Source organism: Haliotis asinina, chromosome 1, assembly GCF_037392515.1.
Source record: "Haliotis asinina isolate JCU_RB_2024 chromosome 1, JCU_Hal_asi_v2, whole genome shotgun sequence".
Classification (NCBI taxonomy): Eukaryota; Metazoa; Mollusca; class Gastropoda; order Lepetellida; family Haliotidae; genus Haliotis; species Haliotis asinina.
The window spans coordinates 3571828-3716006 of record NC_090280.1 but is presented as its reverse complement, the minus strand read 5'-3'; the positions used below and the strand labels follow the sequence as shown (position 1 = coordinate 3716006).

The 144179-nt window shown below is 38.1% G+C and overlaps 2 protein-coding genes across 4 annotated transcripts; both read left to right on the top strand.

The window, feature by feature from the left end:
• The first annotated feature begins 43523 nt into the window (after window positions 1-43523).
• LOC137286363 (hemicentin-1-like) lies at window positions 43524-132259 on the top strand. 3 transcript variants are annotated; one of them, XM_067818186.1, is made up of 20 exons: window positions 43524-44174; window positions 79250-79540; window positions 79979-80287; window positions 80782-80922; window positions 81292-81411; window positions 81743-82024; window positions 82388-82474; window positions 82829-82999; window positions 83400-83639; window positions 84241-84372; window positions 84784-85080; window positions 86023-86205; window positions 86870-86965; window positions 87664-87933; window positions 122588-122713; window positions 124814-124841; window positions 125512-125582; window positions 126396-126542; window positions 127505-127531; window positions 128312-132259. In XM_067818186.1, exons 1-20 carry the CDS (start codon window positions 44120-44122, stop codon window positions 128467-128469), a joined length of 3231 nt encoding a protein of 1076 aa, XP_067674287.1. In that variant the 5' UTR covers window positions 43524-44119; the 3' UTR covers window positions 128470-132259. The 3 variants fall into 3 exon arrangements, with proteins under 3 accessions (XP_067674287.1, XP_067674279.1, XP_067674295.1); XM_067818178.1 differs by having other exon boundaries at window positions 125512-125675; window positions 128312-129345; XM_067818194.1 differs by lacking the exon at window positions 126396-126542.
• A 3848-nt stretch (window positions 132260-136107) lies between these two features.
• Window positions 136108-138836, top strand: LOC137286380 (uncharacterized). Its single transcript, XM_067818209.1, has one exon. It carries the CDS (start codon window positions 136108-136110, stop codon window positions 137344-137346), a length of 1239 nt encoding a protein of 412 aa, XP_067674310.1. The 3' UTR covers window positions 137347-138836.
• Window positions 138837-144179: the final 5343 nt, after the last annotated feature.

The window sequence follows — 144179 nt, the reverse complement described above, 5'->3', positions numbered from 1 at the left end:
ACGCCCGGTATCATGGGGTGGGGGGTGTCAGGCCCATGTCTGGGGATGGAGGCATGATGGCGACTGATCAGGGCATGCAGAGTGATTACAATTTATGAAGAAGAGAAGAATCATGCTGATTCTGTTAGGACCAAAGTGTGAACAAATCTTTGATCTCTGGAAATCAGCCTCTTTTATTGTTTTGCCACGACAATTAGTATTTCACCATACCCTACAGGATATTTTTCTGTAAGAATAACTCTCAATATATTTCACTCAAGTATGACAATGTGGCTCTACTTGATGTAAATCTGCACAGTCAAATCTCAACAACTCAAGAATCTGCAACTTGGTGAGCCTGGCACTGTCTCTGGGTAAATTACTATGGAATAATTGTCACCCTTGCCCTTCGCCCCACAACTGTCTCACGAACACCCACCAATCTGAATACTCTCGCCCGTCCTGGACTTTCCCACCCAACTTGGACTCTCCCACCCCACTTGGACTCTCCCACCCACCCTGCATTTTCCCACCCAACTTACTCTCCCACCTACCCGGGACTCTCCCATCCACCATGGATTTTCCCACCCAATTGGGACACTCCCATCCACCCTGGACTTTCCCACCCAACTTGGACTCTCCCATCTACCCTGGACGCTCCCATCCACCCTGGACTTTCCTACCCACCATGGACTCTCTCACCCTCCCTGATCTCTCTCACCTTCCCACCCTTCTAGACTCTCCCACCCACCCTGTTCTCTCTTACCCTCCATGGACTTTCTCACCTACGCTGGTTTCTCTTACAAAGACTCTCCCAACCACCTGAGACTGTCCCACCCACCCTGGACTTTCTCACCTTCCTTAGTCTCTCCCACCCACCCTAGACTCTCCTACACACCCTGGACTCTACCATCCACCCTGGTCTCACCCACCCAGCTTGGTCTCACCCACCCACCCTGGACTCTCCCACCTATCCTGGACTCCTCTGTAAAACATTGACTTTTCCACCCAATCTGGACTCTCCCATAAACCTTGGTCTCTCCCACCCACCCTGGACTCTCCAACCTATCCTGGACTCCTCTATAAAACATTTACTTTCCCACCCAATCTGGACTCTCCCATCCACCCTGATCTCACCCACCCACCCTGGACTCTCCAGCCAATCAGGACTCCTCTATAAAACCTTGACTTTCCCATCTAACACCCACCCTGGTCTCTCCCACCCACCCAGGTTCTCCTTATCAACAATACATTTTCACATTCAAACTACATGTTTCCACCTGTAGACCACCTGCTATTTCCCTCACCCCCTCCCTAAAATCCACCCTTTTCTAAAATCCCCCAGCCCTTACCCAACACAAGCTCTCTTGGTAGACAAAAATTTGACAAATGTAAAGTGAAAAACATAATCCCCATGAATAGTTGTGACAAATGGACTCCCCCGGGGGATTTCCCCTCATTATGTTACCTGTAAGTCCTGACCAGTAGCTCGTTAACCCCTGTCAGGGTCCAGGTAAGCAAACTGACCACATGGACATGCACCTACCTAGCATACTTTCCTTTGATCTGAGCCCACCCATCACTAACGAGGCAGGATCAAAACTCACCTGGGGAGAAAAACACCTGGCTTGATGTGATGACTGAGAACATAGGTGCATTTATTGACTGAGTTAGATTGTAATAAACCCCCACAATAACGGAAAAAATATGCAAATCTGAGAGTGATAAAGAAACGAAGTGAACAGGTATTATATATTCTAGTTGAGATCAAAGGGTAGCTTTAAGATAAGCAGAATCCTGTGGTTGTCATGATTACATAAAATTCAGTTATAATTTTGCTGATTCATAAATTCCAGAAACTACACTGGCTTATTTACATAGAGCTGCAGTATTGCTGAGTTTGGTACAAAAGAATAAACTAGAAGCTTATCTTGATTGCACAGGGTCTGCTGTGGTTTTGTCAAACACCTGAACTTGGAGAAAATTTTCATAACAAATTATGATGAAGTTTATATTACCAAAGTGCATTTTTCTTAAAACAACAGGCAGTGATTCTTCATCCAGCTTTAAGAAATCTGTCTGAGCATGACAAGTTAAATTCCTGATGATCATTGGTAACGTACCTTTATCCGAATTCACCAAAATTATAAATACTTGAGATCAAACAATAATACTTTTACTGAAATACTGTTCCAGACCCTGTTCACTCACGTGCTGGTCAGATGACTCACTGTCATCTAATTCAAATACCAGCAGCGATAAGCCCAGTCACTCATTTATTTGGTGTAAATCCCTTTGAACCATCAGGTTGCACTACACACTCCCATTCATGTTATTATTCATTTGATGATTGCCCTAAAACAGCAGAAGGTGAGACCATTCATGGTACACAGACATACGTGTGCACACGCTGCAAGTATGACAAACTTTCAACATTCGCTTCTATTTAAATAATGTCGGGTGCTATGAGGTGTCGTAAGAATCTGACACATGTTCCACTCACCAAGTTCCTGTTTGTCCTCATCGTTTACTCTCAACAGGTAAATACAGGTAAACATTTTTAACGACACAGGTGCAGGGTGTGCAATCAGGTGCCACGTGGCGCTGGTCCCACCACTGCTGATGCAGGCCCTGTAATTCTCTTGTACCTGCGAAACTGTTTTAAAACCTTTGAACAGGAAGGAAAGTGTGTCATCATGGTCTGCTTGAATGTCAAATTCTTCCTGCGTGTACCTGAAAATGGTTTTGAGATGTAGTACAGTGAATACCTGCCAAGAGGTCTCTGGTATGTTGTATGACGTAACTGGATTTAGTTGTCCAGCAGACGATGGTCATTGCTGACAGCATAAAAATACCAATTTTAAAATAAATATCATTTGTTTTAGAGAAAAGCTCTCTAAATATAGGTTATAATACTTCCTGCTTTTACCGTTTGACTTTGAGGTTTTATCAAATTAAGATATTAAGTAAATAGAAATAGAAATTAATTGATTAGAAATATGATTTATCATGGTGCAGACTTACAAAGTTAATTTTATCGTCAGTTTTTCAAGGAATGATAGTTATTCATTAAGATACTTGTTCCTACAAGTGGTCATTGATCAAACTTCAATCAAACTTGACACCTCCCATGCATTTTCATAAAGGTGCCATTCTCAGCCTAAAATGCAAAAGAGATTATCCATAATTATAATCACGTGTGTATTAATTGTTTTACTGAAATTAGGAGGGGATGACTACAATGATGATGATGATGATGATGATAATCATCATTTCCAATTACTTCTTCAATAATGATGTAATTAAGCAAATTTAAAGTAACAGCACGTGTCACTGTTAGAAAACCCTGCAGTGTTATCCTGTCACAACAGAGGTGATACTTCCAGAGTTAATGAATAATTGATTATGATGAATCAAGTCTTTACAACAATCTTGATAATAAAGGCATTAAGTCATGATAATTTTCAGATAATTCAAAATAGAACACATCTAAGACATCACCTTTTTACCTGTTATCCTCCTTGTGACCAGGTAGTGGTTTCAGGTGACCGTTTCCCTAACTGACCGATACCAATCTTATGATAATCCAGATCACGTATACATATTTCACGACTTTAAAAACCCACCTTAGCTTGAGATCTGGCCATTGATACAATGAATTCTCAATCACCGTCTGACAAGCTTTTAACGATACCAGTTTGGCCCAAATAGGTTTAAGAGAGATAAGAAACACACTATTCCTGGGCCTTAATGAAACTGACTGGTTGATACAGGAAATCACATCAACTGGTGGCCACAATCGGTCCTACCATGACAGAGGCTGTTTGTTTATCATATTGTTTTAATTGTTTATGAGAACTGTGAAAGGATACCTACTTTATCATGTAGATGGAGAGATTGTATCAGTAAGTTGTTCTAGTTCCTCTACAGGTACTAATGGAGTACCGTTGGATTTATTGTGTGATATTCATGGGTGGTTGGGAAACAGAACGATAAGTGTATGGCAAACAATTGTGAAAAGGACAACAGTATGTTTGGAGGAATAATTTTGATTGTTAAGTGGATACTGCATCTGCTCCTTCTCCCTCAACCATTCTCCTCATATAACTCAATAAAATACAGACACATGAACAAGCACTCCTTCGATACAACAATCTCTCCCTCTACTTTCTCTCTCTGTCTCGTCCTCCTCTCTTTCTCTGTTGCTACGTCCTTCTGTGTATCTTTCCTTCTTTCTGTGTATTTTTCTGTCACTCATCCTTTTTGTCTCTCTTTCCTTCTCTCTCCTTCCCTTTCTGTGATTTTTTTCACTGCATGTGTACAAATTAAATGTCTCTGTCTTTTTCTCTCTCACACAAGGAGGGGAGAAAGTTATAGAAAGAAAAAGGAAAAAAGCAGAGAGAAATTCACAGAAGGCGGGGAGGAAGTTATAGAGAGAAAAAAGAAAAACAGAGAAATTCACACAAGGAAGGGAGAGTTACAGAGAGAAAGAAGAAAACAGAGAAGTCCAGAAAGTTACACAGTGAGGAAAAGAGAGGGGAGAAAGTGTGAGACAGAGAAAGAGGGAGGAGAGAATGTTAAAGCAGGAAGGAGACACTTTCAGCGAGACATGTATCTTAGAGAGGATGGAAGAAGAGAAGACAACAGTGAGGTTAAGGGTCCACTAGCACTACAACAAGTTGAGCAATAGTGATTAGATTTATTTATTCACATGGGCACACTGCATCAGATGAAACCACAGACCAAGGAGGGAGTGAGTTTAGTTGTATGCTGCTTTTAGCAATATTCCAGAGAAAGATCTAAGGAGGAGAAGTGGGGGTAGCCTAATGGTTGAAGCATTCGTTTGTCACACTGAAGACACGGGTTCAAATCCCCACTAGGGTACAATGTATGAAGCCCATTTCTGTTGTCCTTGCTCTGATATTGCTTGACTATTTTGAATATTGCTAAGAGCACCTTCAAACCAAACTCACTGATTCACAGACCAAGGTCCAGTGCTATGTAAGACAGTTGTAAGCCAGTGTTGAAGTATAGGAGCTAAGATCACCTTGGCGCTAAGATGACTTTCTGCAAGTGGACTCTGACCATCAGACCGTGGAGGAGGTCCAGAAGTAAGGCCAGGACAAGAAATGAGAGAGGCGGTACATGCTGCTGAACAAAATGAAGAAAACAAGCAATTCGGTGTCAGTTTACTATTTCTGTCCATAAGATCTATACCAGCATATGCCTCAGTGACCACGTCTTCAGTCTGTTCAACGAATTCATGGCCACTGACCTCACAACATGCTTGCCTGACAACTATCAACAATGGAATATCATTGATATAGCAGTCAGACGACCATTATTGTGAAAAGGTGGCCAGGCGGATCAATCCATATTGCCACTTCACATGACACAGGTCACAGGTCACGATTAGCTTGATTATGCTTGGAAATTAGGGTGACCTACATGCAGTGTTGATGTGCTGTTGATGAAATTATAAAGTGATAGATGATACGATGGTGGTTTGTAGAACGCCCTGAACTATCATCTTAATGAACGCTGAACAAGGATTTATTTTTAATTGATATTTTATTTCCTTCACTGTTACAAAGGATGGACCCTCACTCAGGATAGTGAAAGGTCCCATGTCATGTATGATTTAACATGCAGAAAGGTTTCAGATTTTTTGTGCGTAATTAAACACACACACCTCCACACTTCATTTTGGTACAAAGTGTACCAGGGGTACATATATTTAGTACCCGTGCCAACTCCTTCAGCATAAAAGAGCTGTACATAGAAAATGTGTTTCTCCTAAATGATTTCCTGCCTTCCATGCCCATATGAAAACTTGGTGAAGCCGACGGACTTACTACTGCGGCATGTTAATGTTGCACAGTGCATGAATACAGTGTTATCAGTCATCTGTGAAAGTCATGATGTTATCGTGTGTCGCAATAGGTGAAACTATTCCTAAGTTTATCACGGATATCAGATAGTGTTACACATGGTATTGATCTGTTGTATTGATCACTGATATTGATTTGTAATCAATTTGGATATGGTGATTACCATGCCACAACTCTGAATAACATTCTGGTGTCTCGGCGAGTGAAATATTACAGCTACAGCAAATCACTCTATTTTGGAGATTAACAGGGGTTCCGGCAATATTTGCCTCCAGAGGCCAAGGTCCTGATGAGATTGGCGACTCCATAAACACCATCGTCTGATTCCTGAATATAGATCCTGTGTATATTCTTTGGGTCCAACTTTTGGAAAGGTTTCAGCAATGTTGATAGTGGGATCTACTAAATGATTACTTCAAACTTTTATCATTTTGATCTTTGACATACATCCCGTTAAGTGTGTTCTCAATCACTGATGCTGGAGTTTGTTGCCAGTATATGGTGCTCCGAATCAGGACTGGTATGTAACATGAAGCTCAATCACTTCTTGTGTGTACCAGAGAGTACAGGTTACCTAATTATCTACGGCGCCAAAATTGTAAAGTTTTGCAAACTACCCTAAATTTTAATCACTTGAAACATTATAAGAACTTTATATTTACATCAAATATATGCATGTATTACATAAAAGAATCACAATGCTATACTCCCTCAGATACAGCATGTGTCATGCAGCTTTTAGCAACATTCATCAGTATCATGGCTCGGGGGTGACACCAGAAATGGGCTCCACACACTGTATCCATGTAGGGAAAGGAACTTTGGTCTTTGGCCACACTTTGCCTTTAACCACTCGGCACAGTAACTCTACTGCCCTCTCTCAGAAACACCACTGAAACTTAACTGTGATGTTCCAAGAAATATCGTCCTGCACGCACACACGCATGCACGCAGGCTAGCATGCACACACGCATGCACACAGGCATGCACGCAGCCTAGCATGCTCGCACACAGGGATGCACGCAGGCTAGCATGCATGCACGCACACAGCCACGCACACCATGAATACAGGGTGGTCAGACTCGCTGAATACAGGGTGGTCAGACTCCCTGTTTGGCTGACTCATGTCGTCATATCCAAACTGTGTTTATCACTGGATCATCTGGTCCAGACTCGACTATTCACAGACTGCCTCCATATAGCTGCAATATTGCTGAGTGTGGCCTATAACAACAAACCAGTCCATAATGTCTCTCCCTGTTTGACGAAACCTGTGACTGCCCAGTCGGAATGGAAGATGTTTTGATGTATTGAAAAGTTTGATTTTATGATGTATATACTGACATTCTATTTACATGATGATAATGACATATTGCCTCTGTGCCTAGCATTGAAAGCATCCACTCTTAGATGTGATAGCCTAATCGGAGATTTGTGGACACAGGGGGTTAATGGAGTAAAGGATTGTACCTGTTGACAATATAATCCATGGTAAACTGTGGAAATACGCAAATACACACCTTGTGTCATCATATCAGGAATCCTGTTTGTCAACACGGGTGGTCCATATCTGGAACTTGCCTTCTTTAAATTTTCAGAATTGATTTAAAACAAAATTAAAATATGTGTTTTAAGAATTTGAAAGGTATGGAACTATGAATAGCATAATAGTTGTAAGTATTTCTCGGGCATGTAGAATTCAGACATAATTAAAACACAGTTAAAGCAAAAATGCACTTCACTTCTGGTTCCAGTACTTTATGACATTTTCCTGAAGCATAACATACCTTTGTTTATTTGTTAAGTCATTGTGTGAACAGTAAACATTTACATCATTCCTCTTTGCTTACTGTATCAGACACACAAAACAAACATATCTTCCCGTCAACTCCCTATGCATCAAATCGTTGGGCACCAAGTAATAAAATCGACTTATCAATGTATTCAAGACATAGGTATGTCTATTATGGTAGAGAAAATGTTTGGGTAAGTATGAGTTATGCATAATATTGGAAAAGCCAGCATTAGACTCATGATGATAGTATTTGACTGCATTTCCAATAAAACTAAAAAGGGTTTTTGAAACATTTCTTTGCTAATTTATTTTCATTCTTGTATATTTCTTATATACCAACAGCAAACGTTTCCTCCTGTCCAAACCCACAGATTCAGGAGACTGAAATTATACTGTCAGTATTTGCTGTATGTTTACATATCTTATTGCTGAGTATGTCACCAAGTACCAGCTACTACTCCTACAATGACTCAGTATCATGTTACATGGGGCTTGAACTGCCACACTTCCCCACACTGACAGGTGCTTGGTCCACCCGGCCATGTAACCTCATGTAAGATTTCAGGCTGATAATTAGCAGAATATTGATGGACTTAACAAGATTAATGGAGTCATACTTACAGACAGCTCTGTCTGCTTATCAACTGAAGGATTATCTTGTCCTCATGAAGTACAGTAGCCTGATCCTTTAATCTCATTATATTCAACACTTGTCATATGGATAACTGGTATTGGGAGGTTGCGTCATCAGTCTGATTAGGGGTCAAGCCATTTGTTGGAGGTGTGACAAGCACAGGTCTTATTGCTGGATGAAGTGTCACAGATTATCAATTATACTATGGTTAGTTGACAGGAAAATATCACATACCTGTGTCCAGAACAAGCAAGCTCAAGAAGGTCTTTTTATTAATTTTGGTTTAAGTTGAATCTTTTTCTTCAATATATTGCCTCATTGAACTGAAATGTCCCTAGCTTTGTCATCCAAGACACTTTCAAACATGTTGTTTGTTATCCTGCCTGATGTTCAGTTTCAAGGGAATTAAATGGACGGTATCTGTTGTCTCCATATCTCTTGTATGGTGTTCAGTCAGGTGGCACTAAAACATGGGCCCTCAGCTCAGACTAGTAATTAATAGGCACACAAACACACAAGTAAAGGCACTGTATGAGACTGTTAAGCACTCACTCACTCACTCACTCACTCACTCACTCACTCACTCACTCACTCCCCCACTCCCCCACTCACTCACTCACTCACTTCCTGTCTAACAAGGCCGTCCATCATCCCCACCTCCTACAGTAATGTCTGTGTGATGTAAGGGTTGCTATGTGCTGGGTTGTTGGTAGGTAACACTATTGTACCTTTCAGGGTAACATGACAAATTGGGAGATTGTACTTGTACAGGTGTGTCAGTCAGTCAGTTAATGAGCTCACCTGTCTTCAGTGTCAGGTGAGGTCAGGTGATGGACATTGCGCAGGAAATGTCCTTGTTGTCATACCCGTGTTCACTGCTATGGGAGCTGAGAAGCAGAGTCATTACATGTGTGAGTGGGAGGGTTCTGTATTTATGTTCAGACAAGGAGAGAGAAGATTCTGTCACTTAGTTCTATAAACAGAGAAGCCTCAACTAATGTCCTTCATAGATGAGAATGAAATACATCAAACAAAACTATATAGTAAAACTTACAAATAGGTGTCCCTTAATGAACATACTATATTTTGTGTTTGGTAACTTTGAAGAAAATTCATTCATTATTCAATAAGCAGTTATATACTCATAGGGTTGAGTGTAAAAAGTACTGCATACCAGCAACAGTGGCAGAAATGAGTGATGTCATTTGATTGTGATGTTACTATAATGGATGATATAGTAATGATTGTGATGCAGTATCGCAGTTGAATCCAGTTGATAAATACCATAATCTTTTAAGGATTAAATTGGAGGGTGTTTGTTGGGTGCTGAAAGTTCAAGTTAAAACCGCCATATCAATACACAATGCCATTTATTGAGTGGTCAAATAATATATATGGGGGATTACACCTTCTCAGTAAACTGCAGATTCCAGGACTTTTGATGGGATGAGTTGCTTCCAGGATTTATGTCTGCTGTCATACCTTTAAACAATTCTATCTTGGCTGATGACAGTCACATGGTAGAACTAGACGATGTGGCAGAATGATTCCTGAGCTGCACCATTCATTCAATCACATGCACCACAGTAATATCATGACATCTTGTCCATTAACCCGATCAATGAGAACACTGCAAATATCATCTCCTCCCTCCACCACCTGTCACTACTAATCAGCTGTTAATGAATGTTGTGCAGAACATAGCATCAGAATTGGAGGATGAGACTGAAGGCAATAATACCAGTGATCAAATAAAATACCATGAATCTAACTCAAGTTGATATTCAGTAATTACAGCAGATATATCAAGATGATCAGGGCAAAACTGATGATTCTGCCCAGCTGAGCACACATTTTGGCAAAATTGTGGGAAGGTTGTAGATAAGTAAGGTTGTGACACAGCCTAATTTTATGATGTAATGTCACAACATAATGACAATGTTCCAAATTTACGTTGATGAAACCTTATGCTTTGGGCTTCTCACAACATAATAATGTTTCTCACAACTAGTCAGGATGGAGCTTTCTGTAAAACCTTTCACTTTGAGATTCTTTCTCCGCTATTTGGCGACAACGTTAGAAAACCCACAACCAAAACAACATGCAAATTGATGAATAAACATCAAATTTAAGTGAATTTCAGCTTTGTTTCATATGCAGTGTTCACTACTTGGAAAACTAATCAACTGTTAACATTAAATAGAACATTAGACAACATATGTTAACATTAAATAGCTTTAATCTTGTGGCGATGTAAAAATGACACATCCCACTATCAGGTCACAACATTGTGACAATGTATATGGGAACCCACTGACTAATGTTGTAACAACAAAAGCGTAACATTGTGACAACGTGAAACTGTTAGGTAGGTGTTCATCAAAGATAATTTTACTACCTTTTCAGTTTTTAAACATTGATGGAGGATGTGAGTGGAAACAGAACCAGCTTCAGCGAAAGAGGTATTGGTGATATCACTATACTCTACATAATGGTGACTTTTGCAAAACATGCATCAAAGTTTGCCACAAGTTCAAAGCTCCGTTCCTAATTTGGGGCAACAAGTGTTGTCAGGTTTTGTAGATGTCACAATCACTTAAGTTTTGTTGTCAACACTTCAGAGAGGTTCCCAGTGTCTGGACTAGATCAACATTGTTTCATTCTCAGACAAATCTACAATGAGATAGATGTTTGGCAGGTCTGTCAGAAACATGCATTCATCATATTTCTCACAAGAAATTATTTCAGATAAGCATCAGATAAAGAGCTATGTGTAATGGGAAAGTGAGGGTCAGTCCGCTATCTGATTGGCTGTAATTAGCCAGGCTGGGTATTTGATTGGTTGTAATGAGATACATGGCAAGTCCATCTCTGTCTCTGCAGTTATTTGTACAGAGAAATCCAAGATATGCCAATTGGGTGGGAATTCCCCAGAACGGGACTGGGCAGCTTAACCTTTGACATCAACAGCTGGACTCACTCAACTCCCATCTGGATATAGATTTGATTAGTTTGATTTGTCAGTTGATGGGTAATTAGTATCATAGAGTGAGATGCTGAGTGAGATCAAGGAATTAGTACTGTACTATTTATGTATAGTACCTGTTTCTGGAAAATATCATTTGAAATCGCTGTATCTCTAAAAATATGTAAATAGTTTTTCAATAAATAAATCATCACCAAGACCAGACTGTATTTGAAAGCATTATATTACTAAAATTGGGAAAATTGTTTGAGATACTGGGCCTCTCGTGCAGAACTAGGTATATACCCATTCTTAGTACCTATCATTAAAAAGATAATTAACTTTAAGATCCATATACATAGCACAACAAATATAATACTTAAGGATGCCTTAGAAACAAATATCAATCTCTGTAACCACAATATAGGCTGGCCTCATCAATTTAAAAGAATAAAGCGAACTTTAGAAATAATTAACACAACTAAATTCAATGCATTTACAATGAATAAACTCCTAAATGATAAAACTCCGGCCAAATGTGAAGATATGTTCAGACTGTCATAGAATAATTCTCCCACATCAAACAGCAAATTAAGAACCTACAGATTGGTCAAGTCATCCATAAATCTCGAGAACTATCTATCTCATTGTAAAAACAAGGCCCATAAGTCACATTTTTCCAAATTATGTTTAAGTAATCATAAACTCAAAATTGAAACTGGAAGATATACAAAACCTGCAATCCCACATCGTCTGTGTGAAACATGCCATGTCTTAGAAGATAAACAACACTATGTAATATCCTGTTCTAAGTTTAGGAAAGAAAGGGAGTCACTTCTACAAACATTGTTTTTTCATAATCAGAACTTTGCTACACTTTCAAGAAAAGAACAATTTTTAACAATTTTTTCAAACAGAAATCCTGAAACTATTTCAAAAATATGTCATGATATTTACACTTTCAAATGAATCCTGTATATTGCCTCATATTGCTTCCATTTGACTATACTGCATATGATAAACTGTTGTAATGTATGTCATTTATGTATCTGTATTTCTATATGTCTGTAACTACTGTAACATTCATGTTTGTAGTTTATAGAATATTGCTATTGTTTCTTGACGGAGTGATACACAATAAATAAATATCAAATATGTGTACATCACAAGGATCAAGGGAATATATTTGAAAAGAAGGATGTAGTAAAAGAAAACCCGCATGAAAGAATGTTCTGCAAAGTAGACTCTTTCTGAAATAACATCATATCTGTATTGTGACTACTTTCCTAAAGACTGTATAACATTAATCTGCCTGTTGGTGATAAGGAAGTCATATTTCAGCAAGACAAGAAAGACTTTGTGATGGGAGATGATAGGCCACTTTGTCTGGTGCAGGAAATACTCTTATATAAAACTTTTGTGAATTATAAAAAAACAAGTTCTCTCCTCATTATAAATAACTCAACAGAGTGAATGGTGTTGCAGACGTTCAGGACAGACATGTATTGACACAGAAAAGAAATATTGCATCTGTTTTCTGAGTTGTTTTGATACAGTCAATGGACGGAGTGTGTGTAATGTGTTGATACAAATGTCTTCATTTCAGGGAGACTAGCTTTAGTCTTCCAGCTCAGATTGGAAATGGCTTGTGATCAGAGTCAGTATCTTTTTTTTAGTTCACATTTTTCAATTTTGTTTTCAGTTTAGCTTTGATGGCTAATATAGGAGGAGAATACAATACAAGGCAAACAGAGAGTTCGCTCTGGAACTGCTTGTAATCATGTTTCTAGACAACTGTAATTGATTGACAGGAAATTGTTTATGGCATTGACTAAATAATGACATGATTTATGCATTTGGTTTTAGTTTTTGTCAATGCTGATTCAGCAATATTTAATGCTGATTCAGCAATAAGTTATAAGTGAGTGAGTGAGTTGGGGTTTAAGTCACCTTTTAGCAATATTCCAGAACATCCCAACTTTATGAAGGTGACCTGTAAATAATCAAATCTATCCTGGGATTGATAGAGTGAGCAATGGCACACATCCAAGTACATCATAGAGCTAGTTGACTGGTTGAGTGGGTGAGTGGTGAGTGAGTGGGTGTTCGCTGCATGGATGAATGAGTGTGTTGATGGTGAGTGACTGAATGGACAACATGGCAAACAGGACATTTGCTAACTTAGCTGGAAATTCTTTTTATCTCATTGGATCATTTATTTATTCCGAAAACACAAGGCCAATATTTCATGTAATTTTAATCAACATATTGAGTCTAAAACAGATGAAACATGCTGTTCCATCAGTCAGTCAGTCAGTCATGATGTCCTGTCAGTAACTGATCACCATGAAAATGGAACTATCAATCTCAGCAAAATATCCTATTGATTGAATAAATCAAAACCAGTCTTCACATCTAAATGCAGTTAAAACCCCCCAGACTCCCTGGGTTCTATCGTAATTGCTCAGCAATTCAGACTGATTGCCACAAGAATGTGAAAAACAAATTAGCTTATAATCTAATGAGACCTTAATCCACTCCGTATAAGCCGGATTCTGTAATTGAGATAATCCACAGATGAAATAACAGTGTGCTTGGCACGTGTGTGTTTGCCTGGTGGCTGTCAAATTAGGGCTGATCTCTTGGATCAACAGTTATATAAATGTTATTGGTGTATTCCACAGACACTAATAGCCATGAAAGTCTCAACTGCTTTTGAGAATGTCACTCCATGTTGTTACAAATGCTTACCAAATATTTTTATACCAAAGATTTGGAATAAATAATATCCTGCCTGTGGTATGTTGTGTCTGAAGACTTTTAATTGTGGCCCAAATTGACCTCAATCTTTTGTTATCAAATGTTTATGCAGTGATGTAACAGTAGTTGCCAGGGAAGTACTTGCAGCGATGTGCTATATACTTGACAACTGGCTTTAGGGTTTCTAACCGATGTAATGAAGAGTGTGTAATTGTGTTGGTGTTGTGGATAGTCGTCAGATAGCGTTCATGTATGGATTTGGCCTGAAGGTTTGGAATTTTGCTGAGTAAGCGTAATTTCAGTTTAACCCATTGAAGGGGGTTGTATTGAATGGAATGAATCAGCTGTATATTTAAAACATTTATCATGTTTCTCGCTAAGATTCCTGTGTTTGTCATTTGTCAGCATCATACCCGTGTTCATGAATTTCATCTAAGAGCACTGAGAGACTTTAAAGACTTTAAGACTAAGAGTTTTTTTCATGTGTCATCCATATGACTTTAAAAGATGTTTCTTATTGTTACCCTTCCTGGTGCCCTTGGTCAAACAGTAACCTATAAGCACGTATTTGGACCCAGATTAATTCTGATTAAGCTTCTGGGTTTGACTGCACCAGACTGCCAGGTTTTATAATGTTGTCTCTGGTTTTACTAAACTGCTAAACATCTAAATATAGAAGAAAATGAGACTATCAGTCTTGACAAAATAACCTTTTATAACTGATTGAAATCAGTGAACATCTAACTATACAGCATCAATACTGGAAAATTATCAACTTCGATAGCCTGCTGGAACATTCCACTGGGTCTGACAGGAAGTAGCTGTACACATCATATGAAGACACAACACCAGGTGTTCAGGAAAAGGGCCATGTCAGCACATGGCATTCAGTGTGTTGTACATATAATACCCCAGGCACATTTGACAACAGAGTGACTATTACATTCAACACAAGGTAATCTATTGTGACAAATCAGAAGGTTGAGAAAAAGTTTGGGTAAATGTAAATAATGTTTAACTGATAACTGCAGAATTGTTTTGCCCTTTACACTGATGTGTTTTCTGTAGAACAAGTGTCATTTACGTAGAGTAATACAGACCAGACACCATATGGTCTGGGTACAGACTGTCATGTACAATGTGCAACTTGCTGCAGGTGCCTGTGAGGACTTGACACAGACTGGTGTGGAGGATGTTTGGGAGATGCTGACAGTAGCAGGTGCTTAATCCAATCAGTACATTACTTGTTGATTTGTGTTGAAGTCTAGGAGATGCCTATTGAAGATTGTGTTTGTATGTAATGCCAACACCATGTGTCGAGGGGGGTCTGTAAGTAATTATGTCAAGTCTAGACCAGATAATCCAGTGATCAATGGCATGAGCATTCATCTATATAACTGGGACATGATGACAAATGTCAAACAAGTCAGTGATCTTGTTAGGTTCTTTTTGAGGACAAGCATGGGTTGCTGAAGACCAATTGTGATGCCAGATCTTCATTGTTCAGTCACTGAAGAAAGTATGTATTATGAATATTGCTCCATGACCTTGATCAGTTCTGCATTACTTTTCATAAAACATCTGCAATTTGCTTAAGGCAATGTAGATTGTCATGTATGTATCATAGACCATCAGGCAGGGTGCACATAGTACCTGCTTGTATATTGGACAGAAGTTCCTCTGTGGGGACATATTGGAGCAGGTGCTTGCCTCTTGCATGTGTTGTTAAAGCCCATTTGACCTCAGCTCACCTGTCCCTAAGTTCTGTACAAGAATACATACATGTGGGAAAGACCAGGGTGATTGTTTCTGTCATTCATCATTACTCATGAAAGGGATAACTATTTTTGTCAACATACTTTTCACAAAAATTATTTCTCCATTATGTTGAAAGACCTCAGAATACTCCATTGCCCCAGAAATTACAGTTGTCGAAACATTCAAACAACGATAATTGCATTTCCGAGATTTTTTCTGTCTGTTGTCCAAGTCTTTCAAAGGTGTTTAGCGACCATTGTGTAAGCTTGAACAGAGGGAGGAGCAACATTTCCCCTTTTCTGTCTCCATTTCAGAAGAGTTGTGGAAAGGGACGCGAGGTACTATCAGTGACACAATAAAGCTGTCAGTGTAGGTGTTGTAGAGAAGACGCTAATAGTTTTGTGTGTACATACTGCACAAAGGATGGACTGGTTACAGGCTGTAGGTGGACCGGCTACACGAACTGGCTTGACAAGCATTTGGGGTGGAGCAAGCAATGTTTTTAGACAAACGCTTAGTCCCTGAATATATATAATGTTGATAGTAGCAAATCAACCCATTTATTCTGAAAAGGTGAGGTATACTGCTCCAGTGAATTGTCAGATTCTAGACTTGCTTCATTTAGAGTTTTATCACTGCAGAGAAGGCAAGGCAGGAGGAGACAGACTAGGGATGGAATATATAGGCGCATTGTCTGACTATTGTCTGAAAATAGAAACAAGATGTAGGTGAGGTGAAATAGAGTACGTAATTATTCCATGTCAGTGGTAATCCGCCAGTACCTTCCGTATTGTAAACAAACTGGGTCTCTTTTAAATGTGTGTACTTTTGTTTGAATGCAACAAATACATATAAACTGAAAATGAACTTCTTTGAATGGGAGCTTCCTGTGGAAAATCTATATTTTTTCATTTACACTAAGTGATGCATGAAATGAGACGGGCTATATAAGTAAACTGTAAACTTGTAAGGAAAGCTAGATTTTGTTTTGTGGATATTAGATGTTATAAGTGCAGTGATGTACTTTTATAATTGGTCAGACTTGCTTCATGCATGTCATGTGCATCAAAGCCCATTATGTCAGTCACTGGATTGCCAAGTGCACACATGGAACATTGCTGAACAGAGTGTCATCAAACAAATCCAGCATTATTTGCCCCATTTGTCCAGCCCCACTAGATGGTTCTCCTCCTGCCTACCCTGTAGTCAGTGGCCATTTCCGAGTCTTCTATGGCCTTCTCATAATGAACACTAAGTGTTTCAGATCCTGTACACCATGGAGAAGAGCCATCAGCATCTGAAGTCAAACAATTTTACTCCATGAACACCATTTACTTCAGATCCTGTACACCATGGAGAAGAGTCATCAGTATCTGAAGTCAAACAATTTTACTCCATGAACACCATTTACTTCAGATACTGTACACCATGGAGAAGAGTCATCAGTATTTGAAATCAAACAATTCTACTCCATGAACACCATTTACTTCAGATCCTGTACACCATGGAGAGGAGTCATCAGTATCTGAAGTCAAACAAATTTACTCCATGAACACCATTTACTTCAGATCCTGTACACCATGGAGAAGAGTCATCAGTATCTGAAGTCAAACAATTTTACTCCATGAACACCATTTACTTCAGATCCTGTACACCATGGAGAAGAGTCATCAGTATCTGAAGTCAAACAATTTTACTCCATGAACACCATTTACTTCAGATCCTGTACACCATGGAGAGGAGTCATCAGTATCTGAAGTCAAACAAATTTACTCCATGAACACCATTTACTTCAGATCCTGTACACCATGGAGAAGAGTCATCAGCATCTGAAGTCAAACAATTTTACTCCATGAACACCATTTACTTCAGATCCTGTACACCATGGAGAAGAGCCATCAGTATCTGAAGTCAAACAATTTTACTCCATGAACACCATTTACTTCAGATCCTGTACCCCATGGAGAAGAGTCATCAGTATGTGAAGTCAAACAATTTTACTCCATGAACACCATTTACTTCAGATCCTGTACACCATGGAGAGGAGTCATCAGTATCTGAAGTCAAACAATTTTACTCCATGAACACCATTTACTTCAGATCCTGTACACCATGGAGAAGAGCCATCAGTATCTGAAGTCAAACAATTTTACTCCATGAACACCATTTACTTCAGATCCTGTACACCATGGGGAAGAGTCATCAGTATTTGAAATCAAACAATTTTACTCCATGAACACCATTTACTTCAGATCCTGTACACCATGGAGAAGAGTCATCAGTATCTGAAGTCAAACAATTTTACTCCATGAACACCATTTACTTCAGATCCTGTACACCATGGAGAAGAGTCATCAGTATCTGAAGTCAAACAATTTTACTCCATGAACACCATTTACTTCAGATCCTGTACACCATGGAGAAGAGTCATCAGTATCTGAAGTCAAACAATTTTACTCCATGAACACCATTTACTTCAGATCCTGTACACCATGGAGAAGAGTCATCAGTATCTGAAGTCAAACAATTTTACTCCATGAACACCATTTACTTCAGATCCTGTACACCATGGAGAAGAGTCATCAGTATTTGAAATCAAACAATTTTACTCCATGAACACCATTTACTTCAGATCCTGTACACCATGGAGAAGAGTCATCAGTATTTGAAATCAAACAATTTTACTCCATGAACACCATTTACTTCAGATCCTGTACACCATGGAGAAGAGTCATCAGTATCTGAAGTCAAACAATTTTACTCCATGAACACCATTTACTTCAGATACTGTACACCATGGAGAAGAGTCATCAGTATTTGAAATCAAACAATTCTACTCCATGAACACCATTTACTTCAGATCCTGTACACCATGGAGAAGAGTCATCAGTATTTGAAATCAAACAATTTTACTCCATGAACACCATTTACTTCAGATCCTGTACACCATGGAGAAGAGTGATCAGTATCTGAAGTCAAACAAATTTACTCCATGAACACCATTTACTTCAGATCCTGTACACCATGGAGAAGAGTCATCAGTATCTGAAGTCAAACAAATTTACTCCATGAACACCATTTACTTCAGATCCTGTACACCATGGAGAAGAGCCATCAGTATTTGAAATCAAACAAATTTACTCCATGAACACCATTTACTTCAGATCCTGTACACCATGGAGAAGAGTCATCAGTATTTGAAATCAAACAATTTTACTCCATGAACACCATTTACTTCAGATCCTGTACACCATGGAGAAGAGTCATCAGTATTTGAAATCAAACAAATTTACTCCATGAACACCATTTACTTCAGATCCTGTACACCATGGAGAAGAGTCATCAGTATTTGAAATCAAACGAATTTACTCCATGAACACCATTTACTTCAGATACTGTAAAGTAGGGACAACACCACCATCACGTGAAGTCAAACAGAGTTACATCACCAACATATGAGTAGAACTCATTAACGCAGGTGTGAATTTTATAACTATTCAAACACGGTGGAAGTGCTGTCATGTATGTATAACTTGATGTCATGTGCATAAATTGATGGTAAAGCTTTATAACATGCTGGCCGTGACGTTGAGTGTTTGTTCTGCAGCACCACCGGTAGTTATCTTAGGGTTCATGATTCACTGTCAATACTCTGAATTACTGACTATTTGGAGACTTGCAGTGCAAACAGAGTCGAATGGTTCTGTATTGATGGATTATATTTGCATATAATGACTGTAAATTACTTGTTTAGTCAGAATATGGCTGAGACATTTTCTCCCAAAAATTGACATTAAATGGCAAAAGTTTAGTGTCTATATTTCTGTTGTGGAGAATTAGCTTTGAATCATCACTTCATACAGTTTGTGATTTGAGGTTAAGATTGTTTTTCCTAAACCTGATGTGTACACCACTAAACCCACCTGATATCACAGCCAGGGTGTGGGAAGTAGTCTAGTGGTGAAGGTGTTTGCTTGTCATTTTGAAGACCAAGGTTTGATTCTCTTTATGTGCAGAGGTCCCTGGTTACCTCAGGTAAAAAGAAATAGTTGCCATACCCAGAAGACATTGTTGTGATCTTTCTGTCAACATTCTCATAACATTAAGGTGAAATGGAATGGAATTTGCCGAAACTTATTGCATCATGTGGTGATGTATATTCTGATGTGTTCTGATGTGCGCAAGGAAGCACGGGTGTGTCTAGTAATAGTTATCAGGACAACACTGTATCAAACAGACCACTAACACAAACACAGCATCCTGACGACTTGCCAGTTTTAGGCCCTTAGTGCCAGGCAGAGCAACAACAAGTATCATCTTTTAACATCTTTGATTTGACACAGCCAGGCAATAGAATGATGTGAGGTGATTGCTGATGAGGCAGGCACTGATGGAAATATGATAGCTGATTTATGATATTTGTGCAAGGATACTGACAGCTCACCTTTCTTTTCAATCCTAGGTGACATGAGTGGAAATATAATAACTGACTTATCTTGGGCAAGCAGGAATAATGATAATGATAATAATTCACTTATATAGCGCCTAGTATCCATCTGACCAGTTGCTCACTGGACGCTCTAATCGGAATCTGATTATCATTACCCCGGATAACCCAAGCTGCCCTCTTAAGCGCTAGAAGGTTATAGTCACAAGACTCTATCTCACCGGGTACCCATTTTCTGCTGGGTGAACAGAGGCAAATTTGAACAAACTCACTTGCCTAAGGTGAGACCACATGTTTCCCATGTGCTTCCTTGTGGGGCAGGACTGAAGTCCTAGAAACTCTCAGGAGTTGAACTGCCAAACACGGCCACCCATCCAAGGACTGTCCGAGCTCGACGGTGCTTAACTTCAACTGATGGTGACCTGAGCACTACGCACAGGACCACTCGCCACCAATATGTGACAAAGTAACTCATAGTATTTGAATTGATATAATTTTAATAGTAACCACAATAAAAATTCAAAAGGGGCTCCAGTGAGATGGGAAATACAGAAGTGTTTCCTTTAGGGCTTTAGCATTACAGGCCAGGTTGGCAGTAGGGAAAATAATGTGGTTCAGGGACTGTGAGAAGGAAGAAAATAAAACTGTTCACATTTTTTGTAACTTTTGAATATTCTAGTTCTGGAGTTTCATCTTCAGCAGTGATCCATCTACCTATACAAAAAATACATCTTCCTATCCCTTCCTGTTTAAAATAGTTACAGGGACATTTTCTTTGCCCCACTCCATTCTACAGAGGTGAGCGAAATATTTGAGGACTCTAAACTTTGTTGATCATGTCATCAACAGCAAATACATGCACTACTTGCAAACAAAATAGTTTTTTATGCTCAAACTTGTAAATAATTGTGAGGAAAGCAGTATCTCTTCATAGACGATGGCTGTGATCGATTTGTCCAGGTCTCGCCAAGTGAACAAATTCTGATGCTTTCTTCAAGGTAAATATTTGTGTGTTTTTCCTAGTGCTTTGACTTCTGCTTTTTCAGGGCACTCTATTCATTAGGGCAACCTGAGGTATGTGGCTTGGCAGCCATTTTGATTTTAACATTGATCAATCAACAGTCCAATAAAAACAGAACAATAATGAGCAGGAAGGGAAATATTATCTTTCTGACTGGTATTATTTGTAAGGTTTGAGCAGAGAGTGCAAGTCATTCCAATAGAAGTTGAGGATCAGGGTTTATCCACAATAAATCCTGTTTGAAATCACCATATGTGAATGATATTTGATTTTGAGGAGATTATTGCATGAGAAAGTTTGAATTCTTCTGAAACAATCCAATTAAAGCTACAAAATATCAGTTTAGAAAACAAACTCAGAGAATTTATCACAGATTAACATTACGTTTCTAAAGCACAAATGTTTTGTTTTGAGATTTTTGTTAAATTCTCTTTGATTTTATTGATGAAAGGAAGCCAGTATGTCTTAAATTTTTATTTTTAAATATATTTTGTTGCAGGATCTGTGAAAGAGATTGGTTTTGAATTTTAAGACATGAATCATTTATTTAGAGTTGGTTTTGCAACCTATATATATTTACTGGTCTCTGTGTAACTGATAGGTACACATGATGATGGTGTGTCTGTGTCTAGTCTCTGGCTACAGCGAGGTTCCAGACAGGCGGTGACCAGTCTGTCATCAACTGTGACTGCATGGCAGTTACAGCAGCTCCCTGGGTTTTCAGTAATGCCTGTTTCTCTGACGTTGAATATGTGCCAGGGGGTGTCAGTCTTACAGTCTGTGGGGCACAGTAACATATTTTGCGGGTGGTGGGTTTGTGATCTGTCGTGTGCTGGATTTGATTCCTGAATTTCACTCAGATCATGGGTGAATAGTTTGTCTATTGATATGTAATATAATGGAACCCAAGAATATCTTTACTTCCTATAATCTTGACATGCCAAACTGTTTTAGACTTGCTTGAGACTTTCGACATGATGGACCGTCTTGTTAGAGGAAGAGTCATAACTGTCAGGGTCGAGTGAGTGAGTGAGTGAGTGAGTGAGTGAGTGAGTGAGTGAGTGAGTGAGTGAGCGAGCGAGCGAGCGAGCAACCAAGGTGTTTCATGTCAGCAAAATTCAAAATGTTCCTACCCTAGAAAAAGGTAATATGACCCACTGTATGTACCCACAAGTACATACCCCCATAACATTTTATTGTTGAAGCAAGCAGTGATTTAAGTCATGAATCACCTGTTATATGATCACAGAATTTCAGTTTAATCACACAACTGTCACGGATCTGTCTGGTCCCTGTATTCAAGGCTTCTGACAATTAACACGCCTATATCACAGAACAATGACGTGTATGAATGTCACAGCAAGAAGAAAATGTGGGGTCTTCATGTCTGTGGTCAGACAAATGCTGTGTTTATTATTTTAACATAAGAAAACTTGGGCTGTATTTTCAAAGCATGTCATATAGGCCAATGAAACAAGTAAATGGATTTGCTCTGTTAGTTTTTCTGTGTTTCATGGTGCATGATTCATGAGACCTGTGATGGTATTTTTTCACAGGTAATTTCATAAGTTTTTAGTGCTAAGGTACGGTTTGTATCCTGTATCAGGCTACTGTGAGAGTGAGGGGGATTGTGTATCATTGTCCCAGTGATATATCTGGTTGGTTTGTATGAGTGAGTTTTTGTTTAACGCCACACTCAGCAATATTCCAGCTCTATGGTCTTTAAATGATAGACTCTGGACCAGATTATCCAGTGATCAACACTGGCCTGAGCTTTGATCTACACATTTGGGAAGTGATGACATGTGTCAACCACGTCAGGGAGCCTGACCACCCGATCCCATTAGTTACCTCTTATGACATGCATGAGTTGCTGAAGACTACCTCTAACACAGATCATTGTTCTTGGCTGGTTTTGAATTGTGCCAAAGCTGAGGGTCAAAACCTAAAAGATGGATTGTACAAGAAATTTATGATTTTGTACAGAAGAAATATTGCATTTGGTTTTAATGCTTGAATTGTTAGATGTGTACTTTATTAAGGAAATGAATGGAATGAAAATATATGACATGTAAGACATGATAGAATAAAAAACAACATCAGATAAGGATGAGACAAGATAAAGACTAGATAATATGACACTAGACAAACACTAAAGGTGAGAGTACAATAAGACTAGGAAGAAATGTGACTAGAAAAAGGCTTGATAAAATAAGACTAGACAAAGACAAAATATTGTGAGACTACACAAAGACTGAAGATAAAATGAGACAGGAAACTGACAAACTCCAAATACACAAGAAAACATTCACATGTTCCCATACATAAAACTTCTCAAAAATGTTGCAGGTGTGTTATCTAGTCTTTTATTTCCCAAATTTGAATATTATAATTTTGGAAGTGTCAGTTTTACATTTTGAGAGAAACAATTTCAAGTAAAAATTTTAACTTGAGACAGAAGTTGATGTATATTAATCGTGTGATGCTCCATATGACTGTAAGACAGAGGAGTGTCTGTACCTCATGTCAAACATACAACACACCTGTAATTTACACTTGCTCAGGTGAGCTATGTCTGCCGTATCACCTGCACTATCTCCAGGTCACTGTGATATACTGCTTCCGTTTACATAAACAGACAGCAGATAGATTCTACTCAAAAAAGGTTAAAGAACCCCTGATTCTTACCGTTGGTGGAAGTTAGTCTGACAAGGTGTAAAGGATTAATTATGCTAAACTTAAACATTCAGGAAATGACAGATTGACATGGAAAAATCAAGTGCGTGTTCCTTGACTTCCGTTGAGTAGTATGTGTGGATGTCAGGGAAACTTTGTTAAAGGACTTTGTGACCCAATGCCTTATGAACTCTTCATGAAAAACAGTTGTATCATTATATTTATAATTATCATATATATTTATTATATTAAATAGTTCAAAACAATAATTTGTAATTGAATGCAAAGTGCAATTTGAGAAAATCGTCAAATGTAACATATGTTGTATTTGGGATTACACTTTTTTAGTAAAGTATAGATTCTAATTGTCTGGTTATCTCCCAGGTGGAAGTTGTGGCGTCTGAGTAGATTTGGCATCTGACGTTGTATGTGGTAATTAGGTGCCTGACTCGGAGGATGTTTGTTCCAATTCCACATCGGATTAAACCCAAAACAAAGTAAAAGAGTCTGTACTTCTATAGGAAAGAATAATCCTAAAAATAGTGTGTAATAATTTTAATTGTTTTCCCAACAGTTATAGATGTTTGCAGGATATTCTTTAAATATGTAATCATATTACCCTGAACTATTCTGCATTACTACAGCCAAGAAGCCTGTTAAAGATATTACTTAAAAATATTTGGGTTATGATTTAAATCAAAAAGGTTTGGATGTAAATATAAGTTGCTAACTTTGGTTACAAATAATAAAAAGAACTTGCTGCCACTTTACTTGTCAAGTGACCATCACTTTGGTTTTCATCATTTTCAAGAAAAATGGTTTATGCCTGTAATTGTTCGGCTTGGTTATCATACTCACTCAGATCAATATGTCTGTTTTCAGTTGTGTAATAATACTCTCGGTCATGTGACACTATACTGTGATTATTAGCCAATGAGAATATTGGAAGGCTGTTGTTATCAGGACATGTGACTGGTGGCTGAAGGTAAACATTTGTGTTCATTGATAAACTACGATAACCACGACACACTGTTTTGTTCTGGGAGAACATTACATTTTTCTGTGTGCAAGTCCTCCAATTCAGGGTGTGGGGCTTTACACAAAATAACAGATGAACAAACAATTGTTTGGGTTTCAAATGTATGGTGTATATGGTTCTGACTTCATATTGTTGCCTCCAAATGTTCTAATTTTGATTATCAGCATTGCAGATATTACAATTTACTTGTACCTAAGAGTTTTGTTAACTTGTCAAAAGTATATTTTTATGCAATAAGTAGCCTATGTTTGTAAATACATTTTTACATTCAAAATCTTGCATTGTGTCATGACTCTTTCAAGGTGAAATAGCTTTTCCTAAATAGTTTAAAATTCACATTATATCTTCAACCAATGAAATAACTCAGTATTATATTCTTCACATTTTACGCCATAATACCAATCTACTTTCAAAAGACTGTCGATGTTCAATATCTAACATCAAGTGTGCTACATCAACAACGCCACAATGTCATCTGCCACAAACTTTTATGAAGAGAATACAGAAATAAAATATCCTTGAACAATAATCCAGCATTGGATGAGGGTTGGTATCCCGTGAGGGTCTGATATTCCGTAGTTTACTCAACTCTGATGTGAAAACACACAGCGGTAGCTCCGCGTATTGTCATAACAAGGGCCAACCATTCTCGTGAGTCCAGTTTTTCTCTTAAGGCCAACAAACAGAAGCATCCCGTGGCGTTTGTAGCAAGTGTGCAACTCTGTCTAAATAAACACACCAAGTAGATGCTTGCACATGGGCCTGTGGCTGTCTAACCTATTGTGTGTGCGCCTCTTTCCTAGGCAACACAAGCCCATGCTCCCCTGCAGGCTTTAAATACTGACGACACTGGATGATGTGCACATTGGGCAAACTATTCCATGTGATAAGAGTGTCGGATTCACTCTGCTTCCGTAGGTTTTTCTGTGATATTGGCGTTGGTGTTTGTCTGAGTGGCAACGCTGAGATGGTTCAAAAGACCAGGAAAACATGTGTACGTATCCATGGTGGTCTATAAGTCAGGAGAATAACAGGGGAAGGTTTGTAATTTCTTACAGATCTTTGGTTTGTGCACGGTCACGCAACTTACCATGAACACAGAGGATGGATGAGTAGAGAAGATGGGGAAGAGGACATGAGATGAAGAAGAAATGAGGAGACAAAGATTTCATGAGGAAGAGGAAAGGATAAAGGAAATAAGAATAGGGAGAGGATAAAGACATGAAAATTAGAAGATAAAGTTTCAGGATTATGAGATGAAGGGAGGTGAGGATTAGAAGATGAAGAAAAGAAAGGAGGATTAGAAGATGATTAGAAGATCATCATCATCATCATCATCATCATCATCAACTATACTGGAAAAAAATAGTTATGGATATGTGTAAATTTTAAAATTGTGAATAATGATCTATATATTCATTGACACACTGATGAAATATCAACTGTAAAAATGCCAATATCCCTCTGTTATTTTGTCCTGTTTTCAACAACACTGTCACCATCACTTCAATCATCACTCACATCTAAGGCCTCCCAATTTACCCTTGTATTTGTTCCTCCGTAATATTGTCTTTCTTCCTCAAAGCCAGATGAACTACAAATTCATTGAACAAGAAACATTTGATTAATATAATGTCAATATATCTGTTCACCATCAATTTTGTAACTTTCTTATTAGAATAAAATGTAGGATGTTATTAGTAAAAGGTTTGGAGAGTTTACACAGAGAGTTTTCTCTGTATATGGAAGCCATGAAGGCACAAAGATATCCCAGTTATGTCAACAAGTATTTTCACTTTGCTGAACAAAAGCATCTCAGCTGTTCGCCGAAGCAATTTTTAATGCAAAGATCACTCATATTAAAAAGTGAGTGCAACAGCAGACAAGCCTTCATTTATGTCACAAGCTTCACAATGCATCAGAGCGTACTAGACATTTGGGAGACACCAGATGACAAAAGATACAGTTTTAGCACCCATCTTGAAATGAACAAGGTGCACATTTGCTTGAATGAGATAGGGTCTTTGTCCACGCACATGTACCCTTAGGTCCATCATCTTTGTGATTTCTTTGACCTTTGAGGTTCACGAAAAATCAATCAGACTTCCAAGTAGGATGTGAAGTTTAAATGATATTTTGTCGAGTGTTGTGAAATATATTATTCTTTTTAGAGCTAGCGATGGAGTAAGAAAGTTGGTGCCTTGAACATCATATTGCGTAGTGTACAGTACAAAAAATATAAATTTAAACAATCTGCTTTCGAAATAAAAGTTTATTTGTGTAAAACACATAAAGGAAGTTGTTCTCATTGATGAATGTCTTTGGCATAGGTATTCCAGCATTTCTGTCAACATAATTCTTATTTCATTACTTAATGTTCATTACTGTCTTGGCAGACAGATGGAGAGATAGATGGACAGACTGAGGGATGGATGGACAGACAGATGGAGAGATGGATGTACAGATGGAGGGATGAATGGACAGATAAATAGATGGATAGAGGAAAGAATGGACAGATGGAGGGATGAATGGGCAGATAAATAGATGGATGGACAGATGGAGGGACGAATGGACAGATAAGTAGATGAATGGACAGATGGATGGATGCTGACAGACAGATGGATGGACAGATAATGGATGAATGGACAGATGGATGGTGGATGCTGGGCAGACAGATGGATGGACAGATGGGAGATGGAGGGATGGATGATGAATGAATGGATGGAGGGATGGATAGACAGACAGGCAGAAGGATGTATGGACAGGCAGATGGAGGGATGACAGACAGGCAGAGGGATGTATGGACAGGCAGATGGAGGGATGGATAGACAGATGGAAGGATGGGTGGACAGATAGTTGATGGAGGGATGGATGATGAATGAATGGTTGGAGGGATGGATAGACAGACAGGCAGAGGGATGTATGGACAGGCAGATGGAGGGATGGATAGACAGACAGGCAGAGGGATGTATGGACAGGCAGATGGAGGGATGGATAGACAGACAGGCAGAGGGATGTATGGACAGGCAGATGGAGGGATGATGGACAGATGGGGATGGGTGGACAGATAAATGGATGGATGGACAGATGGATGATGGGGGTTGGAAAGACAAATAGAGAGGTGACAGATGAAGTGATGAAGGATGAAAAGATTAGGAATGGATTGACAGATGAGGGATGAATGGACAGACATGAAGCAATGGATGGGCAGACAGATAGAAGAATGGAATGCTGGACAGACAGATGCAGTATTTACACATTCAACTACTGAAACATTGCAACAAGCCACTCTTTGCAAGATTAGGAGAGACTTATATCAATACAGTATTTTGAAAGTTATGAAGTAGATGATGAGATAGTAAAGAAAATATTCAATATCTGTTTTAAAAGTATGACATGGCATAATATTCCATGGTAGCCCAGTGGTTAAAGTGTTTGCTCATCATGCCATAAATCCAGGTTTTTTCTCCATATTGGTACAATGTGTGAAGCACACTCCTGGTATCCCCACCATTATAGTACTATTGCTAAAGTTGCATAAGACTTAGATAACATGGTTAGACTCAGTAACTTGGTGATCACCCGACCACCATGGTTTGTGGTTCATGATATCAATCCCATGTTTCTCATGCCAACTCTAATCTGTTTACAGATCCCAAACATACTGCTTAGATATTGCTCATTTATTTAAGCATGAAACAAGTATAACAAATTTAAACCATATAATATGAATAAAATTATGCTTGAAAGATTCCATTGTCCTGAATATTTCCTTTGTTGGAAACAGAAAGCTTGTGAGACATCAACATTAGAGTCACAGGTTACCTTCTGAAGAAAATAATTCATTACTTGCGTAATTATTTTAAGCATTTTCTTGAGTAATGTGATACAATTAGACCTCCCCAGTCGTAGCAGTTGATGCCAATTACCAGTTCAAGACAGAGCCCAGTACCACACAGATTGAGTCTGACTATGTGGAAGTGTATGTTGGAGCAGGAACAGAAATCTGTGCCAAATGAAGACATTGATGAGTTAATGAAATGAATTTGTATTTCAACTCTTGGTAGCTGTTTCAGGGGTCATTATGGCCTTCTGTGTATGTTATCCTGGAGAGTTTTACAGCTTATTTCTGACATATCCTCTGACATCTGAAAAATTGAACATTTGTTAAATATATGAGTAGCTATTCAGCTACTAAATCAAAATGCTCCAAACTGTAAAACAGAATAAATCTTTCAAGATGAATTCAACTAATTAAAGACTTAAACTGAATGTTAACCTATGACCAAAGCATTAATGGTGATGGTCTTCAGATGTCTGTGAAATGATCAGTCACCATCAGCTTCTTATGCAGCCTTAGACCGAAAAAATGGCATTTAAAGGAAGAGACTCTTTGAGAGCAAATCACATCTTGAAGGCAGCTGCAATTTCGAGCAAAAAGTCAGATTCCTGAATTAATCCGATATCCCTCTGCTTTCGGAGTCTATTTACTGTAAAAACCTTCCATAGATCAATTGGAGCACCCAAGACTACATCCTAAGTGTTTGTTGGCTCATAGAAAACTATCTGTTGGTTTTCTGGGTATGGTGGTGTAGTCACCATGTTGTACAGTCCTTCCATTGGGAGAACAACTGTCAATGTCCTGTCAAATGCTAGGTGGCATTACCTCATCATTTACCATTTGTTTTGTATATCAATTGTGGTACTTGATTTTAATCTGAATGTAATATTACTTCCATTTATAAGACATTTGATAGCTTCAGAGAAACTTCATGTCTATTGATTAGGTGGTGCTTAGTTCACCATATACCATTTGATTTTTATATCAATTATTGCAGACCCGTGAAGGTCCCAGGGTAGAATGGGCCTTCACCAACCCATGCTTGCCATAAAAGGTGACTATGCTTGTCGTAAGAGGTGACTAACGGGATCGGGTGGTCAGGTTCGCTGACTTGGTTGACACATGTCATCGGTTCCCAATTGCGCAGATCAATGCTCATGTTGTTGGTCACTGGATTGTCTGGTCCAGACTCGAATATTTACAGACTGCTGCCATATAGCTGGAATATTGCTGAGTGTGGCGTAAAACAAAACTCACTCACCCAGTTATTGCAGTTCACTTAAATCAGAATGTAATATTACTTTCACCTATCACACATTAGAGAAAATTCAGGTTTTTATATTTTAGTATATTACTATGTTAAATGAAAAAAATATGATAATTCATTCTATAAAAGTAAGTGAAAGGTAGAGAATCATTGTTCATTGGTTATAACAGCAGATATTTAATAGTTTGACTATTTGATTATTAACTTTTATTCATAAACTAACAACAGAACCTTGTCCTCCTGGCCAGGCTTGGGAGTATCAAGCTTCTGGGGGATAGACAGAATGTTTTTTTGTCAGTGAAGAATATCTGGTCATACTGCAGGCAAGATATCCACTGTTTTCATAGGGATGATGTATCATGGGGAGGTTAGATAAATGTAGGTGCTGTTATTCTCTGATAACAGAGCTTGCACTGGTAGCCATGCTGTCTAATGTTGTAGCATGTTGACACAACCAGAAAAGCACTGTGCTTTTCATGGTTTTCATATTCAGTTAAAGTGAGCGAAAACATTCATGTTGAACTCACTGAAATATCTAACTAAACTATTCTAGATGCAAGATGAATGAATGTAAACAGGTTTATTGTAAACACATACAGTTAACCAACCTTTTATCCTTTTATGAATATCTGTTGCTTATGTGACTACAGGAATATATTTTAACATGATTAATGAGTCTTTTTTGAAACTCTCCAATTTTGGTGGTGATGTTGTGACATGATAGCAGTGTTGATGCTCTTGGTGATGATGTTGGTGATGCTGTTGGTGATGCTGTTGGTGGTGATGATAATTGTTTGTTGTTGCTACTGGATAATCATCCTCAAAACTGGCCAATCCAACAGAAGATGTTCAGGCGATGACGCTATAAGCCAGCTTAGTATAGTAGCTTAAACACAATGGTAACACACTGACCTTAACTTTTGGAGACGGCAGTATATATACCATAACAATATAGTAGGGCAAATTCCATTTTGTGAGCATAGCACTAGCCAATGCCAATGCATATCAGAAAAAATAATATATATCCATACAGATAAAACATTTCCAAAGGAATGGATAAACTGTGTCATTTACTCTTAATTACTCTACATCATGTGTTTCCTCCTCGACTTCATTATTTGTATTTTATCGATCTTGTTATTCCAGTACCCCTAACGTTTTTGTGTGGTATATACTTGGGGTGTACACATGACTGGAAATATTTGAATTATTTGAGATCATTTGTGTTGATATTTGTAGCAATTTTCTGAAACAAGTGAAAATGTCTGTGTTCAATCCCAGGTCTGACTAATGAAGACGTTGTCTGTCGAGTTCAACATTTATTTTTTCCTACATCTATAACCGTTCCCTGTATCTTCCAGATTGATGTTTTATGATTCTTGTACCGAGTTGAGGGTCTATGACAGATGCAGAGCTACATAAACACTGATAAAAAGATAAAAATGTCGGCTACGAGTCCGTGATTTCTAATGACGTAAGTTTTTGTCTGTGTTTTCAGATAAGAGTTCGGCCTCTCAGAACAGATCCACCAAGTTGCTGGGAAAGCTCTGCTCCCTGGTATTGCATGTTTTTGATTTAACTGAGTGCCATTTTTGTTAGATTTGACCAATATTTAAACAATATTGGATAAGGTTTGTAAAAGATCTGAGGATCTGTCAGATGATTTGAACGTGTTAGTAATTAATAATGATAAGACCACCTTAGAGATTGCCTTGAAGTAATAAAATAAAGATTGTAGCACAGATGAAAATACTTGCAGATTTGATTCAATGTTGTTCTTAAGATATGTTCGAATTTATGATGCTTTAAATATTGTGATTATTTTCTCTGAGAAAAATTCCTTCAGAAGTTTCCCCCCTGTTTGGGCTTGATGATGAGAGTGATCAGTATGATAGGTGTGATAAGATTGGCTGTGATATGATTGGCTTCCACACGATCTGAAACAGGGTGCCAACCTAGGGTAAAATTTTGTCACAGTCATTATTTACTGAGAAAATCCTCATATGCTGTTATAGATATGTACACACATCATATATTGACATCATGTATAGCATCCCAAGTGAATATCTTTGACCACATAATGGTCAATATTTGGTATATTACATAAGGCCAGACCAAGTCTATTTCTTGTTTGCGAATCCACTGGTCATATTTTTTCAAGAAAAATAAAAAAAATTAATTTTCCCTGTGCAAAAAATTAAGTCCTTATGATTTTATTGGCCAATTATGTAAACTTAGAAGAATTTGTTCTTTAAATTTTTGTTGCCCCATATACACTTCATCTGTGAAAGAATACTAGTAAACAAAATTGGTCAAGCCTAATATGAAACACCAAAATCTTGTAATTTTTTACTTTTTATTGTATGACACTCTACAACTATCCTTGTGTTAAACAGCCATGATTAGCAGTTCATGATATCAATCACAGGATTGTCTGGTCCAGTCTTGTACAACCTTCATATAGCTTGAGTATTGCTCAAGTATTGCACACAAAGGACTGTGATTCATAGTTCATGGTGAAAGTCACTGGATTGTCTCGTCTAGAATCTGTTCAACACAGCTAGAATATCACTGAGAGTGGTGTTAAACAAGAAAACAGTGGTTTCACATTCAATGAGATAAAGTGCTGATACAGACAGAAGCCCATACTATGGAAATTGAATCTGATATGCAAAAGTATCTGAGATATACAGAACTCCATATATCACCAATTTGGTAATTCTCACATCTTGCATTCATTGTGAAGAGCACCAGACTGAGCCTGTTAGCTGTCAGTTAGGCAGAATGCAGAACAAAAATGCACAATGATAATCTCTTGTTAAGCAATGGATGGATGTTGTGTGTAGCAAGAGACACATCGGCTGACGAACTGGAGACCAGAGAAGGACATGTAATTCACATGTATGTAAACAGTGTATGTCTGGGTGACAATTAGTTTCATTACCTCTATGCCTCGGTAAATAATTTGCTTTAAAGAACAAACAGTAATCCCTGGAACAATGGGTGTCACTAGAACTGACATGTACATTCATCTGCTGCTCACAGTCTAGAATCTGTCCTGTCTGTTGTTGAGAATATCTCAACTTTGTACAAGTGAGATCTGTGGTATGACCCAGACATGTGGTACTGCTCAGTCCTTTGTTATGTTCTATGTTATATCACCACTACCAGCACCTCACCTTGCTGAGTCCATGTTCAGAGGTTCAGACCTGATGACCTCCATGTATTTGGTCAGGACCAGGTTCAAACCTCCGTGCATCCCAGGTTTGGGACCCCCAGTAGAGAGGATCAGACCTGTGTGCATCCTCTGCCGACCCCATGTACGAGGGCAGTGGCAGGTGCAGACCTGTGTGCATCCTCTGCCGACCCCATGTATGAGGGCAGTGGCAGGTCCAGACCTCTGAAGATTCCCAACCTGCCGACCCCATTTATGAGGGCAGTGGCAGGTCCAGACCTCTGAAGATTCCCAACCTGCCGACCCATGTTCCCCAGCAGGTAACCCCCTCTGCCATGACAAATGCTGTTAGTGATTGTTCAGGGGAATCCTCCCGAGAGTGAGCAACATTTAGGTGCAGGTACATGTTATATCACACAATTATCTCTGTGGAATGCTGGGATATCTGGCTTCCTTCCATTCACTGACATACAGGGAAACGCCGTCTTGTATTGGGAGTAGTATTTCGGACCTGTATGTCTGAAACTGAGGATTGGCAAAATTTGAACTTGCACTGATAATGATAGAATGCAATATATTTGCTTGACTTTGAAAACAAGCACCTGTTGTGATAACTTAACTTTGTGTCAGTTCAACTGAGTCAGCTAAATTCTGACCTTAATTTGATGAAATAACTTTTGAAGAGAACTTTTTCCCAGAATGAAAGTTTGGGAAACTATGTCGAGAATTTCCAGGGCTGATTCACTGGAAGAAAGTAGCAGTTAATGCCATTAAAGAGAATGTCAGAGTGTTCATCCTGGAATACATTTCAATCTGCATGTCATTGCTTCCAAGGCAATGGTTCTAAATGCATGAAGAAATTGACAGAGTGTGAAACAATAGTAACAATGTCAGACTCTATGCAAAGGTAGGAAAAGGTAAAAAGACTGATACACTGGAGCCTAAATACAGACAAATACACACAAAAAAACATCACAAAAACATCATGTGTGCGTAAACAGTTAACACTAAACTACCAACAGTTGGGTGAGTCTCACTCGAACTACAGTCAACTCAGTTTGTATTCATTCCTCTACAGTTGATTAACCACACTACCAAACACCAACATGGCCACAAGCAGCTGGATGTGATCTTCAGGTTGATATTACCCAATCAAAACTCTTGTTACAAGACAGATGACTAATCAGAAAGTCTTTATCTTGCACAGTGAATACATTCATCCTGTGGACAACTGCAACAATTATCACACAAAATTAACCACGGCAAGATTTGGCCCTAGGGGCTACAATAAGGTGTCCTATTCATTCGACTACAGGGACGTCTGATCAATAGCCATGATAGGCCATTCTCTCGTCTTACCTGGTCTTAATCAATTCCATTAATTTGGACACATGGTGTACAGCCATGTTTGCATCGGCCTACATTATCCAGAGGTTGGTAATAGTTGAAAATTACTAACATTGACTGCTTTAGGATCAGATTTTAGACTTTGGGGACAAACTTCAGTTCTACAGCTGTATCAAGGAGACATAGATATTCTAGTCTTGACAGAGTAAACTAGAGGCCAGTATCATGAGCATTGGTCCCTACTCTCTGATATAAAGATGTACAGTCTTCCTTTTCTTACATTGTAAGGACTAAAAACCTTGATCCTTGATAGCACGGACCTGTTTAGTCCAGTGGACAAAGTGCCTCACTAGAGAATGAAAGGTCTATGGTTCAAATCCAACTCTGCTGTTACCCTACAGGTACTGGTTATTAAGATGACAAGAAGTGATCAGCTCAAGTCAATATGTTGTGTCTCAGTAGGCACATCGCTATGTCAGTGCAGTAATCTGGAATGAGGTGACAGACCCAGTCTCACCTCACCCTTATATCATGCAGTGTTTCGGTCATTTGAAATCTTTCATACAGACACAAATCCTCCATAAAGATCTACCTGAGATTTGGTCTTCAGCAACCCATGCTTGTTGTAACAACAGAATAATTAAGTCAAGTGGTCAGACTCGCCCAGGTGCATAGATCGATCCTCATGATGTCAATCACCGGGGTGTCAGGCCTCTGACTCGCTCATTAATGTTCTAGTAAACTATTATTTCATATGTGTTTTAAACACCCATAATTACCCAAACACTAATACTGCATCATAATTACTAAAATACTAAAAAACTAATACTGCGTCATAATTACCCAAACACTAATACTGCATCATAATTACTCAAACACTAATACTGCGTCATAATTACTCAAACACTAATACTGCGTCATAATTACCCAAACACTAATACTGCGTCATAATTACCCAAACACTAATACTGCGTCATAATTACCCAAACACTAATACTGCGTCATAATTACTCAAACACTAATACTGCGTCATAATTACCCAAACACTAATACTGCATCATAATTACCCAAACACTAATACTGCGTCATAATTACTCAAACACTAATACTGCATCATAATTACCCAAACACTAATACTGCATCATAATTACTCAAACACTAATACTGCATCATAATTACTCAAACACTAATACTGCATCATAATTACCCAAACACTAATACTGCATCATAATTACTCAAACACTAATACTGCATCATAATTACCCAAACACTAATACTGCATCATAATTACTCAAACACTAATACTGCATCATAATTACCCAAACACTAATACTGCGTCATAATTACTCAAACACTAATACTGCGTCATAATTACCCAAACACTAATACTGCATCATAATTACCCAAACACTAATACTGCGTCATAATTACTCAAACACTAATACTGCATCATAATTACCCAAACACTAATACTGCATCATAATTACTCAAACACTAATACTGCATCATAATTACTCAAACACTAATACTGCATCATAATTACCCAAACACTAATACTGCATCATAATTACTCAAACACTAATACTGCGCCATAATTTGCATACTTAACTGTAAACAACTCCGAGAGTGTGGTTGTGACCCTAACGGGACATCTGGCTGATGAAACAAAACATGTTAGCACATTATTGAGGTTTGAACCTGGTAACTAACTGTCCATGCATTCTTAGTGATGAGGTATAAAAATGGGAACCTTTATAAACTAGAAAAAGTATCAATAATGTTTGATTTGGGTTTAGGTTGTTTGTGTTTGCAGAGCAGAAAAATCACAATTTTGAGTTCTTTTCAAACAATTTTTAATGTACTGAGAAGAAATCTATTTTCATATTGATCAATTCATTTTAGCCAAACTTCAGTCAAATTAAATTGAAAGCTGTATTTTATTCAAAGAATATCTAACAACAATTTGCTCCTTTGTTTCTTCTGTATTTACTCATGGCAAAATAAAATATTATTAATTTAGCCTCCTTAAAATACTAGTAAAATACTTGGACAGATAACTTGAAACATATATGTTATAGGCATCTGATATACTGTAATTTGAAGTTTTAGGTTACTTGTGATTAACTAACTTTTCTAAGAAATCCTCCTCCCTCCCCCACCTCCCCCCACCCCCCCTCAAAACAAAATCAATATTAATTATTTTGAAATATGAAAATGTGTGTTCATTAATTAGTTGGCATGTTTTTGTAGCATACAACTCTTCCAATGAAATCTTTGTTGTATCTTGAAAACAGTGGTTGTCACAGTTGTCAGATTTTCTTAACCTTACTCCTGAAGTGCATCATGGGATGTGTGGAACACTGAAACCACAATGTGATGTCACTACTTGACACATACTGTAAAAATGATCTGCTAGAAATAGTGTTTATAACATGAGATTCGATTGAATCCACCTCCAAGTTTCTTAATCAAGTTTATGGTCAGTATAACACTCATTTTACTTATTTCCTTTATGAAATCAATAAAGGAGATTTTTATGAGGAAGTTTTTTGTAACACCATACTGTTAAATAGGGTAATTTAAGCTGTGAAATAATTAGCTATAATAGTGCATATTCTCTAGCAGAAAATAAACTGGTGGAGATTAATTGCCTCAGGTATAAATATGTGCCCCAGTAATTGTCCATAAGGCAATGGGATGATCGTTATGTCATAAAGTCTCCACGATCATCATCCTGCTATTAATCTGTGCTAGACATGTCTGACGCCCAACATTTAGTTGTTTAATTAGGGTAATTAATTGGATTAATGGGGTCTAGAAAGGTAATACTACTGTCCTGACAACTTACCCTGAGTTTATAAAATCTGTTCTGAAAAACATGGAGATATTTTGCATTAACTATTTTTACTTCCTTCTAAACTAATTAGTGCAAGTATTTATCTCAAGAAAAATAACTGAATAAAACGCAAAGGTTTTGCTCACTCATAAAGTATATTTTATGACACATACACATAACACATACAACAAAAGAAGCTGTATGATAAACACTATTAAATCAAATGCTGTCACTCATCATTCGACATTGATTCAATACACTTGCCATAATGTTTCCTGCTAATAAATATGATGTTGCCACAGGTTATTTCTTCACAGTACCAAAGCTACCAGAATTAATGTTGCATAAAGTACAAAAATACAAACCTGGGTCTCAATTTACCAATTATTTTATGTATTGTCCCCAAGGTTTTTGCTTTATTTTCGACTTTGATGACAGACATGTCCATTCCAGTGCCATCAGCATTATCTGGTTTCTTAAGTTACCATGACAACTGTGATAACACTGGTTAATGACAGGTTTCAGGTGTGCTCAGCTGGAGTCTGGTGTTTCCAGGTAACAGAAAATCCATGCCACTGAACATCCATATCAGTCACTTTGTCCATGTGTCTTTTCCAAATGTGCATTTTGTCTTTGAAAACAAACATTGCATGTGTCAGCAGTCACATATTTCTGCACAAACCATTGCCTGTCTTATTCAGTTTACAACATGTGTGATGGTGACATAGCCTTGTGGTTAAAGTGTTTGCTCATCACACTGATGATCTGGGATTAATTCCCAACAGATATATACAATGTCGAAAGCCCATTTTTGGTCTCCCCTGTAGTGATATTGCTGGAATATTGCTAAAATGCTGACACACAATTGCATAACTGGAGTACTAACTGGCATTAAACTCACTCACCCAGACTAATCCACTCATCCACCCATTCACTCACTCACTCTTCCACATGTATCTATTGTAGTCTAACACCAGTACATCAGTGTCCCTACACACTTTTCACAAATCATGACTCTGTCTGGTGGAAACAATGTCCCTCATTTCAAGTGATTACAACAAAAAGTTCAACTAACTGAAATCCATTAGTACACTAAGTACCAGGTCATGAATATTGATATCACCAGTCACGATGTAGTGATATGTGGTATAAGCATAATCACGACCCCATCCACCCGTCTACACAGTACCCAAGCAGCGGCCAAGATGAAGCCATGGTTTTCAGATCTGAGATAGAAGACCTGATAACCCAACAGATGAAGACCTTCCCCACAAAGCATCAGGAACATATCATGATTACCTATCGCCTTCCATATATATGAATATTTAATCAGCCTTGTATTCTAATAGGACAAAATCTCTTTAGTTCCGTTCATAACACTTAAAATAACCTTATCGTCTTGGGTCTAGATCCAACATCTCAAGATAATGCTTTTACATAAAATAAACAATTAATCTGTTATCGCTGACTTTTGAAACAACCGCAGTCAGTTTAACACTGGTAGATTTAGCAAAGATATGAAGGACACTCTATACGTATATCATAAAATCACATGGACTTTTATGTTCATTACGAGTAGTTACCTCTGATGAGTGATTTTAATATTGGATTATAAAAGTTTCAAAATGATCCCTTTGGCCTTCATAAACACACATGGGGAACTTTTGTGACTTCTTTTCATGACACTTTCAATACTTTGTAACTGTGAAATGAGTGCTTTGAAAATATTGTTTTGATATAAAATAAAGTTTCTTTTTCATGCTGTCATCATTTTAGCAAAAATTTATTCTGTACCTAAATACAAGACAGTTAGACCATTCTATTTTTTTTCTATTTTTAACTTGAAAATGTGTTCTTTATCTGAATCTGGACTTTATGTCTTCCTTGTCCAAAAACTGGAAGAAAATTCAGTTAAATAAAGCACCAAGATGGGCCAAATTTGTCTTATTCCACAGATCAGAAAAAATACTGAATATTTAAATCCATAATTTGAATTATCAAAAATGCAAACTGACCAATCAGCATGATTCGCTGCATCTTTTAATGATATTTCTATTATCATGACCATTTGAGACCTTGAACCATGACCATAGGAAGTGTCCTGTGGTCTAGCAGAGAGAGTGGTTCGATACCAAGCCGTATCATAACTAGAGACATTAAAAGATGGAACTTGTTGTTCCCTGGCCTGCAGTTGTCATAAATCAAGGAGTGCAGCTCCTGACTGTAGCAGAACTATCAGTTAGTATTAGTCAGGACCAGTACAGACAGACATGTGTCAGTATGTAAACATAAGAATTTTATTGCAATGTTAAACCTAGTGTCACCTCACCTCCACCCATCTGATCTCACCTAAACTCACCTCACATCTTATCTCACCTAAACTCACCTCCACCCATCTGATCTCACCTAAACTCACCTCCACCCATCTGATCTCACCTAAACTCACCTCCACCCATCTGATCTCACCTAAACTCACCTCCACCCATCTGATCTCACCTAAACTCACCTCCACCCATCTGATCTCACCTAAACTCACCTCATATCTTATCTAACCTTAGCTCACCTCCTTTCATCTTACCGGTCTTCATGCTACATCACCTGTCTTCATCACACCTCACCTCACCTCACTTGCCTTCACTCAACCTCACCTGCCTTCACCTCACCTGTCTTCATCACACCTCTCCTGCCTTCACCTCACATGTCTTCATCACACCTCACCTGTCATCACACCTCTCCTGCCTTCACCTCAACTGTTTTCATCACATCTCACATGTCTTCATCACACATCACCTGACTTCACCCAACCACACCTGACTTCACCCAACCACACCTGTCTTCACCTCACCACACCTGTCTTTGCCTCATCACACCTGTCTTTGCCTCATGTCCCTAATGATGGGAAAGCCACATGGAACAAGGAACATTGGAACAAGGAGGGAATGTCATGTCCTCTGTCTGCAGAATGGTGACAGTCACAGCAAAAGTAAGTAAACCAGTTGACCTTCAACTTTCTGCTCCACCAACCGAACAGCCATATTATATCTGTATACAGACACTTCCTATTGTGATAATTTATGTTATTCACATACATTTACATATGCATGTTGAGATCTGAGTAACACCCATCTGTGACATATTAACATGATATATCATGTATTCGGCATAGATGGATTGTGTATGGATATTCAAATTGATAATTAACATAATTATTCCCAGCCCTTATGGGGTTAATAAACAGTGCCAAATTTTAAAGAAAATGTTTTAAGAAATTTAAATTATGACAGTGTGATAGAAACCAGCAAACAAATATTTCTGATTTTTAGATTTATTAATGAAGTTATTGAAAACAATTTCATTGATGTCATAGGCAATGAAATACAATCTGTGACACTGGGCAATGATCATCTGAAATTTTGTCATAGGTATTGATCTGATAAACTGATCAATACACCAAACAGTATTTTTAGAACATCTGTTTATTGTGAATTGCCAACTGTGGATTTAGCAATAATGGTTTTGCTAATATTTTCATTTAATGTTTCAGCTGGGACTTCAAATTGGAGATAGATAGGTGCTTGATTGATTTTTGATCACATTTATAGAGCATTAAACAATGGTATTCATCACAGATAAAAAGATAAAAATGTTCAATGTTTAATAAGGAAGCAAAAGTTATATTTGATGTGATGTGTCATAGGTAATATATTTGAAAACAGTGTTGTATTTCCTGCAAGGAGGGTTGGTGTATAGTGTTGTATTTGACGTAGGGTTCAAATCTCCCAGCTGGGTGAAATATTAGAAGCATATTTCTTGTGTCCTTCAGCTTTGACACTGGAACATGCGCCATTCCCCTCGACATACTCCGCTTCCCTGCTCCACCCCATGCCAGACCATTACCAGTCTCTAAAAGACATATGAAAATATTGGCACAATCATCATATTACATGGCATAGTGCTGCGATATAAACTAGGCTTCTGGTGGTTTGATTCTCAGACATATCCGACCAAGATGACTGGATATTCTAATGAGAAAGTGTCATAAATTGTCCCACAGTTGCCTCAGCTTGTGATGCCAGGATCCAGTTGTTTGAATCCAGGCTTAAATGGTCTGTATGCTCCAACCTTGATTTTATCAGTTTCAGGCCAAGGATAGCACTTCACTATGGAACAAAGCAGACTTACACACACTCAGTGTAATGACAATAAGAAAAATTGTTTGAAAAATGAACCCAAACAATTATATAGGTATTTCATTTGAGATGGTTTTTCTATAACGTACATATGTTTGGGGAGGGGGTGGGGATGTTTCAGTCCCGCTTGCTCTTCAGACCCTGACAGAGTAAGGCATATAATTATCAACTTACGAAGTCAGCAACCTAACCCAGTGAGCCAGCCTGGAATCCACAGACTGGACGTGAGACAGTTGGAGCTCTAACTGACATACCTTCTGTTCCTCCCTGACAAATGGAACTTGGTACTGTCCCACATGAGTCTAAGTTAAACATTTTTCATACACACACACATGTATCTTACCAGAATAGAATGAAAATGAGAGCAGAAACATTCTTCATTTTGAGAAAGTTTGGAAATCTAGATTTGCCAAATGGTATAGACTTGTATGGGGCTGTAAGACAGATCACCAACGGCAATAACTGTTCTTCAAAAGTACATGCTGGAGAAATATTGTTTAGTTAGATAAATATGATACATGTGTGTTGTAATTAAGGTAATTTTAATAAATGCACCCCTGTATTATTTATTCTCCTTAACATTTTTGTTAAAATGATAAAGCTTATGTAAGTGATTTAGTCCCAGTCAGTGATGGCAGTTGTCCCAATTCTGGCACTGTGAGTTCCATGTGTCCAGTTTCTGGTTGTGGATTATAACACCTTCCTAATTATTTCATGTGGACACTGTCAGTTTGGGGATTTACAGTGTAAGTATGGATCAAAGTCATCGTAACTCTATAGCACACAAAATATAGAAATACTTCAGTTGATAAAATATTTCCTCTGAGTAACAGTTTGGGACCGCCTCACACACTGTGACATCTGCCATCCACATCAAGATATAAACTCCACATTCCCGCATATTTAGAAGTTTAAGTTTGGAGTAAGTATTACAAGTGTTGGCCAGATAGGCAATAAACAGACATGACCGACCCATGGCACTGTTGACCAGTAATCTCAAGAGATGGTCAAGCTCGCTAAATGTTTGCGCTGTAACTTGTTGTCTCGGCAGCCAATGGTCACTCTGGGAATTCAATGTTTGGTTAACAGAGACGCTGAGCTGTTAGTACAAATATTATAAAGCGTTATTCTGTGTTTGAAAGAGGAGAAATTTACTGAATCTTATATGTTTGGAGTTTGGAGTTCTGTGCACACAAGACTGTAGTGTTTGTTAAATTATTAGACATCAGCTTATGTTTTGGTTTTATGTCCTCAAAATATGTCAGTGTGGACTTTGCAGTTGATTGTGTATATTACAGTGGAAAATAATATTTAAATATTGTTTCAATGATTATCTGAAGTAAAATTATGATTGTGGACTTTCTGTTTTGTTTGGGAATCCTTAAAATATCATGTGTAATGTTTCTGTGTGGAAAATACGAAAATATTTGATATATGTTTTCTTAACAATTTGATAATAATTTTTATGAAATCTATTTGCAAACAATAATTCAAATATCAACAGGAAGGTTTTGAAAACAATTATTAGCATTCTGTGAAGTTCTACAGCATTATTTTCTCAAAATGAATATTTGTGGAAAAAGACGGGAAAACATAAAAATAAAATCGAAAATAGATTAACACAAAAATGAACAGTACAACTTTCAACTGAAAATGCATTATAATCAATCAAGTATTAATATCCAATCAACACAAACTTGATTTTGGTTGAGTAGTTCAATAATTAATAAAACAATAAAACAAATTGAAATCAGCTCTGTCATAGAAGAAGCCGTGACTATCCTCTAACGACAAGCGATATCCCCCACTGAAACGCCGAGTCTCAGTCAGCAAACGCTACCTCAGACGTCCCGCTCAACACTCAGCCTAACTGTGGAGAGCCTACGGGGTTCGGCCTAAATCACTTAAAGAGGCCATGATATGCTTGAGAAACGACTGTAAAAGCGAGCTGCTTAGCTGCCACCCCCTGTGGGCAAATGAACCGGCCCACTCTCCAGACTCCAATCGCAGAAAGCAGTAGGCTTTCAATCAGGTGTGGCGTATAGTAGGGATGTGGTCAGATGTAGAAAAGCGGTACTGTTAAATCTGGATTTATTCCTTGCATGGACCAAGTGAACATGTGACACACACTCGGGATCGGGGAATTTAGTTGGAAGTTTGGATTCCTGGAATATGTGTAATTGACAAGTGCTGTCATCGTCAATATCGAAATTGACAAGCAACTAAGCATGTGTTTCCCAATGGACAGTGTTTGTGTACGATGTTTTGAGACTGCAGTGTCATTGTAGTATCTAACTGAAGTTTGTCAAAGAGTCGTTTTGTTTTTGAATTAACAGAGCGAGATGCTAGAAAGCCGCATGTTCGATACGGACGGCTTTTTAAATTGATGGATTAACACCTGGATTAAACTTATGGCGATTGTGATGTTCCTTTTACCTGTGATGACTCTCACCTGTATTTTACGTAGTTGTAAGATTGGATCATAACATGAGGATACCATGTCGTGGACACAGCATATATTTTCATTCTTGATTGGATATTGTCTCTTAGCAGGTGAGAATTGTTATTGTTGTTTTGTGGAGTTGTTTATGTTGTTTTGCACGTTTTTGTGTTGGGTAGAAAAACAAAAACACACTCACACACCACTAACCCACCCAATAAACAGAATCACCAGTGTTAATTTGCAAACAAACAAAGACGGGGTTAATTGTAGTTCAGATATACACAAAGTATCAATTTTTTTCTATCATTTTGTATTTAAATAAAAATTACAACAAATTACCAACATCTTTTTTTTTCTACAGGTATATGAAAAGGTTTTGGTTCCCACACTTATTATGGATAAGAAACAAGTGACATGTCTGTAAGAGTTAAAATATCAGATAATTTACAAAGTTTTCTCTAAATCCTCTGTCTGTATAAGTAAATAAAGTTATTGTACCAGCCTAGTGTAATATGTGGATAAAAAGTCCTGTGTAATATAGATATATTTACTCAACTTGTGGATAATGAGGTCCATGTAATATAGATATATGTACTTTGCCGTATATGATGTCTAAATTGCTAGCTACATCTCCTGGTTGGTAAGACTCACTGGCCTGTAATTGAATGTGATGGCCCCATTTGGACGATATAGACTGCCATCTAATCCTTTTCCCTCAAGAAACCATTCTAGGCTGGTCTCAAAGACCACACAGAATAAGAATACCTTGGTGAAGAATCAGTTACCGATATCAAGCTTTCCAATTTTCAGGAAACAGTCTTTGAATGATGCCATAAAGTACGCTGAGGACAGTCCAAATACATATAAGTATCTTAACATGACTACAGTGTAATTAATTTTGTCTCATATCAAAATGTAGTTTGACTCTGAAATATGTAAATATGAATTAACCTTTGTGCTAATTATTTGTTGAAACATGTTTAATAAAGTATATAACTGGATTAACAGGCAATTTTGGATTTATTGCACAGGGAGTATGTCACATGGCGCTATGTACTACACGTCAGTATCACATGGAACAGCTGATTCCCACAATGACAGATATATATTAAATGCATCTATTTCTTATGCTAATGAAACATAGCACCATGTGTTGCCAGTGTTCTGAAATTGAAGATTCAGTGACCGTGTTGTGTATTCTCTGGATGTTTGGTCCCAACTATATTAAATGTGTTAGTCATGCAACATCCATATCTTAAACAGGGAACCTTTGACTTCGGAAATATATTTATATGTGTTATTAAAAAACTGAATATTAAATTACAAATAAGTTGTTCTGATGTCAACAGGGCTGACCAATTAATGTGGTAGAACTATTAAAGAATGATCATGATGATATCTAAAGAAAGCAGAAAGCATTTCAAACAGAGACTTTGTCAAGTGAACATACGGTTGTAATTTCTATAATTTAAAAACAAAATGATACAAAAATGATATGATATATGCAGGAAGCATTTTTGTTGTTACATGTTGAACAAAATGCATATTTTAACAATGATGCACCATAATATTTTATATATCTGTAATTATTCAAAGTAAAAATGAACAGTCAAATCATAAGGCTTTAAATACTTAAAAAATGAGTTAAGTACACCCCCAATTGGAAGTCTGTGTGTTGTAATACGTACCAGCCATGATAGATTAAATGTTCTCATATGGAAAACTTGATGTTCTGTAACTCTTTTGAGTAGCATATATTTTACAGGTAAACTTCCAACTCAGAAAAACAAGGCTAAAATTTTGATTGTCCAGTGTTGTGATTTGTTCAGTGAGTCAATACCAATGAAGGAAATTAACGAACGAACAGCATGTGAACAGATTCCCACCTATTGATCCCAGTCAATTACAGTCCCACGTATGTCCTGCCTTGCTTCACTTGAAGACACTGGATAGAGAACCCAATTCTATTTCAAAAACAAATAAAGTGTTAGTCATACGTTTAAGACATTACGGTAATGCAGTCTTAGTTTCTGTCTGTCAACGTATGGGAGAGGCTTATTAGATGTCAAGTCTTAGTCGTAGGGCTGAGGTGGGGAGGGGTCAAATATATGTGGGTGGGGCCAATTTTGGGAGAATGGTAAATGGAGTAGGGTGATTGAAGATGGTCTGAAATTTTAGCTTGAAAAATCTGTTTTTGTTTGTTTTATGTTGCTGGTTAGTGTTGTACTGATGTGTTTTTGGAGAGACAGGAGGGGACTAAGAGTGGGGAAGAGGAGACGTCTAGGGATGATTTGAAGCTCAAGGGTCGGCAATTCATTTTAAATCCATTTATGCCATATTATTGTTTATTTCCTATCAACCAGCTTCAACAAGGAAGATTGTTTCATATTTGCAATCATACTTTTCTATATACAATGGAACCAAACAATGCCTATTTCTGTCCGTCAAAGATACCGCACCATCTTCCAGACACAGTTATTGTTTATTCACCCAAGAGAGATGGATTCAAGATGGTGGTCCTAATTTCAAACACATCGGAGTGGTTACACCAATTTATGAATAATAAATATGATTTCAGAACTAGAGTTTTTAGTAATAGATACACTTAGAGCCTTAAGGCTGGAGATTGAGTTTCTGCTAATGGACCAGTGCTGAAGACAAGGAAATGTGGATGGATGGCCACACAGGAAGGAGAGAAGGAGGCACATATGGGCTAAGATGAATAAAAATGATCTTATGAGGAAAAAATAAGGGTAGGGCGGTGGATGACAGATAAACTAGCGGTCAAGTGAGGGATCTCGCAGGATAAGATGTAATGTGATAGAAAATCTGGAGAGGGAATGGGCAACAAAACTTTGCCTATATACCAGGCATAGTTAATGTCAACAGGACAGGCATTTCTCATGACGCTAATGTGTGTGTTGTCTATTTTTAATTACATGGGTGGAATATAGTTATAATTTCATTTAGTGTGGTATATAATTTGCCATGAAGCTCATTTTAAATGGGACAAAAACATCACAGAAATTGCAGTACTGATAATACCCCATTCCACTTTAGATCAGGAAGTTATATCTTTCCTAAATGCACATCGATTGATCTTGTGATGTCATGGAGTATTATCCTATTGTCTTACTCTTTCAGTGTATATTGAATTTTATTCCCAACATCCCTGCGTTATCTTGTATTCATATCAAAGGATGAGTGGTGTGTACTGACAAATATATCCAGCTAGACTTGAATCTAGCATAAGTTTAACATTCATGTTGCAACTTTGTTGAGCCGACCTGACAGTTAAACCATACATATGTCGGCTTAATGAACTTATCCTTATGTCAGTTTGATGGACCTACTCTCATTTGGAAGGTGATTTAAAGCTAATGTCTTCTCTTCGGAACATAAAAAAAATAAGGAAAAAGTCGTTAAGGAGTAATGGAGTTTTGCGAAGCAGTTCCGTTATCAGTGTTCGACAGTGTATTGATTCCTCGACATGATACAGGTATGCTGGTGTGCTTTGATCACCTCCATTCTGATGTAGAACTAGATCTTTTTACTGGTAAAGGACATCTGATGAGAAAATCACCAGTGTCTCTTACAATAAATTGTTTTCAAGCTAAAATGGTATTTGTAAGTAGAATCTGTGATAAAACCTGACAATCAAGGATATTCATGTTACTGAGTTCCAGTTGGGATGGTGTGTTCAGGGTGTTACTCAGACATTGTAAAATACTGGTTTGATGGTGTTTTGATCATCAGGGAATTTCAAACTGCACTTGGGACTGTGAACACCTAGTGTCATCAGTGATCTGTTCATGTAATTGTCACTCTTTGTCTGTTTTTTTGGCTAAGGGTAATTAGTTGTTGCAGACTGTCAAGACTGGTTATTCTCTCATATTGGTACATTGTTTTGTATCTTACCTCACACATAAATGTCGTTCTGTGATTGGCTGAGTGCTCTTCTGTTATTTTCAGTGTACCCTGCTTACAAGCTGGGTACATTGCAAAGTACCCTGCTTACAAGCTGGGTACATTGCAATGTACCCGCTGCTAGTGACAACTCACTGGGTTCTTCATGCTAATACGTCTTTATCTTGACTAACATTAAATCATGAATGATGCATGGAAATTACTGATGTTTCGCAAATGCAAATCGATGGAAGTGAGGTAACTCTAAATCTGTTTTTCTTGTGTATTTTGCCAGACCTACCTATGGCTACAAAAAGTTTGGCTTCACATTCCAATGAATAAATTTTGACAAAACCTTCAAATGTAGCCCCTGTAAATGTTAAGAAGGAGAATTACACAATACAATACCTGAAGGAAAAACAGCAACATGCAAAATTAGAATCATATAATTCACACAGGTTGGCTGAAGTGTACAATGCAATACCCATGCTTCAAACAGTTCAGAATTAACATTAAGGTGTTTGTTAAGATAAATATGTTCTTCACTGGTCCCTCAGGGCCCATGGGTAGATGTACCCTTGATGGTTGTTATGTTCCTTTCAGGCTCAGGGAACATAACAAACATGGAGGGTACATCAACCCATGACCCACTCATGACCAGTGAACAACTTGTAATATACTGTAATATACCTTGTCATACTTATAGGGACTGGCTGCAGGTTCTGGTTGGACTGAATGTGCCATACAGCTTGAAGAAGTTGTCGTACAAGTAGTATTTTGTCTTTATATACTATTTCCCTTATTGTGGGATCTTGTTCAGATGGGTCTGAATGTGATCCACCTTGAAGACATTGTGATGTTTTTCTAGTTCGCAATGGAACTAATGCATAGTTTCAAATTTAGAGTGCACATAACTGCGAAGGTTCATATTCTGCCTACTGTCCCTATCAAATGTATGTATGTTTAGAACTGCTTTGAGATGTATGTATGTATGTTTGGAAGTGGAAGAAAAACTCATAACTTCATGATATTGAAAATACATGTGCAGTGAGTAAAAAGCATGTGTATATTTTAGATATCAGTTGGGAAAATGTTATGAGTGTATGCAATTAATGAGACCTACCATGATTACTATTGTGCAGTCTCTAGGGAGCTAGTATATACTTAGCCTGCAAGATATCAGGTTTCTGTGTATGGTTTCCCTTACAACTGACAAGGACAGTCTATGTTTGTGTTAAACAGACCTTAATGTTGATACCCAAATATTATGAGGGATCGTGTATGTTATCTTAACCTAATAATTTATGCAGCATTTGCTAACACTCCTGGATAGGAAGGATGTTGTGAATACGTAACTCAATATTCATGTTGACCAACTCCATTTTTACCGAACCTGGTGCTAGGCCCCTCCGTTTCTTTTATTTCTATTTTGCTTATCAAGTTGTGCAAAAGCAAATGTTTAGTTTAGATGCTGTGTACACTAACTGGCTGATCTGAATAATCCCGTTGAGCTGTGGAGATGGCTGGTTCCACATATGCACTGCAAAGTCCAGGTTACATGTTTTGGGGCTGTTTGAAGTGAAACTATAAACAGTTCGTCATTTGTTTTAGGAAAAGAGGAAAACTGTGATTATCCTGGAATAATAAACATAGTGTGTTGTTAACTGAAAAGATCAAAGTTTGATTTGAAATGAAAACCCACATGTCTACTGCCCACTAAGTAGGTCAGTTTTTGGATGTCACACACAATAATAGTTGTTTGGAATATGTTTCATGAATTTTATGGCTGGAAAAGAATGTTTTGCTTTGAGGTCCTTAATAGGATGTCCTATATTGCAGGATATGTAATTGATATAAAGGTTAGATGTATGTATTGGTAAGTTACTTAAGGAATGAATGCATGCAGTCATTCATGATGAGAAACTGGGTTGTAAACTTTGAAAAGATATTTTTTTAGTGGGCAGTGATGCATTTGTGTATCATTGTGTTGAAATGGCAGCCACTTTGAATGTGCATGTGCTGTTTAAACACAAGCAAACAAAACCGTTTTCCATGCGGAGATTGTATGCATTGCCAAACAGTGTTCTCAACACGAGTCTAGATTCTTAAAAACGAGATTTTTCATTTCGGTGAATTTGAACAAAAGCTGTGCTTGTGCAACTTCAATCCATTCTGCTTAAGCTTGCATGTCAGTGAGTAATTGGGATATTCAACAGTTGGATTGTCACTGATGGGGCAACAGGTGATATAAAATCTCAGTGCCTGAGGTTGTTGTGAAGAAGAATATTTTCAGATATGCAAAAATGTGCTTGTGTTCAGACAATGAGAGGTACAAACTATAACATATTGAACATTCAAATGTATTGCTGAAAGCATTTCACAATCATTTGTATTGTTAATGTCTAGAGCAGCACATTAGCCCCTTCCTGCTGTGATATGTTGCTGGAACATTGGAGCAGTATCATAGCAGCTTAAACCCCTCACTCACTCACTCACTCACTCACTCACTCACTCACTCACTCACTCACTCACTCACCCACCCACCCACCCACCCACCCACCCACTCACTCACTCACTCACTCATTCACCCAAACCCTTCCAGAAGAGATTGTCATTTGGTTCAACATATCTGAATCATGAACTTCACCCCAACTCCCATCTTTTTCAAATTGCACCTTATTTACTTGAAAACAGTCAGACAAACAAACCCAAAATCAAATGAATATGTGATCTGAAAATGTGAAGCAATTAAGGGGAACTCCATCCAGACCTAATGTTTTCAATAATTACACTGACTATTTAATAGTACATCTCCCAGAGCCAGAACCATATACTAAGATTCATGCTCATCTAACGAGTCACTCTATTTGAATCCTTGACATATCAGTATTGAGATGAAATACTTTGAATAACATATTTGACGCATGTATAATTCTGTGAAAGATACCTTCAGTGGTAGCAATAGGAAACATATAGGTGCTCAATGTTTGGAGGTTATGATGAAGGCGTATTCTGAGCCAGTTGGTTGAATCAGTGCACATCAAACGTCGTGTTTAAGGCAGGTAGAAATCTGCTTCACAAAGGCCCAGGAGTATTCAAATTTGTCCCGTACAGCCCGGCTAAAGGCTGAATGGAAGCAACAGGCATTGAAATCTTAGTTGTAATGTCACTTTATGACATACTGAATTGAACACAAATGTTTTCGTATGGCGAGCAAGCTTTTGCCTGATAGAAATATGGGTGTATACGCTTGTATGAAAACATCACTGAGGGATTGGTGTCTTGTGAATAGAACGTCAGCAAGGTATAATTGTAGCACAATAGAAGGGAGATTAATGAGCCAATTTAATAATCATGTTTAGAAAACTTGTATGTGGAAAGATGGATTCGGATGCTTTTCGTTTACTGTCGATTCAGTGAATTGAGGTATGATTTGAGTGTTATTTTATACTTGAGGAAGTTTATGTATACGATTATCAGAATAAAATGTAAGGTTTATTTGGTATTAAGTACGCCTGTGAATTCAGGGAAATTAATGTCAGAGGAAATGTTGGATTGGTCATAATGTTTTCTGTCTTCAACAGAACATATATTTTGGTGTGAGTTGCCGATGTGGTTCCCTAAAGTAATATGGTTATTTTATCATGTGATAGTATGGTATTGAGATACCAGTGTCGAATCATGGATGAATCGTACTTGAAAAACATGCAAAGTGGGAGCAGATTTAGCTGAACATGCAAATATGAGTAAGTTTAGATTAATGCCACACTCAGCAATATTCAAGCAATATGGCGTTGGTCTCTAAATAATCTTCTCTGGACCAGACAGTCCAGTGATCAACATCATGAGCATCATTCTACACAGTTGGGATACAAAAATGTGTCAACCAAGTCAGCGAGCCTGACCACCCAGCCCCGTTATTCACCAGCATAGGTTACTGAATGTCCTTTCTAAGCCAGATCTTTTATGGGTCTGAAAATATGAACACATTGGACAGTGGAAGTAGATTTAGCTTAGCATGAAAATATGAACCCATAAACTCTGTGCAATCAGGATGTCAGGGAGAATGAACCATGATCCTATTTCAGATTAATCCTGTTCTCATGTTAGTCAGTGTGGGATAAATTTTGTATGAGATTCATGTGCTAGTTGTGACTATACTTTTGTGATCGTCTTCTCTTCTGGGAGCTGGTTTGTGATTTTCATGGCGAGATGGATTACCTTGACGTACCTTAGCCACCTGGAATGGAGTAATTTACTCTGTTTTGCCTTGATAAAGATTGATTGAAGAAGGACACAGCGTGAGCGTGTGAAGAACATGACTGTGGCACTGTGTCTTCATTATGGATGCAGGGAAATGTTGAATACTGGAATATGTGGACAAGCTTCTAATGTAATGGTTTTGTAGTCATCTGTTGGTTCCTTGTGCCCAAATCAATGTATAAACAGTGGCAGTATTCTAGAATCTTTAGAAAGTGTTCTAAAGGTGAAGATAACATTACCACCAATAAAGATATGTTGTTATGGTCACAAATCTTCAAATATTACCACTTGTGGCCTCTTGTAAGGGTTGTTGAGGTAGCCCCATGGTTAAAGTGTTCACAAGTCAAACGAAAGACCCAAGTTGTATTTGCCACAGGTGTAAAATGTAAAATCTGTTTGGAGCATCAAACAGCAGGATATGGTTTAAATATGTTTCTATTTCCAAACTAAACATAGATTGGTAAACAAGCAAACAGCATACTTCATAATGTGATATTACTGGAATATTTCAAAAAGCGTCGTAGAAACCGTACCCACTGACACTCTCAGCTATCTGGTCTCTTCAGGTTCATCTGTCTTCAGCCTGCGTAATGTTGTACTTGAATGTTGTACTGTTGAATGTGTTCTGTATACAAGTGAACAATTTTAATAATCTTGCAGCACTCACAGTTTATGAATGTTTTTTGGCAGTATAACCCCACCCCCACACCCCCACACCCCAGAAATCTGACAATATGGAATAATGGCTATATTACAAGTATGTATCATGTATCATGTATCATGTATCATGTATCATGTATCATGAATGCTACAGCATCAGTATAACAACCAATGTTCTTTTACGATGAAACAAATATGTGAACGACAGTTTACACTGACAGAGATTGTTTGCTGATATTATTTGGCAAATACTCCTTTGACTTCTCGTTTGTTGCCAAAGCCAAGTGTCAAAACCAATCCTGTGGCAGTTCAGGTCATATTGCGTATTGAGAGAATGTTGTTTGAGAAGTTGGTATTTACGTACACTGGCGACACTTGCCGCTCCCAGACTTCTTTACTTGAAGTCACCATGAGCACTAAACTGGTAAACCCTGCTGAGTGTAGTTTGTATGTTCGTTAACAGGTATTGTAATGTTTAACATCTCCTGTCCCCCGCCCCCATGGGAATTTGCTCATTTTGAATAGGTTGTGGAGTTTGTTTGAAGCCTAGACGAAAATTTTGGAACAAAGAATGTCAACTGAAAAGCTAGTAAAATTTGTAGTCAGCTATTTGGGTTGAAATTGGTGAAATCTAACTGATGCTTTACAGTAACAATTTTTGCTTTGAAAAAATTGTTTGGGCCAGTTTGTATTGAGATACTTGAAATGGAAAGACAGTTGTCACATTTCCTGTTTTTTCTTTGACGATAACATCAGTGATGGCTTTCCAGTAAGATTTACACAAACTTATGAAGTTTATCTCATATCCTCAGAGGACAAACATTCTGAGGTTACGTCATTTAAAACATCATCAAACAAACAGGAACAGCTGGAGTATGTTTGAAATATTACTATAAAATTATGACCTGAATACAATCTTATTTATTATTTCGTCTAGTGACTAGACTAAATATTTGGAGCGTTTTGACGTCAAGATGACATCCAACAGGTGCTTCTGACTCAAGGATTTGTTAGACATGTTTATTTTCTTGCCAAGAAATCCATAGTTAATGTACTGAAATATTTCCCTGGAAACTATGTGTGTGACCATTAATATGAAAGAGGAGGAAAAGATCCCATCTTAATGGTCATCACATGCTGATGTGTTCTGTTTCTTCAATGTTTCCAGCCATTCCTTGGACTTTTCTGATATTTTTCAAAGACTTTGTGACTTAGGTCAGTGGGAAGCTATAGGTCACATGACCAGATTCCCGGGATGTGTGGAAACATCCTCCCTACCTTGCTCTTTACGATGTCATGCTTCGAGGAAGAGTGACCTGCGATAAAATGTTGTATTGTCAGCCGATCTCAAATCCGAGGGTGGTAGCCATTTGTTCGAAAGGATCTTTTACTCTCTTTCTCATAAGATATTTATTGCATAGCACTCCATAAAGGAACTATGGCAATATTCTATAAACTACAAATATAAACACAACAGGTACAAATGTACAAGGTTGAAGCGCACAGATACACTCTGCATATAAGTAAGCTACATTGTTACAATTTCACTGGAAAAATATATTTAATATAACACCATGGAAACAATATGAAGAGCAAGGAGACAAGGTGATATATGGAATATATCTAAAATTGGAGATGCGATGTCTTGGAGATTGTTTCTGGACATATGTTTGTTAAAAGGGTTAAGAATTGTTCATTATTGCAGAATAAAGCAAATACTAGGTCATGATTAAGGATTGTTTTGATGTGATTCTCTGTCATGGTGATGGTTTGTACAAAGGTGCTCGTCCTCTAGGACATTACATGTCTCCAGAGATATTGTTGTGTTGCAGGTTGTGTATATCTTCCAGTTTCATTTTTGAGTTTTTGATTACTTAAGCATAGTTTTGAGAAATGTGATTTATGAGCTTTGCGTGTTTCAGTGAAAAAGATAGTTCTCGAGAGCTATGAATATACATTTTAAATATTCATTTTAAAATGTATATCCAAAAGATTCAAATTTCATTGAAAAATATCCCAACTGCCATATGGTTATAGAAGGATGTAGAGTTGGACATTTTTAGTTTCAACAGAAGTCAAGGATCTGAAACAGTTGTGACACAAACCTTACATGAGAGGTTAGAACAGGTCTGCTTCCATCAGTTCCTGTGTGCAGAACAACTCCAAAGCAGGTGCCAACCCCCTCGGTGACTTATCAGACATGTTTATGCTTTTAAGTCTGGGGTCAGTTCATTCTGAGGGAATTCATCCCCCTCAGCAGGTGAATCCGCTGGATGTTGGAATCATTAAACGCCAGGGGTGGGGCTTGATGAGATAACAATCTTCCCTGTGAGAGTTTCAAAGTATATTTTCTTTCCTAATTTGAGCTATAAAAAAGATAGAGTTTCTGATAAGCTAAATAAGAAGGGGGGACGTTTGGTGTTTAGATAACTTTGGCTTTGTGAGTTTGGAATTTTGATAAGTCAATTGCTGCTGGAGTATGAAAGAATTTGCTTGGTGTTCCAGGGAGCATGTAGATGATTTTTGCAGACTTAAAAAAATGTAGAAAAGCGATTTTTCAGCTGTGTTTGTATAATCCTTTGCGTGATGTTTGGAGATAAAGTTTGTTGTCAAGGGAAATGTCAGATCCGGTGCTGTCTTAATTAACAGTGTGAGCAGTATGTTGGTTTCTCTCGCAGAACACAAACCTGGATGATATGCTGCATGGTCGTTGTTGTGTACACGACAAATAACATATCAAATAAGTTATCAGTTTTCAGGGAACTAGTGTTCATCACCAGTGGCATGTCAACTTGAAAACAGAAAATTTATGATAAAATTTTGCTCACTCTTCCAAATTATAGGTTTTACTATGTGAACAGACTTGGGTATATTTTCAGCTGATATATATTGTGTTTTTTATGTAAAGATTTGATGAAATGGGAGTCTGCAACTGAAGTTTATAAGATTCATATTGAAATAAGTCTCTGTCTGGTGTTTATGCCTCACCTATAAAACTGATAACATCTCTGTGTGGTCAGAGGGGTTAGTGGCTTGATTATCTTACAATATGCATCACTTCAAACAAATATAGAAGACTTCTTGATTGTGCTATTATTATACACATCATACCGTATGTCTTGTTACTGTGATTCATTATATACCTTGCTTATGTAGCCTCTAATGTTGGATTGTTATGATAGGATCATCTATGTGTATTTCTATGTCTTTGTACCATTTATGTTTATATCTGTAGTTTATTGAACATTGCCACTGTTCCCTTGTAATGGAATGTTATGCAATAAATATCTTATCTCAACATATCTTATCTAGTGCCCATGGTTTTAGGTAACTCTGTAAGTTTAAGAGATTAGGTCAGACTTTGTGAGAATGATTGTAGCTTTATGACAAAGGATTATTCACACCTGCCTCTAAGCAACCAGGGAAAAGTCACACCTGACCTGACCAAGGCTGGACAATGAGAGATTATGCAATGGCCAAAGGGCTGTTGAATGATGTGAGAAATTGTTGGAAACAATTGTCCAGTGTGGCCATTTGTCAGAAACAGCAGAAAATACAGATTCATATGAATTGACTCATTTGGATAAGTGTTGAATTGTTACAAATCATTGTTGGGGGTTAAAGAGTATGAGTGGTGGGTATATTTGGGAGTGTGATTGTACAGGGAGGTACATTAGGTGAGGAAGGTCAGATTGTTAATTAAACTGCTTTGTGTGGTTTCTGTTAAAAGGGAAGTTAAACTACATTCATAAAAGCTCTCCTAAGTGATAGTTTTGTGTGAAATTGTTGTAATGTTTGTGTTTGTGTAATAGACAATGAGGATTATGTAAGAACCACATGCTGTGCTGTGGTGATAGTCTATTGAGGGTGCGTGTGTCAGATTCCATATGTAATATAGAGAAGAGGTGTGAAGTGGGGCATGTTTCATGTGTTTGATAGAACTTGTAGATGGCAGATGAGGTAACAGCCAAGGAGGGTGCAAGTTAGGGGTGGGTGACTGTGGCTAGATAATGAATTGCTTTGATGGCATGGGATTGTCGGTATTCATTTGAAAAAGCAGAAAATTTCCATTCATTCAAGTTGTGATTTTATGGGGATGTGTTTGATGCTAGAGGGGGAGATATGTGTTATGATTCAAGGCATGGGATAGACAGACCTGGCATCATGATCAAAGGGGCTAAGTCAAAGGTTAAAGGTGGGCATATTACTCCTGGGTAGTCGGTCTAGTCACAGTGGGTGATACTCACTTTATTTTTAACATACAACTAAAGTTTTTTTATCAGTTCAAAATTGTGTTTCCCTTATTTGTACATATTTTGTTTTGTGTGTTTAGTGTATTTATACAAGTTTTCTACTCCCAAAGAAAAAGTCAGATCTACTGGTGTTGTCTGTTGGCTTGTTTGGTGTACTTAATAAAGTGTTTTCTACCCTCCAAAGAAATAATCACATCTATTAATATTATATGTTTGTTTGCTTGTTGTTTAATGCTGCACTATTTTTGCCGTAGCACACAAACCAAACAGGCATCCTGGCCATCCAGTCCCATTAGTTACAGACAATTCTGGTGCCTGAAAGCCAACTCCTACCCACATCTTCATGTGTACACTGGATATAAATCTTATCAAAAGTAGACATACTGCCTATATGTTCAGAGTATCACAAAGTCCTCCATCTCCAAACATCCCCCGGTGAGCAAAGTAGCTAATTTTAATAGCTGACTGAAATCAACAAGACTCTTGCATTATCTAATCAGAAAGTTGAGCAGCACACAGATAATGTGAGGGAAACGGTGCCATGTTATCGAGAGACAGCTGTGTTTGGTAAGAGGGGTACAGTGTTTGTTGGAACCAACTTGCCAGCATATAACCCTCCTTCAATCTGTCATCTTGACACTCTTGGGCGGAAAGAATTATCTGGTGAAAGACCAGTTTACCATTATCATAAACTTGCTGAATAAACTTTGTCATTTGCTTGGAAAACTTCTAGATTGTGACCGAAACATTTATATACTGGGAAAGGAAAGCTGATTGGGTCTTATCAAGTTCATCTTCATGGTAACAGACTATGTCATAACTTATCCTAACTGTTCGTGTTTTTCCTGAATGTGTGGATTCATAAAAGAAACACTGTGAGTAATGTTGATCTAAGATAACATAGATATCCTTCAAACAAATGGCTGCAGTGTAATATTAGATAACATCTTGCATGCCGTTGTGTTTTTGTATAACCTGTCTTTCATTCCCATGTAGATGGCTGCTAGAATTGGTCTTCAGCAACCATGCTTGTTGAAAGATTTGACCAACAGGTCAGGCTCCCTGACTTGGTTGACACATGTTTTCGTATCCAAATTGTGTAGACCGATGCTCATGATGACCGTCACTGGATTGTCTGGTCCATGACTAATTACGTACTGCCATCATATAATTGAAATATTGCTGAGTGTGCTGTCACACACACTCGCGCACACACACACACGCATGCGCGCACACACAGAAAGAGAGAGAGAGAAAGAGAGAAAGAGAGAGAGAGAGAGAAAGAGAGAGAGAAACTTGTAATACTGTCCCAAACAGTGCTCTGTTAAGACAAGTGGGTCATTAGTTATATACTGCTATGATTCAATGTTTATGTTACATTGAAAAAACGACTGGATCACTTGCTGTATAATCAGATATTATGCTTAAACATTGATGAAAGTAAATAAATAAATTGCAAAAAAAAAAAGAATTAAATAAGGAAAGAAAATTTTAGCTTGTCTGTAGTTTCTTAACGTATTAATAATATATTTTGCCTGATTGAGTAAAGACATAAAGAGTATCTGATATGTGCGGTTATTGAGCTAGAACCAAAATCAGTGAGCAAACCACTCACAGTTCCAGATAAAGATTGAGTTTTCTGTAAGGTGAATCTGCTCATTCGTCAGAGATAAGAACAGGGACCAAGCACATTTACAATTCATCAATTCATCGCTGACATATACAATATGTACGGTGGTCGGTGGAGCTCTTAAAGCAAAGTTCTTGAGATGAAATCTGTATGTTGCTTAAGTGTGTAGGGGCTATACTGAAACCTGTACCAGGAACCTGATATTTATCATGGAAACTTTCTTCTAAAGTTTTCAATTTTGTTCATCAGTAATCATTAGGATTCATTAATTATTGTTAGGAGAATAATTGTGTATATTGTTATGATGGGGAAAAGCAGTTCTGTTGATGGTGATGTTGAAGCTCCTGCTGGTGATGTTGAAGTTGCTGCTGGTGATGTCAGAATATTCATCAACATAATGTTCCTCATTACCATGATCATCTAAGGTGATCATAATTGACAGTAATGATGATGACAGCAATGACGATGGTGACGATGATGATTATTATTATGATCATTATAGTGATTTTAATGATAGTGAAAACAGTGATGATGGCAGTGGTGGTGGTGGTGGTGGTGGTGATGATGATGATGATGATGATGATGATGATGATGATGATAGTGAAAACAGTGATGACTGCAGTGATGATGATAGGGTCCGTGTTTGCTGGTACATGAACTTGCGTATGATAACTATATTGCAGGTTGGTGTAGTGGAACTGCCACTATATCTCTACCACAAACAGCCATGTCTGTCAATCAGCCCTAGAGCCATCAGCCATATACATTTTCATTTTTCCGTTTCAGTTTTCATCTATAATAAATTACAAAAAATTTTTATCAAGTCAAAAACATATTGGTCAATTATATTTTATTCATAACCTTTTTTGTACAATCATGAATCTTTCTGGCTTAAATGTAGTACTTCAATTTGCACATTTTAACATAAAGAGGGGATTAATAATTTATCGGATGTTGAAAGCATCACTTGCGAAAATGAGTATATGATTTGTTCTCAGGAAAATATCACTTTCTTGCGTCTCTAATTGTTTAACCATTTAAATGTTAGCTTGAGTATAGGTATGATTGTTTATCACAATGATTACCATGTAGAAATAATAAATTTCTTGAGAAAATGCAATTTGTTCTTATTAATGTAATAATTGTAATCAGAAAGTTCGTTATTTAGGAGGTTCAAATCATATTTCATGTACAACTTGCTTCCATTAGCAGATACCACTACATTGAAAGTACTATAGTTCACAAATCATTGTGACATCATTGTTTACACAATCAAATAACAATTAGGGTGTCAAGTTAAAGTCCAGGTTTGAGTTTCCCCGTGGGCACAGTAAAACCTGTATGGGGTGCATGTGACCTTAATATTGTAGAATAGTACTTCAATCTCACCACAGGTGCTCTACATAATGTAAGATGGAAAATGAAAGCAATACCTATCATTTAACAGATAAATTATTCTCCTGAGGTGCAGCATGCGAACATGCAGGCTTTATCCTCATAACTGTCCCAGTCTACGGCGTGGTTAATATACAAGTTATCAGGGAAATATAATCACAGATGTGCATGTGTCTATGGGGTCCCTTATTAGAGCAGAAGGGTGATTCCTTGTAAATCATTGACTTTAGAAAGATATACTTAATATTTATAAGATCTGTAAGAAACTGTTCAAGGACCATATATTGTTTTGCGTGAAAGAGTGAGTGGAAGCCTTGTAAGTAGGGAAAACCCATTATGTATGGCAATATATCATGTTAGAAGTCATCAGGAGAGATAAGATGCTAAGGTTGGTCTAATGGAAAGTATCATATTACTATATAGTGATCGCAGTATTAGTTTCGGCTCTTTTTGTCATCTTCATGCAGAGTCGTAATGGAAGAAAGCAATTTGTTTTATAAAAATATTTTCATCTTTGGGAATTTTTTTGGAAAAATACATATAAAAAGTAATTTGCAAAATAGTCAAATTAGAATCAGCTTTTAACTCACAAAGGGGTTGAATATTTTGTGTCATCTTCATAAGCCATTGTCTCAGACAATTTTAGTCTGTTAATGTTAGTTGTTAAACTGTTAAATGAATATTGGATATTTGAAGTGTTTGGCTCAAATCTTTTTCATGTAGGTATTTTCATAAAGGTTTGGTCGGTCATCATTCAACATGGTGGACCTTTTTGTAATCAACATACTCAGTCTGTCATGATTAAGTGTTGTTAGTCTACCACGATTCAACATGGTCTTGCAAGATTCAAACATGGGTGGAACATCACAATTCAACATGGTCTGTCATCATTCTGTCAACACACTTGTCATGATTCATACACATGATTCATTTGCAGCCTGACCTGACACAGACTCTGTCTTGATTTAACCATGTCCTTTGACAATGGTCACCATATATTACTATTCAGCAACTTCCTTCTGCCTGATTAGTGAAGTCAGTCTCAAAATTTACCCCCCTTCATTTTCAAACCATCGTCAGTCCAGGCTGAAAACAGCATCTATCTATTTTAATTGCTGCATGAGCCGTTTATTTACCACAGACCTACATAGCTCTCTGTCACAAATTGCATTGTGACCTTCTACATGCCCTTCCAGGTAGATAATGAGTTTACCTGACAATTTACCTGTCCATCAGTAGGGAGGAAAAGATGGGCAGAGACCCGATGCTGTATCACTGACGGGGGGTGGTAGGGGGACAGGCCTTGTGAACATTGGGGACAGTCTAACGAAATATTTACTTTGTTCTGTCTTCCTGTTTTGACATTGTGTGTTCCAATCACTGCAGGATTGGGCTGTGTCATGTCCATGTAAACATCTCAGTGAGCTTGTTTGAGACTTTTTAATGTAAAATCATGACTGATATATATTGCACTGTTTCAGGCCTTTTGTAACTCAGCCATGCCATAATCAGTGTGAAAATGACAATTGTTGGAAAAGACTTTTTGTGGCTTAAACAAAATATTGTACTATCATGCTAATCCAAGTTTTGGATATAGTTAGATTGCAGACTTGATTTGAAAACTGCCCAGGTACATGAGTGAGTAGTTTATGGGTTTCATCAGTGTTTATTAATTACAATTGAAAACATGAGGCTGATATTTTTATCTGCCTTATTATGCACAAAGAGTAAATTTTTGTTTTCAGAGTATGAAAAACACATTTAGAGACAAATATCTTGCCCTGTGTCTGTAGCGATGTGTTTCGAGACAAGTAGTCGAGACTGTAATCCTCATGAAATGAGAAACATGTGGAGTGCGTATATGAGATTGGTCTGTGGTCACTCTCTGGGACCACCAGGGTCAAAGGGTCTGACCATTGGTACATGAGCGTGTGCTACATTGTGTAAAGAGTAAGCACCGGTCCTGTCAGACAACCTCAGGTTGTGTTTGAGACATCCCGTACAATACCACACAATATTTGGTCAGGGATTGGCAAGATCACTGTCTCTTGAGAGGCACCATGTTATGCATAAAGGCCATGGAACGTATTTTGTTTAGCATTGTTCATGTGTTTACTTTTGAAATAACGAAAATTTGAGATTATCTTATTGTCTATATGTTAGTAAAATTTTGTCCTATTTATGACATATTAGGCTAACAGATTCATCAGGAAAATATTGATGTCAGTTCTCGGAAACACCTGTCACTATATACTACTGTACATTGTAACTGTACATCGCAACTTTGTATCATAACTGTACATCACAACTTTACATTGTAAGTGTATATTGAAACTGTACATCGTGCAGTTTGACAGTTAAAAGTTTGTAAGGAAACACAAACTTGATGGTAAGTTAAGCGGCAATGATTTTCATGTACCTCCCACCACCCACAAGACAAGAAGCTTGTTATGGATGATATTTGTACACATAGAATCCCGTCTTAAGCAATAAACTGACCAATCTGGCCCTGTTATCTGTGTATACCCCTCAGACCTCCTGTCGCTGGTTCAGGGGATACGTATTGTATTTGAGGGTTATGGTCAAGGGACTGCATTGACCATTGTAAGGAGGAGCTTTGTGATGATGCAGGACCTGGCCCCATCTAGATCATGCTTAACAAATTTAAGAAGAAAAGATCTTTTTGAGGAAGGTTCTGCCATTTTGTGGATTTTTTGTGTTTGGGGTGTGTGCATGTCAAGTTAATGTGGGTGACAAAAGGTGCCTGGATTTGACAGATGAAGTGGACTGCGCTCCAAGAGTGGCCTTTTGGAAATATCATGTGAAATATTGATATGCCAGAACAAAGGTTAGCGGTTTTATAAGCTCATTCAGACAGTCTGATATCTGTGGATTATATCGTTCATATGCTTCTCTGATTGATGGTTTGATGTCAAAAGATTGTCAACATTTCCTTTCAGAAGAATGTGTCAGTGTCAGCTTTACTTTCAGCTTGCCCATCATTTGATTCATACTTGATGTAGACGTATGCCTTGCCCACAGTGGAAATTAGACATCATGTTTCCTAATTTCTGCCTGGCTGCTTTCTTGAAATAGTCAACTTTAATAACTGCTTTGTCACACTTTGATATCATGAACTATTTTGTCTAAATTAAGTGAACTGACCTGTATGATTGATATCATCAAATCATTAACACTTTGATCTTTTTTGTTGGAAACTGCACTGTCACACCTGTGTCTTACCTGTGTCATATCTGTGAGATACCTGTGTCATATCTGTTTCATACCTGTGTCATATCTGTGAGATACCTGTGTAATACCTGTGTCGTACCTGTGTAATACCTGTGTATTACCTGGATCATATCTGTGAGATACCTGTGTCATATCTGTGAGATACCTGTGTTGTACCTGTGATTCCTGGTTATGACAGGTGCTCAAAAAGGTGACTAAATATTTGATGTTGTTTACTGTTGACTTGAATCTCAGCAACTCAGAAAACAGCTTTCTGAGTTGCTGCACCAATTGTGTATTGACCATGAACCAGAGGTCCTGATTTTTTACAACAGTTCCACTAGTGACTGCTTGACCCTGCCACCAGGGGCTGCTTAACTCTTTGCTTACAGAGAGTGATTCCTTCAGTCAATACCCAGACACAAGGCAGGGTTAAAATAGTCCCTGATGAACGACACACACTAGTGTCTACACTGCCCACTGCTAATTCCAATTGAGAGAGAGAGCAGGCTTGTTTCTTTACATTGAGGGTGAAATCTTTTTAGGAGGGCGAGAAAATCAAAACTTGTATTGACAAAAGGCTGTAAGATTTCATGAGGACATGTCGTTATGCTCCACACATTGCATCACCTCAACACATCGATATTTCAGAAACTCCCCGAAGCTTACAGATTAACTATTCTGGATATTTGGCTGCAGCCTGAACAAAGAGGCCTCATGGACATTTTCGGCTAAATTGGCACTTGTGTGATAAGTTAAAAAAGTGCACACTCCAAAGATCATTTCTGAGTTAATGTGCCTTTCAGCCAAATTGACTACTCCGATATTCAGATCTCTTCTTTGTTGGTGATGCTGTATAGTATTGTTGCCAATAACAGACGTTAAATTGAGTATGTTTTATCTGAATCTTATTTTCCAATTTCAATATGAATTCCGGTTTAATGTAAGAATCTCTCAAGATTTCAGATGAATCATACATGTATAGAAATGTTTTTTTTTTACAATTTGCATTATATCCCAAAAAAACATTTCATAGAGTAAATCAGTCGATAATTGATAAGTAAGACCTGTGCGAGTCACCAGAAACACGTACAACGACTCTTCATTAAATTCAGTATAGAAACTGATAAATCCTACACGGCTTATGTTGAGATCGGGCAATAATTGGTGTAGTGAGATATGATTTCTTCTGAGCATGTAGTAACGCAGCTTCATAACAAGCTTGTAGCATAATGAGGCATTGTATTGGGACCTGCCAATATCCAGTCAAGTCTGTGCTTGTGGCAGCAGCTGTTGAAAGTATCGAATACATGTGGATTTCAATACATGTGGATTTCGGGTGAGCGGTATGCTTATTGAGTAGACTGGCAGCACATGTATGGATGTAAGGAGGGGGACCATTTATGTGAGAGATTTCAGTGTGTTTGACTATGGCCAAGCTTTTAGTATACATATGACAACTATTTGATGAGAATGGTCATTGTCCAAGAAAGTCATGGTCAAGGCCTTGGTCTTTTTCCTCAGCACGTACCTTTCTGATTTGATGAAGTTTTGAACCCTATGATGAGTCAGTGTAAAGGAGAATGAGGTTTTCATATACAGGTGCTGCAGGCATGAATTAAGACGATGTTTTCCGTAAAGGCCTGATAGGTTGCAAAGCTTTATGTTCAGATAGTATTAAGGGCTTTCCCAACATTTTCACTCCAGCAACAATCATGTGTAAGCCTGTGCATTTTTATCAATGGTACCTACGCCCCTGTGCTGTCAAGGACTTCCACAGGAACCACAGAATTGGAATGGTAAATATTTCCAAAGGTATACTCATAGTTCTTCTTTAGTTAAAAATCTTGGAACATAACACGTCAAAATCTAGTGTTCCAGTTCTAGTTAATGGTCTATGAACTAAATTGGTAAAAAATTTTGAAAAAAGATATTCAGTATCATATTTGCAGCAAAATATGATTGATAAATGATTTCGATGATGAAGCTGGGTGTCCCGTGACTCTGAATGACATGATGAATTTAAATGGAATTATGTTTCCATGGTAACCATGAAGACAGGTCGTTCCATCACAGGTGTTGTTAATGTTTATAATATTCATAACAGAACTGTCAGACCGACTGAATTAGAGGTCTTTTAGAGGGAAAAAAACTAGACAGTATTTATTTACCATGTCTGTCAAATGGTTGTGGGTGTGTGCGTCCTGGCAGATGTTGCAGAGAGCAATAATACCTGAGAGATTGGACACCGAGGAAGGTCGGCTTAACTTTAATAAAAGCTTGGTGGCTTATTGTTCAATTTGATGGAATCATAATAAACTGTTTGTGGTGTTTGGATGGGCGAAGCTATTACTTTGTTTGTGTTTAACATTTTGTAACTTAGTTTTGAAATTAATGTAGCCTGTAGATAAGTGTTTTTAATGATTTTGATTAACAGTGTATTAATGATTTTGGAGGAGATGAATAGGATAGGCTTGAAGTTGATTGGGGTTAGGTTTGGAGGAGAATGGACTTAGGTATAGATGAATATTTGAGTTTAGGTTTGTAGACGATTAGGTTCACAGAAGGTTTGTGGATGGGGTCTTGTCAGGAGTGAGGTAGGAGGGATTTTGGTGTTGTGATTGAGTAGGGTAGTTGCTATAAGCGGTATGAAGAAAATAGGAATTGGTTTTTAAGGTGAGTGCACAACTTGACAGGAAAGTGTGGTAGGTAATGATGAGGGTTGCTTGTAGGGTGGGTGATGTAGTGGCACTGGGGGTAGGGTGGGTGGTGTAGTGGCACTGGGGGTAGGGTGGGTGGTGTAGTGGCACTGGGGGTAGGTGGTGTGTGCTGGGTCAGACAGTGTCAGGCTGTGGGCAGATGGTTGGGTGTGGCACTGATGGTTATAATTATTATATGCTTTTCTTCGTCATGAAACATAAGGTCATAAGGAAACAAAGCACAAACACGGAAGACATGGTCATTCAATCAATGCTATAAATTTGCATACTGAGGTGCAATAAAAGCAAGTTTCTTGACAACCCTTATGAATAATTCATGGATATTCTCCCAGCATGAGAATATCCTGCTACTTGAAACAGGTGTGTTGAAAAAGCAGGATATCAATAACTACCAGAGACGCACAGCGCAGCAATCTGCGCAACAGCACATCCATGTTGTTGTCTGAGGTCCCTCAAACAAACACATCAATACACCCATCTGGTTGTATTTAGAAAACCTGTGACAACCACCTCAGTCAAGACACTGACCATGATCAGGTGGTTTCTTCTTTTCAGTCAATATCCCATTGTCGTCCATTACACGTACATTTCACTCTCAGGCTAAATGACCCGTGATATCTCATCAATTTCATACTACCTTTTGTAGTGAGATTTTTTATATCATGACACTTGTCAGAATATTAAAATAATGTTTACAAGTTATTAAGAAGAGAATGGTCTGTCAAGTCATTTTCCAGAGTGATAGATGTTTGACAGCCTTGTTGTATGTGACAGGCATCCAAAACGTTTCATGTAAGTGTTTCCATCACTCTCCATGGCTGTTATTCATATTTCCTGGTGTTGGTCATTTTGAAGGTGTATTGGGAGACTGTTTGACACTGGGGTGAGTTGCTACCCATTTTATCTCAGTTTTTGTTTACCAGTCTGATTTATGAATTTATTACGGGTTCTTTTGTGCAGAGATAATTGAACAAGATCTTGAACACACTTTAATGTTGTGTACTCAGGCACACTTAAGGTCTCGTACCTTTATGAATTATTTAATGACCAGCCATATTTCACAATAAGCAAATATGGGTGGATTGTAATGAACGCTGTGACATAAAAGTGTGAGCTAGGTATACTTGTGTAAAGTGAGACAATGTTAGCTTGATCTCACTGGATGTACTATGTACTTATCAACTACCGTACAGAGATTCCACTCACTCACTCACTCACTCACTCAGGGTTCATCTAAGCTTGAGCCATATCTTGAGACAAGAACAGCAGGAATCGTCTATCTCATCCTGTTAATTCACCCTTGTCCTGAGAGTTAAAGTAATATCGTTGTTTCACTTTGGTGTACAAGGACTCCATTGTACCTTCAAACCAGCCCCATCACCCAGGCAAGTCTGAACTTTGTGTGCAGGTAAAGCAAACATTTGTCTCCTCTAAATGACAGGTCAACAACAGGAATCAATTATCAAAATGAAGAAATCACAAGCAACACAAGTTATTCATATTCTCATATTTACATTCTGTCAAATCTTAAAATGGGTTCACTCACCCAGAAAAAATGATCTATTGAGTCTCTATCTTTGGTACTTTTGAAATTAACGTAGGTAGTGGCCATTATCATCACTCCAGGATTTCTGTCTCGGTCAATCAGTGGGAATGAACTCTGTGTCCAGCCACGGTATCATTAGAGGTGAGGTTAGCAGGAGTGATGTGATTGCTGTTGACAAGGCAGTCTGGGAAATAGGCTACTGGTCTCCATCTTACCTGTGTTACCTGTGAAATGTACGTCTAATACATATGGCCTAGTTTCACCTGCATCATTTCATGGCCAAGATCTCCAGGACATGACCAATCAGGACAATATTACCTGAAGACTGTTTATTACTTTAAGCTTAGATGTTACATGAAACATAAACATTACCTGAAACTTACGTATTACGTGAAACTTATGTATTACCTGACACATATATATTACCTGAAATTTATGTATTACCTAAAGCATTTGTATTTCCTGAAACTTACATATTACCTGACCCTTAAACATTACCTGAAACCTGTATATATTATCTAAAGCTTATATATTATACGAAACTTATATGGTGCTCTCCAGCCAGATTGCCAGCTCAAGGTGCTATGGGCATTATGTCATATCAGTTGCAACTTGTGTATTACCTGAAAGTTGTATTTTACCTGAAACTTGACAGAGGTAGGTTAGTTAACAGCCTTGTCAGTGGCATGTGACCTAGTTTACCTTGGAAATGGTTAATAAGCCCCATTTCTACATCAAGCTGACAAGATTTCAGTTACAGATTTGAGCTTCTAAAAGATGTTCTGCTGAGTAGCTTACCCTTATCCCCCCCAATCCGATAGGGTTTCCTGTGCAGCAACTGCAGGTGCTTGTCAGCTCATTGTTCCCAGTATCATAGAGACCCCTATTTCAATGTCATATCCCTGTCTCTTTTCAGAATTCTGTTGTATCAGATCAAGACAATTTAATAACAAGAATGAAATTGTCATCTCAATCTGGAGACTGTTATAGGTGTTTCAATACAACAACTTACTTGAAGCATTTGAATTGTGGACATTTCATGTCTTTAGTCCACTATTATTGTTGGGGATATCGGTTTTGTGATATCATGCTAGTGATCGTATGGGTAATCTTGTCATTTCATTAAGAGAAATCTAATTTAGACTTTTTCACAAATTTAGACTTTTTTTAAGGAATTAATGATCCATCTTCTGAAACACAACCTCTACCTTTAGAAGAATTAAAAAATAGAACATGGCCTGTTCTATTACTGTGACAACAGCACCGGTGCCAATCTTCATGGTTTATTCATGACATAATGATTTTCTTTCATAAACGCTGTACATGATTTCCCTCGTCATTAAAATGTAATTAACTGTTGATTAATGGGATTGCGTGCTAGTAGGACAGAGACTCAACCTTTGACATGATGCCATTTCATCCCTTCCGAAGTGGCCATGTTTATCATACCTGAGCACCACACCTTGTTACTCGTTACAGGTGTGTTGTCATTGTCACTGGAAGATCTTTCAGTGTAAAAGACGTCCTCAAAAGCATTTTTCAAAATACATTTCCATCTGTTTGATGAAAAAAATCAGGGTAAAATTTTCATAAAATGTTACTTCAGTGGTGTTGGTGCTAAATGTATATGAGTGATAAGAATGACATATCAGTGTCACTGTTTATCTACTCGCAAATGATTCTGAAGTAAAAATTGTGAAGCTTTCTTTAAAATTGTTCCAAAATGTGGATTGGCGTCTGATGTTTATTTTAATGAGATTTAAAAGTGTATGTCAGTAACCCAGTGGTTAATGTGTCACACCAAAGATCTGGGTTTGATTCCCTACATGGGTACAGTGTGTGAAACCCATTTCTAGTGTCCTCTGTCGTGATATTGCTGGATTGTTGCTGAAAGTTGTGAAAAACTAACCTGACTCGCTCTTACGATGTGTGTAGGGCTTTGTCACTAGTGTTGCACATAATCCCAGTAATGCTGACCAAACTGGTCGATAGTGCGAAACACTTCTTTTAGTTGGTGAGTCAGCTATTCCTTTAAGTCATCAAGATAGGACATCATGAAGTTTTGAGTCATATAGGATTTTTCTAAAATCCTTTATTCTGGAGCACAAATAGTGTTAATGCTTGTTCAAACCGACTGCTCCAATTCAAGTAAATATCCATACAAAACATGCACTTTGGACACATTACCCAGCTAACCAGATTACTTTTAAGTGGAGGGGTATTAAAAGATGAAATGAAACTGAATGAAAATGAAAAAGGAAATCTTATTTTCAGTGGTGTATTTGAACGAACAATGAGTTTGCAGTATTTCCTTAAAGGCTCAGTCAAACCCTTCATTAATCAATTTTAATAATCTCATACACATGACAGGAAAATTGCAGAAGAGGAAGCGAATAATTGATTTTCAAAGGTAACGTGTAGCTGGCTTTAAAAGTGAAATCCTGAACTTCCTCCATCTTTGTGTTCAGCGTTGTGTTAATATTCTCCAAAAATATGTTTCAGTTAGGTGGATTCATTGCTGAATACGTATGTTTGGTCAAATAAAAATAGAAGGGAGATATGCTTATTGAGGTAGAATGTCAGTGTGTACACAGCGGTGTTCCAGAGATGGCTCTAAGTGAAAGAGTGTGGGCTGCACAAACTAGGGGCTGATAGCATGAGCTTGGTCCTGGAGTTGGTATGCACTTGGTTGTATCCACTCTGGTATGGTATCTCAGTTGGTGAGAATAAAGAACTTTCATGAGTGTAGGCTAGTACAGACAGACTTAAACATGATCATTATTCCCATTTTGCCATGAAGGGTTCTGTGTAAACTTGCAGGCAAGCTGAATGTATATTGCTAGGTCATATTGGCTGTCGGCTGATAATTACTTTAATGCTTGGTCAGTATGGAACATGGCTGTCAATGCTATCTCATCCCACAGAAAACCAGTCAGTTCTCATATCGTCAACCACTAGTTTATTTCACCGGGATCAGATGTAATCTCTAGATGTAATCTGGAATTCTTTATAAACCAAAGATGTTTAATTGTCGTTCTTCAAACTTTACATCATTTGAAAAACTCATATTATTATGGAAGGTATTTCAAGGAAAATTTGTTGTCTTTAGTTAAAGATTAGTATTTCCTTGATGGTTTACTGACTCTGCAAATTCAAAATTAGAAAAAATAATCCCATGCTTCATCAATGATGCATTTTTTGCCAAATTGTTCAAGTTTTCAAGGAGTTAATTAATTATCAATGCAGACATGAACATGTTCATGGTTAAATAGACTACCATGTGTTCCACCCTTAATCTTGTGGCACTAATGACATAGGCCTTCAATAGACATGAATGGCAATATATTAAGGGTTATGTCTACCATATAGATATGGGTATTATTCCATGGCAACTCATGCATGGTTTGTTGGCTGTCCTAGCCTATTGATTGACAAGAAATTGACATGATATCAACGTAGATTACCTGGCAACTGGGGGCAGTCAGTCATGAAATGAACAATACTGGAACAAGATAGGATAGTTTGTTTAGTAGATTTGAAATAATTAGTTCATGAATATACAGGATCAAGAATATTATCATATTTAGGAGTATATCCGTTTTCGTCCATGAAGTAAATATATATGTAAAGAAATCATTGTGTGTGTGTAATTGGAATATTTATATATGTTGAAAATCGCAATTGAAACTGTTGTTGACTCTTCAAATATTGCTGAAGAAATATTTTGTTGATACTGTCTAATTTTGTTGTGATATGTATAAACAAACTCCTAAAATAGAAATAATACTACAATATGAAAATGTATTTAGTTCTGTTCAGAGATCTTCAAAATGAACTTTCCCTGTAATATTTAGAATAACAAAGCACTAGTTCTGACTTGTTCATGAGATTGTAAAAGGAGGACACAAGTCTGTTTCAAGGAGCATTGTCTGGTGTGTGTTCACGTGTATATGCCCATAGCCTAACAAAGTTATATCAAAGTTTACGCTCAAGTTGAAAGGAAGGAATCCATGTCACTTGAAGTATCAGTGGGAACACCACGCTGCCCTAAATAAAGGAAGACTTCTTCTGGGGACAATACATGTAGTTACTGAGCTACCTAACCACAGAATAATGACCATTGTGTCATGATCGTATTATTACCTGTACTCCAGGCCAGTGCCATTGAAATGACCTCACAAGAAGGGCTGATAATTACACGAGCCCCCATCACAAAGATGTACTCCATTACGGGCCCAGAGCCAATGGTGGAAGACAACGTGGACTGAATTAACATTTTTACAGCTGAAATATTGTCGGAATTGCATCACAACGTTCCAGAGTCTCGTTAGGTGCATGAGCAGCTGTGAAAGTCTTTCATGTTGAAACTAATTAGAGGTTTCCTTGTGCGGAGGTATGAATTGGGTAGTACTGATTTCCAACATGTTGGGAAATTTGGTCAAGTGTAATTTGAGTGTAATGTCTGCATGGCATGTGAGCAGCTATGATATTGTGTAGCGATGATGTTGTTTCGCATGTGAGATGTTGTAGAGTTTTATGACAACATGGACTATGTCGGAAGCTGGATATATTCACCTGTTCACACCTGTGTGTGAAGGCTCGTTTCCCTTGGTACACATCAAGATAGGAAAGCTAATGTTTCTCTCTTACATTTATTTGATGGTCAGCGTTTAACTGATCATTGAGATATACCTGGAAAAAAAGCATACAGTTCATATGGAAGTTGTCAAAAGGCATTTAGTACATAAGCTTTTTTATGCAAGCAAACTAAAAAAATTAGAAATAAGAAAAATTAGGAGAATGTGAAATTCCTCCATATTGTTGCAAGACATTCAGACTGATTCAGAAATAATGCAATATTGTTGTTATCAGACACTGGTGTAATAATGCATTATTGTTGTTAACAGATATTGTGTTGTAATAATGCATTATTGTTGTTAACAGACATTGTGTTGTAATAATGCATTATTGTTGTTAACAGATATTGTGTTGTAATAATGCATTATTGTTGTTAACAGACATTGTGTTGTAATAATGCATTATTGTTGTTAACAGACATTGTGTTGTAATAATGCATTATTGTTGTTAATAGACACTCTGGTGTAATGAATGGTGTTGGTAATGTTGATAATGTTAAAAAGCTTCTTAAATTTTAGAGGAGTGAAATGTACGGAGGAATACCACATTTCTTGGACTGGAATGTAGTGAAAGTCTTGATTGATAAAGTCTTGGTTTTGTAATGCACACAGTCATATATGACTAAATCAGTACCGATGTTCTGTACCTGTAAATACCCTATGAGGATCTTGTGGACATATAAGTGTATGATAAGCACAACGGGACAGCATTTGTTCACAGTCAGCCTTGACCTTTGTTGACATGGGATGAAGGACATTGATGGTATACTCAAGTAGTGTACTATAGCAGCCAGGAAAGAAACTAGACCTGTATCAGGACGATGCTATTGATGTTCCACTGCATATTATATTTTCAATGTCAGAACCATGTACCCGATACCCCCAGTGAGTGGCCATGTCGCCTTTAATCCAGGTCTTCAACAGCACAAAGTGATGACAGATCGATGATGGTTGAAACAGTATCTAAATTATTACAAGAACTACACTAAATTTCTTATTTTTGTCAACAATGAAATGTGTTGAAGTTTTGATTATTTTGTGAAAAAACTCATAGAATAGCACATAAATATGGTATATCTAAAGGGTATTTTTGTTGGTAACAGAATTTGAAAATTGACAAATGATAAAATTCAAAATATCGTGAAAATATGAGAAAAAACCCATGTGTTTAGTGTGGTGATATGTTGAGATAAAATGGCTGTTATAGAAGAGCAAACAATCATACCTTAATCCTGCAGTAAACACAAAATACTCGGTAAAGACCAGAATTTATTGAATCAAACACATGGCTCAGCAAAATAAGTACTTAAGACTCATTGGCTGAGATATCAGTGACATGTGACAATCATTTCAATTTAAGAATGACTTCTGAAGGAGAAAGTATTTTTCCAAACAGATTCTAAAGACGGCTTGGCTCCTACTTGTCACTAAGTGCGCAACTTGCAATCATTGATCATTTATTGACAAAGTAATTTGTATTTTGGGAAACTGTTTCAGCTTTTTCTAGTTTGAAAGGAAAGGTAACATTTTGTGGCGTTTTCTCCAAATGGAATGTGTATCACTCAATCAAGTGATTTTCCTTGATTACAGAGGGACAAAGACAAACCTGATGTATTGCTACATATTAGTTGCAACTGATGCATGTGACCTGTTCAAATACATGTCGTTAATTTCGGTGAAGACTGATGGTGTTGCACAGCTGTCGATGCTGTCAATGTTCCTAGCAAACAATGGAAGGATGATTCATGCTATATGACTACATACATGGTTGTCCTGTATGTGTCATGTTCGACTGAGTAGACCTTGTACAGCATAATCACAAACATGCAAACTTTTCTTTTACTTCATATTATTTGCCATTGTTTGCAAAAAATAGATTTTTGTAGTGTGAACCGCAGATTACGATTATTACTTGATGTTACAGCAAAGAGAAAAATAGATGTTTTTATGGAGTTCATGGTTTTAATAAGTTTAAAAAATTGCTTGTTGGAAGAGGCAACGTAATTTTATCAGATGAACAAATTTGTACACTTTGTTGTTGCCTATGTAGCAGTGACATTTCATGAACCACTTTACAATGATGGCATGCAGTATGCTTACTGTATCAATCACAAGATTGTGTGGAACATTGTTGTCTGTGTTGTTAAACAACAACGGTTAATTACAGATACTGAGGTAATTTTTTGTTTTGATTTAGAGAAAGTTCATGTTTCAAAGAGACCAATCAATTGATTGATTGCACTGCAACAAGTTTACCAACGATGCAAGTGACGAGATAACATACTGACATCTGATATTTGCTGCTCACAGCTGCTGTTTTAACTCATATTTCATTGATCTATAGAGGGTACTAATGGGAGGAAAACCTATATTTGCAGCTGATCTAGTAGCAACTAAATTTGATTTGAGTAAGATAAAGGAATTGAATGTCCTAGTTTTGGGCTGTAGACTAAAGTGTATGGAACAGAACCCTCGTTCACTCGCCCAACACCTGTGTGTGGACACCATGTGCTCTATGAGAACTGGCAGAAGTCATTTAGAAATTTGAGTAAGGTGTAGACACTCTATACTCTGGGACTAATATGTCCACTACTGTATGTTAGAGAAATTAATTCGATATCTTGAGAAATTATATTAATCAGCTGAATTTTGAATAGCGTCTCATAGGTATGGGTTGATGTTTTTCAGTTGATAGAAAATAGCAGTTACCTTTGAAATGAGAGAGGGATTATCAGGAAATATAGTATGAATGTATTGATTTGGTTATTAATGACCTCATATTTCATAGTCATTATTGGAATCATTTCTTTTTCTGTTAAGTTAAAGTTCTCCTCAGAAAGAGAACAAGTGTTTTTTGTTTTATAAGCACAAAACTGCAACAATACACTTGAAGGAGAGCAAACAGTACGAGGTGACAGAAGAGTATAGGACAATCAACTACTTGAATTAGTATTAGTATTTTGGCTTATGATCAGGGATGGATACAACTGTTTGACAGAGGTGGGGTGCACTCTTTATTTTCACTCATTTTCACAAGAGTTTCAATGGTCATTTAATAAACATCCAGAATACAAGTGGGAATGCTGCATATCCACCTGGATTTGCCTATGTTTAATTCTCTTTCTTAAGAATAATTTTGTTTATTAGCTTGGTTGTGTAGAAATATATCAATGTTATTGGAAGTTGAGTAAAACGAGGAACAAATTATTTTGATATTGGTGCTGAATTTATAGAAATTGAATTCCTTCAACATCCATTACATTGCAACCAGGTACTTTTGCAGTTAAACTGAAGTAGAATACGTCAGAGAAATTGTAGACAAACAATGGAGGAAGAGAATGATTGTGACTGAGCATCATGTGTTTGGATTTCTGATTCCCCTGTTAGAGATCAGTATCAGTGCTATACTTGTGCCACCAGACTTTCCTCCCTCAGTAAGCCAGAGACTTCGTAGTAGAACTGAAAAACTCTTCCAAAAACACATATATGATTTTTCTCCACATAACGTTAGCATTTTTGATGACTGCACACAGAATTAGAAAATATCCCTGTCAGGATCACAATACTTTCCTTTCCATATTTATGCATGGTGTATTTACCTGAGAAATTGAACCAGTTCTAAAGTCTGCTGATAACAGATGTATAAACTGATATTTATCAGTGGTTGTCATGGCAACAGGTAGAGTTGCTGATCTACAGATCAGACATGTCAACAAGGCAAATATTAATAATGATTATGCGAAGGATTACATCACAGACAAAATCAACAATACTTCCACTTTGAAAATCGATCAAATTTTACAGCAGGTGGTGAATTTGACAATATTCATGGACACGTCATGTGATAGCTTTGTGATGATCATGTGACCTGCCTGTTTTTGTGCATATGCTTTGTAAAAGTTTCGGTTGTTAATAACTGGTGGTCAATATCTTTCTGCCGATATCATGTCAATATCATTGACATTTGCATAAATGTGGTTTTATTTCATTAAATTGGGGAAAAACGGGAAATGTTTCATAAAGATAATCAAAATGTACCTTTTATTGACTTTTTACAAGCCTCAAGAACTATGATTTCAACTGAATCTGATTGATGGAATGCAACATGTATTGTGAGAACATTTGTTTGTATGCTTCTACATTAGGCTCCTGTCCTGTCATTAAGCATTGGAGGGGATACGGCCTGTTATTAAGCATTGGTGGGGATAGGGCATGTTAACCAAAGGCAGATCTCAAAACAAGGAGCTATAATAAACTTGTATAGGTTCCTAAAATATTTGCAAAGAATGTGATCTGATCAGATAGCCTTGTTATTAATAGCTCTGCCTTATAGGACAAGTTATTTATTTTGCGAGTGCAATCATATTTTCCTGGCAGAATAACTGTAAATTGATCCTAGAATCGTTTATTGATAATAAGTGGTTTCTGATATTGATGTCCGATCGGTAGCAGGCTGATTGTTAGGATCAGGAATGTTTTTGCAATTCATCATCTTCGACATTGGCCAAATGACTAATTGGCAGTCAAATGGACACTTTGTATGGAGAAGAGATTTCATATAATGGTAATCGCTGCATTTCTTTTGCAACAATCAACAGTGTTTGCAAAATACAGACAATCAATTTTTCCTTAGGTAGGTGTTGATAATACATCTGAAAAATATTTATTGCTTTTTCTGTTTGCTATGAAAATTTGGTTATAAATTCTACTGCTGAAATCTTGCTATATTTGTAGCGCTATGACTGAGAGGGTGTGCATTACATAAAATAAAGTTGTAATTACTGGCATAAATACTGTTGTAACCTCTCTCGGCATCCTGATAATGACTTTCTCGGTGGTGGAAGATGACGTGCAATAAGCCCTATAAATAGTCTACCATTGCACATTTGAATGTTATGGCAAAAATAAATTTTTATACAAGGTGCAAAATTTTCTGAATTTGTTCCCGGTTGGCTTTTAGGGTATAAACGTCACGCTGATATCCTGCAAAATGTATCTTTCATGACCAGCTGAATCACCCATGTAGGACTCTCCTCTGAATTCCCAAGTCAATACTTCTAATCAAATCACATCGCCACGGTAACGAATATAAACATCAGATCCCATGGCATCTGAAAGTATTTACTGATGGAAACCAACATGAATTAATATTTTTCTACAATATCCGTCTTTGGTGCAGACCCATTTTGGTTGTAATCATAGTTATTTCTGAGGAATCTTCACACTTTGGTCAGAAGGCAGGAAGCAATCAAAATGTCTGTGATTGAAATCTTTATGATTTTACAGCTTTCGGGGATTTTGTCATGTGATAAATGTTAGGACTAGATTTCAGTCAGAGTTTGCCAAATCTGATTTGGTTTTTTATTGATATGACAATCGTAAGTTCAATTTCATGTGATATTACACACCAAAGCAGCTTAAAATCGGTGATTAGTTATTGAATTTTATACAGTGTTGATGATTAAAAATATACAGTTATTAAAGTCTTTTGATATAGGATGTTCCCGTCTGATGAACAGGGTCTGTATGACAAGCAGTGACAGTTTTATTACAACACAGAATTATTCATTAATTAAACTGTTTCTTGCAGAGGTTCAAAACAGCAAAACGTATCACCATAAACTATTTTTCAAAGTTAAACTAAATAGCCTGGCATTAAGCAAACAGTAGCATTTGGATCTTCATATTTGATTGATAAGATTCTACAAAATTCAATTTGGTTTTACAACTGTGTTTTATTTTCACAAAATTCTCAAACTGGTTATTATTTCTGAAAGTTCTGAGATAGTTTTGATGTTGAAAAGTTATAAATAATTCAGCATGTACCCTGAAAAACTGAAACTGTTGAAGATTTTAAATAGTTTGTGGTCGAAGGGAGGTAACTCATGGACTTGAATAAACATTCAACTGTGAGAGGAATAACAGGTGGAGACTTAAGAGTGTGATAAACACAAGCATGAGGATCTGTATTTTAAAAGATGACAAAAAATAATCACTTTTCAATTACTCAAAATGAAACGGAGAGAATTTGATTTGGGTATAAACACAAGGCCACATCTAGGCAAGTGTTTTCCACATTTTTTGCTGATTGGTTGTAAATTGGGTGAAAAAATGAATAATTGAATTGTTTTGCCATTACTTGAATAGTTTTTAAACAATTGCAAACGTTTTACATTATTTCATTTAATATATTGAAAAAATGATCCAAATGAGATTTAAATACATCTTAGCAACCTCTGATTCTAATGAAAGTGAAGACGTTCTTTACTCATAGTGTTTATTGCCTCCAAACTAACATGCAGTTAAATTCTCATTTGAAATAAAAGGCAGTTTTATTAGATTAGGAAGTGATAAAGAGGTGCTGTCTAAGGGATTTGCTTATTATTTTGCCATTAGGAAGTGAGAACGGGTTTCAAATGTGTTGGCAGTGACGTATAAGCATGGAGGAGTATATTAATGGCCACCTTTGCATGTGGTATTTTCTCTGGAGGCTTTGATGAGCTGTTGATTCACAGACAGTTCTTTTAACACATTGTCTTCACAACTTGGTGAAAAACATCAGTTAAAATAAAAAGTCTGTTCTAGTTTGGTGCTTGGCCAGACTTCATTTCATGAAAAGTCAGGACAATGCCAGTGATACACTGAAAGCTCCGATGAAAGGTGTTAGTAGTTTGAATGAGCTGTAGGGTGGACCTGTGGTTATAGTGCTTGCTCAGCACACCAGCGAAGCAGGTCCAGTTCCAAGCATGGGAACAATGGGTGCAGCAATTCCTTGATACATCTCCTTGATATTGTCTTCTGTAAGAGTTAGAGACAGTGGTTTGTAACATGTAGAATCAGCCACTACAAAGTAAACTGTGTACATAAATCATGGACTTGTTAGATGCAGATTATGCTGTGTGAGAACTGAAGGTTCGTAACACTGTGAACATTGCTTCTTGCAGCAATATCAGCGGTCTCCTGGAAGAGGAAGCCACAGAGTCAGAGCGTGGCAGTCGGCGGCAACGTGACTTTCCATTGTGAGATTGATGACCGAGGACAGAGAACGGTGATCTGGCATGATTCCACCTACAATATCTTGTTCCAGGATGGCAACCGCTTCAATGCACCAGCTAATTACGTCATTCAAGGAGAGTTTAATTTAGTTATAACAAATATCAAAAAAGAAGATAATAGACAATTTATATGCAATGTGAAAGATCTTGGGCTGGAGTCAGCAAATCTGACAGTTTTGTGTAAGTATTAGTTTTATTGTTTTAATAATTTTATTTCTTTTGAGTAAATTTTAATAAATGTTATTGACCCTGTGATGAAATAGATGAGGAGAAATCTTTAGAATAAGTTACAATGGAATGTAAAACTAAAGATTCCTGTTTGTAATGAAATGTTTAAAAATTGTCACATTTTTTCACTTTAGTAGGTTGTCCCTGAATATAATTAAGTCTGTTCGGGAATTACGGAATTTAGCAATAAACAGTGGAGGGTCAGGGTCAGAGGTGAGATATTGAGTTTTAGGGTTCAAGGTCTAGGATTAAGGTAGAGGTTGAAAGGTCAAGGTTAAGGGCCTCTGCAGTAATAAATTTACATTTTAATAAGATCTCAACAACTCTCAGAAAATATTTCTACATATCTTTCACTTTTTTTGATTCAGAAAATGTATGTTATATTTTCAGTGCCCCCAGATCCACCAAGTATTGAAGCCAATGCCACAGGAAATCCTTACAGGGAGAACCAAGTCCTAGGCCTCACGTGTAAATCAAGGGGAGGCAATCCCAACCCAACAATTCGTTGGTTAAAAAATGGACAAATTCAGTTGGACAATATCATAAATAACCCAGCCCCAACAATAGGGGGAGTATCGTCTAGTCATTTAGCTATTGTATTAGATAGGACTGATCATCAAGCTAATTATACGTGTGTTGTGTATAACGAAGTGAACGCACAAAATCCCCTCGGCACATTCCAAGTTTTGCAAGTTCAGTGTAAGTATACTGGATATTTTCTAAAGCTGAGTGCAATAGCCAGCAATGTCACGGCAAGGGACAACAGACATGGACTTCACACATTGTACCCATGTGGGGATTTGAACCTTGGTCTGTGAAGTGATGAGAGAACACTTTAACCACTAGGCTATCTATTTTGTGTGTTCAGTCACATTTTAGTGTGTTTAGTATTTTACTATTGGCACTATCATGTAGCGGTAGCGTGTCGGTTAAGGTGGCCGCCCGCCCACCATGGTGTTGGTTCAGTTCCCACATCAGTACAAATGTACCATGCATGAAGCCTATTTCTGTTGGGTGGCAGCTGGAATATTGCCAGAATATTTAAGAATGTATGATGCAATGATATTTTTTTTCAACTAATAATCCTACAAATGTCTGAGCATATTCTGCAAAATTATGTTGTTGTTTTTTAATGATTACACAATATCTGACGTTTCTCACATTTCTTGAGATTTGTGTGTTCATGTTTTCAGATTCCCCCTTTATTACATTCGCACCATTCGATGACATGCTCAATATTCGAGATGCGGCGGATGCCACATTAGTGTGTATAGTTGATGCCAATCCCCCGGTCTCCACGGTAACCTGGCGGAAAAACGGTCAACCCCTGGCAGGTACTGTTGTCCAATATGCTCACCTGTAATGAGACCATTGATACAGTTGATCAGATACAAATACTTGTAGCCAGGTAAAATTCACTCACAAATTAACACACCTGTAGTAAGATTTAAACTTTATTTTTGTTGGGAATACAATGAAATGAAGCACTAGTAAAATATGTTGTCAACATTTCATGGCTGTGTATTGTGAAGCAGCTGTACAATGCCTCTGTGCCGGTTGATTGATTAATGTAGTACTGTTCTTGCTGCTGCTGCTGCTGCTGCTGCTGCTGCTACTACTACTACTACAGCTACAGCTACAGTTACAGCTACGGTATTTTTCTGTTAACACTGTAACACTGTTTCTGTTACATTGCCCTACAGGAGTGTCCAAGAGTCGTGTGTTCCAACCTGCCATTAAAACTGACACCGGAGAGTACATGTGCATCGCTAACAATGGCATCAACGGCCCTAAAAATGGAACCATAATGCTCAACGTCATATGTAAGTGAACACTCTGAAGAATACTTTCACAAACTGAAATAGCTGAGCTATTTTGTGCTTTTGTTTTTTGAGGAGATTGGTGTTTTTCCTGGGAGGAGAGTGGTGTTTGTGCTGGGAGGAGATAGGTGTTTATGGTATGAGGAGAGTGGTGTTTATGCTGGGAGGAGATTTGTGATTTGCTGGGAGGAGAGTGGTGTTTTTCCTGGGAAGAGATTAGTGTTTATGCTTGTAGGAGGCTGGGTATGTTTGATGGAGAATGGGGTTCATGTGTGATGTGCACAGGGAAAGAGCTTTTTAGATGTATGTCTAAGGGAGATAACTCTCATTCCAGATCCTCCAGTCATATCAATCCCATCATCCAGAACAGTGGAAGAAGGTTCATCAGTGAACATCACGTGTGACTATGATGCCAATCCAGAACCATACCAGGTGCACTGGGAACGAATCTCCCCTGGTTCCTTCAAGGTCGACAACAGTCGACAACTCGTGTTCGAGCGAATTCTCCGTGACAACGCAGGAAACTACACTTGTAAAGCTTGGAGTCAGCTGAAAATCTCCGGGGAGGAGGGAACTAACATCATGGAACAGTCCTTCACCTACATCAACGTTGAGTGTAAGTCGGCCAACCTTACTTGTTTGGAGATATTGCCAGCAGTATGATGGTAGTCTGTGTCTGTTTGACTCTAGGTCAGTGATCCAGCAGTACAATTTGAGCGAGATCCATGTCATCAGGGTATGACGGTGTACACAGCCAAGTGAGTGAAACCAGACAACTCAATCCACTTGGTTGTCTCTTTTGATTAGGCATTGCCAGTTTGGCACATGGTAAAATCTGAAATGCAGCAATATCATAATGTGGACTTAAAAAATGTCATGAATTCATCAGTTTCATTTTGCTGTATTGAGTATCTCATCTTCATGTCTTTTGATGTAAAATATACGAACATGTGCAGCCAGTTTTTGTTTATTTCCTCAGATCCTCCAGGAAGTGCGTTCATCAGACCGGTTGGTGATTATAATGTTGGGGATAGTGTGGAAATCAAGTGTTCTGCCAGCCCTGAAGGTAAGAGTTATCTCCCTTATATTGTAGAAGAAGTAGATTTAGGAAACAGGAAACATAAGTAATTTTCTCATGGACTGAAGTTTGTGTTAGCTTGGTTAAACAACTGCTTGAACAGAACAAATTCTTGTTCACTTACAGAATCAGTCTGAGTTGCAGTGCTCTCTGACTTAAATAGTTACTGTACTTACATATATCCAATTTATATATGTATTAGTATTCACCATCTCAGGTGAGTCTGGTCAGTTTGCTCTCGTTAGCATTGCATTTGGGTAATATTTTTCCTTAGTTTCTTTACTTTTCTCTGCGTGTTTATAAATAAGTATGTCATTTCAGATTTGACTTTGACTTTGACAGGTTTTCCTGAGGCAACGTTTGAATGGAAGAAAGATGGGGTTACTCAGGCCCAGAAATCGGCAACATATCGGATAAACCGTGCACGTCTCTCAGATATTGGAAGCTATGTCTGTACACCCCAGAACAAAGTGGGCAGGGGACAGTCAAGTGCTATTTCGTTATCTATCAATGGTAAGTAGAAATCATGATAGTATTGTATTTGTCATAATCTGCATTGTCGTTGGGCATAAGAATTTGTTTCTTCTGGTGTTTTTGTGTAAGCTGATTCCGTATTTGTAGAAAAGACGCAATACAGTTTGAATTTCAGAAGTATTTTGAAAATGTATTTGTATTTGTAACCGAACACTTTATGTATGAAGTTCTAGTGCGCTACATCAATAAGAATATTGTCTGAAGAATGGAAAGTTCTGCCACAGTATTACTTTCAAATTCTCTCACAAACACTTTATTAATGTACAAATTGATGACCTGTGTTAAAGACTCCAGTATACCTGATGACTGGCTCCTGACAGAATAACGTCAACACATCTGTCACTATATATGATACAGTTATCTGTATCTGTTTTTACAGAGCCACCAACACTGAAGGAAAGTCCGAACAATGCTGAAATTCATGTCCCGCTTTCCGACCCAGATCCCATTGAAATCACGTGTGTGGCCCGTGGTCGGCCAGCACCAAGAATCTCCTGGTTTAAGAATAATGATAACGTTCCCCTGACAACTCTTTATCCAAGTTTCTACACAATCATCCAGACAAATAGAACTGAGAACACTCACAGACATATTATAACAAATATCCTCTCCTTCAAAGGTGAGTATTAATTCAAAACTGTCACACTATATTCTGATGAGGTTGCAAATTGATTTGAGATGAATTGTTTGTGACACACCAGTGTTATGAAATAATCATAATTATCATATGCTGACGCTAACTGAATGGGACTGAATGACATTTGTAAATACATGCTTGAGTGTCTTTGGGCCACAAATCATCATAAAGTCTTCATGTAGTTAAGTTTCTTTTCTTGGTTTTACGAAATATTGGAACATGTGAAGATCTGCTGTAAAACTGGTCTCCAGCAACCCAGACTTGTCAAAGGAGGTCAGGCAATCGCATTGCAAGGCTCACTGTCTTGATTGACCATCATATCTCAGTTGCGTGGAACAATGCTCATGATGTTAATCACTGGTTTGTCTGGTCCAGACTTGATTATACACAACCCATCACCATATAGCTGCAATATTGATGAGATCCATTTCAAACAATAAAACACTACAGGAGGAAAGGTTCTTTGTACAAAATTAGATCTGATTATTTTAAAGAACTGTTTTCGTAGACCAAATGTACGATTGCTTGAAGGCACATGGAGACTGTAGCTGGCTCCAACTGTGAAATGTGTGTCTGTGTGTAGGTGATGGAAGGAACATGACGGCGTCGGGACCAACACGACTGCGGGTTGAGGACATTGGAAACTACACGTGTCGTGTAGAGGCACCATCACATACGGACACTGTCAGCGGCACGGCCAGTGTCTACGTTCAGTGTATGTACACCTGCTTGTCTCTGATTCTCTTTGTATTTATCTCTCTCACCTCCTTTTCAGTATTTCCCCTTATTTATCATACCTCTGTGTGTCCCTGTCTCCGTCTGTCTCATATCCCAGTATGTGTGTCTTTCTTTAGTTGTCGCTGCATGTCTCTCTTGTCTCTCCCTGTTTCTGTGCCATTTCAAACGCATATTAACTAGTATATTCTTTTAAATGGTGAATGTTATAAAATTTTGTTGGCACCTGTGAATCACCCTGCTTGGTTTTAAGTCGGGATTTTAAGAGTTTAAGCAGACCTGATGACTTGTCTACCCAAAGGAAATGAATGTGCCACAGCATTATGTGAAATCATGATTATTGAGATCCTAGTGACTGATTTTTTTAGTCATGCCGTCATGTCTGTTGCAGTCAAACCCCTGGTGACTTTGGGTCAGGAACGGGTTGCTGTAGATATTGGAGACACGGCTGCACTGCCGTGTATAACTCGCGCCAATCCAGTTCCAACCTTCCGGTGGTACAGGAACAACGTGGAGGTCTCTGAAGGAGGTCGCTATTCAGTGATGTTGGAGGTGCTTGGAGAGACAGCCACATACCAGAGCGTGCTGACCATCCTGGATGTCAGTCAGGGAGACTTGGGAGGCTACACGTGTCACATGGAAAACCCTTTTGGGAACAATTCCAAACCTGTCATATTGTCGCTGAAGTGTAAGTATTGGTGACAGTGTTTTTTGTCATATTTCTGTAGTTAGTTAACAACAAAGTTTGTGTGGTCATGTGTTCCTGCATGTGTGCATGCTTGTGCGTGTGTGCATGTGTCTGTCAGCAAATGTAACTGTCTTTAGATAACTCAGACCAGAAAGTCATGGCTTGGTGGCTTGATTATACCATGCCATTTAGAAAGTGGTCAAATGCAACATATGTCATATCTGGGATTTCACTTGCTTAGTAAAGTACAGATTCTAGGGGTTGAGTCCCATGGGGTGGAGTCCCATCCTCTGATTTGAACCCACACCCTCAGAGTCAGGCACCTAATTGCCAGCACACGAAGTCAGCTGCCTTGCCCGCTCAGCCACCGCGACTTCCACTGACTTCCACTGACTCTGAGGGTGTCGAATCCCAGATGGGACTTAACAGTAAAAAGTACTAGAATCTGTACTTTACTAAGAAAGTAAAATCCCAATAATGACATATGTTGCATTTGACCATTTTATTTTTTAAATGGCATTGTGTAAACATAGCTTTCGGCCGTGGGAGCTGTGCCAATTTACACCTACCAGAGGGGTACACATAGTACACAGTCTAGACTACCAGTTATCAGACTTCCGTTTTGTGGAAGTCATGGTGGCTGAGCGGGCTAGGCGGCTGACTTTATGTGCTGGGGATTAGTTGCCTGACTCTGAGGGTGTGGTTTCGAATCCCAGATGGGACTCAACCCCCAAAAGTACTAGAATCTGTACTTTACTAAGAAAGCGAAATCCCAAATATGACATACATTGCATGGTGGTTTGAGGGCAAGTAAGACCCAATAAGAGTTGGTCACAATATCAACCACTAGTTTACATGGTATTTACAAATTATTTCTGTTGCTGTGATATGAATAGTATATTGATAACCATGACATTGTACAACTCACTCACTCACCTTCAGCTGCTCCGGAAGCTCCCACAAACCTGATGGCCCGAAGCAGGACATGGGAGTCAGTCTCACTCACCTGGGATGCAGGCTTTGATGGCGGCGCGGCTCAGGATTTCTTTGTACGCTACAGCGCTGGCAGTGACATCAAGGAGGTGAAGGTCAGACCATCGGGAGTCACATTCTTCAATGTCACAAGTAAGTCTGGATCACATGCATTAGTCTTGATAAAGTCATTGTTTTCTGGCATTCATTCAGAGGTTTCTATTTTATTTAACCCCACCCTCTTAATTGATAAAACTCAGGAGATGATAGTCTGTCATAAGATGCTCTGATGTTGCTCAACTATGCTCTTCCGTACGTTATTACTGTATCAAGGTTCAAAATTACCAAATCTGAATATATATTTCAAATAACAGCTTGTTTAGTTTTTCAAGTTACAATGTTCTGTTAGTTTTGTAGTAAACTGTAAACTGAGTTATGCCCCTTTGACTAAATACCTTAGCCCATATACACATTTTAGGAACACGTCTCTGAATTTGAGAGCAAGGGGATTTGAGCAGGGATTTTAAGAGTGCTTCATATGCATAGAGTTGTCACAAAATGTTGAATTATCTCCCTTGACCTATGTCGGCTGCAAGCTAATGCTTAGTGTGTTATTTCTTTGTAATTTGGCAATTTCCAATACTTATTTTGGCCCTCAAGTTCTGGTACAGAATTGTTCCCTAGTAACAGGTGCTTGTCTAACAAGGTTGACTGGTACCGATCAAAGTGACTGATTGTGTCGTTACACCTTGACAGTGTAGATCGATTATCCTAGTGTGTTGAACATTGCTGTTTGTATAAATAAATTTTTTTTCAGAATTGACTCCCCACACCAGCTTTTTGTTTTTTGTGTATGGACGCAATAATCTCGGTCAAGGTGCGCTGTCATATGGAATACCTGTCGTTACTGAAGGTGAGTGTGGGGCTGTTATAATTGTGAATGAATTTTGAATGAATATATGTTCATATGATGCAGTGTTTTTGAGATAACTCTCGAAGTACAGGATGTTTAAGGATGGATGTTCATCTTTGTCACAATTCTTTAATTCATCATCATCATCATCATCATCATCATCATCAACATCAACATCATCACTGGAGATTTAAATATTGGTCTCTCCCTTCCAGAACTGACCAAAAGTTTTGAACTGATGTTTATTTTAATATTTTGCTGATATCGTCTGGTATATATATTATGATGTGGAAACAGATGGCTTGAATCTTACAAGAAGTCAAGTATTGTTTGATAGTTTGAGTAGTGTTTCATCCGTTGTCTCTTTAATGAAAAATTATGGTCTTACATTTGATTATTTGTTTCCATGAAATACTTTCTCTAAGTGATGACCAATATTATTTATATGAATTCCAAGTTCATGTATTCACTGTGAATCCTACAAGTATAGATAGTCTCATCCTTTCAATGGGCTACCCTGAAATTGTCACTATTTACATCGCTGCCAATGTTTTGTGGGATAAATTAAAAACCAGTGTGAACACTGGCATATACTGGCAAAACCATGTTGCAGGCTTTCTTAAATATATTCATGAACGAGTATGAACATGAAACCAGTCAGTTCCCAGACTTCATGACTTGAATCTTGGATGTTGTAGAACTAGTGATCCAGTCACTGGACAGTGTGCCAATGTTCGACTCATCCACCCAGATGCTAGTGGTCAAGATCAGTCTGGAACCGGCATATTGTCTCAAAGTGGATATTCGTACCCAGGACACAGGAAGTAGGTGGGAGACAGTGTACCCGTGCTTGGAGATGGTCGGCGATAGCATAGAGGTTCCTGGTCAAGGGGTCAACGCCATGAACGTGTCTGTGTGTCTTAAATACAGGAATGATGTCTGCGGATCTCCCATGCAAGCAGAAATAAGTAAGTGTTTCTGTCTTCTGTTAAAAAGAACCCATGAATATCTGGGTTAGAGTTTATCTTCAGCAGCCCATGTTTGTCAGCAGAGATGACTAACATGATGGAGTGGTCAGGCTTGCTGGCTCGGCTGACCCATATGTCATCATGTCCCACCTGTGCAGATTGATGCTTGTGATGTTGATCATTGGATTGTTAGGCCCAGACCCAATTATTTACACACCAGCACCATGTAGCTACCAGAATAAATATGCAGTCATGTTGTTTCAGATGCTACGTGTTTAGGTTACAACAAACACCTCAAATTTCAATGCATCAATGAGTCTGATCAATCACTCACTCTTCAGCGGGACATCAAAGTTGATATTATGTGACTGTGTCCGGTGGTGATATAACCATATTGGAATCTCTTGACCACAGTCCAACAAATGTTGACCCTCAAACGTTTCTGTGTGAGCATGAGCTGTTTTCACAAAATTGCCCACTCTATATTTCCAACATTTGTAAGGGGTGGTGGGGATGACTAGTGATGAAGCGTTCACACATCATGCCGAGAACCCAGGTTCAATTCCCTACATGGGTACAATTTGTGAAACCCATTTCTGGTGTCTGTCACTGTGATATTGCTGCAATATTGCTAAAAGTGGTGTAAAACATGCTTGCTTGGTCCCTCACTCACTCAAACATTTGCACTTGTGTCACTGTTACAACTGAACCAAGAGAAAATATTACTAGCCACTGTGATGTGTTGCAATGAAAAAGTAGTCATTGTGATGTTCATGTTATTAAAAATACATATCTTTATCATCAATGAACCTCATATTACAGGGGAGTAGAAACTGTATTGAATGAATAATATTCCCTATTTTATGAGCACCTGTACCATGCACAAAGTGCATTGATATTGATTAGCAATAGTGTATGTTAATGTCACAAAGTTACACATCTATTACACACACTGAGTGACAGGTCTGATACAGGCAATAGCACACTAGGCAGTATGGCCATTTTGTCAACAAGAAGGCGTGATCAATTTCACCTGTCACCAATGAATGATAGGTAACGTGATATGTACAACACACATATAATTACCCACTCATGCAATAATCTGTATATCACACAATCATGCATTAAAATGTGTGCATCATACACTATCATGCATGTATCAGTCTATCATGTGTCATACATTTTCATCAGTGTCTTCATATATTTCATGATATATTGGGGTGTCATGTGACAATCATGCACGTATATATCCTACCAGCATCCAAATACCACATCAGCTTACTTATTCACCTAAGACCTCCTTTGGTCTGGGTAAAATTGAGCAACAGGTGATTGTGACATCATATGTTGCCATGACACACAATCAAAATGACATCTATTTCTCCGGCACTGATGAATGGTGCTTTTCATGTTCAAGGTGTTGGAAGATTACAGGGGATCTCATACCAGTGATATTTTTTATGAACAACTTGTGTATGTTTTATGTGAAGAGGCACTCACGAAAGACAAAACTATATTACATCTCAATGCAGAGAATAAAACATTAGTTCAAAAAGTAATCTTTGATTGTCTTCAGATGATGCTACAGTTGTTAGTTGACTGCACATTCCTCAACTCTTGATAAGGATAATCATATAAGTTCATTTGTTTGAATATCCACTTGGCAAATGAGAATCAGTTTTGTATGTTATGGAAAGATAATCTCCAAAGTAGAAAGGTAAACTCTGAAGTGTGAAAATTTGAATTTAAAATTTAAAAATTGATCCATGTAATTAATATTCCTGGGAAGAGGCAATGAAGATGACAAGGTGTCATTTGTGGAATGCCTGACATGATACTGTCCTGAAAACCAATCATGTTAAATATGTGATTGATAAGTGCAGTCAACAGAAGGTCAAGCTGATAAGTTGTCAGGATGGTAGTATTCCATGCCTGGTGGCCCAGTGTTAGATCAACAAGCAAAAGACGAGCTGATTATGGGGCTTACCTGGAAGTTAAGGAGACACCTCTGCTTATCGCCAGTGTTGGTTACCTGGTTCCCATAGCAACTGAAGATCTTGCTTCTAGATAGTTTAGTTTCAAGTTTTGTCATTTTACATTTATGCTTCACACTTGAAATGGTTTGAAACAGTATATTTCAGGAGTAAGTTTGAGTCACTTTGGTTTTCTTTTGAAAAGGTAAATAAGAACAACATTTTTGACAATATTTTGTAAATATTTATTGTTTATAAATTGATATTAAATTGATTATGAAGTGATTTACCAACTTGCATGTAAGAGGTGTTATAAATTTGACCAATCATAAACCTAATTAACCTAAGACTTTTGTTTAAATGAAAAAGGGTGATTTCTGAAAGTATTGCTAGAAATTTAACTTTTTGACATTGATTTTGTATGAAGTCAATAACTTCATGTGATTACTTTACAAGTACTATACAATGGCAAAGGGTTAGTAACAGTTTTCATTGTTTGAAAATGTGTTCTTGAAAACATCAAATACATACATGGTTTCTTATATCAAGAAACATGTGATCAATAAGAACTCATTTAAACAAAGTGAGAGTTTATCAATAGATGTTGTGAATGAAAACAATAGAGTCTTATTTCATTATCAGGCATATTGATTTCCTCACCAAAGTACAAACAGAATTGCCTATGTGACAATTGTGTAGAAGAAGAAATCATTAATCCTTGATTATTGAGGGGTAGTTTTCAGGAAAACAGCAGGGATAGGCAGGTGTGTTTTAGTAATGATTCTTGTCAGGAATATTTCAGCATGCTAAGTGTAAGGTAGTGTAGGTAGGGGATTGATCAATGCTTGATTGAAGCCGTACATATGAGACCCCCATGTATATGGGTTCTGTTGGTGTTAGTGCATGTGTTTAAATATATGTGTCATTTCATTGATATAGTGTGTAATGAGCCACATTGAGAAGAAACATGTTCATATGTTCATATGTTCATATGTTCATATATATGTATGCTTTCATTCATATTTTTGTAAACATCCAAGCCATGTTTCCTTTCAACAACTCAAGCTAAATTATTAAAAGCAGTCCTAAACCAAACTGCCTCATTCAAGTATGAAACATAACAGTTCAACGTGACTTTAGTGTTAAACAATTCACATCATCTTATGATCAGTTAATATCAGGTGGTCAGCCTGATGACTTGCTTGTGTTGCCTAGCAACCAGATAGCGCCGGGTGTCCCACGTGCTATAGTTCCAACAACAAAAACAACATCAAAAGTACTTATATCCTACCTTATTACTTCACATCACAAGCGCTTTAAGTTACAAGCACAAGTGTTTATATGCTCAGTCCCCGTTGCTTCTATTGTCATCACCACACAGGTGGTTACGAAATGTCCCATCCAGTCTGTTGTCCCACTTGTCATCAGGTATGTTCCTTCAGTGGTCCTAGTGACTTAGCAGTAGCTACTGGCTATTGGCTATTGGCTACTGGCTTGCTTGTGACGTTTGAGGCATCCATAGTAGTTTTCATGCAGGTGCAACCTTCAGGATGTGGTACCCTCCTTGCGAACACCTGGTGCGATCACTTTGTTTCATGAGATGACCAGGACTGATTGTTCTCCATTGTGGACTCTTTGTGAATTCACAGACAAACATATTTGTAAGACTTTAGCACCTAGCTTGTAATTATTTTAGTTTATTCTCAAAACCATTTTTTTCAAATTTCCAAAAAAGAAGAGTCATACCATAAGAGCATCAACATGAAAAAATCATCCACTTTGTTCTTGACAAAGTTTTTCGGGGGCTTGGATATTTTGTTACACTAATGAAAAATGAATGATATTTCAGAGGAAATTCTTTCAGAAGCCTAATGAAGTGACTAAATATTGTCTCTCGACAGTCACAGAAAGTGTTTGTCGAAGGACAATACAAGTATTATTTGATTGGAGAAATCCATCCTAACAATCTTAAGAATTAAGCTGTGTTTAAAGTGCTACTGATTGTTTTATACCTTAGCTCCACACCTGTGAAAACATGAAACTTTCCCCAAGCTTGATTCTTGATAAAATATTGACACGATTTCTGTTCTGTCAGCTTGTGAACTGTCGATGTTCCCATAATGCTGTCTTCCTTTGAAGAACTCCTCAGTCAGGGACATATGGTTGGGGAGACATCTTATCTTTTCTAAATTTTCTAAGAAATTTCTCTACTGTTTATCATTAGTATGTTTGTTCATTTAATAGAGTGTTATCTCCCTTTGCTTTTGGGAAAACCTGTGAGTGAGTTAGTTTAATTTTATGCCACACTCGGCAATATTACACCTGTATGGCGGCAGTCTGTAAATAATCGAGTCTAGACCAGACCATCCAGTGATCAACAGCAGGAAAGTTAGAGTGATGCTTTTTCTCAAACATTATGTTTAGTATTTACTTAAATGAAGTTTTGCCTATGAAATAGATAGTTAGATCACTTAGGTCTAATAAACCATAAACTATTTCTACTTTTTAACTTTGAACTTAAAATTTTGAAAGAGTTTTCCCAGGAAATGTATTTATGACATTAAACAAAATATCAAATGAAGGAGATAGTCACAGAATTATACCTCCAAGACACTGGTGTGTGTTAATAAATAATTTCATTTTGGTATGCATTGCTAGCTGTCTGGAATATATTCTTGGATACAACAGGAAGCAATGTGTTCCCCAGAATGCATCTGTGTGTGACAAGATGCAGATGGTAATTCATGAGAGACTGGGGTCTAATGTTCAAACCAGCTGGCAACAAAATCCCAGCCAAATCTGTCTGCAGCCATGCTATGTGTAACTTGAACTTTTGTATGATGGGAATTGAGAAGAAAGAAAGTTGTAGACCAGAGAGACATCTTGCATGTAGGCTGACCTTTCTGGTTGTGGAGACCTTCAAAGTATGGCTACATTTCGTTATTAATCATACACAGGAATACTTTTTATTGTTATTAAAAACACACGTGTGTTTGATGTTAATGGAAGCTGGTTATAGCGAAATTATTCATTGTGGCAAGCAAACAATGATGCTAGCTGTCTGTTTATGATGTTGGAAATCAACTGGTGCAGACCAGCAGATGACTGGTGTGAACAAGAAAATTGAAGGCACAAAAAGATCAATAAGTGTTTCCCAAGTTGCTCTCCTATACACCATGTCTCTGTCAACACCTTGGTAAAGCATAACATACATGAACATGTAACAATGATGGACATATGCTGGTATACGGTGAGCTTTTGTTGAAATCCTTACTTATTCATACAACGTGATTCCAGAGATATGGAGGGAGCCTGAAAATCATTGAGTCCAGATGATTCTGTGATCAATATTGTGAGCTTTGATCAACACTGTTTTATTGATGACATGCTGTCGGCCATGTAGTGTTGCTGGAGACCAGTTAAAACGCGTACCCGCACCCGCACCCACCCGCACGCACCCGCACCCACACCCGCACCCGCACCCGCACCTACCCACTTATTTGTTCACTCTTGTGACAACTATGATTATAATGGTGACGACGACGACGACGACGACGACGATGATGATGATGCCAAAGTTCAAGTGACATTCCTACCACCTGACTAACATATTTTCTCTGAAACATGATATGAACTTTTAAGCAAATATGTCGTTTGTGGATTTGCCTGTCAAGAAAACTGAATATACTTTAATTTTTCTGTGGCACTGTCTGAGACGAAATTTTATACCTGTACCTCAGCCTACTTAGGAAGCATGTGATAAATTACTAGCCGAGTATTCATTGCCTTGGGGGCACTTAACTAGTGAGCGTTGAGTTATGAGTTATAGAAATTTCATGCCAGTTCCTCCAAAATAACGACTCAGGACTGAGGATAACATCAAGATACTTCTAACTGGAAATGTCAAAGCTATTCGTTTACCATCTCAATCTATCCATCATAACATAATTGTCATTAAGGAGATCCATGATAAGCATCACATTACAAGACAAAGAACAAAAAACTGTCTTCAGTTCCATTAGTGAAATCCAGTGTTGCATATCCACATTCAGGGCTCATCTCATGAACATGAAGAGCCCTGGAAAATGAAAAGTATTCATTTGACTTTTTTCCACATAAGTCTGCATGTCATTATGCTCGGTAGGGGCCGGACGTAGATGGGCCCTGGAGGAACATTTATTGGTTATGGATGAATGTTCTTCAGCTCTGGATCATATCTTGAGTAATTTGGAATAAGCTAAGAGGAATTCAAAATCTTTTCTTGAAGAAACAATCAGTCACAATGGAAGAAATACTGGCAATGCAAAATTTTATTTTGAATGAACACTTCCATAAACTCACTTCCTGTTTTATACCATCTCAATTTCAGAAGTAACACAGGGGTCGTGACCCTGTCACTGCTTATCTTCAAATTATTAAACAATTTGTGTTGCCCAAGCTGTTGAATTAGCTGTGTGATGGCAAATATGTGCCTGAGAAATGTCGACATGTTGACACGAAAAACACTCCACCCACTCTCTGATAACACTGATGATATTTTCCTAAAAACTTGTCATACTTTACCAACCAAGTAATTACAGTGAATACATGGCAGAGAAATTGGGAAATATCTCAAATATATACCATGCAGGAGATTAATGTGACAAAACTGATTCCACACAAAAGGCATTAATGGCAGTGCTGGTTATGTGAATAGACTCCAGGTGTTTGCAAAAGGGAAAGGATTCCCTGATCCAGAATTGAGTAATACAAGAACAACTTAACTCTCCAGTGTTACATGTTAGATCCATGTGTAATGACAAGTGTGATGATTATTTTACTGAACCTTTATGTTTTGAATCTTTGCCTGATTTTGCTGGCACTCATTTTGTGAGATTTCAGTGAACAAAATTAAGAACAAATCCGACACGCACTGATGATGCTAAAAACATTGAGACCACTAAATCCTTAGTGCTACGAAGTCATAAGTCTGTATTAAGGTTTGGGAGTTACGATCACCTTGGCTTTGAAATCTTTTTGTACAAAAGCACCCAAATGGTTGTCAAGATGTAAAAGCTTGGTTCATGTGTGTTCCTGTGGGCTGCGGAGGGCTGAGTGGTTAAAGTGTTTGCTACTCATGACAAAGACCAGGGTTTGATTCCCCACATGGATGCAGTGGGTGTTGAGATATTGCTGGAATGTTGCTAAAAGCAGCATAAAACTAACTTACCTGTAAGTTACTTTTTTAGCCATTAGTTTGCAGAACTGAGCAGCGGCTGAAAAGCCTTCAAAGTACAGCTTATGGTAAGCCATGGGCGATTTTTATCAAGGTGTATGTTTTCCAAAGCTGTCTTTGAAGAAAAGTTCACATATTAATGCCAATTGCAGAATATTAAAGTTTAAACAGGGAATGTCTGTTCTGATGTTTGCTGCTAGAAGACTACTAATTACATTCAACATGTTAAACATCATAAAAAACTCCACCCCAGCTTTTAATCAACAAATTGACCGTAAAGTGTGAAAGGACACAGAAAATGAACGCTATACGATTTTATGGGGTGATTCATGCGTCCCATCACTCAGTAGATAGCCATGTGATGAGACGTTAATTACGGAGAGGCATAATTGATGAAGCAGATAATTAGTTACCGACCAGGACGTAATACTGACGTAGTTCATACTGAGTTAAAAGGAATTTATTATTAATGACTTCACGGATTTTTCTCAACTTGGGAATAAATGACGGATTGAGAGGTAAAATTACCTGCAAGAATCTGGCCAGTAAAGCCGGTGTTAACAAGTGTTAATGGTTGTCTGTGTGTCATATGTTTCACATGCATTGATGACCAGAAATTAAAGTACTGTTAGCTGCACAACTTGTTCATGTGTCTTGAAGGAATCACATGCTTATCACATGTATGTTCAACAACTGCATTCTCATTTCTTAAAATCATCATGTTTAATTTTTTCAACTACTCAAAAAATGCAAGACTTTTCTTCTCCTGCACTGAAGATCCTGGTGTAAATTTGGCAAAAGTAAAATGCTGTTTAAATACTCTCTTAATTATTGCTAGTGCATGTTCATCTGTGTGTGCAGTGTGTCTCTGCAGATACCGATTTGTAGTTGTCATAAAAAATGCAGGTTTAAGTGCTTCCATTTGATTCCAGTGATAAAACAACCCATTCTATATGGCTGTGTCTCAGCATTGTCTCATTATATGGCAGGCAGTTAGTTTAAGTGATGGGAATGACAAGGCCGACAAGACTTCCACATCTGGTTTGTAAGATTGTTCCAGCCAAGAACAAAGGAGGTGGATTGAAACTGGTCCAAGTTCAGTGGGGCTGCCACTCCGGGTGCATTTGTTAATGAGAGGAGAATGACTTGGAGATATGCGCCTGTGGCATGGATGCCTGAATGAGTTTAGGGGAACATTAGCAGACATGCTGTGAGAGATGAGTTTTAGTACCAGGGTGCTCGTACAAAACAACTTCAGTGATTGTCTTAAGTTCGTGTTAAGGTATGGGAGTTATTGTCACCTTACTGCTAAGATTATCATAAGTGTATGTTAAGGCATGGGAGTTACATTCACCTTACTGCTACAGTTGTATTTCTGTGTTAAGCCATGGGAGTTACAGTGACCTTATTGTTAAGATTGTCGTAAGTGTATGTTCAGTCATGGGAGTTAAGGTCACCTTACTGCTAAAATTGTTGTAAGTGTATGTTCAGTCATGGGAGTTACGGTCACCTTACTACTAAGACAGCTTGATAGCTTTGGCACCCAGAACACTTTCTTTGAGTGATCTTAGTAAGATCCTGTATTGCTGAATATTAACGTAATGACATTCATGAAACTAGGACAGCCATACCTCACATTCTCTGGCAGAAACTTAGTGTTTTTAGTGCTAATATGATAATTTGGCATGGTGGGATAATACCCAACTGCCTCACTCACTCATGGTTGATTCTCCCCAACAATTTTAGGTATTGTGCCTTGAACCACTCCCAACAAGATACAGACATAGCTACTGTACGCAGCAGGGTTACAATCTACTGTAGATGAGGTCTTACCTCAGCTAGCAAATATGTATTGTTTGCAGTGGAAGTGAAAGAAACAAGTAGTTGTAAGACAACATTATATTTATTTTAGTGTAAGAATTTCATGTGAAAAAAACATTCTGCTATTGAACATGTGACCCTTGGGTTTATTGCATGTTTGTTTTTGCGAGGAACAATGTTGCTGTGACCATTTTGACCATTCTTATCTTTGAATAATCTAGTTGTTGACCCTTTGTGCCAAATGGTCGTGCTGTTTAATGTTTTAATGTGTTGCTCGTATACACTGACAGTCTTAGGAGACAGTAGGTACAGATATTTGTTTTACTTGCTGCTTGGACAGAGATGAGAGTGAATAGATATGACCTCATTAGGAATACACTGCATGGACAAAACAATTATAATACTCAGCAACTAAAGAGTTGAAGACAGATTTGAAATTAAAAAGTTTTAAATTTGATCTGCATTAATTGATTACCCCCAAAATTGAAAGTGTTATTTTTTCAGTCAAATGTGAAATTCAATACATTGATATTATCATCCTACGTGAGAGTTTGGCACCAGGCAAGTCAGATTAGATTTTTTCCTAATTTGTGGATGAAAACACAAATATTGCAAAGTGTTTTTCCGAACAAACTTTGAAACACCAATCTCAGAAAATATTCCAGTGTTGATGTTGAAAACATGCTGACACAAGAAGTTTAAACATAGGCATCAGCAAATGTAGCATCATTTCATTGCTTTTTGTTTTCCTTTTTGTAATTTATTAATGTTTAATGTTTATCACATGTCTTTCGGGAAATAAAAATACTGTTTAAATAATTTCATTGCTTACAAATGGATGACTTATGATACAAGCAAATTACATATTCTCCAGACTATCACTCCAGCTATAGATGTTCTATATTCATGCCCTGACCGACATTGAGCTTTCTTGTAATCTGTTTGCTCATTGTCCAAAGGTTAAACACTCTGACTGTGGTCGTGGGCAGCCTGTAAACAACCACCGCACAATGCGCTTGTTTAATCCGGATAATCCAACTAACATTTTGTCGTTAGTTAAATCATTTGAAGTTTTCCTTGTTCAGCTTTCTTGTGTTACCATGACAAAGGATGGGAAATATTCGTCAAAACTTGTACAAAATATTTCCTCAGAAGGACAGAATTCGTTACTTGAATATCTTCATGGAGAAATAGTGATTTCAGATACTCTTGAGACAATGGTGGTCTGTTGGGGGATGGAAAGGAAAGGAAGGTTTTTACCTCTTTTCAGTTTAATTACTTCCTTATGAGAGCCCTCAGGATATAATAAACTCATTAATTGAACACTGGGACTATCAAATATGTACTGGTAAAATCTTTCAATTAACTTCTTGATGATGAATACCTAGAAGGGCTCAGAGTTAGTTCCTTGTTCATCAGTGTCGTCATGGACATTAGTCATTGCAATACAGCCTGTGTTATGTAACGTGGAGCGTTCAGGTTGCAAACATCTGATGACTAGAGACACACTGGTTGAATGTTGGTGCCAGCTGGGTCTTACAGCCCTGGCAGGACTCCAGTTGTCTGTTGTACAGACCCTGTAGTATTTATATCCAAGAAAGCCCACGCAAGTCTAGAAAATGTGGCAAGTCTAGATTTCCATAGCTTCTGAAAATGAAGAAAGTCTCAGGACTCCATGTCATCATATTATTTTTTTTTCACTATGAACGTTTTTTCAGTGAAGTATATTCATTTCAGAGACTAGCTGTTAGTCTAGCAATCCAGATGTGTTTACATGGAAGTAGGGGTAACAAGCAACCCCAGCCCTCTCTCTGTTCAAGTCCCCCTCTCTCTGTTCAAGCCCCCTCCCTCTGTTCAAGCCCCCTCCCTCTGTTCAAGTCCCCCTCTCTCTGTTCAAGTCCCCCTCTCTCTGTTCAAGCCCCCTCCCTCTGTTCAAGTCCCCCTCTCTCTGTTCAAGTCCCCCTCTCTCTGTTCAAGTCCCCCTCCCTCTGTTCAAGCCCCCTCCCTCAACACTGCCATTTCATTGATGCCGCTCCATTTTAATAAGAAACACACACAGATATATATGTAGGTTACATGCTTTGAATAGATAGATAGAGTCCATAGAGAATATCTACAAGTAGGCAGAGCCAGCTTCAGTTGTGCCATTTCTCAAAATCATTACACCCCTCCACACACTTACAGCAACACAAGGATGACAGTCAAACGTAAATTCTTTTCCTACAAATTTCCTGACCTGCATGTGAGACTGCAAGAAATCCAAACACACCCCTTCACTCCCTCCTTGTCACATCCCCACCACCATCACCCCATCCCTGCTCCAGCCTGTCTCTCACTGGTTGGTGACCCCCCTCCCAACATTCTAAACAACACCCCTCCCATGTGTGTACAACACAACTCTGTACCAAAAACATGCCTGCCTCTTTGAAAGAACCCCAGCACCCCTACATATAATCCCCAAGCCCACCATTCTTTAATTGCTCAGGTTATTAGGAGGATCCATTGACAGCCAGCAGGGGTGACAGGTGTATTTACACAGCATGGCCTTCCTACCTGCCAAGCTCTAGCTGGTAAAACAGGTCACTGCTTCCAGAAGAAGAGAGTTGGAGAGGGAGGGTCTTGAAAAATCCCATCCCAAGTGTTTAAGGAGGATTCTGTTCTCAACCAAGATTTGGACATTTTAGGACAGAGTTGGAGACAGCCATGTTTCTTTGTCAGCTTATCTAATTGGCTTGAGGCTGAGATCAGTTTGTGAACTCAGCTGTAGAGACCTCCACGCTTGACTGGACAGCTACAAAGAGGCCAGCCTTGAGGGTTAGAGTGACCAGAAGAGTGGACACTAACTTGGAAGTCAGGAGCTGTAGGTAGCCAAGACTTTAGGAACAGCACAACTCCACTGTTTGTGTCAGTCAGATCAATTTCCCGATCAATTCAGCATTTGTACAGCTTTGTCATTGGACAGGACGTTGTGTGAGCAGCACACAGTGCTTCTTGCGTTGTTGTTGAATTCACACATTGTTTGAAGCGACAGTCTACCTGGCTGCAGGTTGTGTAGATATTCACGGGGTCCGTCTTACCTGGATATGTCTGAACCGACTGTGTATTGATTGAGTGGAGCTTCACAGGAAGGAATGTGTTGGGACTCTTCAGTACATGACTACATGCAGGGATCGGGTATTGAGGCTGAGCTACCGACTGAACTGCTGAACGTGGACCTGCTAGTCCATAACACAACTTGCCGAGGAGTTCGTTAAACAGACTCACAAATACACTTCAGAATTCTCCGTCCTGCCTGTGGAGTTCACAACAGGAACAGTTTGCGTGTGTCTCAGATAGGCTTTGCCTCATCATGGCTAACTCTCCCCCAAACAGTAAGTTTTCTCTCTATCCGGTTTGACATTATCTTTCATGGACTTTCGTGATCCTGGAATGAAGAAAATTCTCTTGAACTTCACAAGGGATCATAAAGTTTGTTCCAATTATTTTGCACATTATTTGATTTCATGGTACATGTGTGGGGTCCTTGCCCTGTAATATCCTTTGGTTTTATATGGTGTTTGATCATAAGGTTTGTTTCAGGGTAAAAATAACTCTTAGGGTCTGAAGTGTGGCTTATGTGTGGTGTTGGCAATCATGTTTATTGTGGAGTAATCTTTTGGTTGTTATCTCCACAGTTCACATTCATTATCTCATGGAGACGGGACATATGTATTTGGAATTTTACTATCTGGGTAGGACTAATAATAGATGTTCTCAAGGGTGGTGAAATTGCTCATAGGAAGCATGGAGCCATGGGAATCCCTTCAGTATTGTGCCAGCTGTCAACTTATTTCATCAATTTTCAAAATTAAATTTATCATTTATCTGAAACAGTCTGGGGCCAGTTTTCAATCAAACATAATTTTTGGACAGTTTCTTCCCAGTTTTACTGCAGCCAATGTATAAATGAACAAGGAACACATGAAAGTACAAAAACTTTGTGTATTTCCAGAATTTCACTCCCAGTGCAATATGTACCCACCTTGTGATGAAACCAGGAAAAGAATAAAGGAACACTTTCACTTTCATGTGTTCAGTTATTCGTTTCCTTGGGTCTGTAAACATGCACCTGACATTTAGATTCAATTCAATAAGTTCCCAAGATAATTTTGTATATTTAATGTGTAGCAAAACATCTGGGTAAATACAGTATTGTACTTCCATTTTGAAATGATGTTTGGGAGAAAAGGATGACTTTTGAAGCTTGTCTGTGTAGTGCTTGAGTTCAGGAACAGCTGTTGACCATGTTCAGTAGAGTATGGCCGACTTACCGACTAATTTCTTAGCAATGTTTGGAGAATTTATTCAAGAAACACAAAGACTTTGTCAATCAATTGTTTAATCAATGGACAGGTTGTGGCATACAGCTCTAGATGACGATTCACAAACAAGGGAGTCAAGAATTATGACATTACTTTTCAGATAGAAACTTATTATTAGAAAAATATTTAAACGTCAACATGGTCAGTGGTCTTCTTAATGTCAATTGTCAATTCTATCTGCATGAATTAAATTTTGTAGTTTGAATTTTTTTTTTATATTTGGCATATTTCTGAAATGATTCATATGGCAAAATATATAATGGTATATATTACCCAGAAATATTTCCAAACAAGTTAACCTCCCCACCTGCAGCTTTCTTGTCTTTTTTAATATGGATTGTATCCTTCTAATGTCTTGGTGTTTTGTATTCAGGCATTATATAACTGCTGTGTTAGCGTCATACTCCTATAGTTTTTAATGAGCTGACAATTAGAAATTACATGGAGTTCATTTTAATACAGGTAAATATCTGACTGTGTGTCAGTGGCATTTTTTCAACCTGATGACTGACCTTGGAAACCATAAAGGGGAAAGTTCTGTACTTCTGTTATGTGCTTGTGGTATACAAGTCTTGTACAGGCAGTATATCATTCCAACACAATCTGTTATGTGCTTGTGGTATACAAGTCTTGTACAGGCAGTATATCATTCCAACACAATCTGTTATGTACTTGTGGTATACAAGTCTTGTACAGGCAGTATATCATTCCAACACAATCTGTTATGTGCTTGTGGTATACAAGTCTTGTACAGGCAGTATATCATTCCAACACAATCTGTTATGTACTTGTGGTATACAAGTCTTGTACAGGCAGTATATCATTCCAACACAATCTGTTATGTGCTTGTGGTATACAAGTCTTGTACAGGCAGTATATCATTCCAACACAATCTGTTATGTGCTTGTGGTATACAAGTCTTGTACAGGCAGTATATCATTCCAACACAATCTGTTATGTGCTTGTGGTATACAAGTCTTGTACAGGCAGTATATCATTCCAACACAATCTGTTATGTGCTTGTGGTATACAAGTCTTGTACAGGCAGTATATCATTCCAACACAATCTGTTATGTGCTTGTGGTATACAAGTCTTGTACAGGCAGTATATCATTCCAACACAATCTGTTATGTGCTTGTGGTATACAAGTCTTGTACAGGCAGTATATCATTCCAACACAATCTGTTATGTGCTTGTGGTATACAAGTCTTGTACAGGCAGTATATCATTCCAACACAATCTGTTATGTGCTTGTGGTATACAAGTCTTGTACAGGCAGTATATCATTCCAACACAATCTGTTATGTGCTTGTGGTATACAAGTCTTGTACAGGCAGTATATCATTCCAACACAATCTGTTATGTGCTTGTGGTATACAAGTCTTGTACAGGCAGTATATCATTCCAACACAATCTGTTATGTACTTGTGGTATACAAGTCTTGTACAGGCAGTATATCATTCCAACACAATCTGTTATGTACTTGTGGTATACAAGTCTTGTACAGGCAGTATATCATTCCAACACAATTTGTTATGTAATCAGTTAAGCATTGCATCATTTTCTTCAGTTGTCCATAAGAGGCATGTGAGACAAGTGCATATTCATTAGGTATACACTGGATCCCTGCTGCAGCGATATGTTGATTTATTACCTACAATGTGTCCATGTTTATACTTCATTTAAATATTTAGGCCCATCGTTTCGGGTATCTGAACCTGGAGAATTCGTCATGTACCTGGAAGTACTACCACATGGTAGTGGAGAGAGATAGGTGATTCAAACGTAACTGTTCTGTAGCAGGCACTGTCTTGTAAATAGGAAGTAAATAATATAGCATTAATCTTTATCCTTGTGTTGTTGTCTTATTAGGTTTGTGAGCGAAAACACAGCATTTGTACGTCCATAATTTATTCTGAATCAAGTATGCCATGGGTACGTGCGATGGTGTTCAGATAATAACATTTGTGATGATGAAAGAGGTTTTGTTTAATCAAGTGCTTAAGATTTCTACAAACTGATTCAAAGGGGAAGGGGGGTGTTGTATTGGGGAGGTGATGTAATGCTGTTTGCTGGGGGATTAGCAGGGGATTATGTCGGGATGGGGGGGCTTGAGGCTAAGGGAGAGGGGTGCAAAAGTAGGGAATGGAATGATTAAAGGAATTTGTGCTTGAACAAACAAAGGCAATTAACACTGGGTAATTAGCACTGGGTAATTAGCACTGGGTAATTAACACTGGGTAATTAGCGAGATTGTCCTCCTGGCAATGTGTGATTCACAACAGCATTTCATGGAGGGACGTTCAAAAAAGATTGAATGAATTGTGGTAATGAGACTGTTTCAAGTAATAGTTTCAGGCTGGATCTGTTTCTTGTTATCTTGCTGAGGTAATATTTGTTTTTCATGAATTATCTTTGAATATATAGAAAACTGTAATTGAACACATGAAATTCTGTATATTATAGAATGTCTCCAGATTAGTTTGACCTCTCCTGATATCAGAATCATCACCTAGTCATGAAACATGAACCATCTAGCTGAACCGCGCATATAGCAGTATTCAGCAACAAAGGTACCAATGTGTTTGTCGTCCTGCAACAATGCTTGTATACATGACTTCTCTGAGGTAATGGAGGCTTTCTTTGTGGAGTAGAACTGTACTTTATGAATTAATGGTACAATATCGATTTGGGTTCCAGATTGTTCACTGAATTCTTGTTGTGGTATTAAATATCTCGCATATTTCGTAGGAGTAAGTTATCAATGAAATGATGATTGTTAATAACTAATGATGACTAACTTGAAGCAGGAGACTGACCGTTACTGCTTCGTGATGAATTGGGTGGCAATATAGCAAGGAGAGCCAGTTACTTCATTTATGGTGTTTTATCATTGCTTGAAAATTCACATTTTTATCACTGAAGGCGCACCTGACCACTCTCTGACGCACAATTTTTAAATGACACTTGCAGCAACCATCATGATATGGCTGAAATATTTCTGATGTCAAATTTGATATCAGGCTTCAACTAGGATTAAACATCACTTTTTGGTGAAAACACAAACTTTGTCTTGAACAGACGTAAAGATTGGTTTGATTTATTCCTTTTGAAAAAGCCTCAGACTTCTTTGGTAGACTTTTGATGAACTGGATGTCATTGCTGGTGAAATTTTATACAAATACAACAGCGATAGGAACAAAACAGTATCATGGAAACATTATATTTGCATTATGGGAAATTAGTATGAATATTTCATCAGCTTGGTTCAAATTACCAAACTCTATCAAGCATAATCTGGCCATTAGCTTTCTTGTAGCTACCCGTCTGGTTCAAATTCTCTTTTACCTTTCTATGCTAATTAATTATGAATTATGATGAAAATAGTTGATGGAAAATAGTACTTTGTCTTGGATCATTGAGATATTCTCTTTCTCTGTTGTCAGAACAGATGCAACTGAACAAGTCAGTTAGTTCATTTTGTCATTTTTTGTTAACATGTTCGTTCCCGGTATCTTTCATCAGAAACGTGACGTGGCAGAGAATAATGAGAAGGGGTTAATGATTTATATCTGATAATGAAGTTCAAATGATTTCAATAAATTTCCACCAAATCATACAAGTGACACTTGGGTTCTAAACATGGTGATATAGGGAGTATTTATGAGCAAGAAACTTGGTAGGAAGATGATTTTGTTTTTATTACAGCCTTGGTGTTGCATAATTGTCAGCCATTAGATGTGAATTATTTAGGGATGTCATCGATTGGGAACATACATGTTGTTACAAACAGCAATGCATTATGGGGAAAGCTGTGTAACAATGCATTATGGGAAAGCTGTCTGATCACCAGTCCAGTTTCTGTTTGTGAACAAATCATTAAGAAACAATAATTATGAAAGCAATCGTCGTAGTTGGCCAACACATGGCTCCACATTTTAAAATTGTAATGGCATAAGGAATCATGTTATTGAAAAAATTGTTACAAACAACAGAACAATCCCATTAGATGGCATGTGTTAGTCTGGAGGGGCTGTATCATATCTTTTCAAGGGTGATGAAGGATTTGATGTTGAATGGAGGACAATCCAGATCTTAGGACCTGCAGACGTCATGCATTGGTGACCACAAAGAATATATCGATCAGTTGAAAGGAAGAGTTCCTAGGTAACATGTCATTTGATCAATGTGGAAGTGAAGGCAGATCAATTTAATGCCTCTGATGTACGTAGTCACGGTTGTTTTCACCATACTTCAGAGGACAAACTTGAACTGGCTGTGCTGGTGGATGATGTTACCCGTAGTTTAACCTGGTAAACCTTGGGGCACCTGCTCATCTGTTACCATTGTTACCATCTTTGAAAGAACCTAATATCTGGAGATTTTAGTCAACAAAACTATATCCATAGCGCTTAAGGCAAGCCATATAAGGCTTCATATTCGGAACATGTGTTACAGAGACGGGTTTTGTAGTTTATGTTGTAGTTTAGTATTTATTTAAGTGTTATCTAGTTTACTGGTCACTATGGCGGTGGAATAGCTTAGTGGTTAAAGTGTTCACTCATGCTGAAGACCTGGGTTTGATTCCCCATATGGGTACAATATGTGGAGCCATTTCTGGTGTTCCCCGCTGTGATATTTCTGGAATGTTGCTAAAAGCGGCATAAAACTACACTCACTCACTTTTAGTCATTAAACAAGACTGCTGTGTAATCAAATCTTGGGTACAACTTTGATTCTGTTTGTCACCGATGAAGTTATTTGCAACACTCCAATAGCTGAATGTCGTGGGAAAGTTGGCGGAGGTGTTCCTGTACTGAGGATCCTTGCTGTGTTGAATACAAGCACCATAAAAGCGCTCACTCAGTAAAAAAACATAATCATAGTAATCCTTTTAAACTTGCAAAGGATTGCAAAGTCACATAATGTTCTTCCACAATCCTTGACCCAGTTTGGTTATGCATGGCTGGTTATTATGGAGACCATGTCATTTCTTTTTGAAATGATTAATGTCACCAAGGAATTTTTAAAGTGATAATGACTTGTCATAGCTGTAGGCACAATTCAAGAATATAATGTTTTTTTTCTAGAAAGCCATTTCATACTGAAATGTGTCTGTGTATATAACTTTAACAGTTCTTTCATGTTTCCTTGGTTACAGGGTAACTTGCACTGAAAATCTGTGATCATACATTTTAGTAAAAATTATCATTTATTCAAGACAAAATTTAAATTTGAAGAAAAAAATTGAAGATTTCTATCAATTAACATGGCAAATGTAAATGCCATTAAAGCATAATGTAACAGAAAGTGTTTCATGTATCTGATGTGGGGCCGATGTTATTGAACATCAAATATTTGTGGACTTTATGATTACTAACGATTTGAGTCTGATGACTTATCTAGGGCGATGTTTTCTGCATGACTGCCTTCTCCACAGGCATACATCATTTAAATGATGGCTATGTCATGCATTGACAGACAGGACCTGAAAGCAACCAACTCCAATGCAGGTCACACCTTTACTGGCAGGACTTGGCTGCTTAAACTTAAATAGTTTAACATTGTAGTGGAATTTGTTACTGTGGCAATGATATAGTTTTTTAATTTATGTTTGAATTTAGTTTCTAATTTGTCTAATTTTGACTGTTTTAGAAAATAAGCTTTCAAACAAGGTGCTTTTGCTAAGCTAATTTTGTAAATAAAAAAACTGAATTAGGAAAAGGGTCAAAGGACAACTTGGATGGGTTTGTCAGTTGGGAGCATATCACGTTATTCCTTTGTGGGGAATGTCAACTGCTGGAGGTTAGATTACAATGTGTGACAATACAGGGCACAGCTTCTGTGAGTCGGATATCTGCAGGGTGGGTTGGTGGTAGATTTCATCTGATGACAAGTCCGGTTAATGTACTCGGAGATTGATTACATTTCTTGACAATAGGATAACCTTTGTAATCCACCTCATTGGTTGAATTTATTGGTTAGTTGAATGTCATCAAATTGTTACACAGTTCATCATTAAGTCTGTTGCTTAAAAAATTAAGGGAAGTGTTTTAATGATAAATTCAAATATACCAAAAAACGGTTAGCACTAACGAGTGTTTTGGGGAATAGTTTTGCTTGTGAACACTGAACACAAAAAAATCAGGAAAATCTCCCACAATATTCATGAGCTATAGTTTTTTTAATCTGTATGCATAATGAAAGATGCGTAATGAAAGATTAATGCTAATGCAGAAATGAAAAAAAATACCTTTGAAGCAAACAATAAATGCATAAATGTAACAATCAAAACCGAATGTGCAAATTACAGGTGCTTGGTGGTCGTCACCTGAGAGCTCATTATAGGTAGGTTTTCAGGTTTTCTATCAGTACAGATGGTTCTGCACCTGTTGAACAGGTAAGCATTGAAACAGCTGACAGATGTGAAGTCTGACTGTGTTAAACACGCCATGTCAAGTCTGTCAAGACAGTCACCAAACAGTTTCTGGGTGACTGGTTGAGTCATGTGACTACTTTACTTTGAACGTCCCATACCTGTAATGGAGGAGTGTTGTGTGGGATGTGGATAACTGGTCATTTACTTGATACAGCATCAGTGAGGGAGGTGAACGGCAATAATGAGGCTGTTCACAGTTGAGATCAGGTGTAAGAGAGGTTTGATACAGGTGTAGATTGGGTTCATATTGGTGGAGACAGGTTTGATCTGGCTTGAGTGGGTGTCATGGTATGGGATGAGCTGTCAGTCCTAAAGAAGTTTTCTACTGAACAAAAGTGCACAAACAATATAAGAGTAAGTTTGTGAAATGAACGGCAAACATTAAATGATGGAAACAGAGATGTAGTTGTTAATTCTACTACTCACATAGAAGCCTTATTGATGTCTACAATATGAACTATACAATTGATATACAACACATATTGTTAATTCTACTACTCACATAGAAGCCTTATTGATGTCTACAATATGAACTATACAACTGATATACAACACATATTGTTAATTCTACTACTCACATAGAAGCCTTATTGATGTCTACAATATGAACTATACAATTGATATACAACACATATTGTTAATTCTACTACTCACATAGAAGCCTTAATGATGTCTACAATATGAACTATACAATTGATATACAACACATATTGGTTAGAGTTCTTTAGCTCACTGTGGTTAACATTGAGTATAGTCCAAAAATAGGCTGCATATTTAAAAAAGACAGCTGCCAAGTGGTGCATAGTGAAAATAATTTGGAATCAGTTAAACCATTGCTTTGAAATCCTGACATGTATAGTTGGAAGTTTCTGGAAATGCCTGCCAGTCTGAGTGGATCAGACAAAAGTTGACTTCAGCCTTCAGTAGGAAGGCGTAGGAATACCTTAGAGGCATGGCAACCGAATTGTGCCTTGATATCCTTCCACAGGCATGCACTTGGCTTGTGTTCAAATAGTTCCGTATTCCGAAAGGTATTAAACTTGGCAGGGCATCTCATAAAGAGGGGGCAGGGGGTGGGGACTGAGAAAGGGGAGGAAGGGAGACTGGCTGTTCATTTGATTGAATTGTGATAACACAGGTAAAGGTAGGGTGGGGGGTGAGAATGTTCCATCTGATTGATATAGAGATAACATTCATAAAGCCCTTTAATGTTGTTTGCTTCAGGGAATACAATAGCTTCTTTTTGAACAGAATTTTTATGGCCTTGCAAAGAATCGAACTTTGCAATAGAACTTTACTCAAAGTATTTGCACATTATAAGAGCATCTGTATGGATTCTATCAATTTGATATCCATGTCAGATCTAAAGTATACAGAAACATTCTTCCATGATAAGAAAGATATTCTATAGAACTGGCTGGTTGCCTGCTTGTGTCAATAGACATGAACATGGCAGTGTGTGTACTATGCACTGGTCAAGACCAGGAGAATACCATCCATTCTCTACATTTCATACAAGTGCAAGACCTTCACAAAAGGAGAAGAGGTCGTGTTGGCGGCCATCTTGATCTCAGTGAGTGGATTCACTCTTATTGTCGGCTCACTTGTCACTTGCAAGTCTGTTTGTTTTTAATTTGGTGACTGGTACAGGGTCAGAGACCATTACTGTTCTAACTGAGGATGGGCTTAAAGATGCCTGTACTTAACAATGCTTTGTGATACTGGTGAAACTTTCTGTACAAGTTTGTTGTCTTTTGCTGAGGTTTAAAGAAAACAGTCTTAACTTGTCAGCAAAGGGGGGGGGGGGAATTTGGTTCAAATACTTGTAAGTTTTGCTTTATATGCTGTTAAATCGTGATTCTGTAGCTGATTGAGCAAGATTTTGAAAAGAATTGCATGGAATATTAGTTTGAAGTAGCTGATTGGTAAATATAATTTCCTTTATTTCAAAACAAATAATGATGTTTTCAAAGATTGTGTTGTACAATCTTGGAGAGTTACCATTACCCTAAGTGTTGAATATTGTTTTAGTATTAAGGGAGAAGACTGAAATATACCAAAAGCATATCCACTTTTCGTTAACAAACCAACACACATCCCAGTGTTGAGTGAACCAAACTTGTCACAGATTTTAAACCTGTAATATTTATTTTGTTCTTTTATCTGTGGAATGTCAGCTCTCAAATGGAAAAATGTTTTGTTTTTTTTTTGTCGGAATGTTAAGGAGAATAAGACAAAAGATGCTGACCCAATAGAAAGTAGGGTTCTGCTTTACACATGCTGACAAAACCTGTCAGGTCGTGATAATTATCGGGAAATGCTCAAACATGTCTAGGTGCTTCTACACACACTGTGTTTGTCTCCTGTCTCGGACATGAAGACCACGTCTGGGAGAGTGTGATTGGATACTGGGCGTGTTAGTTGGACTTTTTATTGATGTTTGTGCTGTTTTCATGAATCATGATATGATGAAGAGGCAGTTGGATATATCACTCAAATAAAGAAAATTCTACGTTTAATTCAAGAAAAATGCAAAGTGTTATTGATGTTAGCTTCTTCATAATTGTACACACAGTTTTGGGGCTAATCCCTACCACTTCGTCCTTCAGATAATTCCATACTGTCACCTTCAAGATGGAGATACTGTTTAATACATAGAATGTGCTGTGGCTAGTACATTCTTCTTCATGGTTACACCATTAGGCATACTCTAGAAATATTTGTCAGTTGCCTAGCAACCACTTACAGCTTTTCAACACAAATGTTGCATACACATATATGTACCAATTTTTTTGTGACGAAAGTTATTCTGTCATTCCATGGTGTATGGTAGAATCGGACATTCTTTCACTTCTTTCACTTCTTTTGAGTCAGATGCTGAATTATTTTAATAAACATTTTTTTACTTCTAACTTTTAACCTTGTTATCTGAATGTAGTCAAGAGTTCAGTTTTGTTTGTTTGTTATCTGAATGTAGTCAAGAGTTCAGTTTTGTTTGTTATCTGAATGCAGTCAAGAGTTCAGTTTTGTTTGTTTGTTATCTGAATGTAGTCAAGAGTTCAGTTTTGTTTGTTATCTGAATGTAGTCAAGAGTTCAGTTTTGTTTGTCTTTTAAATTCAGTTTTCGTTCTAAAACATTCATTATATTTGTGATGGAGACTAACTACATGACATTCAATGGCAGCTGCATGCTGAAGTAGTAGATAAGCAAGGGGGAGTTTAGTCTGTGTTTTCATGGTGTTATTGGTTTAGCAATGCTTTCCTATCGTGTTTGACATTAGTTTTAAAATCTCTGTACAAAGAAAGTTAAACGTACAAGTCATATTGTGTGATCAGTTACTCATGGTACTAGCTTGGCAGCCATTTTACAAGTTTTCACAGCGGGTTTCACAGCAGTTGGCAGACATGTTGTGTCAGTTATAATGATCTGGCTGTAAACGCTGAGAACAGAAACCTGGGAAATCTATTTAATTTTTTTTAAACTGTTGAAGCTGGTTGAGAATTAAGTTCAGCAACGTGCTTGAAGAATCCTGACAGCTGGAGTCTTGCTTCACCTATGTTGACCTAGTAACCCCATTTTGAATATTTCATATTTCAAAAAGTAAGCAGATTTCAATAATGTATCGCCAGTATTTTTGTCAAAATTATAAATTTTGATTTAGAAGAAATCAACAACAGTTACTTTGAACATGTCTAAGAAACAGTGTTTGTTGGAAGTATGTGTCAAGATAATAGCTTCTGGTAACCATTTTGGATGAGAAGAATGCAAGAAGATACCTACTTTGTCAACACAGGGTGTGGGGAAGCTTATTTGGGGCCTTAGTTGTCAACACCTGTCTGTCAGGGAGGGAAGACTTTCCTATCACACATGTTTCCCATCCGTCCACCAATATACCTCCTAATCACGCAGTAATGTAGGAGTTTTTCATGTCAGGAATCTTGGCATACAACCAAGCAGAAATGTCTGCCTCTAACCTATGTTTCTAAAGAGAAAGTAATGCTTTTTTACTGTTTTGTTGTTTCTGGGCATAGTTTCACACACAACAGGTACAGCGGTTGTTATCAGGTGTTCTGTCGTATGGAATGTTGCTGTCAGACAGTGCTAGGTCATGCTTGATGTCTAGAGGGGTTAGATGTTGTGAGGGATGTTTTCTACGTCAGCCATTGAACACAGACTGCCAGCAGTCAGTAATGGGATGTACATGGCACTTTCTGATATTTACCATATTATTTTTTAGTGCTAGAATACATGTATTTGTTTCAAATATAACTGCTTGAAAGTATTCTGAATTTATGTAACAGAAGAAACTAATGCTGGTTTATTGTCAAACTAATTGTGTTGATGTCATGCCAGGATGTGCTCTTTTTTTAACCATTGATTACTATGTTGTAGAAATGTGCAAGGACTCAGTATTCATTTAATAACCCAATCAAAATAGACCCCACTCCCCCTGTCATACAACAAAACAACCCTCAAACTAGCCCAAACAACTTAAAAACCCACATGATCAGATTAGACTGAATAGAATAGACTTGAAATCTTCCAGCTTCTCATAATCATCTTGTACTATAGTTTGGAACATGTTAAAATATAGAAGCAAGCATGTTGTGATATTGTTGTGAATTCACATATGAATAATCGTCCCAAAAGTTGTGATGTCAGGCAACTTATGATAGTTACCTGATGACAAGCTTCATATTATATGATGTTTCATCATCATGATCAAAACTGTCATGACACATGTGAAAACTGTCATGACACATGTGAAAACTGTCATGACACATGTGAAAACTGAAGAAAGTCATGAAATCAGCCCCAGATTAGTCAAGCCAGCTTGGAGTGTCTGCTCTTTAGCCGCTGACCTCCAGACAAAGAACAGAATATCCGCCCTTTTATTACCAATTTCCTGTCTAAAAAGGAGGGGACTGACAATGTCAGATACTAAACAATGTACCCAAATATTATGTAGGTCAGTCAGTGATCAAGTACTTGAAAAGACGTCAATGAACATTATTCAGCTTGGTTTCGTGAAGTTGAATAAACCTGGATGAAATCATGGCTTATTGCTCAAATAACAATTTCAGTCATGATTATTCAGTGGTTCAAGTCAGCCATAGATGATTGCTGTGTTTCCTCAACTGTAGTGATGACGGGATATTAAGTAACAATGGGTTTTAACACATGACATAGTTGAGGCCAATGGGTTCTTTGTAAAGCTGTGCTTACAGTTAAGTAAGGACTGTAATCTTTGAAACAATCCTTTACATCAGCTCTTTGCTATGTTGCATAGGTATTTAACGTAACTGGTTGTGTTTTTAGAGAAATGGAGTGTTGGACTGGAAACTTTCAAACATGACGTTTGGACTGTCTTTGGATTTAAGATTTGCCTTCGTATTTTTCACCCCCAAAATGCCTGGCATTTTGCTAGGCAGAAACAGAATATGTTATCTATAAACAATCTTAAACTATTGTGTACATTCACAGTGTGTGTTTTCTGTGTGGATGGATATTTTCTGTCAACAGTGGAGATAGACCAAAGTGCTGTTGTGCAGAGTGATGTCAGGATTGAGGTACCTTACCTTCCATACCTTAACAAAGACTTAAGTCTTAGGGCTAAGGATGTTCTGTACAGTGACATCCTGGACACAGTTAAACAGAACAGGTGCGCTGTATATGCTATATACACATATGCTGTATACATATATACTACATACACATATGCTGTATACATATATACTATATACACATATGCCGTATACATATATACTATATAAACATACGCTGTATGCATGCATACTATATACACATATGCCATATAAATATATACTATATACACATATGCTGTAGACATATATACTATATACACACACGTTGTATACATATATACTATATACAGGATGAAGCTTTATTAAACAATGGTATTAACAGATTAATTTTTATGAACTAAGTATTCTGTTCTTATTTTTCAACTATTTTTTTTAACAAGGTTGATCTTCCAACAGATCCTTTCACACACTCTCAACATGTTTCCCTTAAATAGTTCTATTCAAAAGGTCAATCTGTTCCCAGGCTTCATGCTTGATTCTAGGATATTCTTTAATTTAATGGGTTACGGTAATGGGCATTAGGTAAGTGAGTGAGGTCATCAGTGTTTCAGATATTGGTGGCCTGTTTCAGTTCTAAGCTGTTGACATACATGAATATTTCCGTATCTAACTTTATCTGGACTGCAGCAGAGATCTGATGAAGATACAGATGAGATTCCCATTAGTTGCCTAGCTTGCTGTTGAGGACATAATGGTTTCTAAAGGAATACCACTGGTTGTGAAAAGATGTAAAGATGCATAAAGACTGTATCATGATACATTCTGTATCATATTCACCCTGAGATACGTTTAGATATATTTATTGGACTGTATTCCAACAGGAAGGAACAACAGTGGAAATATTCTATAAATTATAAAAACAGTAGGTACAAAGACACTATGTATGTATCATTGTGATAGGTATGTATCATCTGAATATCACGTGTATATTATACATTAGGTGGATATCACATGTATATCATACCTGAGTGAATTACATATAACACATATTCACAAAATTGTACAACATGATCCTGCAATGTGAAACAACTTCTTTTCAATGATTTACATAATGATATGATCTAAGTATCATATTGACCTGCAGTGTGGATTGTGTCAGCTGACTTCACATATCATATATATCCAACAACCAAAGAAGTCTAGTCATTATAAATCTGTATCGACCCCTAGCAACAGCAGCACATTTGTATCACAACAACGACATTGACCGTAATCCTGCGGTCACACCCTTCTATGTACAACACATTATCCTGGACCAGTCATAATCTCCTAGCACTGCTAATGGAGGCTCCCATTACTTACACCGGTAACTCCCAAGTTCAGTACACTTCCCATAATTACAAAGGAGGCTGATGCAAGTCTGTAACAACACTAATCTGCATCACCATAATGAAAGCTCCGCCCAGACCAGTGCTGTTATTATTTACTGATGATAATCATCAATAGTGTTTCCATGTTAATGCTGGGAGGGACTGGAATTGATGACTTGTGTTAATCAGTACAGAGTACATCTGCAGCCTGCTATTGATTGTCTATATATGTACGAATTATTTGTGTTAATGACCAATGTTGGTTTTTTTTGTTATATAATCCAAGATTGAACAACTGATGCAATGATTTGAATTTATTCATTCACTGCATGAATGTTTCCTGGTGTATCATTCAAGAAAAAAAGGTAAAACACCTCATCTGAAGTCAGTCTTTGTAGATACTGTTTTGTGTGACTTATTTGGTTGCTTTTACTGAAGAATATGAGAACTTTTATGTGGCTCAAATGTTTTCCTTTTTCAGAATAAGAGATGTTTTGAGCTATCTTATTGAACAAGTCTTTGGTCAAGATCCAAATGCCTACTCTTGTTCATTCAGAAAACAGATTAAACACCATAATAATACTTAATATTTAACTTAAAGAGTTAATAGTTTCTGGCAAGAGCGGAACACAGGTTATTTTGTGTGACACCTGCTTCATTATTTAACTGGAAATCTAGTGAAGATACTGAACTGTTTCCAAGACCAACAGCCATGCTGGTTTAAAGTGTCAGAGATTGACACCTTGGTATTTCCTGCCTGTGTTTATGGAATAGGTAGATGGGGTTCTCTGCATATCTGAATGGCAGCCATTTTGAGTCTCCTCTGATGGATCTGGTCATAAACTTGTTGCAATCATGAAATGTGTGTCTGTGAGTGGCAGGGTTATAAATCAGTAATTTGGCAGTTTATTACCCCCAGTGTTTGATGTGTCAGCCCACCTTGCCAGAACATATTATATTTGGTTTATTAATATCATTTGATTAGAGGATCATTGTGCACCATTTGATTGGAAGGTGATTGTGCACCATTTGATTGGAGGACGATTGTGTACCACTACCAGTAAAGGGAGTCATGGTGTCCCGGATGTTGGATATATTATGCCACTCAAATCAAGTTATGGAAAACCCACAATTTCAAGGATGTTAAATTAGAAGCCATGGCTATTTGAAAACAATTTGGTTTCTGTAACTTTCCTAAAATCTCGATATTTTCTAAAATCAGTAATTTTCTGACAACCATTCATCATTTGGCTTCCAAAACTGCTATTAATCATTCAGTTGTGGGTATCAGCTGAAATGTTCATCAAGATGTACTACATTCCTGGCCACTTTCTCTCAGCAGCTCTACTGTTCTCCTGACCACTGTCAATCAATACTGACCAATAATAAACAAACAAAACACAAGCCCCCACATGGACAGCCTTTGAAGTGACAAGTGACATTAATCTGATAAATGTTAGGCCATTCTGCCATGGAAGACAAAGGGCTTTAGGCATTGAATCGGTATAAGGCTGAAATAACCAAGGATTAAGAAATAATTCTTGTCATATTTCAGGCTTGTCATTTGTTGTATGAAAGTAGTTTGTGGTGGGAAACATATTCTTTGTAGCTGTTTTGCCATTTGCTTCTACAAAGGAAAGGTTTTGAAGGTAATTAAACATTTTTCACTTGGGTTAGATGATGTCTGTTGTGGTACGACAAAAATGTCAATAGCGCATAATCTGGAGAAATATCATGCATATTTATAATGTGATGCTATGGTCACCCGTGAGATGAATTAAGAGTAAGTGAGTTTTGGTTCTATGCTGCTTTCAGCAATATCATGGTAGTGGACACCAGAAATGGGCGTCAGACATTTTTACTCATGGGGAACTGAACCCGGAAGTTCGGTATGATTAGCACTTCAACCATTAGGCTAGCACATCGCCCACATAAATATTTAATCCGTGGACTGCAAATGCCATAGGACAGTCATGGTGCACTCCAATGCACGCTCCAATCCAGCAACAATAGCAGTGAAACAGTCCCTGTTTCATCAACTCCTGATCCCATCTGCGATTAAATGCTCCCATGACACCATTGGTGCTGTTTATGAGGGATGCAAGGGGCCATAGTCAGCCATGCTGCTGTTTATGGAAGCCTGAGAGAGTCATAAATCCATCCATGGGTAGTGGTCAAGATAATCCCTTTTTAAGCAAGGAGGCACTGCTTCATTAGGTCCAACACCATTACATACCTCATGTCAGCCCATGGAGCCTGGACCTGCTAATGGAGTGATCATGGCATGTGGTGTTGTATTGTCAGATCTAAGCTTAATGTACACCAGCTCTCTCATGTGTAAAACATTTGGCCTGCTAATGCTCTGTGCATTTGATGTTGGCGATTCATGGAACATGTAGAAATATGTCTGGTGAAAATACTGGCTTTATTCACCTGTCTCTCGTAAAATATGTACCAACATGTGTTTGCAGGATTTTGTATTGGGATAGGAATAAGCATGTCCGAAATGTTGATGATCAATGTTCCAGTTACATTTTACAATTGCATTTGGAAAAGTACTGTTATTCTGTTCATCTGGTAAATCTTTCCTGCGAATGTCATGGTAAGAAACATGTCTTATAGTTGAAGGACAATAGGTGTTTTTATTACATGATTTTAACTTTAAACATCTGAGATATGATCTGCTACGACCTTCAGCCTCTGGCCTATCCTATGAATCCTTAAGATCTACTCTTGAGACTTCCAGTTCATGTTCACCTCGTGTCAACTGCTTCTATAATGCACGATGGCAAAGCAAGTAAATTGTCTAATGCAACCTCTAGCTTGCCAATCCTGCCATCAGATGCTGGGGGTGATACCATAGCAGTAAATGTCAAATACCTGCATCACTTCAGGTTTCTTGCCTCTGAAGCTGCTGTGATTTGACTGGAATACTGTTTGAATCAGTGCTAAATCTAGCATACTTATTGATGGGTCAGTAGTTAAGGTTCTGACTCAGCTGGGATCCTCTGGGTTTGACTCTATGATTCATCCTCACCAAGGTAGTAGCTGTTCTTTGTAAGCTTCATGGTGACAATCCCATTAAAGTAGACCAGCTGTGATATAACTAACCCATTAAGGAACAACCCCCTCCAGCTATTGCCTCTACCACTCAACTTTCCCCACTCAACCCCTCACTTGTTGGAACTAGATCTGGATTAGTGTCAGGACATGAAGGTGCCAAGTGTCCTTGACCTTCACATTGATGGAGGAGAATTTCACGGGTGGTCTGTGTGGCTTTATCTTTACTTATATTATGAAAAGACTAGGATTGTGACACAAATGATTAGAGGGTCAACTGAGGTTGAAACTGCATTCGCTCACTCATCAGCAATCAGTGACAAAGTAATAAATACTATACAGTTAATGTACAGAGTTTTGTTATTCGAGATATGCATTTGTGTCATGTACTAGCTTTGTACACATTGTGCATACACATTGCTGACTTCTGCAGTCTGTATTACAAACACATTACTGATATCATCTACCAAACATTTGACCACTGGGTTGTTCCTCACTGAGTATCATCAACACCCTCGTCCACTGGTCAGTGGACATTTTTGTTCAAGGTCATCTAACACTTCTTGCCTCTCCTTGGACTTGCCGACCAACAATAGCTAGATGGACATCTGTGAAAAGAAGAACACTGTGCTTTGACTGAGTTGACAAAGTGAACAGTGACAAACACTCAGGCTGAAGGCTTGTAGTTGGCTGGTCCCCACTGGGCCTGGAGCAGGGGTTGACCAGGGGCTGTTGGTTTTGTGTGGAACATGCTAAGTCTGCAGCTGTATCCCCCTCCTGAGAGATTCCGACAACCCTGATTCGTGTGTGGATGCTCTTTGTTGTCTGTAATCTGTAATTACTCAGGGTGTGGTGAAAATCCTTCAGCAGTTAATCGTAGCTCAAAGAAATTGGGTTGTTATTGACATTTGAAGATGGAAGAAAATTGTGTCTCCTTCAAATAGCTGATAAGGGGGTGAATTTGTATGTGAAGATGATTAATTATTATCAAGCTAAAAATCCTAATACTCAGTTGCACTGGAACTGAATATGAAATGAATTTGCTAACTTTATACCAGAATAGTCTCCTGAATCCCACGCTTGTTGTGATGCATGGATCCCCTGCGTGCGTGCGTGCGTGCGTGCGTGCGTGCGTGCGTGCGTGCGTGCGTGCGTGCGTGCGTGCGTGCGTGCGTGCGTGCGTGCGTGCGTGCGTGCGTGCGTGCGTGCGTGCGTGCGTGCGTGCGTGCGTGCGTGCGTGCGTGCGTGCGTGCGTGCGTGCGTGCGTGCGTGCGTGCGTGCGTGCGTGCGTGCGTGCGTGCGTTTGTTCTGGTGTCCCTGGCTGTGGTATTGCTGGAGTATTGCAGTGTAAGTGGTGTAACACAATACTCACTCTGATACGATAAAGTGTGATAAATTGGAATGAAATTTGCATTGTGATAAATTGGAATGCCACCATGCATTGTTATAAGTAAGGAGCATTTCAAAGAATTTGTATTTGACATTATTTTCTGGACCTGTGTTTTTCTACCTGCATTCTAGGCTGCCATGAATATTCACCAGTGCATGTTGGGGCTTGCTCTGTTAGATACAGCAGCAGCAGAACCAATGAAGCGTGGCACTGGATCAGCATCTCTCAGGAAGCCAGCTAATTGATAGCAGATTTAATTGTTCCAGCAAGTGGCTTGTATTAAGTTGAGGTGATTTGGTTCACATGTACTGGATGCTTGGCCTATAAAGTGGTTTTCATCCCAACATGTCTGACCTTAGGGGAGATAACTCTCAACCATGTAGCTTTTTGAGAGGTTACAGAGGAAGGTTTATAGGTCAGATGTGTGCTAGCTGTGTGGTTGCATTTCTGTTATATTTACCGAAAGGTTATATAAATTCCTGAGTCAAAAGATTCTTGACTTGATCAGTACAAAAAAACTACCATTAAAGTGCAGTATCAAATCGCAAAAGATCAGAATTGTTTCATAGCTTTCTTATTGTTCAAAATTGTGATATATTGTTTGTTGTTGTACTGCACTTCCATGACAGTTTTTTAGGTATCTCAGCTTGTTCCAATCCAAAATACTGCTGATGTGACTCACAAATGAATATGCCTTATGAGTACCATGCGATTTCTTGTCATTAAACTCATTAAAGGCCCAGGGGAGGTAACTGCTGTAGATTCATACTACTGTTGTAACAACCCAGCTTAAAATGACTACAACTTGTAGTAATTGTCTATATGTGCACCCCAGACAGACAATGAGTGAGTTTTACACCTCTTCTAGAAATTTTCATCAACATGATGGCATGGGCCTCACACATTGTACCCAAACCCAAGTTTCTGGCATGACACATGAATGTGTTGATCACTATGCTATCCCAGCCCGGAAAGAAATTGATCAACACAACAATCTCAGCCAGGAATCAGTTGTTCAGAGAGTCATCGTGGAAATATCCAGGTTATATTGATATAGAGATAATTCCCCTTCCATTGTGTTGCAATATCTGACAAACAGGGGTCTATCTTCACTGGATAATACAAGACACCTGTGGCCAGGTGAATGATGGCTCGGGGTTCAATGATTGTTGCTTGGCAACTAATGAAAATTGATAGATGGTAGATGTGAGCAGTTGTCACTGAAATGCTCCCTATAGGATGCATTTTCATACTGAATGATGATGAATATTATATATATATATATTTTAGTTTCATGCTTAAACATATTTGATGTTTGATTATGTCCTGAGGATTTTAAAAACTTGTTTACATTTTCTAAACAAGACCAGTGTTTGTTGACTGTCAGTAAAATTTGTTTGTACACATCTGATTCAAACTGACACACACTGTTGACTATTGTCTTCGAGACAAGTCTCTGCAGAACGCTTCGTGATCACAGAATGTTACATACCTGTGACAGGTAAACCCAGGTGTGAACCTCATTAAGAGCATCTGAAAGCAACACCTGTGAGTACCTGTTGGAGTGTAGATGCAGGAGATTACAGTTCGACTGTTTCCATAGCAACCCTCAGCATTACATAACTGTACATTAGGAAAGCCTCAGACTTTGATAGATATCTGTGGGTGGGAATAGACATGGTGAAGTAGGAATCCTGAATAATTCATCAGATTATTGTATTCTGCAACAATAAGGCAAACTGATTGCTACTGAATACATATTTCTGTTCTACCAGGACATACGCTCAACACAAGCACAGTGATACTGTATCTATTGATAGGGACTTAAATCGACAGACATGTACCCAGATTATGGGACACAGATTCACACAAGTGTATCCAGGTATTGATATTGTGGGATTATTCAAGACTCCGGTGAAAGGAACGTGCTGACATTGTGTTGTATGGGTGGATACGTCTTCTGGTGTTCATGCAAAGAAAGCATTTATTGCTGAGTTACATAGAGGTCATTTTGGTACAGTTTACAGTTAATGTGTTGTGTGGGGAGTGGTATTTGCTCAGTTTGGGGAGAAGATTATTCAGTCACATTGCTGTACAACTTTTAATAGTTGAGTGGCCAGTGTTGAATATAGAGATGGTAGAAGCTTTAATACAAAATTATTTTGGGAGGAAGATTATTGAGACATGACAGGTTTAGATACATGGATCAACATTTTGTTCTGTTAAAGATAAGTGGTACAATTTTATCTGATTATTCTTGTATCTAGTGTTATCTTTAGGTCTTAGGGAGAGAGTGGATAGTAAACAAACAAATGCTCAGCAGCAAACAAATGCAATGTGGTCAGAGAAACTGGCTTTAGTCTAAATGAATTAAAGAGTGTCTTTCCCCCACACTCAGTCGGAAGGAGAACGAGATTAGGAATTAAATTAATTATTGACATCCACTGAAACCATGAGGGGTTCACAATGGCCAGGGAAGCATGGACAATTTGTGAAGACACGTATGAATTATTGACTGCTGAACTCTGCCGAAAAAAAATCAAAATATAATCAGTTAGTGAGTGAAATCATGCGTGGGCTATAAGCAGTGGTGGGCTGTGACTCAGGAATGAGACATTTCACAAATCTTTCCACAAGGCTGGCTGAGTCCTGGGGTCCTGTCTTGATCAAGCAGGGTGGGTCATGTTTCCGTTACCATGACAACTCATTGCCTGTGGCAGAAGTTTGAACAAACAAATAATGGTTTAGCTGTTTATTTTGGGGGGTGTCATCTGTTTCCCCACATTTCACACTCAGTTTTGGGGAGTGGGGAAGAGGGGCATCTGTTACGCTCATGTCTTGACTGTCATATAGCTGTTTGCTTTTTAAAACAAACTAATAAAACTTATAAGATGATCTTTTAGAGAATACACTTGACATTCCAAGAGAATCAGTGTTGTGTGTTATGTGGAGGGGATAAGATTTCCCATCGGAGGTGGAACAGTGTTTAGTTATCTGGGATGAGGTGAAATTATGGTTTAATGTTGCAGTCAAAATAAGTGTAATTAGAGACACTGTTTGTTTGGCACAATTTCAGATGACAAGCAGCTAGGCTATCTAATACTTGAATGTTAATTATTTAGAACCTAAATTTTACTAAAATAGGCTTTAATGATTAACATTAGTGTGTTTCTTTGGACAGAAAGAAATTGGATTAGTTTAGCGAAATGGAATCAAACATACCCAGGAATCAGATCATGTTCTCTTTCTTGATGGTCGGCCAATGTTGTAGTCTCCCCTTTCATTTTTAAACATTTGGTTCCCTAAATTTTGTTTAAGTGGCAGCTTTTGAAACAAGCTGCAGGAGAATTTCAGTTAAATCAGTCATGTTCTTTTCAGACATTTGTCTGCTCTCAGTGTATGCAACAAAGCAAACAACGCAGGGTTGTTGAGATGACGAGATGACGAGATGCTAAATGTCTCATTCCTTCCTTGCAGGTCAGCCTCCCAGTCAGGGTTTGACGGAACGCGATGTCATAATCATCGCCTGTGTGTGTGCTGTCATCATTGTCACGCTGCTCACCGTTCTTGTCTGTTTTATCTGCAAGAGGAAACGCAACCAAGGTAAATACAACACAAAAAAATTAGTTTCCATACTGATAACTGACAATACTGACGTCAAAGTTTCCATGCTACAGTACATTACCAATTTAGAATGGTAATTAATGGTAATTCATTTACCATTGTAAATTGAATGATGAGAAATAGTGATGTCAAACAAATTTTCCATTTTAAATACGGCTCAGAAAAGATTTCTGTGTTTGAAGTAGGGTAACATCATCCCTCTAATGTGTTCAGGTCACCATATATACAACATTAGTGATATGACAATAGCACACGTTAGGGAACCTGATCGAGTACCTCTAGACCTGCATCTGACCCCAATACATCTGCAAATCCTGGAGTATTAGTTAAAAAAGAAGTCCAGCTCAAGTTTAAAATGTTTGGACAATATTATTCTGAGCGCCTTATGGATTTTATTCTGTTTTTTCACCTTTTTTATAAATATGTATTTTTAAATTTCTGGGACTGAATATCTGTCTCTTGAACACCCTTCAGCCTCACACAATTCAAGCTGTAGCAATGTTCTGTTGTAAGGACTCGAGCAATTATTATATAAATAACCAGTCATGTTGTAGGGATAAAAAAGAAAATATAAAAACATATTACATCATGGAAATGTAAATATCTTATTTATAATATGATTATATGTAAGAAAATATATTTTATTGAAGAAGAATTCATTTGTAAATCAAAATAATGCATGATGTGTGTGTAAGAAAATATATTCTTCTTCAAAATAAATTCTGATTGGTGAGTTATATTTAAACAGCGAATCTGTGAAGATAAGAACAGTTTCAACACCTAAAACTGGAATCCCCCTAAGCCTTCTATCTCAGTTCTGGAAGTGGGTACAATTGACCTATTGTCTGATTCTGGGAAAGTTGATCTCCCTAAATACACCTAAATCCTCGCTTTATATCACAGCTGCAGGTTTAAGGGCCCTTTGTGTGAACAACGAGATAAGATGACAACATACATCAGGGTCAAAGTGTCAAGCACAAGAATCTAAAATTTATTCTTGTCTGCCCAAGTTCCAAATTTGTCAGTGCAATATTTTATAGTATGTTGGTCAATATACACAAAGACCAGTCTTAGTGTACATGGTCCAAGCTGGAAAATGTAAAATTCTGCCATGTTTGAATGTTTGATGTTGTTGAATATAAGAAGTCAGTGTTGGACACATCCTGTAGGCACTTTCCAAACTGTAGCCAAAATCCTTTGTGTTACATTGAGTAGAGAAAAAAAGCAACCCAGATTTGTCTATCTTTCTCTGGTGAAACATTTGACATTGACAAGTTACTCTGTGAAACAGACTATATTTTTGTGGGGAAGATGTGATTCTTCAGTGCAGATGATGGCATTTACAACTAGGGGGAATATTTGTTCAAGGACATGCCTACAATAGAATGACAAAAACACCTATTGTTCAAGCAGATGTGCAAAGGACACTCTTGTCAATTAAAACCAGTTGTCTGTTGAATAGCATCACACAGCGGTATGAGTTTAATTTCTCTTCATGTTCCCACGGGGGTGTTTGAACAGATTTGTGGCCCGACTGAAGGGTGAACTTTAAACTTGGAACGGAGCATTTTTCCTGCGAAAAGTTTTTATTTGAGTGTGAAAGATTCGTATCAATGCTGGACAAATGACTAATATTGACTGAGTGTGACCTCTTTGGACATTAAGCCAGATTAATTTCAGGAGCTCAATATGGTTGATTGACATTGTCTTTATTGCAAATTAATCTGGCAGTTTGCGTATGTGTTACTCCAGGGAAGAACTTTGGCAATTGACAAAATCTCAATATTTGCCAAACTAATGCCGAATTGAGTCTGTTACTGGACAAACTGACTGGAAAGATTTAATTGACCGTTAGTATATGCCAGCTCTAGACTTTGGGATGACTAAACAAATTGTGCAGAGGATTTGAATGGATAAGTGATAAAATTTTAGAAACATCAAGATGACAGCCCGACCATTGAGATATGCAGACATGTTGGTGGTGAGTTGGAAAAAATATTACAATGCACTAGCAAGTTAATTCAGGTATTTTTTTCACATCGTTTCAACTGTTTTATTGGTTTCATTCTTTTTTTCCAGCAAAAGAATACGCTTCCGAAAATCCTGCGTGAGTACCTAATTCTTGAGTTTTATATATTTAACAAATTTATGAAGAAACAGCTTAGTGTTTGTCCTTGTCTCATGTGAATTAATCAGTTTGATTTTATTTTTGGCTTGCATTATGTCACATGGCATGTAATAGATTAAATGTATATTCAGTTGTGTCATGTCAAACCACTGGGTAAAATAGTTAAATAGCATATGAAATGTGGATGACATATTTAAGATTGTATCGGGGCGGTGGGGTAGCCTAGTGGTTAAAGCCTTCACTTGTCACACTGAAGACCAGGGTTCGATTCCCCAGATGGGTACAATGTGTGAAGCCCATTTTCTGGTGTCCAGTGCCATGATATTTGCTGGAATATTGCTAAAACTGACATAAAACTGTATTTCACGTAAGATGGTACCAGTCACATGTGACAGTGAAAACAAGCTTTGTAAGATAGATGTAGGAATGGTGGTAGACAGGTGGTAAATGTTTTGCCAAGAATGAAGCTGAGAGCAAAACTAACGTCAGTGATGATACAAGGTGCTCACAAGGGAAATACAGATTTGGGCATTCATGGATGACTGCAGGGATAGCGATCACATATAATTAAAACCTAAGGGCTTTGCTGCATATGAACAAACAGTCCTTGTGGTGACACATATCTTATTCTCCATGTATCCTATTTCAGACGCAGACCTCAGCCAATAAATGGTAGCGTAACAAATTCACAAAAAACGCCCCAAGCATACGACAACTCAGGTATGACACAGTTGGATGTCCTCGAGTTGGATGACCCTAGCATTAATGGAGCTTTTGCACGTGATTCTGCTCTGACTAATATTAATAATGGTTGTAAGTATTGCATGCTAGTTTAGACTGAGTTATCTCCCTTTACAGTGGCTGCGCATGTGATTACACTAACTATGGAGTTTAATGTCTTGGTCGGGGATGTGTTGGATTTTGTATCTGTGGAATTGTCAAGATTTAATGTCACTGGTGATGGAAACTGTCGGAGGTGGTGTGGGTCATGTAGAATAGTGAGCAAAACACATGCCAAGGGAGATAACTCATGTTTATTTTCTTCTCTTTTTCACCTGTATTTGATTCTGAGGATGTAATATGTAACCTTCTCAAAAATGAAGTAACATTTCAGTAAATATCCAGATCTAATCTGCACGGGTGTACTAACAATGTGAATCTTGAACTCTCAAATAAATAATTTCCCATTTATCAATGTTTGACAATATTATGGTTTGTCATATATTTAAAGAATAAAAGTCATAAATAAAATCCATGTGAAGTTCTTTGCATGAGCATGCGAAGTGCAATGTACTATATTGTAGATGAGTTCTCTGTAGTAGAAATTTCTCTTCTCCCTCCGAACCTGACTACCCTTCAGTCCATCTTAGTACCACCATCATCAAAAGATGGGTGAGTCCAGTTTTGGAAAATAGGGTGGAATGGGTTGTTGCATCATCTTTTAAGTCCTGTCTGACTTCAGTAATGCTATACCCTTTTGACTAATTGAAAAATATAAAAATAAATCATTCTTAAATATTTTCTCAATACCAGATGGGCCATTGGAACTGAAGCGAAATGGGCACATTCCTAATCGGGAAGGACATCTGCGACCAAATGGCAATATCGTACATGACACGTCATACGATTCCCAGTTAGAGAAGCAGATATTTGAAAATGAAATGAATCGAAGGAATGAAAGTATGAAAATTTCAATATTGGAGAATTGGAGAGAAAATTGAAAACTTAATTTGAGAAAGAGGTTACAGAAATTTATACTTTTCTTTTCACCTTCCCATATATCCAAGTCTGTATTTTCTTTTGATGGTCGAGGAAGTTTCTATTTCATTTCTTTTAAACAAATACCAGAAGTTTTGTATTTAAATACTTTGCAAACTTTGAAAACAATATACCGTATCTGTCTGGAAAATATTTTCAAAAGTTGTATTGTATATTTAATGACAACAAATATATCAATCCCTTTCTCAAAATATGTTTTGAATTACTGATACCTGTTGTTAAGTGCTCCAGGAGATAACCGCATGTAGTATTTATGTAAATGAAGTTAAATCACAATATACCTTCATCTGAGGTAGATGAATATGGAACGTTGGGCAGGGAGCGATGTATTCAGTCATGGTTCGTGTCCAGTTGTAAATTCTTTTTACATGATTGCACCACTTTCTAGATATGCACAACTCTGTTTTTCACAGTCTTGTAACTTGGAGCACTATACAATAGTGTATATATATATATATATATCTATATATATCTACTTGTATGTCAAGTTTGTTCTGTCTGTCTTGACATTTGTGAAGTTGTGAAGTGTTTTGGTTTGAGTTGTTTACATATAGCCTCAAATATTTGGTTTGATGCATTAGCATATATAGACACAGCTTGTGTGGTTCAATTATTGTATGTACTACTATGAAAAGTACTATCTTCCTTAAACATTGTTTTGTTTCAGAAAGTGCAGAGTTAGTTTCATGGCCAGTCAATATATAGTTTGGGAAATGAGAATTAGTTTATATGTTTTAGCATCATCTGAATTATTTATTGCAATTAAACGTTTATTCCGATTCCTGTTTTAGTGTTGACTGTTTATTGTATGTGGCTATTTCATATATTTCAAGTATTTTATTTTTTTTAATTCTGTTTTCCAGACAACAGCAAAGGTAGCAGGCCAGGAGGTAAGATATTCAGATAATGTAGAATAACTGTAGAATATTTGTGAGTATGTTCTTTAATCTTGGGTATGGATACCTAGAGCTCGGAGTGCAAATAATGGGATACATTGGAAGCCACAGTAGGATTCTGGTTTGTTTGGAAAGACTGTACAAATAATGGGATACATTGGAAGCCACAGTAGGATGCTGGCTTGTTTGGAAAGACTGTACAAATAATGGGATACATTGGAAGCCACAGTAGGATTCTGGTTTGTTTGGAAAGACTGTACAAATAATGGGATACATTGGAAGCCACAGTAGGATGCTGGCTTGTTTGGAAAGACTGTACAAATAATGGGTTACATTGGAAGCCACAGTAGGATGCTGGCTTGTTTGGAAAGACTGTACAAATAATGGGATACATTGGAAGCCACAGTAGGATGCTGGCTTGTCTGGAAAGACTGTACCTGTAAACTGTGATGCCAATCATTTTATGTCTATGATGATTTCCTACCCTTAATGATTACTAACCAATAACTAATGCTGAACATCCTTGACATGTGCCATCGTATCACAGTCGCATAGATCATTGCTTATGCTGTTGATCACTGGATTGTCCAGACTATATTGTTTACAGACAACTGCCACGTGGCATTAAGTGACAAACCAACCAACTAATGATGACTGAGGATTTGGTATGTGATTTGATAGCCATGATTGTTTAATGTCCATGATGAATGGATACCTGTGTTTGTTTGACACCTGTAATTATCTGATTGCCATGATGCAATATGTGTGTTCCAGAGCTGCAGTTTCATGGTATTCCCCGCAGTCCCACGAAGGAGAAGTACATGGATCTGGAAGAAAAGAAAGAAGGCAGCCTTCAGTCTGGACAGGAGAGTGGATATTCCACACCGGACCCGAACAAACCCAAAAAGGTTATATATGAAGTCGTTGTCTGAACCTGTCCTGTGTTCCCATTGGTGGATCCCAACACTCTTCACCCTTCACTGAGCTTGTCCTCAAAGCTGATTGGTTGAAATGTCAGGCCGAAATGTGTGACAGCACACAGAGTAAGTCAGTCTGTCGCCTCTCATTCTTTGCTGGTCAAAACCTCGTACCTCATGTGTGTGTGTGATAAGACAAAGAACTCATCCCTAAGTGGGCGTGGCTGCCAAGGGAGATAACTGTGATCGCACTTCCGTGCTCTTGTGCTTCCAATGTGGCTGCAATCAGAAACTATCTGACCTTTGTGGAACCGTGTATTGTGATTCTCAAAATGTGTGCATGCTTGTGACCTTGATCCCCATGGTGACCTCTGTATGGAATGACCTTCAGACATTGTACAACTGCACTATGAAGTCCTATCTGCTGCACCAAGTTGAACTTTGACACTGATGGTCATGTGACCTTGACCCATCTGAGGGCCAACGTGGTACATATCTGAACAGACAACTGTGTTAGGCGAAAACAGAGAGTTATAGGGTCAGTGTGCTCCAGAAGCATGACGATGACGATGACGATGAAGCTGCCATTCAGCATTACATGATTAATATTTTTATATGAAAACGGACAACACAGAGCTAAAGCTCCAACTGTTTATATGGTGCTTTCCATGTCACATGCAATCAAGTTTGTGTGGAGCTGCAGTGACTGAGCTAAATTAAGCAGACGTTTGTTACTTGGAAACCACCGATCACCATCGTTTATGTTTAGTGTTGCATTTGTCACGTGACTTTCGGTATGGATGAAGATCCACACTTGCATAGTCTTGCTTCCCCCACAGAATACAGATTCCTGCAAGTCTTGGACTTGTGGATGTCACATGCTACCCAAAAGAAGATTAGGAACACACAAAGATTTTCCACTTAAAAACCTGTCCATCAGGTCCTCAAACATCTCGAAACAACATATGGTTATTTACATAAGAAAAATACATACTGCATCAAATGCTTCATTCCATTTCTGAACAGTGGCTATGGTTTACCAGCAGTGCAAGATATGTTGTTATAATTGACATGGCTGGTGAGTCATATAAGACAAATCAGTTGTTCCTTCACTTCTTTTGAGTGGTATATGAAGACATATTTGAATGAAGGGCAGATATGTATATTGTTAGTAATCTCAGGTTCAACATTAAATGTGTACAATAATCAAAATCCCAGACAGTACGCTTCTGCGTATACTGAAGATTAGTTGTTGGTTAGTAGTTTACAGTAGACCTCCAAGGCATAATACTTGCATCACAAAAAATGTTAGTATTTGACACATTTTTCAGCTGTTTTTAGACCAAAAAGACAAAAGACAAAAATTGTCTTTTTTAATCAAGTAAAATCAAGTCTGTTTTATCAGATTTATTAAACAATATACCAAAGCTGCTACAGTGTTTTTTGATAGAACTGAGAATACCATAACTGATATTATAGAGGTAAAAACATTGATTTGGGGGCATTATGTATTTTGTGCACTACATGCAGGAAAGTAGTTAGAATCTATTTGCAGTTTAAGGGATGGTAGATGGTTGATAGTTAATCCCCAAATACCATAATATTTTGAAAATATGGCATCAAAAAGCAAAGTGATCTTATGTATGTTGACTAATGACAGACTTAACAGAGAATACCTTGCAAAATATATTCCATGAACTGTGTGCAGAGTTTGGACTGGTAAAAACTTAGTGTTACGACAACTAAAGAGTTAGGAAAGCTTATGATGGCTTTGTATCCAAGCTCTAAATGCCAGTCATCTGTCACGTAGATGACCGACCACAAGGGCTTGTGACAGGTCAGTATATGTCAGTGTGTATCTCGTATTGCGTCGTAGCTTGTGAAGCTGGAATTACCTGTTCTGAATGGTGAATCACTCAACTCATTTTATGCTTTTGCCCAAACTTTTTTAGAGAAGTTACAGAAACTGTTTTATCATCTTTTCATTATTTTAGCAAGAAATTTGGTTTTAAGAAAGAACTTGCGTAAGAATATGATCTGACTCTTGTTTATTTTGAGAAGTGTAAAAACATTTATTATGATGAGATGTTAAAAACTGTTTGAATTGAGCTATATCATAGTATATGCCTAAAGGACCCACATCTTGAAGGTTATCATTGTACTCACACAAACATATCATCAGATATACTCAGATGTAACTTTGGAGATCTCATTCACGTTTTTCCGGCATATGATAAACTCATTTATAAACTCTGCTATAATCTTGCAAATGTTGTACATACTGTGAGAATGAGATGTGTCTGTGTGATTGGATGTACAAAAGATTTATAGTGCTCAGACGTGTTAAACAATATTTAACCTGCCCAGGGCGTTGTGTCCCATATGTCACCCTTAAAGAATATTATATAGAGTTAGTAATATATCAACTCTTAACAAAACCATTATTTTAGATTCACACTTTGTTCACAGGAGAAATGTTTGAAAGACAGAATTGAAAAAGCCTGTTTTGATATTAGATATCTTTGATATCATATGGATTTTCGAAGATGAAAGTGTGATAAAAATGATTTTTACCACTGATATTATTTTATGTGTGGGAAAATGTTCTATTTTTTTTTTATGTGACATTTTACAAATTTTACTGCCAAATAATGATTTGACAGACATTTTGAAGGTGCTTACCATGTTTGTAATTTAGAAGAAAAAATTAGGTAGTTGCTAAGGGTTAACATGCATGCTTCTTCCGTCCACATACTGAAAGCTAGTGATGCAAAGGCAGGGTTTTGACTTTTCTGAAATCCTTTTGTCAAAATTGGACATATGCAAATATTGTACACATTTACATGATTCTGTATGCAAAATGAGTGCCTCGCCCGTCAGGAGCACCTGCAAGAAATATGTAATTTATCCACCTGGAAATACGCTAAGCACTGCCCTAGTATCCTGAAATTCCTCATAGTTGTCTGAAATATCAACATGTGAAATGATATGACAAATACCTTCTGGCTGGATAATATGAGAACATAATGTTCTGCCTGATGACAATGAATACTTCCATATCACGCAGGTAAACAAGCAACGGAAACAGGATTCAGATAACTGATGCTTTGGCATGGTTACAAATATCATTTTATAACCAATTTTGGGCTTTGTATTTCAATTTGAAAGCAAAAGGAAACATGTTTTGCAATTTTATATATATAAGTATATTATATATGTATGGAATTTTTTTTTTAAAAAACGGCAGTGATTTTAATAAGTCATAAATTGAGATATAGGACAGAAAGTGCTACAGCTTTGTCCAGGCCAGTGCAATATCTGAACTGAGCCATGCAGATGGGCAAGTCTTTTGCAGTTCTGGGTATTATACTAAATCAGATGTAGAAGTTAAATTTATCTGATTACAAACTTTCGGTGTTTCTCAAACAATGTTATTTCAGAGTTTTAGAGTGTAGAGATCTGTCAGACAGATCAGTCATATTCCATTGAATATCAACAATTTGGTTTGAATGAAGCACTAAATATGTATATCACAAGATAAGTTGGGATTTTGTTATAAAATAATTGAAAATTCTCAATCTTAACTTACATGTTTCACCATGCTTCATTTTCCCACCATATTCGTGTAAAATATGAGTAGTGTTATCATTGTATATATGTACACAGATTTCATGATGTTAAGCTGTTTCATGGTGTATACCATTGTTTCATTATGTACAACACTGTTGTATTCGCATGTGCATGAACAGGTTAGTAATCATTGTACATCATCATCAACATAATAAAATACAAACCATCGACAATAGATCATACTTGTTGTTGTTCTTGCATTGGATGTAGCACATGTACATGCTCTGTTTGTGGAGAGTTGGTCGGGAACCCAAGGGTAGGAACATTGCACCATTGAACATTATAGCACCGAGACAACTTCAGCTTCAATAACTTATTCACATCTGGGATAGTCATAGTGCTAAGAATTTCGTGACTCAGACCTTACCTCCCATACCTTTACATAGACAATCACTGCATCTGTCATGTTGGTGTCAGTAGTATTTAAGGTCATGCCGACCTAGTTTGAAATGTACACACAGCTATATATTATTACTCAGTCACATGACCACTGATCCTGGCAGGTATTGTAACCACGTGATTATATCATGTAACGTTTAATGCTGGCAGTATATCTTTAACTTACTTTACGAGTATTAGCACACTTGCAGCCATCTTATGTAGGTATCGTCACATTGTTTAGTGATTAACAGGTCATCATCTCATATACTGTGATCATATACAGATTGTGACCCTGAACAACATGATGATCTTGATTACATGATACACACTTCCAGAAACTGGAGCAGTCACCATGATAGGGGTTTATTTTACAAAAGAAATCATTCATTGGGGGGCTTCCATAGTCTTGAATTATATTGCTTCAGGGAACGGCAAGTTGTCTTAAATATGTATATACTGGAACATGAAAGAAGTGACAAGATGCACCCAGAACACACAAGGGACATTTTAGTGGGAGAACAAGAGGCTGAATGGGTTAGATTGCTGACTTTGTGTTCTGACAAGTATGTGTGCCTCACTCTGAGAGATTCCCGGACAGGACCCAATCCAAAGAGTACTATTGCTGTGATTCACTGAGAAAGAGTGATTTGTTACATTGGGAAATACCATGAGACATTTAAAAATATTTCTTCTTTATCAAGTCCATTAAGTCTACCTGTTCATCTTCATGATTCAGTCGTCCATATTCATGTATTTTGTATACTTTCCACGCCTACCGGAGTGATGCTGACTGGCTGATGGAATGGCATCAACGTCAGAAGGAAGACCCAGAATTCACCCCACCTAGGTCATGTGACGTGTATGTCAGTATGCAGTATTCTGTGTCAACATGTCATTTATTTTGTGTTTCAGTGTTGTGAGGAATTGATGCCTCATTATTTGTTGCCTGGTTGCCGACATTACAGTGACTAGATTCAGGTTTATCAGTCAGTAATTAGATACCTGGAGCTAAACCATGATTAGACATAGGATTTTACTCCTGGACACCTGGTACTAAGGCATGGGATTTGACAACAAAGTTCACTAATCAGTACTCCCATATACATGTATACCATATTGTTGCCAGACAAGCCTGCTGAATCAACCTGTAGGATGCTTGGCCTCCCACCCATATAATAATCAAATAGTCCAAGGGATAGGATAATGTTTCTAATATACCAAGGACCGTGGTGTAGCCTAATGATTAGATGTTTGCCTGTTACAGTGAAGACCTGGGTTCAGTTTTCCTCATGAATCCAAAGTGTGAAACCCTTTCTGGTGTCCCAGCTATAATACTGATGGAATATTTCAAAAAGGGGTGTAAAACCATACTCACTCCAACTCATGGAATATTTCAAAAAGGGGTGTAAAACCATACTCACTCCAACTCATGTACTACTCCAAAGAAGTTTGAAGTGCAGTTTGGACTGCCATGTAAATGTTCAGTCTGCGTGTGGGGGTGTTTAAAAAGAGAACACCAGGTGGCGCTATAAGTTGTTCAGTTGGCACTGGTCAAGAGATCATCAATATAAACTTCACCTTCTCAAAGATAACTGACCAAGACTTGGCCAGTCACTATTTTGGCATGTAATAAGGATTGATAAAACAGTTTCCATGTAATAGTGCTCTTCTCTTCCACCTTATTTGAGGGTCAGCAGAACTTGTCACCTATTTGAACACTTACTTCTTGAGAAAATCAAATACTTGTATACTCATTCTGAAAGTATGATCTGTTGAATGAGTCAGAGTGATGGGAATCATCCCCTCCAAAATACTAGGATCAGTATTTTACTAAGAATGTGTAATCCCAAACACAACACCTTACATGGGTCTACATTTTTCTAGCCTTTATAAAGGCAAATCTAAATAAGCCCAGTATGCCAGTCTTTAACGACAATGTGCTCTGTTTATTTATTTATATTTAGAAATGATCATTTAAACTAACATGTAATTTCCTTAAAGCCTTGTGCAAGTCTACCCCACAAGATATCAACCTATTTCTTTTACTGAACCAATAACAACAGATGTTTATGTGGGATTAATTTGTTCATAATTTCTGATCCTTGACTACCAAGTAGTTCAGTACAGATCCACACTTGACCATTGGTTACCAGTGACCGTTACTGGCACCACCACTCTTTGACTACCATGTTGATGTCACCTGTTCATGGCCACTGCATGGAACTCCTGCCTGCATGACTTTACTGCATGTCTGCATGTCACTGTTATGTTGGTTTTAGTATGTCATGATTCTGTAGTCTTGAAAATTAACTGACAAACCTTTCAGGATGATTATTGAACCATTTTTGTTTTCAGTTATTTTATGTTGATTTCAGTAGGTCACAGTTCATCAGTATAATTATCATTATTACTGTTACTTTTTCATTTGAATTTTTGTTGTCCATATTTTTGCTGTTTAATGTTGCACGTTGCAGCAATATGACTGAAAAAGACAGGACCAGACAATCCAGTGAATACCGTTGGGGTAATATGCCATGCATTAGCCTAGTCAGCAAGCCATGTAGTGTCATGTTTATTTCATAGCTGACATTAAAACTGGAATACGATCACTGTTGGTAAAATGTTAATTAGTAACCAACTATATTACCATCATACCATTGGTAGTATTTATGGGAAACTTGATGTATTCAAGAAACAAAGATGACATGTTTAGTGAAATGGATAAGCAGACATCAAAGTTAGCATCATTAAACATTGAGATGACTTCGTCAGGTCAACTCAAGCATACCGTTCATTTTTTGACGTTTTAGCAACAATACTGTCCTGGAAGGCTTTTCCGTACACTGCTCTGCTTTGAACCATCAGCTGACTGTTCGGCGACTGTATATTTCACTGCCGCTTCTTTGAGAAGTTGTATCTAAACACAGAAACACCCCCCGGCCTGGGCTGGTGCACCTGTACCCAGCCTGGGTGCCTCTGTATGAATAATATATCTGTCTGGGCAATCATGACTCATATGCGCAGATGAAAGTACTGCCTACGTATTAAAATTATACTGTAGACAATGTAGATGAATGTATCAGCAACATGGTATCAGTTTTTTCGACCGTGAGATGATGCTTCCACAGCAAAAGTGGGTGGGTGGAATGCTTCTAGGTCCTGCGATGTTAGTGTTGGCTTCTGTTTTACGTCATACTGTGGGCGACACAGGTAGCTTTGGGCGCATACTTCCGAACGAACAGTTCCCAAAGGTAACGGGTCGGGTTGTGCGGATTGCTAGACTGACTGGTCCAGACGCGCTGTCATATAGGTGACGTGTGAGTTGAAATATGCTTAGTGCTTACAAACAAAATGCAGAATGTTGCAAACAAATGCTTGACACAAAGGAGTGTTTGTGAAATAATTTATTGTTATAATTGACGGTTTTTTCTCTCGTGCAAACATTCCGCCAATCTGAGTTACGGTTGGTATCTTTAACCATCCAACCACATGACTGCCTACAGTCTGTAGCTCCTGCGATAGAGAGACCACCAACCGAAACTCAGGTGGAAAAAAATGCCTTGTGTCATTATGGAGTTATGACAATTAAAGTTATTTAAACCTATAATTTTGGTTGTGTTTCAGAAGTTAAAGTTGAGGAACATGCCCACTAACGTGTACTACTCAGATTTTGCTCATTTTGCACACGACCCACCAGGCCACACGTGCGGGTTGCCATGTTGCCGCGAGGACCTGCGTGTCCACATCAAACCCCCAGCTTCCGGGTACAGCTGCATGCCGTCACAGGAGAAGGTTCTAGACGACAACTTCACCTTCCGGAGAAAACGTCTTGGCCTCATACAAGGACGGCCGACGTTCAGCAACAGGTTCTTCTCTCTGCAACACATCAACAGCGAGGAGATTTACAGGCAGAGGCTGCCAATTCCAAAGTTTGACGGTAGAAGTAGTGTGAATCGGGCGGGTCCGAAAGGTCCAGATGTCGTTTTATCGGACAGTTTGGAAAACCCGTTTGTACTGAGGACAAGAGCAGGGTTACAAGAAGGCGATCATATATATCGCAGGAAGATATGTCTTCCCGACTCTCCCGAGAATCTCTATAAGATAAATTTTGCCGACTTTGAACCTGGGGAAAGTCTAGACTTTTTCGATTCCGAAGACAGTGAAGATCACACAGTGGAATACTATACAACAACCTCCCAAAATCTCATTAAAGTGGACACGGCGCCAATCAAGATTCTAAACAATGACACCAAATCTGAAACGCCTGTGGGATATAACAACATGGGGTTTCTAAAAGACGATGACGTTACAGACGATATGACGTCACCGGAGCACTATTATGACGTATTACAGGTTATTGAGCAGGAACCAGCGTCAAAGGTCCCAACTCGACTCTATCCCGATCTAAGTTCAATACAAGAGTCGACAGACATGGATGCATTCTCATGTTATAAACAGAAATACATGCACACATTAGCCAAGAAAAAATTGGAACCTAAAGCGGTCTCAATTCCAAAAGCACCAGCAAAATACGACACTTTCCCACGAGGGCGTGAACACCAAAGTCCCTTCCTAGAAGAAAAATTAAGATCTTGGAACGAACCAGAACTGCCACTTGACAATCACTACGAAGATATAGAGATAAAACATGAGAACACGAATACCGATGACGTGAAAGCACTTGACAACGTTACAGTTGAAGACATCATTAAATACGACGACGTCAGTGAAAGCGACCACGGCAAGAGATTCAGAACCTTTGGTTATGATGGGGATAAATCTCCCAGAAATCCTTTGAGAAGTTCCAACGAGCATGCCCTGAAAGAGAAGTCTAAAAAACCTGATTCACTTAAAGATAGCCCAATAACACTTATACTTTGAATTTGCGATTTGTGTCACATATGATAGAATTCATCACCCCTAACTCCCCCCCCCCCCCCCCTCCCACACACACACACACACACACCCGGCAGGTACCCCGTGGCTCAGATATAGAACATTAATATCGGGACATACAGCGAAACAGAATAACATTGCGTTGCACACTATTGTGGCGTCACTGATTACCACAACGTCACCGTCAAATGACATTACTAATCTCACAATAACTGAAATTGGTTACTTTTTACACTTCAGACACTGTTAGAATGACGTCAAATCATGAATGGAATGTGTACTCCTCGATCTGAGATGTATGTAAACTGGTATTGACAGCAGGTAGTGGAATCGCTCCCAAGTCTGAAAGATAGAACAGGCTGCAAGTACGGCAGTCGAGACCACAGTCCGGCACAGATCACCCTCTCCGCGTTTCCGTATATATTTACCCCGTCAGTCTTGTTTCGGGTGGAAATAAACCCAGAGCAACCGTCTTGATTTCACGTGAACAGAACGGAACAGAGATAGTCCCATATTTTTTTTTCACTTTGAATCATGTGGCAGACAGAGAAGAAATAGCCCAAAGGAGTGAATGACTTTTCTTTTCTGTTTGTAACACTTTTCTGAATGCACTTGAGTTACTCATGTAATCCAAATGGTATCGAAGTTCTTCAAATATCGAACACAACGATCCAGGTTTAGTTCAGCTGGATAATGTGGCCAGATGTAACATACGTTTTACTTGGTCACACAGTTTCTCACTGACGTAAAGATCCTAGTAACGCCCGGGATTCGAACTCTGAAACTCTGCCAGTTCGGCCTGAAGGGGCTGCTGCTCTCATTTTACTGTGCAAAGTCCTTGTTTGCCACTCGTGAAGATCCTGGTTAAAATTGATCTTCAGTAACCCATACTTGTCGTAAGAGGCGATTAACGGGATTGGGTAGTCAGGCTCGCAGACCTGTCTGACACATGTCATCGTGTCCCTGCGTACATCGATGATCGTGATGTTGACCACAGGATTGTGTGGTCCAGACTCGATTATATTCAGATTGCCGCCATGTTGCTGCAGTATTGCTGAATTCGGCGTCATCCACCCGACAAAACAGAACACCAAACATTGGTCACCAGTTTCACTCTGTAACAGAGGTAATAGTACAACCGCTAAGACATCATCCTTGATATCGGAACGTATACCCTGGAGATATCGAGGATGCTAAGACATGGGTTTGAAGCAAAACCGAAAATGAATTGAAACCTATGCTGTACTTATTGTTTAAACATGCCCAGACAATATGTCGACTGGGGAAATCATGTCACCATAAATGATATTTGACGAATAAACAAAATCCTGATGAGTTTATGCATCACAAAATAGTTTTCCTCCACACTTGATGCAACATACGTATATATTGAATCTGTTTTCCATGTCATGATGGCTGCATGTGCACTGTGTGTTTCTGCGGAGACCAGATCAAAATGTCAATAAAAATGTTTTCAGAGAGATGCGAGTTCTACCCGTGCGTTCCTCCACGTCGAACGGTACAAGGAAACCTAGAGCAAGCCCACTGCGTTAACAAACAAATTCCCAACACACTGGAAATCCTTTTCCAAATATATGGAAATATACTTTCAGAAACTAAGCGTTAGTCGTGTGTTATGGCCGTTGTCACGTGGGTAGGCCATAGGCTGTACCCAGTTTGTTGAAGATTGTGTATTTTATTATTGGAAATATGGTCGATAAGCTAAAATATATACATTTATATCATTCAAGTGGGATATATACTGTTGCCACCTTCTGTATGTAAGGAACATCAGGCGGTGGAATAATACCCCGAAACATCCTACTCCTCATATTACAAAGGTTGACATCCATGAATTTCTGCCTGCATGTATGCAGGTCACTTTTAAATGCCATTCAAAGACCTAAACACATCCCTTTAAAAGTTAATAACATCCTATTCTTTCTGATTAAGTTGTCCATAACTTCTTTTGGGTGGTTTAAGTAACATGCTGTCGACAAGGTTTTCGTATAGGGCTGTGGTATTTAATTTTCTCGGCGAGTTGAAATACTGGAATAACGAATTCTAAATAGTTTGTTCGTTAAAGAAATATAACTTAAGTTGACACATTTTGTAGGTTTCGAAGTAAATGTATTGCAAATCGATTCAAGACTGTTTCCATTGTTCCGTTTTAGTCACTGTCCGTTAGGATGATTTTTATCACCAAAATGTTTACTTTAGTGTTACTGTTAACACCGTAAACACGTGTGGTGGTGATTACTATGTACCTGCGAGATAAACTGCATCCTTTGTAGATACCTGAAACGTAGTTTTGGTGTTCATATCACATGCATCTTTTTTCTGAGCCTGATTTGTACTCCGTAATGACACAGTAGCGCTTTGTGTACCTCGTAACAATATAATATCAGAGCAAAATGTATTTGCAACTGAACTGGTATTGTCATAGAAATCATCGCCATGTTTCGGGCCATTGGCACTGCCCGGAGCAGATAAAGCTACAGGAGTTATCTACCTTTGAACATGACTAGCGAAATGACAGAAGTTGATTGAAAGGTTTGTAACCACTTACATAACCTATGTACACGTTCTGTTCCTCGGGACTCAGCTGATCATTCAACAACAGTAGGTCGACGCTACTTAAAAAGCTTTCTTTCAAAACATTTCAGCCGAAGGTGGAGCACCGGTACATGTATACTGAATTCGGAAAACATCTGTCTTGGTTCATTATAAATACTTCTATTGTTTCGCTTACTGAAATTTGGTTGTGTGCCGTAATTCATTAATTTTTTGTTTAACGCCGCACTCAGCAATATTCCAGCTACTTGGCGGCGATCTAGTCTCAAGCCACACTATCCAGTGATTCACAGCATGCGCATTGATCATGCGAAAATTGCGCCTCTTTGTATATTAACTGGCCCGCTGCTAATCGACTCACATGGCGTGCATTTTACTACGGGATTGGTCGTGCAGTTCTCTATAGGTGCATTTAAGAAAGGTATTCGTTTTGAATATTTCCAAAGAGGAATCAGTTCTGATATCATTCGATACTAATACCCTATATAATGAAATCTTGTATAGGTAAAACCTGCACGCTCGCGTGCGCTATAACGGGGTGTTTGGCAGTTAGCCAGGAATCACAATTCCTTGCTTTGTTCCCTGTAGCGTTTAGCGATATTAAGCGGCAGGAATGCACAGTCGGCACAACACATCAATTTTCATAAGTCTAGTGTTCAAAAGTCGAACGTGTTAAGAAATCCGATACATTGTGTTGAATAATATATCCAGCTGTGAACGACGGTTGCCCAAAGGACGTCCGAAAGAGACCACATGCACACCACCATTTAGTCGCACAAATACACACTCAAATAAATACAGATATGTAATATGAAATTGCAATGGAGTTCCGGGATTCCGAATTATTCTAGACATGAGATGGGCTCAGTAAATACGTCACCATGATCTGATTGTGACTGAGTGTTATTTTACGCCGCCATTAGCAATGTCACGGCGGGGGACACCAGAAATGGGCTTCACACATTGTACAATGTGGGGAATCGAACCCAAGTCTTCGGCGTGACGAACCTCTTTTAACCACAAGGCTACTCCACCACCCACGGTCTGACCGGCAGACAGACAAGGCTAAATGAACATTTCTGGGAACATGTGCTGTACCTCTGTGACTATGAGGGTAAAGCGTGTTGCCTCTCTCGCCATATGACAGAAATGCTGCCAATGTGACAATATCTAAACTCACTGATTTTTTGACAATCAGCACCGGGAACCGTACAGCTATAGTATATATTACGAGCGCTTCACATTATCGCTGTGACAACTAGCATTTATTGATCATAATGAATTGTCTGCCTTCCTGCGCGTATTTTGGAGTGATTGAGTGAGTTTGGTTTTAAGCCGCTTTTAGAAATATTCCTGCAATATGACGCTGAGGTATACCAGAAATGGGCTTCACACGTTGCACCCACTCATTTAGGACAAACTATCATATTCAAAACGGGTAAAAGAACGACCCCAAATGGAAGTCGTGTTTTGCAGTACCCACCTGCCGTGAAACTCCCATGAAAAAGAAATCTAGGTCTTTAACCTAATTTAGGTAGTATACACCATGGAGCATATAGCTTATTTCAATATTCGCACAGCCAGGAAAAGAAATTTGGCAAGTGTGTATCTTATATATACTTGTAATACATATTTGAAGTAATCAAGTTATCTAAAATTCTAAAATCCGGAATCTCATTTGACTAAACTATAACATTCAGGGGAGACTGGCCACCAGATCCAGTAAATCGCATTTGACGACAACCAGGTTTCCGAGACTAACCCGGATGTTCACGAGGTGCATTAAACATATATATCGATGGCAGCCCTTAAACATGAGATGGGGATATGTCGATGGAGGCGGAGAGTCGATCGTCCGTGGTTTACCCTGGCCGTGTGAGACCAAAATAAGACGGTACTGTGTTATTTCACTGCCTGGAGCTGGTCAGTAGGGGACAAAACCATGGGAGGTGGGTTTGGACTATACTGTCAGTGAAGGAGTTGCCATGTTGAATTGACGTGTGGTACATCAGTGCTTTTGCCCTATAAAACGAATATCCCACACGAGCACGCGAAGGGGGTGAAAGGATGAGACACGGTCAACCATGAACCTTGGGATGTCGGTATGGCGTCATCTGTGAAAACCCAGGAACATCGATCCATGAAGTTAGGAAACCGAGGCAGTTTCTCAACCATGTGACGAAGAAAACGCTAACAAAGCGATCCACGTCGTTAGGATTTAACGACATACCAACAACCGGGCCTAGGTCTGACCACGCGAGTCAAGGACCAGTTCCAGGCACCATGCGATCGTAGAACTAGGCCATTCTTAAGTCGGGGTTAGACCTTGGGAGATACGTTGCACCGGTTGAGTCAAATACTCTCTTAATCGAAATCAATGTGTCATGCTACACGCGCTTGAAGCTGGGGTTGTCGAAGCGCTAATGAAATAAAATCACTGCTTGCAAATACCTGTAGCTTGAGGGTTTGTGACGAAACCGGGTCAGCTGAAATGTTCCTAAATGTCAAGACAGATATTGCGCTTAACACCGCTTTCACAAGATAGTAGTCGAAAGGGGAAGATCTTTATACTGAAAACGTGTTGGTTCAGAGAGAAAGAAAAAACACACCTATAACTGTTTTCAATTTTAATCCGAACTTTAAAGATCGGTTGGTGAAATCTTTGTTGGGTTGTTGTGTTTGTACATGATATTTTCGTCAATATACAAATCTGACGATACAAATGTTTCAGTCGCATGAAGATCACTTTGATTTACTAAAAATATGTGAACATTTTACAAGAAAAAGCAATTTAACAGAATTTTAACAGATGTGACACAATAGTTAATGTACTTGGATATGAAAAAAGCCTTCGACAAAACTGCACGTGGAATAAAACAAAAGTAAAATTCCTGGCAGAAAAGGTTACACAAGACAGCAAGACCAAAGGCCTAAACCCGTTTCTTTCTTACTGTATAATCAACGCTGTCAACACAATCAATGAAACAATTGATGTTGTTTACTCAGTCAACACGCTGACTGGACATTCGACATTTGCCCCATGACTATTGTCCCTCATGTAAACATGCCGGTCAGTTTCACCGGCTTGCCTGGCCGTTGTGTAACTCCGCTCTCGGCAGTCTTCACCAACATGTCGGCCGTCGGTAAATGTCGTGTCTAGAGCAGACAATCCAGTGATTGACAACATGAGCATGAATCTATGCAACAGGGACACATCGACATTCATAAACCTTGTCAGACTAACCACCTGATCCCGTCAGCCGCGACAGGCGACAATGGACCTGCACCTCAGTGTAATCTCGCCCGTTAGAATTGCCAATACACACACGTGCGGTTCATGTTCAGTCGGTTTAAGCATGTCATCGTTGTCATTTGACATTTGTCTCGATTGTGCATAAACATGTTCACATCGCACACATAACTGGAATAAGGCTTTCTAGTACTTCGGTTTTGCTGACACCCGTCGCGTAATTCTAACCCATTACACAAAGTCAACCTTCTAACCCACCCAGCCACCGCAAACCGGGAGTGTACCACTTCAAAAAGTGTAGATTGGTACGGCTCCCACGACCGAAAGTTTTCAATACACAATGCAGTCTAGAAAGTGATCAAATCAAATTTCTCAGGAAAGTACGGAATCTGAACCCATACCCTTAGAGTTAGACATGAATGGGCCCACAGATTTAAAACATTCTATTGTTAGCTGTAGCTATAAAGCACTTACTGGTGATCGTCAAGGATCCTCATCGGTAGATGTACAGTAGACCAGGTCTACAACTGGGGAAGGTGTGTAATCACGTGCATTTAAACGATTTGCTCGTGAAATGGTGTCCAGACACAGACGACGACGACGCACGATACGCACGTGCGTCGTTGAACAAATTGTGAAGATAAGAATTTTTATTTTTACTGATTGGGGGATATGAGACGATGGAGCCAGACATACGCACTCCTGGGAAGTTTTTTTGTTTTGTTCCTTGCTTGACAATGAATTTGTGTTTAGTGAAACTCGGGAACACGCATGTGGTACTGAGAGACGTGTCACAATGGCAGCGAACCGGTATTGGGACCTACTACAAATATGAAACTTATCTGGAAAAAAGGGATATGTTTCGTTTTCGATAACTAAAAACTCAGCTTTCAAAGAATAATAATTTACGCTTGAGATTTTCTGTCAAGGTATAATCTGTAAAAGTGAGTAACACACATACGTAAATACCTGGATATACTTAGTGGGGTGGTCC

What these genes read in the sequence shown, in the direction of transcription:
- LOC137286380 (XM_067818209.1), top strand. Translation starts at nt 136,108, where the DNA reads ATGCCCACTAACGTGTACTACTCAGATTTTGCTCATTTTGCACACGAC.
- LOC137286363 (XM_067818178.1), top strand. Translation starts at nt 44,120, where the DNA reads ATGTCGTGGACACAGCATATATTTTCATTCTTGATTGGATATTGTCTC. An exon ending in GTGTTCTGCCAGCCCTGAAG is followed by an intron (nt 82,475 to 82,828) that starts GTAAGAGTTATC and finishes TGACTTTGACAG; the next exon opens with GTTTTCCTGAGGCAACGTTT. An exon ending in AAATATCCTCTCCTTCAAAG is followed by an intron (nt 83,640 to 84,240) that starts GTGAGTATTAAT and finishes GTCTGTGTGTAG; the next exon opens with GTGATGGAAGGAACATGACG.